This window comes from Phocoena phocoena, chromosome 15, assembly GCF_963924675.1.
Source record: "Phocoena phocoena chromosome 15, mPhoPho1.1, whole genome shotgun sequence".
Taxonomy (NCBI): Eukaryota; Metazoa; Chordata; class Mammalia; order Artiodactyla; family Phocoenidae; genus Phocoena; species Phocoena phocoena.
In genome coordinates, this window is record NC_089233.1 from 15253427 (window position 1) to 15361155 (window position 107729).

Consider the following 107729-nt stretch of genomic DNA (forward strand, 5'->3'; position numbering starts at 1 on the left):
GAGCCCCCACGGCTGAAAAAAATAATTAAACAACACATTTAATATTCTCTTCAAATCAGTGTGAGGGAGGATATTTTTACAGCCTTTCACCAGAATGATCTGTGCTTGCCTCAGTAACAGAGGCATGGACACAGGTCCCCACAGCTTAATTTCCACATCCGGTGGGCTTTTTTCTTCTTCTCCTGCTATTTATTTTGATTGAACAAGAAAATCCTAATTCGAAACTATAGGTCGATAGAATGGCTGCATGTGTTGACAGCTGTGCATGATAATTCTAGATTTCCAGATAAAACATGAACACCTAAAGTCATAAAAGTCTCTCAGGTGACTTTTATTTTTATTTTATTTTTTATTTATTTATTTTGGCTGTGCCGGGTCTTAGTTGTGGCACGTGGGAGCTAGTTCCCCAACCAGGGATTGAACCTGGGCCCCTGCATCGGGAGTGTGGAGTCTTACCCACTGGACCACCAGGGAAGTCTCTCTCATGTGACTTTTAGAGTTTCATCAGGTGCTAAGTTGATGAACATTCCAAAGAGGAGAGCTTGAGTGTTGGGATTTAGGAAGAGTAGCACTGGATTCCTAGCTCTCTCTTTGATTGTATTTCCTCAGACTCTGTGCTCTGCTACAGCGTTAAGATGTAGTTTTGAATCATGCCCACCACGGTATTATTTGTTATTTGTTTTTCTCCGATGAGTAAAGAACATCTTGAAGTCGGGGCAAACACAAAAGTGCGTAACACAATTTGGTCTTAAGAAATCCCAGTGGCTTTTCCTTCACCTTGAAAATTGTGATATTTTGGCCTTAGGTTTAAGCTATTTAAGATACTAAATAATATATTGCTGAAATGAGAAACTTGAACAAACCACTTGAAATTTTAAAACTGGGTTTATGGTCGTCATCAGAGTCTGATAAAAATTCTTTGTCTCATTAGCCGTTTAAAAATCGCATGGGAGCTTCCCTGGTGGCGCAGTGGTTGAGAGTCCGCCTGCCGGTGCAGGGGACGCGGGTTCGTGCCCCGGTCTGGGAAGATCCCACATGCACAGAGCGGCTGGGCCCGTGAGCCGTGGCCGCTGGGCCTGGGCGTCCGGAGCCTGTGCTCCGCAACGGGAGAGGCCACAACAGTGAGAGGCCTGCATACCGCAAAAACAAAAAAACAAAAAAACAAACAAACAAACAAAAAAATCGCATGGAATTGCAATGGAATGCTACTGTACAATAAAAAGGAGTGAAATATTGGTACCCACAGCAATATGGATGAACCTCAAAATCATCCTGAGAGAAAGAAGCCTAACAAAAAGTAGCAAATCCTGTATGATTCCATTTACAGAAAATCTTTTAAAAATGCAAAACTAACATATAAGGACAAAAAGAAAATCAGTGGTTGCCTGAGATTAAAAAGAGGCATAAAGTTGGGAAAACTGGATCTCTACATGCAAAAGAGTAGCAAGGGCAATCCAGCATCCTTGGCAATGTACCATCCCACTCGGGCACTATAACTGAAGGGTTCGTTGTTAGGGCTCATATCCGGGCTACAGCATCAGCTTCCTCATTGCCAAGGGTGTTGGCGCCCTCTGAGCCGGGACATGGAGGACAGTGAGGGCTGACTCAGGCTCTTGCAGGCACACCCAAATGTTTTTCCACATATCCTGACCCCACAAGTGCTTATTTATGATCATCCGCCCCTCAGCTTCCCATTTTCTAAGCTATAAGGTTAATCCCTTTAGAACAGCCCAAATGTAAGTGCAAAGTGTTAACGGCCAGAGCTCATGACTGATCACCAGGCAAACCTCTCTGAGTTCAGCCCACTGGTGCACCCCAGCCAGACCCATCTGTATACCAGGCATCAGCAGGCGTCTCCCCCACTCCCTCCTTACAGGCCACAGAGGCAGGATTAGGGGCAGGAGAATTTGGAGGACAGGGTGTCCCTCTGCTGCGGACGGGTGAGCCCTTTTGTCAACGTGAGAGTTAGCGCCAGGCAGAGGTGGGTCGGTGACACATGTTGTCAACCTTCCCCGTCAATAGGAAGGGAGATTCTTACCATGATTGCTGTTCCTTCATGAGAGACTCCACTTGGACGAGTGCTGTGTGCACTGCTAGGAGCTCGTGCTATATGCAGGTTTATTGGGTTTCTACACCCTTCTAGAACTGGGACCAAAATCCTAGGGGTACTCCCTCCTGTTGTCTCTGAGGCTGTGCCAAACTCATACCTCCCAGAGTCACAGACGCATCTAACTCCATTGGTAGTCCTGCTTGGGGGACGCCTAAAGCTTTAATCTGCTTCACTAGTGTCTTGCCTTCTCAAAGGCGGCTTGTTGCTCTGATCCCCTGTACCACACGTGCCCTTCCTTTATCAGGCAGTATAAGGGACGGAGACACTGTGCAGGGTGAGGAATACAAGTCCTCCAAACCCCAAATCCTACAGACACTTGTGCTTCCTTCCCATTCTTAGAGGTTGGATAGACTTGCACCTCATCCATCACAGCTTCTGGGACAGTGTGCCCCTTCCCCCAACAAAGGAGTCCCCAAAACTTTACGGCAGTGCCTGGGCCTTGAATTCTCTGTGGGATCACCACCCATCCTCTCCCTCACACATGTTCCAGCAAAGTCTGCAGAGTGTCCTGAGCAGAGGCAAGTCTTCCTATGTTAATATTCTATCATCAGTGTAGTGGGCCCGTTTTACTAACGTGGGGAAGGAGAACAGGAACAGGTCTCGGGCTACCATCCCATGACATACGGTGGGGCTGTGCAGGTAGCCTTGGGGAGCACTAGAAAGGTTCACTGTTGCCCCTCCCACGTGAAGGCAAATTGATCTTGAGACTCAGTGGCCAAGGGTCTACTGGACCTCTTGTGTGAAGGCCTTTTATATGCCTTTATGTACTCTGTGGGTTCCTGTTACTTGCAGCCAAAAGCAATCTTCTGTGGAGACATTAACCTCACTGCTGGTTCTGTAAGTGTCTTCGAAATTATGTGACTCGCACATGCTTTTGCTATCAAAGCAACTTTGATTTATGCCACTGGAGTTTTTCTGTCTTCTCTGTCTTCCGTGATGAAATTAATTGATTTTAGATGGGAAAGTGATATGTTGCAGTTATTCTAAGAAACCTCTGTTGCTTTATGTGAGAGGTCATTATACTTTGTTTGAAAATGACACAAAAGCTTTGATAGTTTCATGGTACGATTTGACAAAGTTTCATAATGGACAACAGCCTAGGAACAAACAGATACCTGACCCAATAAAATCCAGTTTTCAGCTGGTATATTTTCTAGATAGATTTTAATTTTTTAGCTCATAATCACTCATCCCAGCATTCATGCATCCTTATACTCAATGTGCACTAGAAACTTGTTCAGTACTGATTTTGATGACATTATTCTAAGTTGCAGCAATTATGTTTTATTGATTTAATCACAACTTTTATGCTTCAATGAATAATTTTTGAGACATTGATCCTTTTTTTTGATTTGGAGATATAATACAATTAGATAGCAATCCTGAAAAAATGCAAATATAATGCAGGGGAGCAATAAATCATGAAGGAAAATTATGTAAAAATAGCACCCATTGCCTGCATGTTAGACAAGAGCCCCCTGCAGTCCTTGGAGTCCAGGGACAAGCTTTAGGAACACAATTGTTAAGGGTATAACAGGATTTCTGTGAAAGTCACCAGGTTCAGATGTGTGAGATACGTGGGTTTAAAACTGCTTCTTGCTTTTTTTTCCCTCTAAAACATAGCACTTAGGAGACCATTGGAGACTGCCACAGGTTCGTGGAGCACCTTTTGAGAAATAATACTCTAAAGCCCAATCCTCATAAAGTCTAAATGGAGCCCGGCTTGAGACAATTTCATCATAATTGGTCCTTCTGAGTTCCCAAAGCTTCCAAATCCTAAAGGGTTTTGGACCCTGTGATGGATGGGGGAGATAGTTTTGGGACAGAAGGGGATACAGTTGACCATGTCACCTCAAGTCACATGGTTAACTGCCTCCCCTTCTGCTTTTCTAACTAAAACGTCCACGTGGCCCAGGCACCTCGGTCGTGGCAGCAGTGGGATCTCTCCAGGGCAGGGAATGGCCTGCTGTGTGTTGACTCCCGGGTCAGCACCAGGCACCACTTTGAGCGTTATGCTGAGATGGGCGGCATAATAATAAGAATGACCTTATTGGGGGCAGCACATCTCTGATAGAGGACTTCAAAGTGCTCTCCAATCACTAACCATATGCAGACAATGTTCCATTCAATACATCCCAGGGTTTTTAAGAAACATCTGTGTATTGGTTCACAAGCTCAAGAGTTCAGAAGTTACACTGCGAGTAATGGGAAGCCACTGAAGATGGATGAGGATGAGAGCCTGGTTCAGAACTGTATTTTAGGAAGACCATCGATGGTTAATGGATGAAGGGAGGCTGGAGCCTGAGGCTATTGTCCATCTATTTCTAGGTAGAAATTCCAAGTCAAGTCCTCAGGAGAGGCACGTCAGGGATCCTGTCCTGGGATTTCCAGCTGGAGCCTTGACAAGACCAATGGCCCCTCCCAGGCTAGGTGCTTTGTTCAAACACACCGCATCCTCCCGAAGAGAGAAAGCAGCCTGATGCCAGCTTCCCTCAGTTGGAATGTTCTTCCCCTCAGGCCTGACTTGGGTGAAAGTAAGAAGGCCAGGGAACCTCTCAGGGAAGAGAGCAGATCCAAAGGAGAGCAGGAGGTAGTTTCTTACTGGGCAACTTGGGGGTCTCCTGTCCCATTTTCTGGAGCAGTCTGTCCATTTGCTCCCTCCATCATTTCCTTGTACTGACGTTTGAAGAAGCCAACCTGTTGGGGAGGAAGGAGAAGAAAATCAGGAAGTCCAGTGGAAGAGAGGAAAAGAGGTGATGGGGAGGGGGAGCAAGCACCATTTCTGGAACCCTCCTATGTTCCAGCACTGCACTAGGAGCTTTATATAAATTGTGTCATTTAGACTTTGCCACAGTTCTGTGAGCTGGGTAGAACCACCTTCAGAATGAGAAACCGAGACCGAGCATGGACCAAGCACATGCCAATGGTTAAGGAAGGAATCAGTGGTGGTGTCAACATCAAATCCAAGGCTGTGCTCTCATGTTCTAATTTGTGTTTAAGGGAAACATGTAAAGAGGTGGAGAAGAGTGAAAAAGAAATGGAGACAGATTAGAGGAGGCTTGAGAATCAGATAGAAAGACATGGGGTCAACTGGGGACTGGTTATGTCACAGGTGGGAAGGGATCTCTTACATGCAGTGACTTAGGAAGAATGTGTGCCTGACTCCATGGTGAGTCTTTCTTACACTGTAGAAAGTGTGGTACCAAATGCTGGTGGTGTCAGGAGTGGGATGAAAACACTCACCTTGTACAGTATGGCTGTGATGAGAGCCAGCAGCAGCAGTCCTCCCACAGAGCTGCCCACAATAATGGGGATGGGGTTATAGACCTCAGACTTCTCCAGCACCAGCTCCATCTGGAGTGGAGATGACTCCATCAGAAAGTATCAGGACTCTTGCTATCCCAGACTCTTCCCAGGTCCCCTTTAACTCCCTCCCCTTCTTCATCAGGCTCTGCTCCAAGAAGTGAGATACAGAAGGATTCATGGGCTAAGGGACAATTGTCCTGCCCAGGGACCTCCATCCTTCCTCTCTCCAGGCTTGCAAGCCCCCCACTCAGCATCACAGATTTAGCATCAGGAGCTCTCTGACCAGCCTGGTCACTGCCTACCACACGGTCACTACCTGGGTTCTCAAAAATGCCTCCTGTCCTGGAAGCTGGGAATACACGGATCTGTTGAACGTGATCTCAGCTACACTCACAACCAACACCTTCTTCTGCAGTGTCTGCAAAAGAGAAGGGGAGGCTGGGAAATAGCTCTGGGGAGGGCTTGGGGTTAGAGAAATGCCCTGGCTTGAGGTGGGCACAGACACATCAGGCCCCACCTGAGTCTGGGAGGGGACACACCTGGCTGACCCAGCCGAAGCTGAGATTTCCTTTCAGGATGAAGTCAAGTTCCTCCTGGACACCGAAGGAGCGGATGTCACAGCGGAACCTCAGGCAGGCAGCAATAGAGCAGTCCTGGGGAAGAGAACTGGCATCAGGCCCGAGAAAGGTGGGTTTGAAGGTAGAAGACCACATTCAGCTGTCTGATTTGAGGGGAGCAGTCACATCTGAGCTCAAGCAGGCTGTTCAACAGACATCCATCTAAGGTAACATGCATTCCTGAATTAAATTCCTCTGAAGTGTGGCTTCCAGTGGGGGACAGCCCAGAGCCCTCTCACCAGGACAGGCTTCTTCTGAAAGTGGGTCAGGAAGTCGGATTCTGTGGGCACTGTTCTCTCTGAAGAGCACTGAATGGATGGGTTCTAGGAAAAGGCACAGGGAGAAAGCGTGTGATGGGGTCATCAGGGATTCATGAGGACCAAGGAATCCGGGGAGAGGGCATTAGTGGAGGAGCCATACAGTCTTTGAGTACCTGAGGGTGGAGGACCTCCATATCCTCCCACACGGTCAACCGGTTCAGCTCCACGGGCACTGAGAAGTCAATGCTGACAGGCAGGTCCCTGTGTCCCAGGTTGTTCACCTGCACGGAGGACAGTGAGGGCAAAGGTCATGTCGAGCCCCACATCCCTCCCGAATCTCTGGCTCCAGGGCCCCTGCCCCAGCCCACGCTCCTGAGTCACCGTTACGTGCCTGGTATCTGTGCTGAGCCCCGCTGCTTTCCTCCTCCTCAGAGGCTGAGAAGTTGAGGTACTTGGTGGATTGTTCATGGCTGAGGGGAGAAGAGGCGTGGGCGGATGGGAAGTTCTGTTAGGGCCTCCTAAGGAGGCTTTGGCTGGGAGCATGACAGGACAGGTCGTCAGAGGCCCCTGGGGTGGTCTGGAATGAGGTCTGTGGCTGATCTGGGGTAATGGGAGGGTTTAGGGAACAGGGCTGGGCTTCAAGCTGCGTGCAAGGTTCTTGCAGAGGTTGCCCACATAGGAGACTGCCAAGGCGGCTGGGCTGGGGGTGCGGTGACAGGGACTGAGAGCTCTGACCCGGGGAGAGCGGGGGCCAGGGTCTGTCCTCTCTGCACCTGGGTCTTCCTTCCAGGCCTTCATGGACACGGAGGATGCCGGATGGGCAGGTAGGACACAAGAAAGGTTTAGGGAGACTCAGGCGGATGCTGTTGACAAGTGTCTACTGGACCTGCCCCTTCTGGTCTCCCAGAGGCCTTCCCTGGGGCCCTTCTCTCCTGTTTCCTCAGCTTTTCAAGCCCGCACCCTCGACCATGAAAGTGCAGTGTCCTAACCACTGGACCATCGGGGAATTCCCTCCTCAGCTTTTCTAGACCTGAGGTTTGGAGGTGAGGGTGGCCCCAACACAGACTCTTCCCTGGGTCTTAGTGTAACAACACCTTGAGGCTGCCTAGGCCCCTCTGGAGACCCAGTGGCCAGCCTGGCCCCTCGCTGGGTGGCTGCTCTCACTTCTGCCCCACCCCCCTGCCCCACTCTACTCTTTGCATACCTGCCCTTTACCTGTACCATTCAAATTCTAAGCCCCACTCCGACTCCAAAGTCTCATCCCTCCTCTGTGAGGGGCTCAAACACCCCAGCCTTGTCCTGGGGGCCGCTCGGAGTGCCCCGACCCACAGAATCACAACTGTAGAATACAAGTGTAGAGTCACGCACACCTAGGCATGGCATGTCCTGCTTGTGGGTCCCCTGCAAGCAGGTGTGATAACCCCGGTGCTCACACCAGCAAGCAAGCTCCTAGCTGACAGCTGCCCGGGCTGCTGAGAGCCCCCAGTGTGCAGGTGTGAAGGAGAGTGTGAAACCCTGGGCAGAAGGAGGTAATCCAAGGAGGCCCGTGGGCAGAACTAGCAGGGGAAGGTACCCAGGCTAAGCCATGTGGGCCTGTTTCACACCACGACTGTGTGGATCTCACAAAGGCAGGGGCTTATGTCTGGTGTTGATTACACATAATAGGGGCTCAATAAATCTTTGTTGAATGACAAATGAATTTATGGAAAGTAACCACAGCACTGTGCCCGGAACATAGCAGATGCTAGGAAGGTATTTGTGGAAGGAAGGGATCTGCTCAAGCTCTTGGCTTGACTCCTTAGTGTCAAACACCGTGTGTACCCCTCTTTGGGCAGCATTTAAGCCCTTTTCCTTTCATCCAGCTTTTCCCTGATCCCCAGTCTCTGCAGCCAGCAGGTCACTTCCCCCTGTCCTTCCCAAAGGAGACTGGGAAAAAGGGGAGGGGTGGTTCTAAAAGCCCTGCAGAGTGTAAATCTGTTCCTTGTGGTGAGGAATTGTCCTGCCCAGATGCCAAGGCTAAAGCGCAGTGCCATGGACACTTCAATGTTTAGCTGAAGCCCCCCCTGCCAGAAGACCCTAGTGTCCCCTCGCCCCCTTGAAAACTCAGGTAGCCTCAGGAGACAGAACTACAGGGAGGCCCCTGATGAGATTCTTCCTTGAATCAGGATAACCTTGCTCCCCAAAAAGGCTGTAAGAACCTTGAAAACAGGGTCACATCTCGTATGTCTTAGGGATCCCGGGACAATCTTGAGGCTTTTAAGAAAGGCTCCTGAGAACTGAAGCCTCTGTTAAACGTAGGATGTAGTGATAATAATATCACAATTACTATGATCGTCAATAACCCACAATAAGCACTCGACGATTGATTAGTAAGTGCTGCTAGCAGTGTCATCTACCGATTGAGGGGGTGGTGATAAAACTTAAATATCACAGATGTTCAGCTGCTGCAGAGTGAGAGTTCCCCGAGCCCCACGGAGTGATGGAGGAGGAGCCCTTGGAGGTCGTGGCGTGGTACCTGCTGATCACGGTGTACACGGCGTACTTCACCGGGAGCTCCAGCCGGAAGGTGGTCTTGCTCATCTTGGGGGCGTTATTCTCACTGGAAAGGGAGGAGGATCCCGGCTGGCAAGTTCCCCAGAGGAGGAGGCTGAGCGGGACGGAGCACTGCCCTGGGCCTGGCCCAACTCACCTGCTTACATTGGCTGCAAGAAGCAGCCGGCCTCCCAGCATGGCCGTGGGGGAGACGTCAAAGATGGCCCTGAAGGTGATCTGAGGAAGAGGTAGGAATGGGGTGTGGGGGAGGTCACCGAGGAGTAGGACGGGGCGGGGGTAGGGGAGTAGCGGGGGCAGAAGCAAGGTTCACCTGGGCGCCCTCACGGAAGATTAAGTTGGTGATGCTACAGCTGGTGCTGAGGGTGCCCTGGCTCCCGGTGGGGGCACTGTCACAGGTCAGGCGCAGGGCACGTGACTGCAGCTGGTTCTAAGGAAGCACAGATGAACCAAGGCCGGTGAGCATTTGCTAGTGTTCCAACGAGACTCCATAAACTACTGACAGTTTCCTGAATCTACCTTAAGGTTATATTTCTTAAAAAAAATCTTTAAACACTATCTGGTCAAACTTCTTCCTAATGTAGAAATCCCAGATTTATTAGCATTTCTTCCTTTTTTTAAAATATCTTTATTGGAGTATAATTGCTTTTCTTCCTTTTATTTATGGTTCTTTTTAAAAGGTTGTACTATGAAAATTTCAAATATACTCAAAAGTGGAGAGACTAGGTAAATCTACCCAAAGTCCCCATCACGCAGCTTAAATTTTCAACATTTTTCTACTCTTGTTTTATTCAGCTATTCTCCACTCATTTTTTTTCTTTTCCTGACTAATTTAAAGCACATTCTAACATCACATACTTTCATCTTGAAAGACTTCAGTGTGTATCACCAACAGACAAGGGTATTTTTTAACATAAGACAAAACTCAACAAATCGTACTCAACAAAAGCTGATCCCTAAGATCAGCTAATATCCAGGTCATGTTCTGTCTTCCTAGATGGTCTCCAAAAATGTTACATTACAGTTCATTTTTAAACGCAATATCCAACAAAGGTCCACGCATGGCATCTGGTTGATGTGTCTAGAAGTACCTCCAGTGATAGGGTGTTCACCCCTCCCACAGCTGGAGTTTGCCGCTCCTAGTGTATTTCTTCACACATTGATCAAAATATGCTCCCATTGGGAAGACTAGCTTAAGAGAGACATGGGAGACCAACCAAACATTATGTGCAGACCTAGTTAAGTTGTTGGTTCAAATAAACCAGTTAAAAAATATTTTTGAGACAATTAAGGAAATTTGATTATGGTCTAAATACCAAGGAATCATTCATTTCATTGGGTGTGATAATGGCTATGGGGTCACGTAAGATGTCCCTACTGTCCATAACAGTGAAATAGGAAGGTGTGTGATGACAGGATGTCTGGGATTGGTTTTAAAATATTTGAGTAAAGGGAAAAAAAAACAGGTGACATAAATGTGGTGAAATGTTGATCATTGTTGAATCTGGGCGATAATTTTGGGGGAGGTTTGTTGAACTACTCTCTTCTTTTGTAAATGTTTAACATAATTTTTCATAATAAAATTTTTGTTAAAAATCTGTTTCTCTTTGACTCCCTGTGGTCCTAGTTCTGTCCTCTAGAACAGTGATTGCCATATGACAGTCCAGCACCAACTTTTATAAATAAAGTTATATTGGCACACAGCCATGCTCATTCATACACATATTGTCAATGGCTGCTTTCACCTTACATCAGCAGAATTGAGAAGACGTGAAGACACTCTGTGGCCCACAAAGCTGAAATATTTACTATCTAGCCCTTTATAGATAAAGTATACCAAGCTCTGATCTAGAGTAACCAATAAATCCAACTCCTTCTTCTACAGAGCAGTATTTTATTTTATTTTACTTACTTTTTTATTTAATTTTATTTTATATTTTCCACGCTGCACAGCTTGAGGGATCTTAGTTTCCCAACCAGGGATTGAACCCGGGCCACGGCAGTGAGAGCACCGAGTCCTAACCACTGGACCACCAGGGAATTCCCCAGAACAGTGTTTTAAAGTATTTGAAGGCTGAATCATCAAAAAATCTACAAACAATAAATGCTGGAGAGGGTGTGGAGAAAAGGGAACCCTCTTGCACTGTTGGTGGGAATGTAAATTGATACAGCCACTATGGAGAACAGTATGGAGGTTCCTTAAAAACTAAAAATAGAACTACCATATGACCCAGCAATCCCACTACCGGGCATATACCCTGAGAAAACCATAATTAAAAAAGAGTCGTGTACCACAATGTTCATTGCAGCTCTATTTATGATAGCCAGGACATGGATGCAACCTAAGTGTCCATCGACAGATGAATGGATAAAGAAGATGTGGCACGTATATACAATGGAATATTACTCAGCCATAAAAAGAAACAAAACTGAGTTATTTGCAGTGAGGTGGATGGACGTACAGTCTGTCATACAGACTGAAGTAAGTCAGAAAGAGAAAAACAAATACTGTGTGCTAACACATATATATGGAATCTAAAAAAACAAAAAATGGTTATGAAGAACCTAGAGGCAGGACAGGAATAAAGACACAGATGTCGAAAATGGACTTGAGGACACAGAGAGGGGGAAGGGTAAGCTGGGACAAAGTGAGAGAGTGGCATGGACTTATATATATGTTACAAATTTTAAAATAGATAGCTAGTGGGAAGCAGCCACATAGCACAGGGAGATCAGCTCGGTGCTTTGTGACCACCTAGAGGGGTGGGATAGCGAGGATGGGAGGGAGACGCAAGAGGGAGGAGACACAGGGATATATGTATGTGTATAGCTGATTCACTTTGTTATAAAGCAGAAACTAACACACTATTTTAAAGCAATTATACTCCAATAAAGATGTTAACAAAATAAAATAAAGTATTTGAAGGCCAAGGTATGTTTTCCTTTAAAAGAGGAATATTGATAGGATGTGGACTACAAAGAAATGTAAAGCAGGGTCCTTGCTCTCTTCACATTAGCGGCCTCCTGGGAACTCATTCCTGATGGTCATTCTTAAAATGTAAGCCCAGAGTTGAACACAGAATGAGCCAATGCATGCCCCAGCCAACACAACCACATCCACCCAACCACGATCAGCCCAGCCCTCTTGGTTTACAAGAGGCTGTTAAACAATGGAAGCCCTGCCTGAGCCTTGAACCCAGCACAGGAGTCTCTGCTGATCCCCCGCCATCAGCCTTTCCTTCCCCAGAGAGGACAATACCTGCCCCCCTGCCACACGTCGGTAAGATAGCCCCAGTGGGTAGAAGAAGGTGATTGTGGTTCCATAGGAGTCCTCTCCATCATTCCACACTCTCACTTCCAAGTTCAGCTCCAGGTTACTCCCCACAATCAGGGTCTTCAAGCTGGGTGTTGGGGTAGAGGGGAGGAGATGATTCTGTGACTGAGGCTGGAAATGGTGTGGGGATGAAACACAGAGTAGGAAAGCGGGGGAGAGATGGGGACAGGATGTCTGGGTCCAGAGCACTGGGTAGAGATGTTAGGGAAAGCCAGTGGCAGGAGTTCCGGGTTCCAGGAAGGGGGATGGGGGACCAGGGGAGGTCTGAGGGGCTGGACGCTCACCCTGAGACCCCAAAGGAGATGCCGAGGTTGTCCTGGCAGACGTGATCGGCACCACAGTTCTTCTCGAAGGGGAGCTGAGAGTGAAGGGAAAGCAGGGTTTTCCCCAAGATCTGGAGTCCACACCTTCCACCCGCTCTGGAAGAGCCCAGCACCAGGACTCACAGAGGTCATGAAGTATCTCTGGGCATCCACTGCCAGCATAGGCTGGAGGTTTCCAAAGCCAGAGACAGGCTTGCCCACTAGGGAGAAGTTGAGACGCAAGATGATGGGGGTCACCGGGTCCTCCACACAGGCCTGGCGAACGGACATTGGAGGGAGCAGTTGGCTAAGAAATGCACCATCGCAGCCACTAGCTGGGTCCCATCTCCTCATCCGTAAAATGAAGTAACAGTGGTACCTACCCACCCCCCATAAATGCTCATCCAGGATTCTGCGTGCAGAACCTCTGCTGTGGTTGTCCTTGGTGTTGAACATCCTTCCCGCAGCCTCCCACAGGCTCACTTACTCTACTCAGGGTCTCCCCAAACAGCTCCCGGTGACCTCCCGACACCCTCTCTGTCCTCTCCCCAGCTTTCTCTCTCTTCATAGCCTTCATCACTACCTGACATCTATTATTTAGGAATCTGATCACTTTTGATCTTCTCCCAGAGCTCCCCCTGGGCATGATTGTTTTGTCCACTGCGGGGTCCCTGGCGACAAGGACAGGGCCTGTCTCAGAGGAGGAGTTGGATAAAAGAATCCCATCCCCATCGCCCCATGGCTCTCTGAAGCAGCCGTACTCTTTTTCCTGAAATCCAGCCGTGTAGCCTCTGGCAGATGAAGCCAACCTCATCCATCCATTCGCTCACTCACTCCACCAACATGTGTCAAGTACCTCAAGTACCTCCTGCATTCCATGTGCCATGCTGGGGCAGAGCGAGGACCAGAACACACCCGTCCTTTCCCTTCCCAGTCCCCTGACAGCCTCAGAATGGCCTCTATTCCCAGGACTCTGAGGCCCCCTCACCGGCAGAAGCAACCTCACGGGCTCACAGTGCTGTGTCAGCCCCAGATCTCGAACACGAGTCAGATTCCGAGTCCTTGTCTCCTCGAAGACAGCACGAGGACTCAGGCGGCCAGGGTCAAGGGTTAGGTCAAAGGTCACAATGCTTTGGAGGTTAGCTGTAGGGGAAAGCGGGGAATAGAAAAGGCTGAGAGAGTGAGGAACTTCCCAGCTGGGCAAGGGGCAAGGTAGGAGACAGGAGTCCTGGGCTTGGAGACTCCCAGGGTCAGGGCATCCTGGGTCAGAGGGGAAATAACTCACCCAGACGGTTCTTGGGACTTTGAGAAACATGAAGGCAGACAATGGCCTCACCCAGAGACTGGGCGAAGGCCGGCTGCTGGTGGCATTCATACACAGACCTGGTGATCTCTGGAGGTGTGATGTGGATGTTTGCCCACACCCTAAGCACAGGTCTGGTCCTGCGGGCAGAACACTGAGCTGAGGACAGGCTCTTGGTCCTGGGAGGACAACCTGGGAGGGCAGGTAGGGAGGCTGGTGTCCTAGGCAGACCCAGGACCACCAGGGGAGTGTCTGGGGAAGGCTTTTCTCACCTGAGCAGCAGCGCGTGCCCCCGGGCCCCCACAGCCAAGTCCACCAGTCCATCCATGGTGAGGTCCTGACCCCCGCTCAGCGACTGCCCAAAATACTGGAGGCTGGGGGAGAACTGGGTGCCTGTGACCCGCTGGCCAGAGAGGGAGAGGCAAGTTAGGTTGGGGGTGATGGAAACAAGTTGGACAGAAGAACGAGAGGAGCAGGGAGCTGGGGGTATGGGAGACAGAATGAAGGGGTGAGCAGTAAAAAGACATCTCCAAGAAGTGCCTAAAGAGAGAGGCGGGGATGGGAAAATGGTGACTAGAGACAAGGGAAGATTTCTAGGACAGAAATGAAGAAGTGGAGATGGAAAGACTGGCCTGGTGACCTGAGTTTTGTTCACTCACTCAGCTAGTTAGTCTTGGGTTCTGATTTTGGCTCCTTCACTTATGAGCCATGGGACCTTAGGCCAGGAGTCAGTCTTTCTGTGCCTGTTTCCTCATCCCTCAGCTGGGATAGTAACACCTCAGAGAATTAAATGAATTAATTCATGGAGTTCTTAGAACCACACCTGACGTATGGTCACTAGTCAGTAACTTACTATTATGAGTATCAGGGCTCCAGCCCTAGCCCCCACATTGCAGATGGTGCCAAGGCCATAGGGCCTTTAAGAGGCCAATTCCAGACTTGAAATCAGACTCTCTGACCTCATGCCCAAGACCCCTTTTTGCTCTCCGTAGCCACCCTGTCTCTTCAGAAGACAAGGTGGGACCAGGTCGGGATGGGGAGGGACTGTGCCCATACGCAGATTCTACGCTCTTGGACCACCTGCCCTGTGGGTCCCTCCCCTTTTATTTCCATGGCTCCTGTAACGACCAGTCCCTTTAAGAATATGGCCTTTAAATCTCTGGGCACTGATGGGACTGGCAGACATTGAGAGTAGTAATAATAAAATGAAAGAGAAATTTACCAATTACCAAGGAAGAGGGGGTAGAAATAGTGCAAACACAGCCAGACAGCCTTGTGCGCAGGAAAACTGATCTCACCACCATGTCATCCCCACGTCCCTCATTTTCCTCTACACCCCAGCCCCTGGCAACCACTAATCTCCTTTCTGCCTTTATGGATTTACCTAATCTGGACATTTCATGTAAATAGAACCATACAATATGTGGTCCTTTGGGGCTGGCTTCTTTCATTTAGCATAATGTTTTCAAGGTTCATCTATGCTGTAGCATGTGTCAGTGTTTCGTTCCTTTCATGGCTGAATAATATTCCATTGTATGGGTATACCACATTTTATTTGTCTGTTCCATCAGTTGATGGGCATTTGGGTTATTTCCACCTTTTGGTTATTATAAATAATGCTAATATAAACAATCACGTATAACTTTTCTGGTGTGGTCATGTTTTTAATTCTCTTGGGTGGAACTGCCAGGTCATACAGTAACTCTGTGTTTAACCTTTTGAGGAGCTGTTTTCCAAAGTAGCTGCAACATTTTACGTTCCTGCCAGCAGTGGATGAAAGTGCCGGATATTCCACACCCTCACCAACACTTGTCATCTGTCTGTCTGATTCTAGCCATCCTAGTGGATGTGAAGTGGTTTTGACTTCCTGACAACTGGTAACTAATGATGTTGAACATCTTTTCATGTGCGTATTCGGCCTTTGTATATCATCTTTGAAGAAAAGTCTTTTCAGATCCTTTCCTTAATTTTTAATTGGGGCTTCCTTAACTTTTGCCAGGGGAAGTAGCCCTCCCTTCTCAGAGAACCCTGCCCCCTTGGGTGAAAGGCTCCTGCCTATGGGATTTGGCAGGATTACTGATGGCAGGAGAGAATAAAGTCATGGCATCCAGGGAGATGAAGGGGTGAGTGGACAGGCAGACTGAGGCCACCAGAACTAAACTGACTGGCAAAGGGGGGCTCCAAGAGATGGAGCATTGGGCTAGAGTCAGGAGGTTGGAACCTCCCTCATCATCATTCTTGATCCACTATAAACCTTGGACAAGTCCAGGCACTTATCTTCTCCATGCCCCAGAGTTCATCTCTAAAATGTGTTTGCTAATGCCTGGCCTATGTACAGCGTAAAACTGCTGGGGGACTAAAAGGCTTGGGTGGAGAACCCACTCAAGTATCAAGTCACCATGCAAAGCAGGGAATGGATCAATGTTTCCATTTCTCAAATTCCACAGATTTTTCTTACTGTCCACTAGGTGCTCAGTGCTGGATAAAAGAGATAAGATAAGGGAAAAAAGAATTTTCCAGGCAGCAGTGTCAAAGACAGGGAAAAGCCTGGAGGAGGTTGCTGTGGCAACAGCAACAATGACTGGGCCTCACCTGGCTGTGGGCAGGGCTGATGCCCAGTCCCGAGGTTCCGTGAAACAGGTAGACAGCACCCCGGTTCTCCTGCTCTCCGGGGGCCCCGATGGCCACGTCCGTCAGCCTGTCCCCGTTCACATCCCCCAGCACCGTCAGAGCTGCCCCAAAGCGGCCCCAGGGGTGGCCTTTCTCCCCTCGCAGGACAGCACCACACTGCCACTTAGCCCTCTGCAGAACAAAAACAGTGTCAGGTCCCACCCCAGGAGACCCCTCCACACCCAGACCCCGCCCAGCCCGGGTCTCACCAGCCACTCACCCCCCGAGGAAAGGGGCACACGGACACCTGCCCGCCCCGGCTCTGCTCATAGTAATGGGGGGCCCCGATGAGGACCAGGTCAGAGCTGCCATCTCTGTCCACGTCCACGGAGCTGAGGGAGGCCCCGAAGTAGGAGCCGATCTGGAGGGCAGAGCGTGGAGTCATCCTGCCTACCCCTGCACCCGCTCTGGGCCAGGTCCCGCCTCTCCCCAGATACCAGCCCCTCCCTGCTGGACCCCACACCCCCTTCATCTCCCTCTCTGCCCCTGGAGACCCTCCTCCACACCCAACCTGGGTCCCTGTGACTTCAGCCTTCGGCCTCCATTGCCCGGACACCTGCGTGAAGATGACAACCTTCCCGGTGTGCTGATGGCGGGGGGCCCCCAGGACAAGGCTGTGTACCCCCTTCCAAACGGCCAGCTCTGTGGAGTAACCTGAGGGGACCAGGCCTCAGCACAGAGGCTTCCACTCCCCACCCCCGGGCCCCTGCCCTTCCCAGGCAGCCCGTCTCCCGCCCGGCCCTCTGACCACAGCCTTGCCTCACCCAGGTAAGAGTCACTCATGTCTGCGTGCTCCTGAGACATGTTGATGAAGGTGGGGCTCCTATTTGGGGGGTACAGGAAGGCACCTCCAGACCAGCTGAAGCTCCCCACTGCCCCCAGAACTGGTCCATCCTGGGAGAAAAGGATTCCAGAGCAGGTGGGAAGAAGAAGAAGACAGCCTATTCTGAAACAATGCCTGCCGACAGTTCCACCCACTCGCCTGATGCTCACTCTTGCCTTCCCTCCTCCCATCTCTGCCTCACCCTACATCAGTGGCCTGAAAGGGGCCCCACTCACAGGCATGAACACAGCACTGAAGCCCTCCTGGGACATCTCCAGTTCGAAGGAACTACTGCTTGTAGTCTTCGTACCTGGGGAAAAGCATGACACCTAGGATTCATGGGGAAAGACAGGCTTTGCCAGGTTCAAGAAGGATCTCAGCTTTAAGAGGATCTCATGTGGAGACTAATACCCAAAGGGAAAGACTGGCCCATGACATAGGAGTCCAGGTTCTAGAAGGAAAAACATTTATGGGTGAGGGCTTCTGAAGTGGGTAGTTCCATCTCTGACTTACCCTCAATGGCAAAGATTTTCTCTTTCAGTTGGTTTTGAATGTCTCTCAAAGCATCAAAGTTCTCCACTTTAAATATATGTTCATGGGAGGGCTTCGATGCGATGTCCTTTAATTCTTGCCAGGAATGTATATTTTGAAAAGCCAATCCCACCTGTCCCCAGCAAAGACCAATTCAGTGAAAATAATCATAACTATAATATGCCTGCTGGGTGCTGGGATCCTCCAATATAACCCTGCAAGGTTAATATTATTACACCCAGTGTACAGGCAAGAAAAATGAGGCCCAGACAGCCTCATCAAGGAGCTTAGGGAAAGGATGAGGATACCTCCGGCTGAAACAGAGTTTTCATCCTGAAGTAGAAGCTGAGAGAGCTGGGGTTTCTGTCCTTGAAAGGGAAGGTGGCTTAAGAGGAAGCGAGGGGAGGAAGCAGTGGGAGGGCATCCCCACACCCTACCCCGATTGCATAGCGGATGACGCCAGCAGCCTCGGCACTGGGAATGACGTCCTTGTAATCCAGAGGGTCATGTTTTTTCTGCCCATCGGTGATGACGATGAGGATTTTGGAGGCATCTTTTCGGGCCCCATACAAGGCACTGAACAGCTGTTCTCTGTCGGAGAAGATGAGGGTCCAGAAGCCAGTGAACAGAGCTACTGCTTAGCCTCTGATGCCTTTGTGAGAACAAGGAGATTCTGCTTCCTCTGTGATGCCCCCATCCCACCCAGAGGCCCCCGGCTTGGTGAGGAGACCACAGGCTGAACTCCAGTACCCATCTCTCCCTTCCTCTTGGAGACAGATGCGGCCCAAAGGAAGACCCAGATGCTTTGGGGGAAGACCTGGGAGGAGCCAGGACTCACGTGACCATCTTGATGGCTGTGGCCGTGTACGTGTACCCACTCAGCTTCTGTACGGAGTTCAGCAGGCTTAGTGGGTTTGAGCTGGCTGCGAAAGCTTTGAAAGTGAAGTGCACCTGGAACTTGTTGGAGAACTGCACCAGGGAGAACTGGGGGAACCACACAGGGCTGGGGGCTGGGCCAAGGCACCAGAACCCTGGGGTTCCTCCCACAAGCTTCCCCTGGGGAGGGGAGGGCGAGGGGGCGGCTGCACCCTTTCCTTCCCTCCCCTGAGAGCACACCTGGGAGCTGGGACTCTGGAACTGGCTCATCATAGCCTTCACGAAGTTCAGCATTTTGGCAAAATTGGTGGAGGAGATGCTGCCTGAACCATCAATCAGGAAGGCAATGTCCTGCTCCTGCCTCGGGCACTCTGGAGAAGGAGGTGGCACCAGTCCCCCGAGGGACACTCCCAAAGCCCAGGCCTCCTGGCCATGAGAACCCACCCTCCCAGGGGCTGCCATAATTCCTGCCTAGAGCAGGGCCCTTTGGTCTCCTGAAGTCTCTAAAGAGGACATATCTGTGATTCAGTTGCTCACACCTGGTTGATAAAAACGTAACAATTCCTCCAATCCAGATGGTGAGAGGCTGGGGGTCCCTCCTTCTTCCTCGGCTGTCTGTGCCCCGCGCCCTGACCCTACCCCACCTTCTCCCCCAACATGCCCCCCATCCAGCACTAAAAGGACCTTGCTCCAGCCCCTGGCCCGGTACATCCCCAGTTGGTCAGCACCAAACTGTACTTTTGCTAAATATTTTTAACGTCATCCCTGGCAACAGCGGCACACTGGTCCTATGCTGTCCTCAGCTTCCATCTGGACCCCACTGTCCTCAGAGTGAGCGAAGAATCTGTCCTCAGAAGCGGAAGCTCTCCTGGCTTGGCTTGCTCAGGGAGATTCCTATCTAGCTCCCAGCTGCCCCCTTCTGCCTCCAAGGCTTCCCATCAGAGAGAGGGGTGTCCTGATAGTAGCCCAGGCACCTGTGGATGAATCTAGAACCTAGGAGGTGCTGGGAGGGGCACCCCATTCAGGCCCCCAGACGTCAGTCTCCCCAGCGGCCTGAGTGTGAATGTGAAACCAGGGAGGGGCCTCGGCCTGCCCCGGTGCGGGGGGGGGGGTCTGAAAAGCTCACTGTTCCACCTCTTCATCCCCCTTCCCTGTCAGCACCAGGGAAGCTGGGCCCTGTGCCTCGACATGCACACACACACACACACACACACACACACACACACATACATAACACAACACACACATATATCACACACACACACATATACTCATACACACACACACACACATACATAACACAACACACACATATATCACACACACACACATATACTCATACACACACACACACACACACACTACACACACACATACATAACACAACACACACATATATCACACACACATACACACACACACACATATACTCATACACACACATACATACACACACTACACACACACATACATAACACACACACATATACAGTATACATACATCACACACTCACACACACACTCACACACACACATATACTCATACACACACATACATACACACTGCTCAGACTGCCGGCGCCCGCGTCACCCCTTCCCAGCTGCTGCATGAGCCAATGGGCTGTGCTGCGGGCGCATTGTATGAACATAGATGCCCTTCACTCTAAACATTCTTGCAGCTGGCATTAACTGAGCCCTCACCACACGCCAGGCACTGTGCCAAACCCTGGCCGAGGACCACTGTGTGTTACTCTCAGTGTTGGGTGTGATATTATCCCACAGGCAGATGAAGAAACTGAAGCTCAGAGAGGGAAAGGTCCTAGGAGAGGTCCTGCGGTGGGACAGTGACGGGGCAGGTGTAAAAGCAGGCGGTGACCCCTCCAGCCCATGTTTGGAATCACAATACCATCCAGTAAATTTTTTTTCTGGATCCCTCTTTTTTATCCACTTTGGGGTGTCTCTGACTCCACTGCAAACCAGAGTCAGAGGTGTATAGGTACCTTGAAGGACTCAGTGGCCCCAAACACTCACCCTGCAGGGCAGCCGGGATCCTCTGGGCCTGCCGTGATGGGGAGACCAGCAGGAAGCAAAACCCAGTCAAGTGCATGTTCTCCCTGCATGCATGGTGCACGGTGGGGCCACAGGCCTGTGGACAGAGGGGCCTGGTGGGAGGGGTTGCCCCTGCTTCTGTCCCACCCTCCCATCCCAGCACCTTCCCCCTTCATGAGACCCCCAGCACCAGCAGCCCCAGGTCCCCACTCTTTCCCTCAGATGCTCCCGTGACCCAGGGCAACTCACCAGCAGCCGAAAGGGGCTGGTGGTGGCCACCATGGACAGGCCCAGGGACATGTTCACAGCCTCTGGAGGCACTGAAGGTACAGATGTGTGCATGGTCACCCTCAGGACAGAGGAGGCAGGGAGCATCTCCTCTCTGGGAGATTAGGGGTTCTGACAGGTGAAGGGGGCTCTCAGGTCTTGATGGAGGTATGGGGGTACGGGGGTGCATTGGGAAGGGAGACTGGCTGGGTCAGGAAGCCTGTCTGAGGGTAAGGGTCTGCAGACAGAGCTGAAGCCAGGAAGTGGGTCTCCTGTGCTCTCCACAGGCCCCCAGAGCACGGGAGCCTGGACCTGGGTCTCAGCCGGGAGCAGTGACTCACCCGGAAGGAGGATGGGTTCACACTTGCCCATGCTGTAGTCACACTGGTAGAGGCCGCCCGTTTGATTGGAAGCCTTTATCTCCTGGGGGGCTCCAACCACCAGCCTGGGGGGAGAAAAGAACACGGCAGCTAAGAGTGTGGATGCCAGAGCCAGACTGCCACTTGACCAGTTTGTTTCCCCTCTCTGAGCCTCAGTTTCCTCATCTGTAAAGTGGAGATTAACAACAATTTAAATTCCACATGAGAGAGATTTTTGTCTCTTTTATGCTCTGGTGTCTGCCTGGCTCCTGAGACATTTAGTAATAGATGCTCAATAAACATTTGTTGAGTGATGGATTCCTACATCATAAGGTTGCTGTGAGGACGAAATCAGTGCCCACGAAAGGGTGCCTGGCACTTCGTAATTGCTTAAGAGATAAATAAAGTTAGCTGGGGATCTCGAGATGGCAAGCTGGCCCTTCTTTCAGTCCAACTCTTCAAAGCCTTGGCGGGAATTGCCATGGCAGACAGGGGAGAGTTTGTGAATAAAGAGAGGGATGTGGGGAGGGACAGGGAAAGAGTAGATGCGAGCCAAAGGCCAGATACCACACAGTCCTCACCAGTTGGCATACTGGACCACGCTGTATCCAAACCCAGCGCTGTCCACATGGAAGGTTGTTGGCTGGTCTATGTCCAAGTTGAAGCAGAAAGAGGAAGCCAGGGCTGGGGAGGAGGGTGAGGAGACACACTTTGGTGAAGGGTCTCCCTTCTGCTCCATCTCCCTGGCCCCCAGCCCCCTGCCCCACTGTCCCCTCCAGGCGCAATGCCCCAGCATCTCCTGGTCTCCTGGACTCCCAGGCTCAGCTCTGCTTCTCTCCTTCAGATGGTCCAGAGATAGCTGTTCACCCACTGGTCTGCTAGCAAGTTTCAGTTCTTCATTTCCACAGAGCAACGCCCAAGCTCTAAAAATGCTCCTTTCCCACTCCTCCCCCTGGGCTCCTATGAGGAAAAATCCAGAAAAACTTGGGGCCAAATGGATGCAGTGGTCAGAGTATAAGATTGACTCGTTCTGCCTACTTGAAAAATGTTTGGATTGCCCAGGCAACTGGCCTCTCTTCCAGAATCTCTTGAACTTCCCTAAAATTGGTTCAGTATCCTCTCGATCTCCACAAACTCCAGATCCCAAACCCGCTATAACTCCAGATCCCTCCCCTAATGTCTGAGTCCAAAGCATGCGTTCTCAGCTCTCCCCCTACCTGGACCCCCATCCCCTCCTCCCACTTCGTCGTGACTCTCAGCTTACCCATCGACAGGAGGAGGAAAATCCTGGTCCTGGTCATGACTGGAAGGTCAGACATGGGCATCGGAGCGTCTGAGCCACCAGGGAAACAGCTGGACCAAGGTGCCAAGAAAGCAAGTAAACAGAGAGGGACACAGGAGGCTGGAGATAGGGAGGGAAGTTGTCAGCATGACTCAGAGGTGGAGGGCGGAGAATGCAACTAAAATAAGAAAAGAAAGGGGCCAGGCAACCCACACACTCTGCGTCCAGAGATGACATGACTTGCTTCTCTTAGTCTCCCCACCCTAGGCTCGGGTGGATGCAAATCTCCTGCCCTGCTCTACCTCTCCAGGTTCCCTCGTTGTACTGGCAAAAGTTTCCCCTTGACCTTGAAACTTCAGTTAACCTGGGGAGGGGAAACGGGTAGATGCCAAGGTGGGGTCAGGGCCCTAAGAGAAACTCTGGTAGGAACTCTCCTTTTTGGACCTGGAAACCTCTGGGCCCAGGAGTCAAGTAGGTGGACCCTAGGATGGGGTACAGCGTGGGTATTTGCTCATTTGTTCATCGTTTATTCAACAAGTCTAATTTGAGGCTGATTATGTAAGCCCTCTGTTAGCAGAGGGAGAAAACACAAGCCACAAGGCCCAAGCGCTGGGGTCAGTGAAGAAGAAAAATATGTAAACAGCAAGACATTGCTGTGAGAGGAGATGGTACCCATCGGTCACAAGGTATCTTACCCAGTTTGAAAGCATTTGGATTTCCAGGAAGGCTTCACCGAAGAGGTGACACTTGATCTGAGTCTTGAAGGCAACTGACTAGAGGGGAGCGTATTTCAGAAGGGTTGGCCAACTGTGGAAGAGGCATGAGACAGGAAGGCCTCTTAGGAAATCAGTGATAGAAACCAGAGAGTGGGAGGTAGAAAGTGATAAGAGATGAGGTCAGTGGGGGAGGAGGGAAGGGGAAGAAGGCCCCAGGCCCAGAAAGTCCCCTTAAGGCCTGTTGATTTTATCTCAAGGACAGAGGGAAGCGTAGAAGCAAATTATGAAGACTGAGATCTTCAATTTTATGTTTCAGAAAGCTAGAAAGAGGGGCTGTGTAGGGCACAGTTTCCTTGGGAGCTAGCTGGAGACAGATCATTCAGGAGAGAGGTGATGAGGGCCTTTGGGTGAGCTGGTGGCCATGGGGATGAACTGAAGGCTAACTTGTCCCTAAGGCATGGACAGTGGTGATGGTCCCTGGGTACTGGAGGAGGGACAGGTGCTGGGCTAGGGCAACTTTGGTGTTGAGGAAACCAAAACATGGTGTTTAAGAGTTTGGGTTCATAAAAAAGAATGAAATAATGTCATCTTCAGCAACATGGATGGACCTGAAGTAAGTCAGACAGAGAAAAACAAATATTATATGATATCACTTATATGTGGAATCTAAAAAAATGGTACAAATGAACTTATTCACAAAACAGAAATAGAGTCACAGATATGGAAAACAAACTAATGGTTACCATGGGGGAAAGGAGGGTGGGGAGGGATAAATTCGGAGATTGGGATTGACATATACACACTATATATATATAATAGATAACTAATAAGGGCCTATTGTATGGCACAGGGAACTCTTCTCAATACTCTGTAATGACCTATATGGGAACAGAATTTTAAAGACTGGATATATGTATATGTATAACTGATTCACTTTTCTGTACAGAAATTAACACAACATTGTAAATCAACTATACTCCGCTAAAAATTTTTAAAAATAATAAAAATAGATTTAATTTAATTTAAAAAAAATTGTTTGGGCTCTTTCATTGAAAACCACTGCTCCCCGGGAGGGAGATGTGGAGGGAAAGGATAAGGGCCTGTTATTTTTCATAGCAAAGCTTGTAAAATAATTTGTGCCTATGTATAACTTTGATAAAAATACAAACTTTAAAAAATAAAAATTTTAAAAGTTAAAAAAAAAAAAGTGGGCTGTTCCGACCTCTCTATGCCTGTTTCCTCCTCTGCAAAATGGGGTGATAATAAAAATACACACCTCCTATTTTTGCTGGGACAGTTGGGTTTGTAAGTGTGAAAATGCTCGAACAAATATTTAAGAGCTTTTATTATTGGCTATTATCCTTACTATGCTATGATGATTATTGTGTTAGGTAAGTGCGCTTCCCAAGGGGGGAAACCTCCACATCCTGAAGGGTGTGCAGGGCTGGATCTCAGGAGAAAAGTCTGGGCTGGAGATGAGTTCTGAAACCATCGGCAGAAGTGCTGGATGAGATACTGATGGAAGTGTGAAGAGGAAGGAGAAAAATGGGCCTGGGCTGGGTCCCAAGGAAACGCCAATGATGGCCACAGAATAGGGTATCAAGAAGGTGGGGAAAGAAAGTGTCCGCAAAGAAGGAGAGAGAAGGGCACAGTGCAAAGGCAGCATGGAGAGAAGGAGTATAAACAACATCACAGGCTGCCGTCAAGTGACACTGAGTGAAGTAAGAAATGAGGAAGTCTCTGGATCTGGCTACAGAGGCCATTGGTGACCCTGGAGCGGGCTGTGCCAGGGCAGTGGGGGAGGGGGAGGGGACAGGGATGGGAGTTGCAATGTCACCGGAGGGGAGCAGCCCTGAGGAGACCTCAGACACAACATGGCTGGATAAAGGCCCTGGAATTCTTGGCAATGAAGAAAATTTGAGAGAGGGAGAGAGCGAGGGTGCAGGGGTTCAATTCCAAGAAGGAAATGGTGACAGAAAAACCCAATAAAGAGAAAGGAGAAGTGGTCCAGATCCTGGAAGGGATAAAAGACAACCAGAAATGATTTAAACCAGAAGAAGTCTGGGAGACTCAGGGCTGGTGTTGTGGACAGGTCGAGAGACCACCAGCCTTCGAAGGACCTTGAACCTGGCCTTTCCTTCGCTCTCTTTTCTTAGACTTGGGTTCCACCCTGGATGAGTGAGGATGGACAAGATAAGAATCCTGGATGAGTAAGACTCCATCTCTTCTCTCAAGCTGCCCAACACACTTCCATGATGTTTCAGAGAAAAGCCACGGTAAGGCACGTTGCCTTTGGCAAGGATAACTTGGATCGTAAAAGTGTAGAACAGAATGGGTTCTTAATTCAGCACACTCATTTTACAGATGAGGACACTGAGGCTCCAGCCAAGACCTTAGGGTGTCTAAAACTCACAGCCCTATTTCAGTGAATCATGACTTTGACATTTCCAGAAAAAGATGGCAATTGAAGGGGATGATATAAGCAAGGAAGGGGTGGACACCCCAGTTACTCATCTTCTCAGCCCAGTGGGATCATGAATCAGTCACATCCAGCTTTTTTTTTTGAATTTTTGAACTTTATTTTTTTTATACAGCAGGTCCTTATTTGTCATCAATTTTATATACATCAGTGTATACATGTCAATCCCAATTGCCCAATTCATCACACCACCACCACCACCACAACCACCACCACCACCCACCACTTTCCCCCCTTGGTGTCCATATGTTTTTTCTCTACATCTGTGTCTCAATATCTGTCCTGCAAACTGGTTCATCTGTACCATTTTTCTGGGTTCCACATACATGCATTAATATATGATATTTGTTTTTCTCTTTCTGACTTACTTCACTCTGTATGACAGTCTCTAGATCCATCCACATCTCTACAAATGACCCAATTTCATTCCTTTTTATGGCTGAGTAATATTCTGTTGTATATATGTACCACATCTTCTTTATCCATTTGTCTGTCGATGGGCATTTAGGTTGCTTTCATGACCTGGCTATTGTAAATAGTGCTGCAATGAACATTGGGGTGCATGTGTCTTTTTGAATTATGGTTTTCTCTGGGTATATGCCCAGGAGTGGGATTGCTGGATCATATGGTAATTCTATTTTTAGTATTTTAAGGAACCTCCATACTGTTCTCCATAGTGGCTGTATCAATTTACGTTCCCACCAACAGTGCAAGAGGGTTCCCTTTTCTCCACACCCTCTCCAGCATTTGTTGTTTGTAGATTTTCTGATGATGCCCATTCTAACTGGTGTGAGGTGATACCTCATTGTAGGTTTGATTTGCATTTCTCTAATAATTAGTGATGTTGAGCAGCTTTTCATGTGCTTCTTGGCCATCTGTATGTCTTCTTTGGAGAAATGTCTATTTAGGTCTTCTGCCCATTTTTGGATTGGGTTGTTTGTTTTTTTAATATTGAGCTGCATGAGCTGTTTATATATTTTGGAGATTAATCCTTTGTCTGTTGATTCATTTGCAAATATTTTCTCCCATTCTGAGGGTTGTCTTTTCGTCTTGTTTATGGTTCCTTTGCTGTGCAAAAGCTTTGAAGTTTCATTAGGTCACACTTGTTTACTTTTGTTTTTATTTCCATTAAACTAAGAGGTGGATCACACAAGATCTTGCTGTGATTCATGTCAAAGAGTGTCTTTCCTATGTTTTCCTCTAAGAGTTTTATAGTGTCCGGTCTCACATTTAGGTCTCTAATCCATTTTGAGTTTATTTTTGTGTATGGTGTTAGGGAGTGTTCTAATTTCATTCTTTTACATGTAGCTGTCCAGTTTTCCCAGCACCACTTATTGAAGAGACTGCCTTTTCTCCATTGTATATCCTTGCCTCTTTTGTCATAGATTAGTTGACCATAGGTGTGTGGGTTTATCTCTGGGCTTTCTATCTTGTTCCATTGATCTATGTTTCTGTTTTTGTGCCAGTACCATATTGTCTTGATTACTGTAGCTTTGTAGTATAGTCTGAAGTCAGGGAGTCTGATTCCTCCAGCTCCGTTTTTTCCCTCAAGACTGCTTTGGCTATTCAGGGTCTTTTGTGTCTCCATACAAATTTTAAGATTTTTTGTTCTAGTTCCATAAAAAATGCCATTGGTAATTTGATAGGGATTGCATTGAATCTGTAGATTGCTTTGGGTAGTATAGTCATTTTCACAATATTGATTCTTCCAATCCAAGAACATGGTATATATCTGTTTGTATCATCTTTAATTTCTTTCATCAGTGTCTTATAGTTTTCTGCATACAGGTCTTTTGTCTCCCTAGGTAGGTTTATTCCTAGGTATTTTATTCTTTTTGTTGCAATGGTAAATGGGAGTGTTTCCTTAATTTCTCTTTCAGATTTTTCATCATTAGTGTATAGGAATGCAAGAGATTTCTGTGCATTAATTTTGTATCCTGCAACTCTACCAAATTCATTGATTAGCTCTAGTAGTTTTCTGGTGGCATTTTTAGGATTCTCTATGTATAGTATCATGTCATCTGCAAACAGTGACAGTTTTACTGCTTCTTTTCCAATTTGTATTCCTTTTATTTCTTTTTCTTCTCTGATTGCCGCAGCTAGGACTTCCAAAACTATGTTGAATAATAGTGGTGAGAATGGATATCCTTGTCTTTTTCCTGATCTTAGAGGAAATGCTTTCAGTTTTTCACCATTGAGAATGATGTTTGCTGTGGGTTTGTCATATATGGCCTGTATTATGTTGAGGTAGATTCCCTTTATGCCCACTTTCTGGAGAGTTTTTATAATAAATGGGTGTTGAATTTTGTCAAAACCTCTTTCTGCATCTATTGAGATGATCATATGGTTTTTATTCTTCTATTTGTTAATATGGTTTATCACATTGATTGATTTACATATATTAAAGAATCCTTGCATCCCTGGGATAAATCCCACTTGATCATGGTGTATGCTCTTTTAATGTGTTGTTGGATTCTGTTTGCTAGTATTTTGTTGAGGATTTTTGCATCTATATTCATCAGTGATATTGGTCTGTAATTTTCTTTTTTTGTAGTATCTTTGTCTCGTTTTGGTATCAGGGTGATGGTGGCCTCATAGACTGAGTTTGGAAGTGTTTCTTCCTCTGCAATTTTTTGGAAGAGTTTTAGAAGGATGGGTGTTAGCTCTTCCCTAAATGTTTGATAAAATTCACCTGTGAAGCCATGTGGTCCTGGACTTTTGTTTGTTGGAAGATTTTTAATCACAGCTTCAATTTCATTACTTGTGATTGGTCTGTTCATATTTTCTATTTCTTCCTGGTTCAGTCTTGGAAGGTTATACCTTTCTAAGAATTTGTCCATTTCTTCCAGGTTGTCCATTTTATTGGCATAGAGTTGCTCGTACTAGTCTCTTAGGATGCTTAGTATTTCTGCAGTATCTGTTGTAACTTCTCCTTTTTCATTTCTAATTTTATTGATTTGAGTCCTCTCCCTCTTTTTCTTGATGAGTATGGCCAATGGTTTATCAATTTTATTTATTTTCTCAAAGAACCAGCTTTTAGTTTTATTGATCTTTGCTATTGTTTTGTTTCTATTTCATTTATTTCTGCTCTGATCTTTATGATATCTTTCCTTCTGCTCACTTTGGGTTTTGTTTGCTGTTCTTTCTCTAGTTCCTTTAGGTGTAAGGTTAGTTTGTTTATTTGAGATTTTTCTTGTTTCTTATGGTAGGCTTGTATAGCTATAAACTTCCCTCTTAGAACTGATTTTGCTGCATCCCATAGGTTTTGGATCGTCGTGTTTTCATTGTCATTTGTCTCTAGGTATTTTTTAATTTCCTCTTTGATTTCTTCAGTGATCTCTTGGTTATTAAGTAGTGTATTGTTTAGCCTCCATGTGTTTGTGTTTTTTCCTTGTAATTCATTTCTAATCTCATAGCGTTGTGGTCAGAAAAATGCTTGATATGATTTCAATTTTCTTAAATTTCCTAAGGCTTGATTTGTGACCCAAGATGTTGTCTATCCTGGAGAATGTTCCGTGCACACTTGAGAAGAAAGTGTAATCTTCTGCTTTGGGATGGAATGTCCTATAAATATCAATTAAATCTATCTGGTCTATTGTGTCATTTAAAGCTTGTATTTCCTTATTAATTTTCTGTCTGGATGATCTGTCCCTTGGTGTAAGTGAGGTGTTAAAGTTCCCCACTATTATTGTGTTACTGTCGATTTCCTCTTTTATAGCTGTTAGCAGTTGCCTTATGGATTGAGGTGCTCCTATGTTGGGTGCATATATATTTATAATTGTTATATCTTCTTGGATTGATCCCTTGATCATTATGTAGTGTCCTTCCTTGTCTCTTTTAACTTTCTTTATTTTAAAGTCTATTTTATCTGATATGAGTATTGCTACTCCAGCTTTCTTTTGATTTCCATTTGCATGGAATATCTTTTTCCATCCCCTCACTTTCAGTCTGTATGTGTCCCTGGGTCTGAAGTGGGTTTCTTGTAGACAGCATATAGATGGGTCTTGTTTTTGTATCCATTCAACAAGCCTGTATCTTTTGGTTGGAGCATTTAATCCATTCACATTTAAGGTAATTATCGATATGTATGTTCCTATGACCATTTTCTTAATTGTTTTGGGTTTGTTTTTGTAGGTCCTTTTCTTCTCTTGTGTTTCCCACTTAGAGAAGTTCCTTTAGCATTTGTTGTAGAGCTGGTTTGGTGGTGCTGAATTCTCTTAGCTTTTGCTTGTCTGTAGAGCTTTTGATTTCTCCATCGAATCTGAGTGAGATCCTTACCAGGTAGAATGATCTTGGTTGTAGGTTCTTCCCTTTCATCACTTTAAGTGTATCATGCCACTCCCTTCTGGCTTGTAGAGTTTCTGCTGAGAAATCAGCTGTCAACCTTATGGGAGTTCCCTTGTATGTTATTTGTTGTTTTTCCCTTGCTGCTTTCAATAATTTTTCTTTGTCTTTAATTTTTGCCAGTTTGATTACTATGAGTCTCAGCGTGTTTCTCCTTGGGACTCACTGCGCTTCCTGGACTTGGGTGGCTATTTCCTTTCCCATGTTATGGAAGTTTCCAAGTATAATCTCTTCAAATATTTTCTGTTGTCCTTTCTCTCACTCTTCTCCTTCTGGGACCCCTATAATGTGAATGTTGTTGCGTTTAATGCTGTCCCAGAGGTCTCTTAGGCTGTCTTCATTTATTTTCATTCTTTTTTCTTTATTCTGTTCCACAGCAGTGAATTCCACCATTCTGTCTTCCAGGTCACTTATCTGTTCTTCTGCCTCAGTTATTCTGCTATTGATTCCTTCTAGTGTAGTTTTCATTTCAGTTATTGTATTGTTCATCTCTGTTTATTCTTTAATTCTTCTAGGTCTTTGGTAAACATTTCTTGCATCTTCTCGATCTTTGCCTCCATTCTTTTTCCAAGGTCCTGGATCATCTTCACTATCATTATTCTGAACTCCTTTTCTGAAAGGTTGCCTATCTCCACTTGAATTAGTTGTTTTTCTGGGGTCTTATCTTGTTCCTTCACCTTGTACATAGTCCTCTGCCTTTTCATCTTGTCCATCTTTCTGTGAATGTGGTTTTTGTTCCACAGGCTGCAGGATTGTAGTTCTTCTTGGTTCTGTCTGCCCTCTGGTGGATGAGGCTATGTAAGAGCCTTGTGCAAGTTTCCTGATGGGAGGGACTGGTGGTGGGTAGAGCTGACTGTTGCTCTGGTAGGCAGAGCTCAGTAAAACTTTAATCCGATTGACTGCTGATGGGTGGGGCTGGCTTCCCTCCCTGTTGGTTGTTTGGCCTGAGGCAGCCCAACACTGGAGCCTACCTGGGCTCTTTGGTAGGGCTAATGGTGGACTCTGGGAGGGCTCACGCCAAGTAGTACTTCCCAGAACTTCTGCTGCCAGTGTCCTTGTCCTCACGGTGAGCCACAGCCACCGCTCACCACTGCAGGAGACTCTCCAACACTAGCAGGTAGGTCTGTTTCAGTCTCCCCTGGGGTCACTGCTCCTTCTCCTGGGTCCCGATGCGCACACTACTTTGTGTGTGCCCTCCAAGAGTGGAGTCTCTGTTTCCCCGAGTCCTGTAGAAGTCCTGCAGTCAAATCCCACTAGCCTTCAAAGTCTGATTCTCTAGGAATTCCTCCTCCTGTTGCCTGACCCCCAGGTTGGGAACCTGATGTGGGGCTCTGAACCTTCACTCCAGAGGGTGGACTTCTGTGGTATAAGTGTTCTCCAGTCTGTGAGTCACCCACGCAGCAGTTATGGGATTTTATTTTACTGTGATTGTGCCCCTCCTACCATCTCATTGTGGCTTCTCCTTTGTCTTTGGATGTGGAGTATCTTTTTTGGTGAGTTCCAGTGACTTCCTGTTGATGATTGTCCAGCAGCTAGTTGTGATTCTGGTGTTCTAGCAAGAGGGAGTCCACATCCAGCTTTGTCCACCTGGCACCCCTAGCCTGGAGCAAGAGGTCAAGGGCAGAGGGAGGGTCTGGGGAGACTTGGAGAACAGTCATCCTTTCCAACTGCTGGCATTCCTGGCTCAGTAAGTCTCTACTCTGTCCTTGAGCTCAGAGATGCTGAAGACGATTCCAGAAGGATGGTGGGGCAGGAGGGGCTGCATCTGACCTGCCACATACTGGGGCAGGGTTGGGGTGGTGGAGAAACCAGGACAAAAGCTGTTTTAATTCAGGTCTGGTTTGCCTGAGCTAAGTGGAACTGAATTATTTGGGATCTGTCTCCTAGGTTGTTTCTTTTCCATGGAAAAAAGAGAACAGAAATCTAATGGGCAGAAACCCTCGGGTTTCTCATGTATTTCCACCCCATGCTCACCCACAGGGCCTGAATGGATTTTCCCTAAAGTTTCTGCCCTTCCTCCTGCTACAAGCAACCCGTCTCACTTCTCTGTCTTCGAAGGACAGTTTCCTACCTCGCCCCCACATTTTCTCAAAACAGAATTTATTTGAATTGTATCGTGTAGAAACACACACAGGCATAGGTACTCAGGAAGATGCTTCTCTCCAAAAGCATCTGGTTCTCCCTACACTCCTGGATCCCTGGGCATGGAGTTCTGGTGTGATGGATGATTTGAGGGTGCTGGAGATTTTTAGCCAATGCTTGGGAAGGTCGGGACATGGAAGGGAGAAGCAGGCATAGCATAATAACATCTTACTGGCAGAACAAAGGAGCTGTGATAATCCTAACATTTATGTCACTGTGCACTTTATCTTTTTCCAGTTTTATTGAGATATGATTGACCTACAGCACTGTGTAAGTTTGACATACAACGTAATGATTTGACTTACATACATCATGAAATAAGGACTATAATAGTGTTAGTGAACATCTATCATCTCACATAGGTACAACATTAAAGAAATAGAAAAAAAATATTTTTCCTTGTGATGAGAACTCTTAGGATTTATTCTCTTAACAACTTTCATTTATAATATACAGTGGTGTTAATTATATTTATCATGTTGTACATTACCTCCCTATAACTGGAAGTTTGTACCTTTTGACCACCTTCATCTAGGTACCCCTGCCCCCAAACCCTACCTCTAGTAGCCACAAATCTGATCTCTTTTTCCATGAGTTTATCTAATTGTTTTTGAAGTCTAATTGACCTACAATGCTATGTTAGGTCCTGGTACACAACATAGTGATTTGATATTTCTATACATTTCACCATGATGAGTCTAGTTGTCATCTGTCACTGTACAAAGATATTACAAGGTTATTGATTATATTGCCCATGCTGTACATTTCATACCCATGACTCATTTACTTTGCAAGTGGAAATTTGCACCTCTTAATCTCTCTCACCTAATTCTCTCTTTCCTCCATCCCCCTCCCCTCTGGCAACCACATGTTTATCCTCTGTATCTATGACTTTGTTTCTGTTGAGTTATGTTGGTTCATTTGCTTTGTTTTTTAGATTCCACATATAAGAGAAATCACAAAGTATTTGTCTTTGTCTGACTTATTTCACTTAACATAATACCCTCTAGGTCCACCCATGTTGTCACAAATGGCAAGATTTCATTATTTTTTTATGGCTGAGTAGTATTCCGTTGTGTGTGTGTGTGTGTGTGTGTGTGTGTATATATATATATATATATATATATATATATATATATATATACACATATATATCTCATCTTTATCCATTTATCTGTTGATGGACACTGAGGTTGCTTCCATATCTTGGCTATTGTAAATAATGCTGCAATGAACATAGGGATGCATGTATTTTTTTGAATTAGTGTTTTTTGTTTTCTTCGGATAAATACCCAGAAGTGAAATTGATGGATCATCTAGTAGTTTTGTTTTAATTTTTTGAGGGACCTCCATACCATTGTCCATAACAGCTACACCAATTACATTCCCACCAACAGGGTATGAGGGTTCCCTTTACTCCACATCCTCACCAACACTTGTTATTTGTTGTCTTTTTGGTAATAGCCATTCTAACAGGTGTGAGGTGATATCTCATTGTGATTTTGATATGCATTTTCTGATTATTAATGATGTTGAATATCTTTTCATACGCCAGTAGTCCATCTCTATGTCTTCTTTGGAAAAATGTGTATTTAGGTCCTCTGTGCGATTTTCAACTGGGATTATTTATGTCACTGTGCACTTTACGTCTATTAGCTCATTGAATCCTCACAACAGCCCTAGGGGAAGGGGGCAGCTATTATCCCATTTTACAGATGCATAATTGAGGCACAGAGAAGTTGAGTCATTTGCCTCTTTGCCCAGCTAGTACTATGTGAGGATAGGTTTCAAGGTGCTGGAGTCTTAACCACGATGCTGACGATCTTACTTCCCCCCTCTCTAACCCCCTGCTGCTTGGGTAGCATTATTTCACTCAACCATTCATCCCATACATAGGAGCTGCTCACCTGACCCAGGGCTGTAGGCCAGCTGCTGGGGAAGCAAGACATGCAGCAAAGGGGGCCAGCCTTCAAGGAGATCATACCCTACAGGGAGAAAATATTCTCATGCGTTCAAATAGAAGTTTTACTGTACAGCACAGTGACCTGCAGGAAGTGATTAGTTCTGCTTTGGTGAGTCTCAGAAGGAGACACTTGGAGAAGAAAAAAAAAAAAAAGGAATGACTTGATGTGACAAGGATTGGGGGGAGGGCCATAGACCTCTTCAATGTAGGGACTGTGTCCTTCTAGCTCCTCTATCCCCAGCACCCAGCACAACACCTGACACATAGGAAGCACCCCATCAATACCCAGTGCATGAACGAAGTTAAAGAAAGGCAGCGATGATCTCGGGCAAGGGAACGGGTCTCTCTGTACAGAAGATGCAGGTTAGTTCCCATCCCAGTCACAGTTGGTCCTAAGTTGGAAGCAGGGCCAAAAATTAGGGGAGCTGTCAGCAATGCACAGGATTCTAATTTCTCCCTATCTTTGTCAACACTTACTTTCTGTTTGTTTTTATTTTTATTATTTTTTTTTGGCTATGCCACGTGGCATGAGGGATCTTGGTTCCCTGACCAGGGATCGAACTGTGCCCCAGTCTTAACCACTGGACCGCCAGGGAAGTCCCTGTTTGTTTTTAAATAATAGCCATCCTAAGGGGTGTGAAGTGATATCTCATTGTGGTTTTGATCTGCATTTCCCAAATGACTAATGATGTTGAACATCTTGCCATGTGCTACTGGCCATTTGTATATCTTTTTTGGAGAAATGTCAAGTCTGCCACTTACATTCTTTAAAGTACATATTTAGGGCTTCCCTGGTGGTGCAGTGGTTAAGCATCCGCCTGCCAGTGCAGGGGACACAGGCTCGAGCCCTGTTCTGGGAAGATCCCACATCCGCGGAGCAACTAAGTCCATGCGCCACAGCTACTGAGCCTGCATTCTAGAGCCTGCAAGCCACAACTACTGAGCCTGCGTGCTGCAACTACTGAAGCCCACGTGCCTAGAGCCTGTGCTCTGCAACAAGAGAAGCCACTGCAATGAGAAGCCCACGCATCGCAACAAAGAGTAGCCCCCCCTTGCCGCAACTAGAGAAAGCCCACACTCAGCAACGAAGACCCAATGCAGTCAAAAATTAATTAATTAAAAAAAAATCTTCCAAAAAACAAAAGCCTAGGACCAGATGGCTTCACAGGTGAATTCTATCAAAACTTTAGAGAAGAGCTAACACCTATCCTTCTCAAATTCTTCCAAAATATAGCAGAGGGAGGAACACTTCCAAACTCATTCTACAAGGCCACCATCACCCTTATACCAAAACCAAACAAAGATGTCACAAAGAAAGAAAACTACAGGCCAATATCACTGATGAACATAGAAGCAAAAACCCTCAACAAAATACTAGCAAACAGAATCCAACAGCACATTCAAAGGATCATACACCATGATCAAGTGGGGCTTATCCCAGGAATGCAAGGATTCTTCGATATACACAAATCAAGCAATGTTATACACCATATTACCAAATTGAAGAATAAAAACCATATGATCATCTCAATAGATGCAGAAAAAGCTTTCAACAAAATTCAACACCCATTCATGATAAAAACCCTCCAGAAAGTAGGCATAGAAGGAACTTACCTCAACATAATAAACGCCATATATGACAAACCCACAGCCAACAATGTCCTCAATGGTGAAAAACTGAAACCAGTTCCACTAAGATAAGGAACAAGAAAAGGTTGCCCACTCTCACCACTATTATTCAACATAGTTTGGAAGTTTTAGCTTCAGCAATCAGGGAAGAAAAAGAAATAAAAGGAATCCAAATCAGAAAGGAAGAAGTAAAACTGTCACTGTTTGCTGATGACATGATACTATACATAGAGAACCCCAAAGATGTTACTAGAGAAACTACTAGAGCTAATCAATGAACTTGGTAGAGTAGCAGGACACAAAATTAATGCACAGAAATCCCCTTCATTCCTATACACTAACGATGAAAAATCTGAAAGAGAAATTAAGAAAACACTCCCACTTACCATTGCAACAAAAAGAATAAAATACCTAGGAATAAACCTACCTAAGGAGACAAAAGACCTGTATGCAGAAAACTATCAGACACTGATAAATGAAAAATGAAACCATTTCCACTAACTTGCAGGAACAAGACAAGGTTGCCCACTCTCACCACTATTATTCAACATAGTTTTGGAAGTTTTAGCCACAGCAATCAGAGAAGAAAAAGAAATAAAAGGAATACAAATTGGAAAAGAAGAAGTAAAGCTGTCACTGTTTGCAGATGACATGATACTATACATAGAGAATCCTAAAGATGATACCAGAAAACTACTAGAGCTACTTAATGAATTTGGTAAAGTAGCAGGATACAAAATTAATGCACAGAAATCTCTTGCATTCCTATACACTAATGATGAAAAATCTGAAAGAGAAATTAAGGAAACACTCCCATTTACCATTGCAACAAAAAGAATAAAATACCTAGGAATAAACCTACTTAGGGAGACAAAAGACCTGCATGCAGAAAACTATAAGACACTGATGACAGAAATTAAAGATGATACAAACAGTTGGAGAGATATACCATGTTCTTGGATTAGAATAATCAATATTGTGAAAATGACTATACTATCTAAAGCAATCTACAGATTCAATGCAATCCCTATCAAACTACCACTGGCATTTTTCACAGAACTAGAACAAAAAATTTCACAAGTTGTATGGAAACAAAAAAGACCCCGAGTAACCAAAGCAATCTTGAGAAAGAAAAACGGAGCTGGAGGAATCAGGCTCCCGGACTTCAGACTATACTACAAAGCTACAGTAATCAAGACAGTATGGCACTGGCACAAAAACAGAAATATAGCTCAATGGAACAGGATAGAAAGCCCAGAGATAAACCCACGCACGTATGGTCACCTTATTTTTGATAAAGGAGGCAAGAAATTACAATGGAGAAAAGACAGCCCCTTCAATAAGTGGTGCTGGGAAAACTGGACAGCTACATGTAAAAGAATGAAATTAGAGCGCTCCCTAACACCATACACAAAAATAAACTCAAAATGGATTAAAGACCTAAATGTAAGGCCAGGCATTATCAAACTCTTAGAGGAAAACATAGGCAGAACACTATACCACATAAATCACAGCAAGATCCTTTTTGACCCACCTCCTACAGAAATGGAAATAAAAACAAAAATAAACAAATGGGACCTAATGAAACTTAAAAGCTTTTGCACAGCAAAGGAAACCTTAAACAAGACGAAAAGACAACCCTTAGAATGGGAGAAATATTTGCAAATGAAGCAACAGACAAAGGATTAATCTCCAAACTTTACAAGCAGCTCAATATCAAAAAAACAAACAACCCAATCCAAAAATGGGCAGAAGACCTAAATAGACATTTCTCCAAGGAAGATATACAGATTGCAAACAAACACATGAAAGAATGCTCAATATCACTAACCATTAGAGAGATGCAAATCAAAGCTACCATGAGATATCACCTCACACCAGTCAGAATGGCCATCATCAAAAAGTCTACAAACAATAAATGCTGGAGAGGGTGTGGAGAAAAGGGAACCCTCTTGCACTGTTGGTGGGAATGTAAATTGATACAGCCACTATGGAGAACAATGTGGAGGGTCCTTAAAAATCTAAAAATAGAACTACCATATGACCCAGCAATCCCACTACTGGGCATATAACCTGAGAAGACCATAATTCAAAAAGATTCGTGTACCACAATATTCATTGCAGCTCTATTTACAATAGCCAGGACATGGAAGCAACCTAAGTGTCCATCGACAGATGAATGGATAAAGAAGATGTGGCACATATATACAGTGGAATATTAGCCATAAAAAGAAACAAAATTGAGTTATTTGCAGTGAGGTGGATGGATCTAGAGTCTGTCATACAGACTGAAGTAAGTAAGAAAGAGAAAAACAAATACCGTATGCTAACACATATATATGGAATTTTTTTAAAAAATGGTCATGAAGAACATAGGGGCAGGATGGGAATAAAGATGCAGACCTACTAGAGAAGGGACTTGAGGACATGGGGAGGGGGAAGGGTAAACTGGGACAAAGTGAGAGAGTGGCATTTACATAGATACACTACCAAATGTAAAACTGATAGCTAGTGGGAAGAAGCCACATAGCACAGGGAGATCAGCTTGGTGCTTTGTGACCACCTAGAGGGGTGGGAAGGAGGGAGACACAAGAGGGAAGAGATATGGGGATATATGTATATGTATAGCTGATTCACTTTGTTATAAAGCAGAAACTAACACACCATTGTAAAGCAATTATACTCCAATAAAGATGTTAAAAAATAAAATAAAATAAAATTGAAAAAAGAATAAATGGTGCACCAGAACATTCACACTCCAGCTGGTGAAAAGATGGCAAGGAGGAAAGGAGCATACTCCTTCTCTCAAAGGACCTGACTCCAAAGTTGTTCACTCACTCTACTCACATGCCCTTCATCAGAATCTAGCTACATGGCCACACCTAGCCACAAAGGAAAATGGGAAATGTTCTTTCATTGTTTGGCTGTATTAGTTATCCATTGCTTCATAACCAGCCACTCCAAAATACAGTGGATTGAAACATCCACAATTTATGATTTCTCACAGTTCTGGGAAGTGACAATCTGGGCAGTTCTTTTGTTGGACTTTCCTGTAGCCACAGCTGTTGGACGGTTGGACTGGGCTGGAAGGTCAAATGTGGACTCATGCATGTGGTTGTGCTGGCTTGTCAGCTGAGGGCCTCAGCTGTCTCATTCTCCAATAGGCTAGCTGGGTCTCAGCACAGTGGTCTCAGGAGTCTGAGAGGGTGAGCACAGAAGCTGCAGTGCTTCTGATGGCCCAGGAACTTGCACAATAACCCTTCTACCACATTCCATTGGTCAAAGCAAAGCACAAGAGCAGCCCAGACTCCAGAGGCTAGAGAGGAAGACCCCACCACTTGATGGGAGCAGCAGCAATGTCACATTGCAAGGGAGTGGGATGCAGAGAAACACAATTCACTGAGGGTCATAACTATTAATATAACAATATAACAATCTTCCACGGTGTCCCCAAAAAGAACCTATTACTAAGTAAGAAAAGAAGGGTGGAGACTGCAGAGATTTGTTTATTCTGAACCCCAAAAAATAAAAACAAGGACAGACTTTCCTGGGTTTATCTGCTTCTCACCAGAGATTTATGGCCCTGTTTATTAGTAACTTTGTGATCATGCTAGGGTAATTTGTCACTACAAATAATTTACTTTTTAACCTATCATAAAGCTCCTATCTGACTGAATTCAACACAAGTTTCCAGTGCAAAGAGGCCGATGTGGACTCTGAGCCTTGACTGCCCATCCAAGGACAGGTGCCTGCAAGTACAGAGGCCCTCTCCTTTCTGGGTCAGTTAAGGACATCTGGAGATCTTGAGGTCTTTTGTCTTTCAATGTAAGGAAGAAGAAAATGGATTTTTAATGGATTTTGAAGTCAGAAGAAGAAATTGTGTAGAACAATTTCAAGTGACATGTGTTGCAACACCCCCAAAGATACAAAGGGCCATTATCTTATCAGTCATCCTTTGATGACATCCAATTGCGCTTTGAATAAAACTCAAACTCCTCACTCTAGTTTACAGAGCACATATGCCCAAGCTCCTGCCCACTCTTTTAGCCCCACCTGTGCTGCCCTCTGGCTGGAAGACTCTTGCCCCTACTTGAGTCAGGGGTCGCCTCCCCTAGGACACTTCCCTCACCTGCCTTCCTTCCTATCACATCTGGAGCAGATGTCCATCTAAGCCATGATTTTCTTGTATCTCGATGAACTGCATGCAATTGCCACTTTTGTCAACAAACGTGTCAGCGATTTCATAAGGTTCACCTGATATTATAACAGATAAACAACAGCCACTCTCTCCCCCCTACCTCCCTCGTGCCTGCTGCAGGCCATTGCTCTGAGGCCATTGGGACAGTTAAAGAGAAAAGCTTTGGAGCCAGACAGAAACAGGTTTGAATCCCAGCTCCATCTCCTCTTTATCTGTACGACCTCAGGCAATTGAGATGATCTCTCTAAGTCTCAGCTTCCTCATAAGTGAGATTCAGACATCAGTAAATAGCGAGAGATGGCCACTTAACAGGACTGATGTGAGCATTAGGATGGGTGCTAAGGGCAGAGTCGTGGGTACTGCACTGGCAAAGGTTGGGTGATGGGCAGTGGGAGAACGCCCCAGAGGAGGGAGGGCTACCTAGAAACAGCTATCAAAACTTCATCTGTACACACTCTTCATAGCAAATGCTGTTGGTACCCTGCCTGGATCCCTGTGGGCCTTGCCAGGGGCTGTGCTCACCTGGAAGACTTCCAACTGGCAGCATCTGTAGCCCTTTCTCTCGCCACCAGAGCTGCTCTGCCTACATTCAGGGCCGGCCCAGAGGTGCCAGGGAATTAGCACTTCCTTCCCCACGAAGAGCAACCCTCAGCCAATAACTATGTGGAATTGGTGTATCCACGCGCCAGCTCCTTCTCTGCTCGGGTGGGAAGTGTCAAGGTGCTTGTTCTACTTTGCGTCCCAGACCTCCCTGGTGGGGTTACACTCCAGGAGCTCATAACTGTCCCTCTGTTGATAATATACCCTTTACTGGTTGCCTTTCCCTCCCCAGCTCACGTCCCTCCCCCACTGGTATTTTCTGGAGTCTCTCTTAAATAAGCTTCTTTCACTCAAATTCTTCTCTTGGGGTTGCTTCTGGCAGAATTCAGACTTCCGGGAATGTATCCTATAAATTGTCTTACACATATGCAAAACCGACATATATTCAATTTATTAATTCACCATTGTTTGCCATTGCGAGAAGTTGGAAATAATGTATCAGAGGTAGACTGTTAAGGACGTTAGGATCCACCCACACAGTGGAACGTGGTCCACTATATAAAAGAATGAAAAAGTACTTTATGTCTTCATATAAAACAATGTCTGAGCCATATTAATGAAAAAAGCAAGATGCAGACAGTATAAACAATGCATGCTGCCATTTGTGTAAAAAAGCTTGTGCGTGTGTATGTGTGTGTGTGTTCGCATATGCCTAGAATCTTTGTGAAGGAGACCCCCAAATGCATAACCTGGACTACCCTTTACAAGAGACCTAAATGGCTGGCAGACCAGGATGGAAGGGAAACTTCATCACACACCCTTGCGTGTCTTTTGATTTTGATACTACAGACCTGTTCATCCATTCAAAAAATAAAAGTAGCATTAAAATAATAAAGTGAATACATAAAGGGAGGTGCACCATTGTGCACCGGACACGTCAGCTCTAGTGCGGAATGGGTTGGACAGGTTCCTGCTGGCTTGTCCCGGTAGGCTCAGGCCCAGCTGCATGGGTTCCTGCTGGCCTGCGGGCTCACCCACGAAAGGAGGCCTCACTTCCTATAGCTGGGGGAGGATTTCTTGCACTTCCCTTTGTGTTCGCCCGCAAGAGCTGCCATCACCTCTGTCCCCGAGGAAGAACCAACAGCACCTTCACCCACACACAAGGAAGCCCAAGCAGCTCCCTTCTGCCTGAGATTTGTGCCGAAGGCACTTGTCCTCATGCAAGAGAGATCTGAGCCACACACACAATTCACACTCGTGCATGCACGCGCGCACACACACACACACACACACACACACACAGGAATGGAAACCCAAGCAGGTTGCTCCTGAGTGAGACATCACCGCCCTGGTCTCCCAACAGATGTGTCCATCCAGCAGCCTGGGGACCCGCTCGCTCTTCGGTCTGACCACATCCTGTTTGCTGCAGGGGAGGCCACTCAGCAAGGAGTGGGGAAGGAGCTGCTGTTACTACATGGGAGCAGTTTCAGGGCCAGCTTCAGTTATCATGTCCTTGTACTGTCGTTTGAAGAAGCCAAGCTGTGGAGGCAGAGACAGGGGAGTAAGGGCACCAAGGCCAGGAGGGCGAGTGAAGGCTATGCAGGCCAGGCTGGGAGATGGTGGGACCAAGAGATGCAAAGAATAACGTGGCGGAGTGCAGAATAGATCTGGGGAAAGTGGGACAGGGAGGGGGATGGCATCACTATTGAGAAAGAAAAGAGGGAAAGAAATCTAACATATAATAATAAGTACTCTTTATATAGTGTTTATTCTGTACCACAGACTATTCTAAGTGCTCTAGAGATACGAACCCAAAGAGCTCCACAGGATGGGTATTTATAGTCTCATTTTACAGCTGAAGAAACTGAGGCTCTGTGAGCTGCCCGAGGCACAGCTGGGAGCTGAACCCAGGAAGGCGCTGCTGAGTGAGAAGCCGTGGGGGTGGGGGGAGGGGAGGGGCAGGAATAGGGCCCCGGGGGACTTACCTTGTACAGGCCACCCGTGATGAGGGCCAGGAGTAACAGCCCCCCAGCCGAGCTGCCCACGATCAACGGGACAGGGTTATGTACTTCGTAAGGCTCCACCTTGGTCTCTGTCTGGAGCAGGGAGAGGGGGAGGGGGGGCATCAGGGGAGAAAGACTCTGAATTTCTGGGGGTTCCCCAGTCAGACCTTGTGTGCTCCCTGAACCCCATGATTAAACCCCCTGTGCCCCCCAACCCCAGCCCTCACTCCTCCTTCCCGGCCCCCCCAACCTCTCTCTCTCCCACAAGCCCAGCCCCCTCTCCTGCCTCCAGCGGTTCTTCTGTGTCCGAGACAGATACCTGGGCCCTCACAAACGCGCCCTGTCCTGGGAGCAGGGCAAACTCCGAATCATCAAACAAGATCTCCGCCGTGCTCACAACCTGAAGATGGTTATGCAAAGTCTGTGGGAGAGAGAGGATGGGAGCTGGACCCATTGGCCCTGGAGGATCTCATCTGTGCCCAGCCAAGCCTCAGGCGCCCACATACCTTGATGTACCAGTCAAATGAGAGGTTGCCCTTGAGGGTGACCTTGAATTCTTCCTGGACACCAAAGGACGGGATGTCACACTGGATTCTCTGGCAGACAGCGATGGAGCAGTTCTGGGGAAGGGAGGAGGGGAGAGAGGTGACCAGGAAAGCTGGATGCAGGCCACATCCCATGCACTCAGCCAGCAGTTGAGAGCCAGTACTGGGCCCAGGTGAGGGGCAGTGCAGAGTCTGCGTGCGGCCCCGAGGCTGAGGCTGGGCTTAGTCTCACCAGCAGTGGGGCCTTCTTAAGCTCCCCCACGAAGTCAGAGCGACGAGGGTCAATCTTGTTGGTGTGGCACCTACTGGAGAGGTTCTGAGGAAAGAGGGACACTGTGAGGACGGATTGAAGCGAGGGCTCCTGGGTCCACCCTCCGGGAGGTGAAAAAACCGAGGTCCAGGAGAGGGTCAGAAATGGCTCCAAAACCCAACAGAGGAAACAGAAGTGATTTTAGGAAAGACCAGGGCTGTGGAGAAAGGAGTTGGGCCCAATCCTCAGGCCCAGCTGCGCTTACCTGGGAGAAGGTGACTTGGAGCTGGTCCCACACGGTCACCTGGTTCAGCTGGATGGGGACCAAGAAGACCACGCTGATGGGGAGCTTCCTCCCGCCCAGGTTGTTGAACTGCGTTGGGTGGGGAGGGGCAGATATCAGGGTTCTGGCCTTTCTGCCCCCACCAGCAACTAGAGTCAGGCTCCCCACTCCCGACAGCCCAGTACTGAATCAGGCCTCACAGACCCAAGCATCCTGCCTCTTGATGCTTTCTGAGAGACAGGAGAGCACAGGGGTTAAACACCCATTCCAGAGCCAGACAGGCTGGCGGAAGCAGTGGCTCTTCCACTCTCTAGGGGTGAGACTGTGGGCAATTTCTGTTAGCCTCTCTGAGCCAGTTTCTTCATCTATAAACTGGGGGAGACAACAGTACCTCCGTCACAGGGTCATTACGAGGGTAAAATGAGTTAATTACATACATGTATGTATACACATACGGATGCACGTGGTGGTGTGTGTGGATTCACAGCAAGCTTAGAACAGAGCCTGGCCCAAAGCAGGCACCTCATGCATGTTTCCCATCTTTTTTTTTTTTTTTTTTTTTTGCGGTACGCGGGCCTCTCACTGTTGTGGCCTCTCCCGTTGCGGAGCACAGGCTCCGGACGCGCAGGCCCAGCGGCCATGGCTCACGGGCCCAGCTGCTCCGCGGCATGTGGGATCCTCCCGGACCGGGACACGAACCCGTGTCCCCTGCATCGGCAGGCGGACTCTCAACTACTGAGCCACCAGGGAAGCCCTCCCATCATATTTTTTTTGGCCACGTGGCATGCGGGATCCTAGTTCCCCGACCAAGGGTCAAACCCATGCCCACTGCATTGGAAGGAGAAGTCTTAACCACTGGACTGCCCGGGAAGTCCCTCCTACCATTCTTCCTGTGTTCCCATCATCTCGATTTCCCTCCCCAGGCTCCTTCTCAGCTCCCTACCTGATACTGATGCTCTATAATGTGGCGGGTCTTCTCTGAGGCTGTGAAGTTGAGATATTTGGTCGAGACCTCAAGGCTGATGGGAGAAAGAAGAAGGGGCAGGAGGTGACAGAACATCAGGGGAGTCCTGGGAGGGGGTCTTGGGCTAAGTGTGTAAAGGTGTGAACAGGCATGCGGGTAACGCAGCCCTGAAGGGGTGCGAGCGGGATGGTGTACAGGGGCAGTGCGGGTGGGACCTCCAGCATGTGCCAGTTTGGGCCCCTCACACACACACGTACACATGCACGTACAGACACACACGTGCGCACACATATCCTCAGACTCACTCACAGGCACACGTGCACAGACTCGTGCACACAGGTACTCAATGCGCCATGTCCAGCCCAGTGGTGAAGGCAGAACTGAAAGCCCCAGCAGCCAGTACCTGGTGACCACCACATAGACAGCGTATTTCACAGGCAGCTGCAGCTGGAATTCGGTTTTGTTGTTCCCAGGTATGTTGTTCTCACTGAAGGGAAACAGAGAGCTCTGGTCAGCTCTTGAGAATTGAGAATCAGCATTTCCTTCTCCTTCTTCCTCTCCCTCACCCTCCGTCGCCAACCAACCACCAAGTCCTGTCCTCTCAGCATCCTAAACGCTGTCCTCTAAATCCAACAGAGGAAACAGAGATTATAGGAAAGACCAGGGCCGCCCCTGTGTAGCCCAGGCCCATCCCCACTCACCAGGACAGATGCCTGCAGAAGGGTGCCTTCTTCTCACTGGTCCCCTGAATTCAAAATGACTACCACTCCAATCCCCCCGCTCCTGGAGAGTGATCTTTCTAGCATGCAAAGGTGATCACATCACTCCCAAGTTAAGTTGCAAATTCCCTAAGAGCACTCGTCGATCATTTCATGACACGGCCCATGTCTAGCCAACTCCTTCAATCCTGCCTCCTGTGCTCAGACTCAGCCTGACCTTTGCTGTCTCCGGGCTTTGCTTGGTCCACACTTCCTTCTCTCTGTCTTCATGCCCAGCCTCAATTCATGCCTTTGCTTGGCTAACTCACAGCCTGGATGTATAGTCTTCTCTGAACACCAATCTCCCAAGAAGACTGGACATCACTCATTTCATACTGTATCATAATCATCTGCTTTCCTGTCTATCTTTGCCCCTAAACTATAACCTCTGTGAGGGCAAGAATCACAGCTGTCTTGTCCATCACTGTCTCACCAGCACAGGGGGCCATGCCTGGCACGTGGTGGGTGCTCAGTTGGTGTTTCTTGAGTAAACAAATGAGCTGAAGGGAGAACCAGTGGGGAGAGGGCAATGGTCCACCCTGAGCAGGGGGGCCGGGGGCTGGGACCTCAAAATGGAGGAGGCCAGGCATAGCGCACCTGGTCACGTTGGCCTTGAGAAGTAGTTTGTTTCCAAAGAAAGCATCAGGGTTCATGTCAAATGTGATATTGAAGGTGATCTGGAGTTGGAGAAAGAAGAGACGGTGACAAGAGTAAGAGAGAAGGAACAACCCATTCAGCTAAAGAATGGGTAAATAAAATGTGGCACGTCCGTACAACAGAATATTATTCAGCCATCAAAGGAATCTGAATATTAATACATCCTGCAACACAGGTGATCCTTGAAAGCACGATGCTCAGTCAAAGAAGCAAACCTATTATATGATTCCATTCATATGAAACATCCGGAATAGGTGACTCTCAAGACAGCAAGTAGATTAGTGGTTGCCTAGGGCTGGGAGAGATGGGACGACACGGGCCCATGGCTGAGGGGAGCAGGGTCTTTTCTTGGGGTAATTAAATACTCTAACATTGATCATGGTGATGGATGCACAGCACTGCGAACATTGCAAAAGCCACTGGATTGTATACTTGAAGTGGGTGAATTGTGTGGTAGATGAATTTTATCTCAATAAAGCTGTTTTTCAAAAAAAAGAAACATCTACTTTAAAAAAAAAAAAAAAGGGGGCTTCCCTGGTGGCGCAGTGGTTGGGAGTCCGCCTGCCGATGCAGGGGACACGGGTTCGTGCCCCGGTCCGGGAAGATCCCACATGCCGCGGAGCGGCTGGGCCCGTGAGCCATGGCTGCTGAACCTGTGCGTCCGGAGCCTGTGCTCCGCAACGAGAGAGGCCACAACAGTGAGAGGCCCGCGTACCGCAAAAAAAAAAAAAAAAAAAAAAAAAAAGAAGGGAATTCCTAACCAATGGCGGTCCATTGGTTAGGACTCCATGCATTTTCACTGCCGAGGGTGCAGGTTCAATATCTGGCCAGGAAACTAAGATCCCACAAGCCATGGAGGAGGAGGAGGGGGGGGGAGGGGGGGAGGGGGGGAGGGGGGGGAGGGGGGGAGGGGGGGAGGGGGGGGAGGGGGGAGGGGGGAGGGGGGGGAGGGGGGAGGGGGGGAGGGGGGAGGGGGGAGGGGGAGGGGGAGGGGAGGGGGGAGGGGGGGGAGGGGGGAGGGGGGAGGGGGGAGGGGGAGGGGGAGGGGAGGGGGGAGGGGGAGGGAGGGGGGAGGGGGAGGGGAGGGGGGAGGGGGGAGGGGGGAGGGGAGGGGAGGGGGGAGGGGAGGGGAGGGGGGGAGGGGGGAGGGGGGAGGGGGAGGGGGAGGGGAGGGGAGGGGGGAGGGGGAGGGGGAGGGGGGAGGGGGGAGGGGAGGGGAGGGGAGGGGGGAGGGAGGGGGGAGGGGGGAGGGAGGGGGGAGGGGGGAGGGGGAGGGGGAGGGGAGGGGGGAGGGGGAGGAAAGAAGAAGAAGAACTAGGGAAGAATTCAGAGGAAGGCAAAGGAGAAAAAGGGAGAAGGAGCCAGCAGCCTGACCTCCGAGTTGTCTGGGAAGATGGGGTGGTTTATGCTGCAGCTGGTGCTCTTCAAGGTCCCAGACCCTTCAGTGGAGACGTCAGACTCACAGATCAGGCGCCAGGACCGCTGTGAGCGCTGGTTCTGGAAGGCAAAGGAGGCAGAGGTGATGATGTCAAACACCAGCCATGGGAGCAGGGAATGCAAAGTCAGATGGAGCCTGAGAAGGGTTTGGCTACCTGGGCTCCTGACACCCTCCGATAGGACAAGCCAGATGGGTAGAAGAAGGTGACCTGTGTTCTGTAGGAGTCCTCGCCCTGGTTTCTCACAGTCAGCGTCACGTTTAAGTCCCGAGAACCACCTACCACCAGGGTGTCCAGGCTGTGGTGGGAACAAGTCAGGCCATGAGATGCTGAGGGCTTTCCTGCAGCGAGTCTGCTCCGGCAGGAAGGAGGCGCGGACACTCGGAGACAGAAGACAGTGCACGAGGCAGCCACAGAAACACACCTCTGAGGCAGCTGCTCTGTGCTGGGCTCCCTTGGGGGCCAGGAGAAGAACAGAGCAGCAGGTCATGGTGCAGGTCTGGGGGTAAAAATGAGGACAGGAAACTCACCTCATAAAACTGAAGGTGATGCTGAGGTCATCCTGGCAAATGCTGTCATTGCCACAATTCTTCTCAAAGGGAAACTGCCAGAAAAAGAGTATGAGGAAAATGAAAGGAAATTGTGAAAAGACGTGAAATGAAAGAGTAAAATAAAATCTTGAAATTATGTGAAATGAAATCAAATGAGCTTCAACAACCTTGGCCTCTGGTCCCTTCCACACCCCTGCTGGACCCCAACTCCCAGACTCACCGAGGCTGTGAAGAGTGTTGGAGCTTCTACATCCAGCACTGGCCGGAGGTTCCCAAAATAGGACGAGGGCTTCCCCACCAGAGAGAAGTTGAGGCGCAAGGCAATGGGGGTCACTGAGTCCTCTACACAATCCTGAGAGACAGTGGGTGTTTGGTGGTCTGCCCTCCTCAGCATCCCAAGCCCACCCCATGCTTGGAGGACCCAGGAGTATGGTCACCCTCTGCTCACCAGTAACCGGAGCTTCAGGGTCTCACATTTCCGACTCAGCCCCAACGTCACTATATGTCTGAGAGTGTTGTTCTTAGTCTCATCAAAGATGGCCTGGGAATGTGGGCGACCTGGGTCCAGAGCCAGGTCATATGTGATGGTGCTCTGGGTATCTCCTGAAGGGCCAGGGAAGAATGGTGGTGAGGAGCCTGGGTTTGGAGTCAGACTGGCAGGAGGTGGAGGCCCAGCTATCTGAATTTGGACATGTTAGCTGACCTCTCTCAGGGCCTCAATTCCTTATTTTTAAATTGAAGATAATAATTGGACCTTCCCAATAGTAAAAACGAAATAGTGCCTACAGAGCATTTAGCATAGTGCCTGCCACACATTAACTGCTCAATAAATAGTAGCTATTCTGTCACATACTGGAAAATTAAGTATATTTTTTCTGGCTGCTTTTAACTTTTTTTCTGTCTTTGGTCTTCAGCAGTTTGTGCCTTAGGATGGTACAACGTCTAATGTTATCTTGCTTTGATTTGGTAGAGAATCTTATTATTATTATTATTATTTTGGCCGCATGGCATATGGGATTTTAGTTCCCCAGCCAGGGATCAAACCCACGCCCCCTGCATTGGAAGCAGGGAGTTTTAACCACCAGACGGCCAGGGAAGTTCCTAATTTGGTAGAGAATCTTGATGTTTTTCATCAATTTTAGAAAATTCTTTACCACCATTTCTTTTTTTTTTTAATTTTTATTTTATATTGGAGTATAGTCGATTAACAGTGTTGCATTGGTTTCAGGTGCACAGCAAAGTGATTCAATTATACATATACTTGTTTCTATTCTTTTTCACATTCTTTTCCCATTTAGGTTTAACTGTTGCTTCTTTCTTATTCTCTCTCTCTCTCTCTCCCTTCCTTTTGGAATTCCAATTACATGTTTATTAGATCTTTCACCATGTCCCATATGTCTCCTATGGTTTATTTTTCATCCTTTTTTCTCTCTGTGTGTTCATCTGGATACTTGCAATTTACTTACCTTCCAGTTCACTAATTCTCTGTTCTACTTGTTTAAAATATAAGTATAGTTGATTTACAATATTGTGTTAGTTGCAGGTGTACAGCAAAGTGATTCAGTTATACATATATTTTTTCAGATTCTCTTCCATTATAGGTTATACGAGATATTGAATATAGCTCCCTGTGCTATACAGTAAATCCTTGCTGTTTATCTATTTTATATATAGTAGTATACATCTGTTTGTTCTGTTTCTAATCCACTATTAAATCTATCTATTGAATTCTCAATTTCATTCAGTGTATTTTTCAGTGCTAGTGTTTCCATTTAACTCTATTTCATGAATTCCAGGTTTTATTTGAAGTTCTCCATCATTTCCTGTTTTTTCTTGAAGATATTAATTTTAGTTATCTTTTAAATTCCTATCTGATAATTCTAATTGCTGAATCACCTATGGGTCTATTTCTATTGTCTATTGTTTCTCTTGGCTTGCTGGTTTCAATGGACATTGTCCCAGTAGAAGGACCAAGGTGTATTTTAAGGTCCTGCTCAAATCTCAGCTTCCTAGATTTCTGTTCAACTCTTGAGCTCTCCAGTTGTTGTCTTCCACTGAGTTTCTAAGAGTATTGATCTGGATATGCATGGCTTAGAAGTCAGCCAATGACTTACAGGAAATTTCTATGTAGATTTTGGGACACCTTCTCTGTAATTCTCTAGTCTCCAAGACTTTGCTCTCAATTTCTAGCCATGCTGGCTGCCCAAAATTCTGACTGCTATCTCCTCAGTCTGGTAAGATGACTGCTAGAAACAAATTTTATCCCCTCCCCCTGTTTCCCTCTAGAACCACCATTACTCTTCCTCACCCCAAGCACAATGCCACTCTTTGAGAATAGAGACAAGGAAGCAAGTCAAGTTCGTTGTGATAAAATGCATATCTGAATGCTTTGTGAGTTTGTGTTTAGCTTCATCAGCTCCACCTCCCCTTTAAACGAGTCATCTCTCAGTTTAAAAAAAAGACCTGGTTAGTTCACATGAATGGGGCCATTCATTCTCTGGAGAACTGAGAGTGTAAAGGAGTGCCACATGCTTATTTCTTTAGGGGTGTTTGCTGGGCCTCCCCACCCACCCCCCCCAGCAGGGGAACCACCTGCTCACTCCACCCAAGCTTGAAGAAGGCTATCGGAGCCTGTGAGAACTTTACTCTGGGCCACCCGTCCATGTCCCCAGTCATTTAACCTCTTGAGACCTACCCACCCAGCCTCACCTTCTCTCAGCCTGTCCCGTGTGTTCTTGCGGACATGGAGGCAGACTCTGACCTCCCCAGCGATCTTTCCTTTCACCACCCGCTCACGACACTCATACACATCCCTTGCCACTTCCCTGGGTGTGAAATCCATGGTCACCTCAACTTTCAGCACTGGCTGGGACCTGTGGGGGGACACCAGATGGCCCTCAGGGGTCTTCATACAGCAAAGCCACTCCTTAAAAAGAAGATACCTGGGGGACTTCCCTGGTGGTGCAGTGGTTGAGAATCCACCTGCCGAGGCAGGGGACAGGGGTTCGAGCCCTGGTCCAGGAAGATCCCACACGCCACGGAGCAACTAAGCCCGTGTGCCACAACTACTGAACCTGCGCTCTAGAGCTTGTGAGCCACAACTACTGAGCTCACGTGCTACAACTACTGAAGCCTGCGCGCCTAGAGCCCACAAGCCACTGAGCCCGCGTGCCGCAACTACTGAAACCCGCACACCTAGAGCCCGTGCTCCGCAACAAGAGAAGCCACCGCGATGAGAAGCCCACGCACCGCAACGAAGAGTAACCCCCGCTTGCCGCAACTAGAGGAAGCCCGAGCAGCAACGAAGGCCTAATGCAGCCAAAATAAATAAATAAATATATTTTTTAATTTTTAAAAATAAAAAGAAGTACATATGTTAAAAAGAAAAAGAAGATACCTGGTGTGCTCTCACCTGAGCAGCAGCACGTACCCCTGAGCCCCCACAGCCAGGTCCACCAGTCCATCCACTGTGAGGTCCCGGCCCCCGCTCAGTGACTGCCCAAAATACTGGAGCCTCGGAGAGAACTGGGAGCCTGTGATCCGCTGAGGGTAGAAAAGAGGAGGAGAGAAAGGGGTAGGAAAGAACAGGAAAGAGTGTAACTCAGTCTCCTGGGATGACCCAAGGAGAGATTGTCTGGGCTCTACTCAGTCATATCTCGTACACCTTCTCAAGGAATTAGGGTAACTATTAGGCTTTAGACCACAACCTTGAGATGATACCCAAAGTGTCAATCAATTACTGGGTTTTCCAGGGAAAACAAAAAATATCACAGGAAAGAAGTGATATAATACACTATTTGACTCAGTTGAATCTCTTTTACATGGCCAGGAAAATGCAAACACTGAACATAGATCTAACCCAAATTATCATATAAATTTAAGGGATGGGAGACGTATGAATATGTGGCAAGAGGGGCCTGAAAGAGAGCTCAATCCTCACCTCCCATAGTGGGAAGTCAATGCGAAAACAAAAATCAAGAAGCAGCAAAATAATTGTGCCCTTGGGAAGTATGGAGAAACATTGAAAGAGCTGGAAGTGGTTTCCTCAGAGGAGGGAAAATGAAGAGGAAATCACAGTTTGGGTGTGGAGATTGTTGCTTTTCATAATAAGCTGTTAGGAACAATTCTGACTCTTTAATCTATGTGCAAAAGTAACACTGAAAGGATAACAGCCAAATATATTAAGAAAATTTTAAAGTGATTTTGTCACGTACTTAATGCTGCTGAAGTGTACACATAAAAATGGTTAAGATGGTGAGTTTTAGGGCTTCCCTGGTGGCGCAGTGGTTGAGAGTCCGCCTGCCGATGCGGGGGATACAGGTTTGTGCCCCGGTCCGGGAGGATCCCACATGCCGCGAAGCGGCTGGACCCGTGAGCCATGGCCGCTGAGCCTGCGCGTCCGGAGCCTGTGCTCCGCAACGGGAGAGGCCACAGCAGTGAGAGGCCCGCGTACCAAAAAAAAAAAAAGATGGTGAGTTTTAGGTCATGGATATTTTACTGCCATTTTTTAAAAGTGAATTTATCAACTAGAAAGAATGAGGAAGTGCGGGATGTTGGAAATGTGCTATACCTTAACCTGGGTGGTGCTCACTCGAGTTCACAGATAGGAAAATTCATCACTTGAGATTTGTGTGTTTACTGCATGTACATTACACTGCAAATTTTTTGGAGAAAAAGTTAGCGCATTCTGTTGGAAGGATGCTTTGTTTTGAAATTATATAATAATGGTAGTTGGGAGAGCCACAGCAGTTTCGCTCGTCTGCATACTGATCACCCTAGCCCCAGTCACAGGAAAAGAGCAAGTAAAAAATGCAAACAGTAGAGCAATAGTATTGCATGACCCTTTTTGCATTTGTTTTTAATTCCAAAGTCTGTGGTGTGGGAGTGGGTATATGGGAGGTTTGGTTGGTGAGAGCAGGTATGTAGGTGTGGGTGAGGGTGGGTGAGTGTGTGGACCCTCCCCTTACCTTGTTTTCCTTTCCAGGTGCAGATAAGGGGAGGGTGTTAAGACTTTCACTGTCGTTGTTTTTTCTTCTTCTTCTTTTCTATTATTTTACAAACCCTTGTGTCGAGGGCTGACTTTCAATAGATCGCAGCGAGGGAGCTGCTCTGCTACGTACGAAACCCCGACCCAGAGGCAGGTCGTCTACGAATGGTTCAGCACCACGTTCCCCACGAACCTGCGGTGCGTGACGGGCGAGGGGGCGGCCGCCTTTCCGGCCTCACCCCGTGTCCCAGGACGAAGGGCTCTCCGCGCCGGACCCCCGTCCCGTCGCGCGGCGGAGCGCGCCGGCGGGGACCGCGGGGGACCGGCTATCCGAGGCCAACCGAGGCTTCCGCGGCGCTGCCGCATCGTTCCTCCTGGGCGGGATTCTGACTTAGAGGCGTTCAGTCATAATCCCACAGATGGTAGCTTCGCCCCACTGGCTCCTCAGCCAAGCACATACACCAAATGTCTGAACCTGCGGTACTGTTTACTTTAGATTTTTTAATTTGTACAAGCATGTAAAGCTTTTGTAATAAAAATGAAGTAAAACCAGAGCCTTCAAATCCCACTTACACAGAGAAACAACAGGTGCCAATGAAAAGAGGCATATTATAGTCTTCACACAATTGTGGAAAGAGGCTCCGTGACATAGAGGGAAGAACGTGAGGCAGTAGTGCTTAGCCCGGGCTGCAACTAAAGAGCGTGTGAAAAATACTAGGGCCTATGTAGTGTACTATTCCATACACTAGAATAGGCAAAACTAATCTGTGGTGGAAAATAATTGGAACAGTAGCTTCCTCTGGGAGGGAGTGGGGTCAGAAATTGACTGGATGGGGGCGGGAGGGAACTTTCTAAAGTGATAATTATGTTCATCTTGATAGGATTGTGGATTATGTTTTTCAAAATTCTTTGACTGGCTAAAGATTTGTGCTTTTCCTGTCTGTACATTTTATCTTAAAAATAACAGTAAGCATATCTGAATATTTTAGATTTTAGTTAATGATATACACGCTGAGGTATTTAGGGGTGAAGTTGGACTGGTGTTGCAGATTACTTTGAATTGCATTAGAAAAAATAACGATGAACTTGATGGACAGGTAGAAAAAGTCTGAATACAAAGGATGGAGATGTGATAAAGTAAACCTAGTAAAATCTTCCTCATAGATTTTAGCTTATAAATATATGGATGTCCACTGGACAATTCTTTCAACTTTGCAGTAACTTTGAAAGTTTTCTAGATAAAATGTTGAAAAAACTCTACTGATGCCTGGGGCCCTGACCCCAGACCAATTAAATCAGAACCCCTAGTGGCAGGGCCCAGGCACCTGTTTTTTAAGACCTTCAGGTGATTTTGATGTGTGGGTAGGGTTGAACCTCTAGGGTGAGGGATTTGGCAGGAGTGATGAGGAGACAGAGAGAAAGGACAGAAGAAAAACGTGAGGCTGGAAGAAAACCAGAGACCAGAAGCCAGCAGACTGGATGCCCTCGGCGGGCTGTGATGGGAGACTGCCAGACCGTGGGGGTCCCTCCACACGGTGGGCTTCATCTAGCAGGAAACAGGGAGCCAGTTTAGAGAGGAAACCATCTGTGGTGACCCGCATTTCAAGTGACCAACCATCAGGATCAGCTACATAATTTGCAGGACCCCGTGGGGAGAAAAAAATGCAGGACTCCTTGTTCAAAAGTTATCAAGAGTTTCAAGATGGCCAGAGCAGAACCTTAATCTGAGCACAGCGCCGTTCTGAGAGGAGCCCCGCGTAACTGCACAAGTCACAAGCCTGTGAAGCACGCAGTCCTGGAAGGGTGACCAACCATAGGGCTTCCTGAGCTGTGAGACTTTCAGTGCTAAAACCGGGACAGACCTGGGCAAACCGGGTCTGCTGGTCATCCTACCAAGACTGAGATTCAGGGCTTCCCTGGTGGCGCAGTGGTTGGGAGTCCGCCTGCCGATGCAGGGGACACGGGTTCGTGCCCCGGTCCGGGAAGATCCCACATGCCGCGGAGCGGCTGGGCCTGTGAGCCATGGCCGCTGGGCCTGCGCGTCCGGAGCCTGTGCTCCGCAACGGGAGACGCCACAATAGTGAGAGGCCCCCGTACCGAAAAAAAAAATAAGTAACAGACTGAGATTCGGAGGAAAGGAATGTCTACATCCTAACACTTCCAGCTCACCATTCATCACCTGAGCCTTCATCTTCTCATCTGTAAAGTGGGAGTGATGATGGCCCTGTGCACCTCCTCTAGTTGTGGTAAGAATGAATCTTTTCTGTGAAGTATGTGTTATTTTTGAAGCTTCCAAAAAGGACTACTGGGAGAACTGATCTGGCAGCTGTCGGAACATTGAATTAGAAAGGGACAGATTGGCAAAGAGGCTACAGTTGTAACAAAAACAGTGACCGGGCCTCACCTGGCTGTGGGCGGGGCTGATCCCCAGTCCCGAGGTTCCGTGAAACAGGTAGACAGCACCCTGGTTCTCCTGCTCTCCTGGGGCCCCGATGGCCACGTCCGACAGCCTGTCCCCGTTTACATCCCCCAGCACCGTCAGAGCTGCCCCAAAGCGGGCCCAGAGGTGGCCTTTCTCCCCTCGCAGGACAGCACCACACTGCCACTTAGCCCTCTGCAGAACAAAAACAGTGTCAGGTCCCAGCCCAGGCGACCCCTCCACACCCAGACCCCACCCAGCCCGGGTCTCATCAGCCACTCACCCCCCGGGGAAAGGGGCACACGGACACCTGCCCGCCCCGGCTCTGCTCATAGTAATGGGGGGCCCCGATGAGGACCAGGTCGGAGCTGCCATCTCTGTCCACGTCCACGGAGCTGAGGGAGGCCCCGAAGTAGGAGCCGATCTGAAAGAGATAAGGCCAAGATCACATACTTCTTTCCACCTAAAGCAGAGCACGGGGATTTTTCTCCCTGTGAAGAAAAATCATGCCTGCTGAGGAAAGCCCTTTGGAGTGGATGTGATCCTCTCTCTGTTTCATGATCAATCCTTGTTTGAATGTACTGCCAGTTAGAGGAGTATATGATAGAGTTGACAGGTAGTGGGTGAGGATCTACCCCAAATGGTGTTCCAGGGAGATGATTAAGGTAGCGAAGAAATTGGATTTGAAAATGCAGACAGAAAAGCCTGGAAAACCAGACAGGATATCCTTTCAATATATTGCAAGTCTTTAGGGAGGTAAGTCAAATTTCGCAGTCTGGCTAACAAGGAATCAACTGGCTTAGACGAAAAACAACTATTGCCACAGGAATTTTTTTGCATGATATTGAGAAATAATGTCTACCTTTAAAAAGAATTTTAAAAGTATGTTCCAAAAAATGTTCAATGTAAATAGGTAGAATTCATCCATAGGAGTCATCAATTTAGTCATTCTTTCATTCAATAAAGAAGGGTTTGCTATTTGCTAAGCATGAGGCTGGGTAGTGGAGACAGTGCCTTCCAAGGCTCTAGGTGCAGCAGGGTGGAATGGAGGGGAATAGTAACAGATAAAAGGGAGATGTATGTGGAAATTTCAAACTTCTGGGGCAAGTTCTAGGAAGGAAAGTGCAGAGGACGTCAAGACATGACTCACTACAGTCTGATTTCTGCCCCACATACCACTGAGGGAGGCCTCCCAATGGTCCAGTAAAGGCATTTAAGCTTCATCCTAAAGTCAACAGGATTTTTTTTTGTTTTTAGGTCAAGTTTATTGGGGTATAATTTCCATACAAAAATATTCAGACTTTTTAGTGTAGTTTTATGAGTTTTGACAAACACAAAAATTCATGTAACTGCCACGATGGTCAAGATTCAGAACAGTTTCATCATCCCCAAAATATTCCCTTATGCTGTAATCAACCTCTTCCCTCAGTCACCAGCCCCTGACAACCACTGATTTGTGTTTTGTCCCTATAGTTCTGCCTTTTCCAGAATGTTATATAAATGGAACTATACAGTATGTAGCCTTTTGGGTCTGGCTTCTTTCAACTAGAGTAAGCATTTAGGATTCATCCAAGTTTTTGCGTGTATCAGTAATCTGTTCCCTTTTATTTCTGACTAGTATTCCATTGTATGGATGTACCACAGTTTGTTTATCCGTTCTCCACTTGAGGGATATTCAGGTTGTTTCTAGCTTTTGGCAGTTACAAATAGAGCTACTAGAGACATTCATATACAGGTTTTCCAGTGAACGTCTATTTTTATTTCTACTGGGTAAATATCTGAGTGTTATGGCAATGGCATGTTGAACTTTGTAAGATACTGAAAACTGTTTTCCAAAGCAGCCATGCCATTTTCCATTCCAACAGCAATGTCTGAGAGTTTTAGTTGCTACACATCCTTGCCAGAACTTGATATTGCCAATTTATTTCCTTTTTTATGTTAACCATACTAATCGGTGTGCAGTTGTATCTCATTGTGGTTTTAATTTGAATTTCCATAATGATTTAATGACATGGGACATGTTTTCACGTGCTTATTTGCCATTTACATATCTTCTATGGTGACGTGTCTGTTCAAATACTCCACTTATTTTTGAATTGGATTGTTTGACTTCTTATTCTTGAGTTTTGAAATCCTTTATATATTCTGGATTAAGTTCTTTGTCAGATATGTAATTTTTTAAAAAAAGAAGTAAAATTTACAAATATTTTCTCCCAGTCCGTAGCTTATCTGTTCATTCTCTTAATGAACAGAGCAAAACTTTCCATTTTGTTGAAATCTTAGTTATCAATTTTTTTCTTTATGGACCATATGCTTTTAGTGTTATATCTAAGAATTCTTTGCCTAACACAAGGTCACAAAAATTTTATCCTATGTTTTCTCCCACAAGTATAGTAGTTTTAGATTTTACATTTAGCTCTATGATCGATTTAAATTAATCTTAACATGGTTGAATTGACAAGATATGGGTAAGGATTTTGTTTTGTTTTGTTACCATGGATGTTCAATTGTTCCAGCACCATTGAACTCTCCATTGAATTGTCTTTGTGCCTTTATTGAAAATCAATATGTGTCAGACTTATACTTCAGGCCTATTCTGTTCCACTGATCTTCATGTCTATCCTTTTGTCAATGCCATGCTGTCCTGCTTACTGTAACTTTATAGAAAGCCTTAAAATCACATAGTGTATGAATCTTCCACTAAATACCTAATGGTATTTACATAAGATCCTTTTCAAAACTGTTTTGGATACTCTACTTTCTTTGATTTTCCACATAAATCTCAGAATTAGCTTGTCAATTCTACAAAACAAAATAGGATTTTGATTGGCGTTGTGTTGAGTCTATAGATCAACTTGAGGAAAAGTGACACCTTAACAATATTGAGTCTTCCAGTCCATGAACACAGTATATTTCTCCATTTATTTAGGGCTTTGATTTCTCTCATTAGTGTTTTGTAGTTTTCAGTATAAAGATGTTGTACACATTTTGTTAGATTTATACCTAAGTATTTCATGGTCTTTGGTGCTATTGTATTAATAAATGGTCTTTTTTCTTTAAATTTAAATTTCCAAATGTTCATTGTTAGTATAGAAATACAACTGATTTTTACATATTTATCTTGTATCCTGAGAACTCACTGAAATAAGTTATATAGCTTTTTTGTAGATTCTTTGGGATTTTCCATGCAAACAATCATGTCATCCCCAAATAGAGACACCTTTATTTTTTCCTTTCCACTCCGCATCCTCTTTTTTCTTTTCTCTTCTCGTCTTATCGCACCAGCTACGTCTTCCAGTATGATGTTGTATAGGAGTGGTAAGAGTGGATTTTCCTGCCTTGTTTCCAATTTTAGGAGAAAAAAATTCTCTTTTACTTTTAAATATGATGCTAGCTGTAGAATTTTTGTAAATGTTCTCTTAGGTTGAGGAAGTTCCCTTTAATTCCTAGTTTGCTGAGAAGAAAACATCATGAAAGAATGGATTTTGTCAAATTCTTTCTGTGTATCTGTTAAGATTATTACATTTTTCTTCTCTAGTCTATTGTTATGGTTAATTACATTGATTTTTTTTTCAGAATGGCTCTTTTAAATTGAGATAAAATTTACATTACATAAAATTCATCATTTTAAAATATAAAATTTAGTGGGTTCTAGTATATTCACAATGTTATGTAGCCATCACCACTAATTCCAAAACATTTCTATCACCCCAGAAAGAAGCGCTGTAACTGTTAGAAGTCACTCTCAATACCCCCCCCACAATACCCTGGCAACCACTAATCTACTTTCTGACTGTGGGTTTGTCTACTCTAGACATTTCAGATGAATTAAATCATATAACATGTGTCCTTTTGTGACTGGTTATTTTCATGTAGCATAAATTTTTCAAGGTTTATCCATGTTGTAGCATGTATCAACACTTCACTCTTTTTATGGCTAAATAGTATTCCACTGTATAGATATACCCCATTTTGTTTATCTATTCATAGGTTAATGAACATTTAGGTTCTTTCTACCTTTTGACTATTATGCATAATGCTGCTATGAACATTCACGTATAAGTTTTTGTTTGAACAACTATTTTCATTCTGGAAAAGGATATATACCTAGGAGTGAAATTTCTGAGTCATATGATAAATCTATATTTAACTTTTTGAGGAACTGTCAAATTGTGTGCCATAAGGGCTGTATTATTTTACATTGCCACCAGCAATGTATGAGGGTTCTAATTTCTCCACATCCTCACGAACATGTGTTATTTTTCATTTTTTTCTTTAAATAGCCATTCTAGTGGTATCTCTATTGTGGTTTTGACTTGTATTTCCCTAATGATGAATAAAGTTGAATATCTTTTCATGTGCTTATTGGTCATTTTTATATCTTATCTGGAGAAATATCTATTCAAATCCTTTGTCCATTTTTACATGAGGTTGGCTTTTTATTGTTGAATTGTAAAAGTTCTTTATATATTCTAAATACTAGACCTTTATCAGATATATGATTTGTAAATAGTTCCTCCCATTCTTTTCGTTTTCTTGATAGTGTCCTTTGCTGCTCAAAAGTTTTTAATTTAATGAAGTCCAACTAATCTATTTTATCTTTGGTTGCTTGTGCTTGTAGTGTCATATCTAAACAATCGTTGCCAAATCTAAAGTTACAAAAATTCACCTATGAATCCCTCTGAGAGGTTTATAGCTTTAGTTCTTACATTTAGGTCTTTGATCTATTTTGAATTAATTTTTGCACATTGTGAGGTGAGGGTCCAAATTTATTCTTTTGCCTGTGGACATCCAATTGTCCCAGCATCTTTTTTGAAAATCAATTGACCATAGATGTATGGGTTTATTTCTAGACTCTCAGTTCTATTTCACTGGTCTATCCTTATGCTAGTACCACCCTGTCTTGATTACTGTCACTTTGTAGTAAGTTTCAAAATTGGGGTGTGAATCCTCCAACTTAGTTCTTCTTTTTCAAGATTATTTTGGCTATTCTGGGTCTCTTGCATTGTCATATGAACTTTAGAATCAGCTTGTCCATTTCTGCAACATTGTTGAACAAGCCCTGCATCATTATAAAACACAACTGGTCACGATGTATTATCCTTTTTATAGACTGCTGGATTCTGTTTGCTGATACTTTTTTGAGGGTGTTAAAAAACAGCTTTTGCAGGGGTGATATTCAAAATATTGAACTCCTGGGACTTCTCAGGCACCAACCATGGGCTTAGCTGGAGTGGGTCCTAGAGGTCCCCCCTAGAGGTCCCCACCCCCTGGAGTGGGTCCTAGAAGTCCTAGAGGTGTCTTCTCAGGCACCAACCATGGGCTAAGCTGGAGTGGTCACTGACTTCATAGTTGCTGGATCATGGGGAAGTTCAAAGAGTATTGGGGGGAGGGGTCAGAGTGTATGGAAGGGGCAGGGGGGAAGGATGTCTCAAGGAAACAGCTATTTATTGACAGATATAGAATTATTTTAATATTTTAATAACAAATATGGCTATACTGGTTATGGACTGGTCAAATGCCAGCTCTGTGTACAGGTAGACTTGTAGAGAGCTCTGTACAGGTCAAGTGTTGTTATTTACCGTTATTAGAAAAGTGAGGACACAACATTCTCAAATGCAAAGTTGGTCCCATGACTCTCCAGCTTAAAGCCCTCTGCTTTACAAGACTCTGCCACACTTGGAATCTGATGATGCCCATCCCAGAAGCCCTCAGCCCCCAGGGTGCCTCTGTTGGCACATCCATGCCCCACACACTCTGCACTCACCTGGCTACCCTTGATTTCAGCGTTTTTCTCCCAAGCACCTGCGTCCTTTTTGAATATCACCACCAGGCCGATGTGCTGATATCGAGGCGCCCCCAGAAGCAGGCTTTGCACCCGGTTCCGCAAGATGACTTCAGCAGCATAACCTGAAGATGATGAACTAAGAGGAAAAGCACTGCCCCCTCCAACAGGACTATCCCTTGAGCAGGGACAGTGGGGCAGCCCCATGCTTGGGAACTTGGGGTAATTGGACCTTGCACTATATTCCTCTTCGTTAACACAATTAAAATGAAGCTTTGAAATTTCTGCCTTTAAACCTATCCCAAGAGCTTATGAAAGATCCAAGGACATCTAAACTAGTTGAATTATGCCATATCCTGACCCCTTCTTGAAGTAACCCTGCCCTCTCTACTTACCCAGGTAAGCATCATTCATGTCTGAATCTACCCTGGTTGTGTTGATGAAGGTGACTTTATCCTGTGGCGTATGCAGAAAGGCTCCACCAGCCCAGTCAAAGCTCCCCACAGCACCCAACAAGGGACCATCCTGGGCAAGAATGTAGAACAGGATTGAGAAATCTAGAGCTTCAGTGTTATCCCTATCAAAAATCCCAATGGCATTTTTTCACTGAAATAGAACAAACAATCTTAAAATTTGTATGGAACCACAAAAGACCCCAAATAATCAAAGCAATTTTGAGAAAGAACAAAGCTGGAGGCATCACACGTACTGTTTTCAAACTATATTGCAAAACTATAGTTATCAAAACAGTATGGTATTGGCATAAAAACAGACACGTAGGTCGATGGAACAGAACAGAGACCCCTGCAATAAACCCATGCATATATGGTAAATCAATATACAACAAAGGAGAGAATAATATACAATGACGAAAGGACAGTCTCTTCAATAAATGGTGTTGGGAAAATTAGACAGCCACATGCAAAAGAATGAAACTGGACCACTATCTTACACTAGTCACAAAAATCAATTCAAAATGGATTAAAGACTTGGACATAAGACATGAAACCATAAAATTCCAAGAAAACATAGGTAGTAATCTCCTTGACATTTGTCTTGGCGATGATTTTTTAGATTTAACACCAAAAACAAAATAAGCAGTGGGACTACATCAACTAAAAAGCTTCTACATAGCAAAGGAAATCATCAACAAAATGAAAAGGTAACCTACAGAGCAGGAGAAAATATTTGCAAATCATATATCCAATAAGGGGTTAATATCCAAAATATATAAAGAACTCATACAACTCAAAAGTTTGTTTTAAAACCTGATTTTTAAATGGGTAGAGGATCCAAAAAGACATTTTTCCAAAGAAGACATGCAGATAACCAAGAGGTGCATGAAAAAAGTGCTCAACATCACTAATCATCAAGGAAATGCAAATCAAAACCACGATGAGGTATCACCTCACACCTGTCAGATGCCTGTCATCATAAGAGAAGAAATAAGTGTTGTTAAGGACGTGTAGAAAAGGGAACCCTTGTACACTGTTGGTGGAAATGTAATTGGTGAAGCCACTATGGAAAAGAGTATGGGGGTTCCACAAAACTTTAAAAATAAAATTACAGTATGATCCACCAATTACACTTCTGGGTAAATATCCAAAAGAAATGAAAACACTAACTTGAAAAGGTATATGCAACCCCATGATCATTGCAGCATTTTTTACAATAGCCAAGACATGGAGGCAATGTAAGTGTTCATCAACGGATGAACAAATAAAGAAAATGTGGTATATATGTACACAATGGAATATTATTCAGCAAGTAAAAAGAAGGAAATCCTGCCATTTGTGACAACATGGATGGACCTGGAGGATTATGCTGAGTGAAATAAATCGGAGAAAGTCAAACACTGCATGATCTTACTTATATGTGAAGTTATACATACAGAGAACAGACTGGTGATTGCCAAAGGCAGCGGTGGGTGGTGTGCAAAATGGGTGAAAGTGGTCAAAAAGTACAAACTTCAAACAAAATTGAGTTATTTGTAGTGAGGTGGATGGACCTAGAGTCTGTCGTACAGAGTGAAGTAAGAAAGAGAAAAACAAATACCGTATGCTAACACATATATATGGAATCTAAAAAAAATTTTTTTGTTAATAGTTATGAAGAACCTAGGGGTAGGACAGGAATAAAGATGCAGAAGTAGAGAATGGACCTGAGGACACAGGGAGAGGGAAGGGTAAGCTGGGACGAAGTAAGAGAGTGGCATGGTCATATGTACACTACCAAATGTAAAGTAGATAGCTAGTGGGAAGCAGCCACACAGCACAGGGAGGTCAGCTCGGTGCTTTGTGACCACCTAGAGGGGTGGGATAGGGAGGGTGGGAGGGAGGGAGCTGCAAGAGGGAAGAGATATGGGGATATATGTATACGTATAACTGATTCACTTTGTTATAATGCAGAAACTACCACACGATTGTAGAGCAATTATACTCCAATAAAGATGTTAAAAAAAAAAAAAGTACAAACTTCCAGTCATAAAATAAATAAATCCTGGTGGTGTAATGTACAGCATGGTGACTACAGTTAATAATAGTGTATTGGGGCTTCTCTGGTGGCGCAGTGGTTGAGAGTCCGCCTGCCGATGCAGGGGATACAGGTTCGTGCCCCGGTCCAGGAAGATCCCACATGCCATGGAGCGGCTGGGCCCGTGAGCCATGGCCGCTGCGCCTGTGCGTCTGGAGCCTGTGCTCCGCAATGGGAGAGGCCACAACAGTGAGAGGCCCGTGTACCACAAAAAAAAAAATAATAATAATAATAATAGTGTATTGTATATTTGAAAGTTGCTAAGAGAATAAATCTTAAAGTTCTCATCACAAGAAAAAAAAATTGTGTAACTGTGTAAGGTGATGGATGTTAACTAGACTTATTGTGGTGATCATTTTGCAATGCTGTATACATATATTAAATCACTGTGTTGTGTACCTGAGGCTATTATCATGTTTATGTCCATTATATCTCAATTTTTAAAAAAAAGAACAGGATTGACAAGGAAGAGAGAAGGGACCACTGCTGCCCATCAAAGAGGTGCCTCCCAACAAACACCTGTCACAGAGATGAGCCCCCAAACCTTTGAACCTCTTCTCCCTCTTCGTCTTGCCCCCAACCCCAATTAAACAAAAGACCACTTACGGAGGTGAAGACAGCACTGATGCCTTCCTGAGACATCTCATGCTCAAAGGAGCTGGTACTTCCTGTGTGCGTACCTGTGAGAAGAACATTTACATTAAAGAAAGTAGAGGAGCCTAGAACAGGGGTTGGAAACTCAGGGCTGTGGTGGCCAGACAAAAGGAGGCTCAGATGGAAGCCATGTGCACCCCCCTTTTTCTTACATGTCCTCTGTTATGCTTTCCTTTTTTTATTGAAGCATAGTTAATTTACAATATCAATGTTAGTTTCAGGTGTACAGCAGCGTGATTCAGTATTTTTGCAGATTATACTCCATTATAGGTTGTTACAAGATAGTGCAGGGACTTCCCTGGTGGTCCAGTGGTTAAGACTCCACACTTCCACTGCAGGAGGTACGGGTTCGGTCCCTGGTCGGGGAACTAAGATCCGCATGCCTCATGGCGTGGCCAAAAAATAAATGAATAAATTGGAAAAAAGAAAAGATAATGGCTACAATTTATATGTTTGTTGCTTATCTAGCCATATGCTCCTTTTAAAGGGATGGTGGCTATTTTGCTCCAGCTACTTTTTGCCAAGTGGGAATATGGTCCTAAAGGGTCTAATCTTCCAAATTTTCAAGAGAAACCATAAATCCAGACTGTATATGAACCTTCCCCCAACTTTTAAATTCTTTTATTCAACAAACACTTATTGAGCACCCTTTATGTACCAGGCATTATTCTAGGCACTGGGGATACAGCAGTGAACCAAAGAGACAAATGTTGGCAACACATCCAAATTTTGGGGAAAATACTGTGAGGGATTTGACTCCCCTACCGTCTAATTTTTCAGCCTATGGCCAAGATTGCAAAATTAGAGAGAAAAGTCTAAATCTTTCCATTTCAAAGTAATTGAGCAAGAGAGGCCAGAGTTGATGGGAAATGGAAGAAGAAAGGAGTTGATGCTGAGGCTCAGGGTTCCAAGGGCTAGGAGGTTCTTGTTTCTACAGGGAAGTACGTGTTTTGGGATAAGGAGCTGCCTTTGGAGCTGCTCCAGGACTACAGAACCTTAGCTCACCCTCAATCGCAAAGATCTTTTCCTGAAGCTGGTTCTGAATGGTCTTCAGAGCTTCAAAGTTATTCACTTGGAACACGTGATCACCACGCGGCTTGGATGCGATGGTATCGAGCTCTTTTAGAGATTTGTCACTGAAGAAGGCATCTCCCACCTGTTACAAAAAAGCAGAAGCTGAATCAGACACTTTCTGGGGGTAGTACTCTCCTCCAGCAAAGAAAATTCTGCAGGAAAAGAATCTGAAACAATCTCTGTCCAAGGAAGGAATGCACCAGAAGGTCCCTGGGACAGAGCTGCCAGGTACGGTAGAGCAGGTTGTACACTCTACATTCTGTCAAGGGAGAAATTGGGGCTGAAATCCAGCCTTTAGTCCATTTGCAGCCCCTCCTGGTGTGGGGCTGACCTCTCGTCAGAACAAGGGGACGCTTTCTCCTTCATATGAAGGTGTTTCCTACTTGCCAAGCCAGAGACCCGTGATGATACCTCTTCCTATGTCATGCAAGATATTGTAGTAGTTTGAGGACACTGATGTTCCCAGCCCTTTGTCCCTTCCTGTAGCCAAGGCCTTTCCCCAAAGCTGTGCTCTACCCTCCTCCTCTTGGCAGAGTATTCTGTTCCGCTCATTGTCTCTGGGCTCAGCCATGTGTACTGCTTTAGCCCACGCACATTATCATATGTGATAAAAACAGAGGCTGGGGCTTCCCTGGTGGTGCAGTGGTTGAGGGTCCGCCTGCCAATGCAGGGGACACGGGTTCGTGCCCCGGTCCGGGAAGATCCCACATGCCGTGGAGTGGCTGGGCCCGTGAGCCATGGCCGCTGAGCCCGCGCGTCCGGAGCCTGTGCTCCGCAGCGGGAGAGGCCACAACAGTGAGAGGCCCGCGTACCGCAAAAAAAAAAAAAACCAGAGGCTGGAAAAAGTGCTTGCAACATTTCCACTTGCTCTTTTGCTCCTCTGCCTTCACCATGAGGACACACCCAGGCTAGCCCACTGGAGGATGAGACACAGGGAACAGAAGAGCCAAGTTACCCAGGTCGTTCCAGCCCAGCAAACAGATATCGATGGCAACCCTCAGAGATGGAGAGAGCCCAGCCAAGATCATCAGAGCTGCCAACCAACCTGCAGCTGATTACAGACGCATGAGGGAGTCCAGCTAGGACCCGAAAAGTTGCCCAGCTGACGCACAGACGCACTTACTGTTTCAAGCCACTGAATGTTGGGCTAGTTTGTTACATAGCATTATTACGACAATAGTTCACTATTGTGAACATATGGGCTAGCAGAGATGAGCCTTGCCCCACTTTGATTTTATTGATGTTTGCAAATTCAAAGGAGGGCGTATCCAAGTAGAACCCTCTACAGAAGCATCAGGCCAGAGAGCCACATTTCCTACCCCAATGACGTAGCGAATGACCCCCTTTCTATCCGCTTCAGGGATGACATCCTTGTAGTCCAAAGGATCGCCAAACTTTTCTCCATCTGTGATGACAACCAGCATCTTAAGGGCATTCTCCCGGGCTCCGTTTCTGCTGTGAAACAGTTCTCTTCTGTCCAGGGTAGAGGAGGGAAAAGTCAAATTCGGGCCGACAGAGATACGCTTGATGCTAGGGAAGGAACGTCAGCAGTGACAGATGCAACTGGGCTCTGTCTAGGAGGCACTTGGGTTCTCCTGGGACAAGCACTGAGATGTAGCTGCCCCAATATCTGGAAGGGCAGCAGGAGAACAGGAAAGAGTGGAGGGAAAGGAAGCCTTCATTGCCGTTATATACTTTGGCATAGATCGATTTTTTTTTTAACTGAGTATTATTCCTTCTAAATTAAAAAGAAATTAATAAGCTTAATTGTGCCTTCATCAAACCTCTCATGATGTGAGGCAATGGTTCTCCAGCATATCATCCTTCACTTTTGTCCCAATCCCCAGCCTTGACTCTACACAGACACACACACACACACAGAGATCAGAGTGAACTTTCTAAAACAAGATATGGGTACGTGTCCCCACTGCTAAAACCTTCAATGGATCCACTGGCTTTTCAGTTGCCTTGATGATCTGGCCTCAACTGATCTTTCTAGCCTCTTTCTAGCCTTCCCTTCCCTCCCCGCCCCCTTAATCCCACCTTTACTCACGACTTGTATGTCATGACCATACCAGGCACAGTCCCTCCTCCACACATTTACTCACCCCTCCACCGGAAATACCCTCTACCCCAGCCCTGTCTGAACAACTCCCCTCTTCCTGCAAAGCTCAACGAAAAATAAAACCTCCTCCTTCCATCCTAAGCCAAGAGGGAAGAGCTTACACAACTTTGCGGATCGCTGTGGCCGTGTGTGTCCTCCCCAACAGCTGTGTTATTGGCCTCACCAGCGATTCCGGGGAAGGGTTTCTCTTGAAATCGTTGAAGGTGAAATGAGTCTGAAATTCTTCAGAGTACTGCATCAAAGAGAACTGGGAACGGGCACCTGGTATTACACTGAAGAAGGTGTCCCTCCCCCCCCTTAACCATCTCAGCAAGCTCTCCATAAATGTTGAAACACTCTAGTCTCCAAATTCCTCCCAATTCTGCCCTGTCCCCAGTCCTTCCGCCTCACCAGGACAGAGATCGGCCATCAGCTCCCACTTCCCAGCACTAGAACTCAGTCAGAGATGACATGTGGGTTTCATGGCCCACGCCAACACCTATCAATGAGTCTGCCTGCTTTAAAGGGGGCTGGAGGAAAGCTGAGGCCGCATCCAGACAGAGCAAGGAAGCAAATCATGAAAGAAAACAATGATCAACTGGCAAGTTGGCAACATCTCTAATAGAAGCAGGACAGGAACGTGGCAGCCTGGTTGCCACGTATTTTCCAGCCTTATGCAAGCTGTTCCCTAAACTACCCACTGACCCTTACCAAGGTTTTGGACTTTTGGAATTGACTCATCACAGTTGAGACAAAGTTCTTCATCCGCTGAAAGTCTGTCGGGTTGATGCTACCAGAGCCATCAATCAAAAAAGCAATGTCACTCTCTTTCTGAGGGCACCCTGGGGAAAAAGGAAAAGGAATCGATTACAAGAGACTCAGCGTTCATTTTTTGCATGTCAGCACTCTACTGACAGGAGAATGAAAGGTAAACAAGATGCAACCCATGTGCCTAGCTAAATAAAAACATGGGACAGAGTGGTATGGAAAAATATGGTTCATTCTGCTCAAGGCAGTCAGGGAAAGCAGTGTTATCACAGCTACCTCATGAAGAATAAGAAATAATTTGCCAAAAATACAAAGGGAGAAATAAGTTACAGGGGAAAAAAGGAATAGTGCATATAAACGTATGCTGGATGTCCTCCCTCCAGCCCCCCATTCTGCCTCAGCCCCAAATCCACTTTCTACCATTCCCCACTTTGCCCGGAGCTCAGCCCACATGGGACGTGTCAACAGCGCTCTTTCAACCTCTGGCTTGTTTGCCCAATTGGGAGCCTCAACAGGAGACTGGAGGGAGGGAAGAGGGTGAGATCAGAGTATTTCCCTCAGCTCCCTTCCTGCAAGCCTGCTTTGGGCCAACTGTGTCCCTCAACAGATCAGTGCTCCTCTCAAGGAGGCCCACTCCCCATGACTCCCTGTCCTTCCAGGTTCTGGGGACTTCTGCCTCTCTTTGTCCCATCAGCCTAGGGTGGCAACAGCTCCACTGTTGTTCACCCTGGGTTCCTGGACCATCCCTTGTATCTTCTTTAGACCCTGCCACACCTTTATAATTAGTCCCTTTCTAAATACAGTTGACCCTGGAGCAACGCAAGGATGAGGGGCCCCCACCCTCCATGCAGTTAAAAATGCATGTATAACTTCACAGTCTGCCCTTCGCATCCGCAATTCCATATCCGCAATTCTGCATCTGCGGATTCAACCAAACTCAGATCCGGTAGTACTGTAGCACGAGTTTAGTGGGGGGAAAAAATCCACATATAGGTGGACCCACGCAGTCTAAACTGGCCATTTTTCAAGGATCCAGTGTAGAAAAGGGTAGCACAAAGGATTTTTCTTTTTTTTTCCTGTACGTGGGCCTCTCACTGTTGTGGCCTCTCGCGTTGCGGAGCACAGGCTCCGGACGCGCGGGCTCCGCAGCCATGGCTCACGGGCCCAGCCACTCCGCGGCATGTGGGATCTTCCCGGACCGGGGCACGAACCCACGTCCCCTGCATCGACAGGCGGACTCTCAACCACTGCGCCACCAGGGAAGCCCAGCACAAAGGATTTTTTAGGAGGTAAAAGAATTCTTTTGTATCCTGTTCATGTTGCTGTTTACACAAATCTAAGCATGTCTTAAAATTAATTGAATTGTACACCACAAGGGAAAAAAAGGTCAATTTTACTGTATCATCAGTGAAAAAATAAGATAAAATTATCCAGAAAAAGTATTGGGTTTTTAAAAAATAGACAAGCAGATTCTAACATTTATATAGAAAATAAACAGGAAAGATAAGCCAGAAATTTTCTTGAAAATCTCAAAGGTACACTAAGTGAAAAGAATCAAGGACAATCCAGTGTGTAGAGCACACTACCTTTTGTGGCACAAAGTGAAGTACACAGACGCCTATGTCAGTAAATATTGATACGTGGAGTACCTCCAGAAGAAGCCATGAGACACTGGTAACAGTAGCTACCTCTCAGGAAGGAAAGAGGAGCTCCGAGACCCAAGAAGGAGAGGTTTTTATACTATAACCCTTAGTGCCTTTTGAACTATGAACCGAGTGCATGTTTCATCTATTTTTAAGGAAATGAAAATGTTTTCAAAAAGAAGAGTCTGGAATGCTTAAGAGTGAGGACTGAAGAGAGAAACGTGGGGGTGGGAGCTGAAGCAACAGAATTGGATGCAGTCAGACACGAAGAGCACATGGGCAAGAACAGAAGCTGTAATCAGGTGGGCAGGGGAGGCAGAGGAAGACAGCTTGGAGCTAGAGCTTCGTAGGAGCCCTCAGTAGGGGCACAAGTAGGAGGAAGAGAAGAGAGGAGAGGAGAGATGTCTGAAGCCAAGGTGCTGGGGGAAGGAAGAGGTGATCTGCAGGTCACATTGGAAACGTCAGAGAACATGAGGACAGAATAGAGATTTGGCCTTTAGAGGGTCACAGATGCCACTGGCAACAGCAAGGTCTATATCATGGGTGGGCAGGAGCCAGATGTCAAAGGGTGAAGGATCACAGCATGGGGGCAATGGAGGCAAGGAGAGAGATCCCTTCCAAGAAGGTTGGTGATGAAGGGAAAGAGAGAGGGCAGAAGATGGAGAGGAGACCGGGGGAGGGAAGGTTATTTTCATTGCTATCAGTTTGAGTGGTTGATTCTTTTTAAGTTATGGGTAACATGAGCAGGTTTACATTCAAAGGAGGGGTTGGGATTTAGGTTCCTGGAGAGAGCGAGCGATTAAAGATGTGAACCCCAGAGTTGGTGATGCGAGAGAGCCTCAAAAGCCCAGATGGAAAAATTACTCATGGAAAGGACAGGTCTTCCTTTACAACAAGTGAGATGCTGCCAAGAGTGGTGCCATCGAGGAAATCTGGACAAGGAGAAGGAGGACGTGGAAGGAGTTTACACCTGGCAGCCTTGGTTTATTCTGTGAAGAAGGAGGGAAGGTTATTGGTTGAGAGTGAAGTTCAAAGGAGCTTGAGAAAAAAAAAAAACTGTAAAAGGAAGACATATCTGCCCTTGGTTCCAGAACCAACTTGGAAACAAGCAAAAAGATGGCCAAGGAGTTGAAGAAATCGGTGTCAGAAATCAGCTGGACATGGGACTTCCCTGGTGGCGCAGTGGTTAAAAATCCTCCTGCCAATGCAGGGGACACGGGTTCAAGCCCTGGTCCAGGAAGATCCCACATGTCACAGAGCAACTAAGCTCATGTGCCACAACTACTGAGCCCGCGTGCAACAACTACTGAAGCCCGTGCGCCCTGGAACCCACGTGCCACAGGTACTGAGCCTGCGTGCTTCAGCAACCACAGCCCATGCTCCGCAACAAAAGAAGCCACGGCACTGAGAAGCCCGCGCACTGCAACGAAGAGTAGCCCCCACTCGCCGCAACTAGAGAAAGCCCACGTGCAGCAACGAAGACCCAACACAGCCACACAAAAAAAAGAAAGAAATCAGCTGGATAAAAACATTCATTCACTTACTCTCTTTCAATCAACAAATGCTTGGGGAACAAGGGTAAGGAGCCACCAAGATGGTCCCCAAGATTCTCACCTCCTGATAGAGTTAACACCCTTGCATAATCTCCTCATCTTGATTGTGAGCTGGAGTTTTTATTTATTTATTTTTACTGAAGTATAGTTGATTGACAATATTGTGTTAGTTTCAGATGTACAGTAAAGTGATTCAAGTATATTTTTCAGATTTTTCCATTTAAGGTTATTACAAGATATTGAATGTTGTCTGCTGTGTTATACAGTGAATCCTTGTTGCTTATCTACTTTATATGTAGTAGTGTGTATCTGTTAATCCCAGACTCCTAATTTATCCCTCCCACTTCCCTTTCCTCTTTGGTAACCATAAATTTGTTTTCTACGTCTGTGAGTCTGTTTTTGTTTTGCATGTAGGTTCATTTATATTATTTTTTAGATTCCACATATAAGTGATACCATGTGATATTTGTCTTTCTCTGACTTACTTCACTTAGTGTGATATTCTCTAGGTCCATCCAGGTTGCAGCAAATAACATTATTTCATTCTTTTCTGTGGTTGAGTAGTATTCCGTTGTTTCTGTTTATGTGTGTGTGTGTGTATATATATATATATATGTATGTGTATCACATCTTCTTTATCCATTCTTCTGTTGGTGGACACTTAGGTTGCTTCCATGTCTTGGCTATTATAAATAGTGCTGCTATGAATACTGGGGTCCATGTGTCTTTTTGAATTAGGGTTTTTGTCTTTTCCAGATATATGCCCAGGAGTGGGATTGCTGAATCATATGGTAGCTATATTTTTAGTTTTTTAAGGAACCTCCATACTGTTCTCCATAGTAGCTGTACCAATTTACATTCCCACCAACAGTGTAGGAGGGTTCCCTTTTCTCTACATCCTCCCTGTGAGCTGGATTTTTTGACTCACTCCCAAAGAATACAATATGGCAGAAGTCTTCTGAGATTAGATTATAAAAGACTGTGACATCCATCTTGGGTTCTTACTCGCTCTTGCTCTCTCACTGCCTTGTTCACTCACCCTGAGGGCAGCCAGCTGCCATGTTGTGAGCTGTTCTGTGGGGAAGCCCATGGGACAAGCAAGTGAGGGAAGCAGGAGCAAGCAGCCAGTGTGGACTGAGGCCCTCAGTCCAACCATCTTATAAGTGAGCTTGGATGTGGATCTTCCCCTAGTCAAGCCTTCAGATGAGACCACACCCCTGGTTTGACAACTTCAAGCTCTTGAGAAACCATGAGACAGAGAACCCCAACTAGTCTGTGTCCAGATTCCTGATTCACAGAAACTGTAAGATAATTAATGTTTCTTGTTTTTGGCTGCTAAGTTCAGGAGCAATTTGTCAAGCAACAAGTGAACAAGCTCGACAAAATCTCTGGCTATCACAGAGCCTACATCCCAGAAGAAAGGACATCTAAGAAATAAGTAAAGGGCTTCCCTGGTGGCGCAGTGGTTGAGAGTCCGCCTGCCGATGCAGGGGACACGGGTTCGTGCCCCGGTCCGGGAGGATCCCACATGCTGCGGAGTGGCTGGGCCCGTGAGCCATGGCCTCTGAGCCTGTGCGTCCAGAGCCTGTGCTCCGCAATGGGAGAGGCCACAGCAGTGAGAGGCCCGCGTACCGAAAAAAAAAAAAAAAAAAAGAAAGAAGTAAAATATGGATATATAGGTATGAAGAGGGCAAAGCAGGGCAATGTGGTAGGAAGTGATGGTGGAAATGATTAGAAGAGCCACTCAGGGAAGGTCTCTCTGAAGAGTTAACATTTGAGCTGAGATGACAGTAATAGGTTGTCAGCTGAGATCTGGGGAAAGAGCATGCCAGGCTGAAGGAATAGTAAGTGCAAAGCCCCTGAGGCAGGGACAGCTTGGTGTGGTTCTTGGAGAAGAAAGGCAGCTGGAGCACAGTGACTAAGGTAGAAGGGTTGGGAAAGAAGTTGGAGAGGTGGACGAGGGCCACACCAGCTAGAGCCTCAAAGGCTATGGTCAGGCACTGTGGCCAGGCTGAGTCCAGGCACTGACTCTAAGGACAATGGTTGAGACATTGTCTCACAAAGATGGGTAGCTATATCAGGACTTTCCTCAAAGTGCAAGATCCTAGAGCCTCTCCAGAGCCCCTCTCTGCATTGGAACCCAGTTCCCTCATGCTTCTGCACCAAGACTTTTAAATAAACCCCCAGACTATGAGCCCCTCAGCCCAGTCCTGCCAACTCCCTCCAGTCTCATGCTACTTGTCTGTACCCACCTCTGAGGGCCTCTGGGAGCCTGCTGGGTTGCTGCAGTAGGCTGGATTGAAACAGGAAGCAGAAGCCGATCGCATAGGTGTTGTCCTTGCAGATTCGGTGCCCAGTGGGGCCACAGGCCTAGGGTGCAGGGGACAGGTGGGAGGGGCTGTCACTGTCCTTTCACCCCAGCACCTCCACCCAACAAGACCCCAGCCCCAGCAGTCTTAGGCCCCCAACTCCTTCCCTTGGGACACTCCCATGACCCAATGCAACTCACCAGCAGCTGGAAAGGTTTGGTGGCGAACGCCAGAGACAGGCCCAGGGACATGTTCACAGCCTCCGGGGGTACTGAGGGGACAGATATATATATGGTCACCCTCGGGGATGGACGGGACTGTGTAAGAACTGGACAGGGGATGGACAGGAACCTCAAGCAGGGAGACATGGAGGTGTGAGGGGTTCAAAGAGGCACGTAGGTCATGGAAAGGGACACAGAGGGGTGTCCAAGGGTGCCTGCATACAGCTCAGAGGCCAGGGAGCTGGCTCCCTGGGCCCCCATCACAGATCCCAAGACAAAGTCAACGTCTGGCAAGTCCAGGTGTGTACAGAGGTGGAACCCTAGCCCTGGGTCCCAGCGAGGGGCACTGACTCACCCTGCAGGGGGATGGGTTCACACTTGCCCATGCTGTAGTCACACTGGTAGAGGCCGCCTGTTTGATTGGAAGCCTTTATCTCCTGGGGGGCTCCAACCACCAGCCTGGGGGGAGAGGTGGGAAAAGCTCACCACAGGGACAAGAGAACGCTATGATATCTGGGAAGAGAAGGAGACCATGGACGTTCCGCCACCCAAAATAAAAGCGGGGGAGTCAACCTCACAGGGATTCCCCAACTCCCAGAAATAGGAGGAAGATTCAACAAAGAAAAACATGGGAATTTTTTTTAACCGCTGATTGTTTATTGTGAATATTCTTGTAATCCAGTCATTTGAATTCCCAGAGGTCACTTCAGTAAATTCAAGAATTTCCAAATCCTGAAGGCCAAACAATGAAGGTAGACAGTCTACCTTCCCAACTTGGAATCACTTCCCCATTCAGGCAGGGATGCAATATTGCATAGAGGACAGGAATAGAGGCCTTGGAGTTTTACTGCCCGAAATTAAAATTTAGTCCCACCCTTACTTCCTGTGTGACCTTGGGCAAGTCAACTAATGACCTTATTGTGCTTCAATTTTCTCATCTCTAAAATATGGATAATAGCAGTACCTACCTCAAGGTTATTATCAGGATTAAATGAGTTAATCCATGTACAATCCAAAAATGGGAAAATGTTTAATCTTGGAGTGAGAAGGAACTCTCTAAGAATGACATAATACCCAGAGGTCATTTTAAAGTGAATACATTCAACTCCACAGTCATTTTAAATAAATTTCTGTACCTGATCAACTACCAAAAGCGAAGTCAGAAAACAAACGATAAACCGGGGGAGGGAGATGAGCAACTCATACCCCAGACTACTTTCCTCAGTACAGTCAGAGCTCCCACAAACCAGTAAGGAAAAAAAAACAAACCAAGAGAAAAATGGGCAACAGATAAGAAAAAAAATGTTCACAGAAAAGGAAATAAATTTCTCCTTAAAAAAGAAATGCAGGGCTTCCCTGGTGGCGCAGTGGTTAAGAATCCGCCTGCCAATGCAGGAGACGTGGGTTCGAGCCCTGGTCTGGGAAGATCCCACATGCCGTGGAGCAACTAAGCCCGTGCGCCAAAACTACTGAGCCTACGCTCTAGAGGCTTCGAGCCACAGCTACGGAAGCCCACGTGCCTAGAGCCCGTGCTCCACAGCAAGAGAGGCCACCACAATGAGAAGACCCCATACGGTCATAAATTAATTAATTTTTTTAAAAAAAGAAATGCAGTTTAAAAGTAAATTGAGATACCGTTTCTCACCTGTTCAATTTACAAAGATCATAAGTTTGCTAACACTTTGGGTTGGCAAGTGGGTGGGGAAGTAGGTGTTTGCATAAACTTCTGGTGTGAGTGCAAATTGTTGTCACCCTCATAGAGGGTAATTTGGAAAAATCTATTAAAATTACATATGCACATGTACCCTTGGATCCAGCAATCCTAGTCCTAGGAATTTACTTCCAAAATATACTTGCACATGTACAAAATGCCAACATTGTTCATATAGCAAAAGTTTGGAAACAATCTAATGTCCATTAAGAAGAGATTTGGGGACTTCCCTGGTGGTCCAGTGGGTAAGACTCTGTGCTCCCAATTCAGGGGGCCCGGGTTCAATCCCTGGTAGGGGAACTAGATCCCACCTGCTGCAACCAAGAGCCCACATGTTGCAATTAAAGATCCTGCATGAAGCAACTAAACAAGCTGCAACAAAAATCCTGTGTGCCGCAACTAAGACCCAGGCAGCCTAAATAAATAAATAAATTTTAAAAAGAGATTTAAATGTAATATAAATGTAAATTACAGTACTTCCAAATAACGGGATGTGATGTAAACATTAAAAAGAACAGGTAAGCTCTTTCTTCATTTATTTGGTAAAATCAGCAAGCTCTATTAATTTAAAAAAAATGCAAAGGACAGTATGGAGCAGAGGCCAGCAAACTTTCTTCTAGAAAAGTAACATTATTTCCATAAATATTATTTCTGTAAAGGTAAATATTTTAGGCTTTGCAGGCCATAGAGTCTCTGTCCCAGACTCTCTGTTCTGCTACTATAGCTCCAAAACTGCCCTAAAAAATAAATAACTAGAGATTATCATACTAAGTGAAGTAAGTCACACAGAGAAAAATGATGTAAATGAACTTATTTACAAAACAGAAACAGACTCACAGATTTCAAAAACAAACTTATGGTTACCAAAGGGGAAACGTGAGGGGGAGAGATAAATTAGGAGCTTGGGATTAACACACACACACTGCTATATATAAAACAGATAACCAACAAGGACCTACTGTATAGCACAGGGAACTCTACTCGATTTTCTGTAATAACCTATATGGGAAAAGAATCTGAAAAAGAATGAATATATGTATATGTACAACTGAATCACTTTGCTGTACATCTGAAACTAATGCAACATTGTGAATCAACTATACTCCAGTAAAATTTTTATAAGTATTGGAAAATAATAAAAAATAATAATAATAAATGACAAGTGGGGAGTAGGGGTAGCCAAGTGTCAATAAAATGTATTTACAAAAATAGGCAGGAGGTTGTAGTTTGAGTATAATGTGTGCAATTGTGTGTAGGATGATGTGGAGGTCTATGCACTGTAGACTCTCTCTGAAAGGACACACGAGAAACCATTCAACAGGGACCCTGTTAGGGAGGGAATTGGGGGAAGGGAGTGAGGAAGAGACTTTCTTACTGTCACACTCTTTTGTATCTTTTGAATTTAGAGCTCTGATAAATTAAGAAAAAAACAAATCAAGGAAATTGTGATTTTTTTTTCAGGTATGTTAAGCCTTGGAGGGAAAGTGCGTGAGCAGGGAGTCCCCCTGTGGCCCTTACCGGGATCCCTCAAGCTGGACCACGCTCTGCCCGAAGCCCCTTGCATTGTTTTGGAAGATGACTGCTTTTTCCGTGTCCAGGTTGAACCCGTGACATAAGGCCAAGGCTGGAGGGAGAACAAGGGGGGTGGGAGTCAGGAGGACAGAAGGAGACAGTTAAGAAAGCAGCCTGGGGACTTCCCTGGTGGCACAGTGATTAAGAATCCAGGAGACACGGGTTTGAGCCCTGGTCCAGGAAGATCCCACATGCCGCAGAGCAGCTAAGCCCGTGCGCCACAACTATGATCTGTTGTTTGTTTTGTTTTGTATTTAACCTTGAAGGAACATGTCCCTGACTTGTTTGATGTTCTTTGTTCTGACAAGATATAGAACTGTGCTGAAAACCATGCTTCTCCGGAGCAGTTCCTCAGAGTTCTCTGAGAGGCTGTCTCCTGGGCTATAGTCCTCAGTTTGGCTCAAAGAAAACTCTTTTCTCGTTTATTGATTATTTCCATCAACAGGTGCATTCAGCCCCTCTCTGAGCCCCACCCTGGGTTCCCACCCCACTGATTTGCCCAACAATCAAGTTCCTAAAGACTCCGGTAATTTCCTTCCTATGCAACTTTCAAGCATTTCTTTCCCTTCTCTGGCTCTTAGTCCACAAAACACAGATACAAAGGGAAAAAACTTGAATCATTTTGATCAGTCAGTCATTCAACAAACATTTACACCTGAGTCCTTGGAAAAGAGGAGACAAATAGGAGGAGGTGAGGTGGAATCCAAGAAGAAACACTCCAAGAAGAGAAGCCAAGACCTGCTGTGCACACTTAGATGTGTCATTTCACCTCTCGGGGCCTCAGTTTCCTCCTCTGTGAAGAAGGGACCAGCCAAACCCCCTTGCGTAGTCCGTGAATTGAGTCATTTATCCAAAGCTTCTCTGCTCATCGCATCTCGGTCTAGTTCTACTCTGCTGCTTGAATCCCTTAACCTTCCCCCAATCCCCTTTGTCTCTCCCAGCCTAACTCCTAAGTATTCTGTACCCTTTATCTCCACAAACTCACAAACCCAAAAACTCCCCCCCCTCCTCACTCTGAGGGCCCCCCAACTCCTGGCGCACCTGTTAGTAGAAGGACTCTGTGAGTCATCTCTGGAGACAGCAGGAGCCGTGAGGCTGCAGGCACCACTGAGCCACTTCAAGGAAGCCACCAAAGCTAGGAAGGACTGAAAAAGGGAAGTAAGAGGCAGAAGTCTGTCAGAGACTCAAAGGAAGAGGACGGAGGCTCAGTGAGCACACAGACCTGCCAGACCTGCCCCCTCTACCCAGCCTCCCGGCCCAAACCATCAGGGTCGCCAACCCATAGGTGGCTTTGTTTGCCCACCTGCTTCTAGAAACATTATGAACAGCAAAGCACAGACTTATGACCTGCCCCCCAGAACATGTCTCCCTGAAAGCACGCTTTGCAAAATGTCCCTCCCTCCTGCCCAGGGAAGTGGGAATACCTGTCAGCCAGAGCTATCCTCCTGTGTGGCCATCAGTAAGGTCAACTCAGGTACAGAGAAACCTGGTGCGCTTTTTTTTAACATAAATTTAGTTATTTATGTATTTATTTTTGGCTGCGTTGGGTCTTCGTTGCGGCACAAAGACTTCTCAGTGAGGTGGTTTCTCTTGTTGCGGAGCACAGGCTCTAGGCGCACAGACTTCAGTAGTTGTGGCGCCGGGCTTAGTGGCTCCGCAGTATGTGGAATCTTCCTGGGCCAGGACTCGAACCCGTGTCGCCTGCATTGTCAGGCGGATTCTTAACCACTGCACCACAAGCAAAGTCCTCTACGCGGTGCTTTTTTAATATTATTTTGCTTTAAAAAAAAAAAAAAACGGCCTCAGGACTTCCCTGCTGGCGTAGTGGTTAAGAAGCCACCTGACAATGCAGGCAACACGGGTTCGAGCCCTGGTCCAGGAAGATCCCTCATGCCGCGGAGCAACAAAGCCCAGCGCCACAACTACTGAGCCTGCGCTCTAGAGCCCGTGAGCCACAACTACTGAAGCCCATGGCCTAGAGCCCGTGCTCCGCAGCAAAAGAAGCCACCGCAATGAGAAGACCACACACCGCAACAAAGAGTAGCCCCCACTTGCTGCAACCAGAGAAAGCCCGCACACAACAACAAAGACCCAACGCAGCCAAAAAAAAAAAAGCCTCAAACTCTTTTGCCCTGGAATGTTCACTTCCAAGAATTTATCCTAAGAAATATCTGAGAAGTACAGTCAAAGATGTCTGCACAAGCTGTTTTCAAAGACACAGGAGCATATCTTCATGAAATTACATAGAACACCAAACCATACTTGTGTGTGTCTGCTAATGTGATTCCACAAGCCAATCATTTTTCATTCTCTCTCCATCATATTTTCTCTTGCCCTTAGTCCGGCTTTCTTAATAACCAGAGCAAAGAAATGTGTGCGCTCTGAAAAAAATTCCATTAAAATTCTGAACATTTTGTTTTAAAATTACCTGTTTAAAAATACGTATGTGTTGGGCTTCCCTGGTGGCGCAGTGGTTGAGGGTCCCCCTGCCGGTGCGGGGGACGCGGGTTCATGCCCCAGTCCGGGAGGATCCCGCGTGCCGCAGAGCGGCTGGGCCCGTGAGCCATGGACGCTGAGCCTGCGCGTCCGGAGCCTGTGCTCTGTGGCGGGAGAGGCCACGGCAGTGGGAGGCGCGCGTACTGCAAAAAAAAAAAAAAAAAAAAATACGTATGTGTAGGAAAACCAAAATGTTAATAGTGGTTGTCACTGGATCATAGGACAATGGGTCTGTTCTACTCTATTGCTGCAGAGCAAACTACTCCAAATAAAACGGCAACTTCTTTTTTTTTAATTTATTTTATTGAAGTGTAATTGATTTACAATGTTGTGTTAGTTTCTGGTGTACAACAAAGTAATTCAGTTATACATATACAGAATAGTTTGCATCTGCTAATCTCAAGTTCCCAGTTCATCCCTGCCCCATATCCCCTCTCCCTTGGCAACCACAAGTCTAAAACAGCAACTTCTCATTGTGTCATGGTGCTGTGGATTGTCTAGCCTCAGCAGTTCTCACTAGGGAATCTCAGATGGCTGCAGTCAGATGGTGACTGGGGCTGGAGTCCTTGAAGGCTCAGCTCGGCTGGACTTTCAAAACAGATCACTCCCATGGCTGGAAGTTGGTGCCATCAGCAGGCCAGGAGCTCGGTTGGAGCTGTCAGCTGGAGGACCTCCATGTGTCCTCTCTATGTGGCTTAGGCTGCTCACAGCATAGTGGTTAGACTTCAAGAGCAAGTATTCCAAGAGATATTCCCAGTCTCTTAAGGTGTTGATCTGGAAACTGTCACAGAGTCACTTCCACTATATTCTAGTGGTCAAGCAGTCACAGAGCTCGACCACATTCTAAGATGTCACGTCTCAGTGGGAGGTGTGTCAAAGAATTTGTGATCAGCTTCAATCTGCCACAGGGTGATTTTAATTTTCTTCTATATATATTTGTGTACTTAAAACTTTTATACAAAAAAAAAGTGACGCTTATAATCAGAAAAAAAAGAAAAACACCAATAAGTAATTTAAACAACAAAGGACCCATTCTTGTTAGCAGGAAAGGAGGCTGAGGAAAAAGAAATAAGACCATTGGATCAGGATGAGAAGCTACCAACAAGGGTGTGGGGATATATTTTAATAAATAAGCTGGTGGAACTTCCCTGGTGGCACAGTGCTTAAGACTCCACACTCCCAATGGAGGGGGCCTGGGTTCGATCCCTGGTCAGGGAGCTAGATCCCACATGCATTCTGCAACTAAGAGTTTGCATGCCACAACTAAGGAACCCATGTGCTGCAACTAAGACCCGGCGCAACCAAATAAATAAATAATTTTTTTAAAAAAAGAATGAATGCAAAAATAAATAAATAAGCTGGGTTTATTTTTGATAAAAAAACTTTCACACTCTGATCACCACAGGAAGTTGCTCGGATATCACGGCCCCTCTGTGCCCTTAGCAGTGGCCAAGGGCCCACTTTAAAGGCATAGGCAATATCTCAGAAAGATTGTCCAACCCCCAGAGCCTTTCTTAATGACCCACTCTATGGTGTGCACCTGACCAGGTAACCACAAGGTGGGCACCTAGCTATAAGCTCCCATCCATCCCCTACCCCTACTCTTGACAAAAGCTTAGCTTGGGTTCCCCTGTACATGAACACTGAGACAAGAGGAAGTAATTTATTTGAGAGGTAATCCAGGAAACACTGGTGAGGAAGTGAGCCCATAGAAGCTGTGAGATGGAACAAGTTACTGCTGTGGATGACTGGAGCTCAATACACTGAGGAACTCTGAAATCCAGGGTAGAACATGCCTCAGAGTTATCCACCTGAGAGGAGAGGGGGCTAGATTTTTATCCACAACTCACATCAGCTATCAGTGGAGGGCTGCTCTCCGGGAAAGCCTTACTTCTCTGGTGCATCCAATTTGCCCTGCACCCAGGCAGAGAAAGCTCCAGGAGCCAGAGAGAGCCCTCAGGCAGGCAGGTACTGGCAGCTGGAAACCTGGCCAGCTTGCATGAGAATGATAAACACTGACGGACGTGAATGGAGCAATTGCAGTGTCTGCTACAGATACTCAGATATTTTTTCATAGCACTCATTATTACATGAAACGATATTGCATATTTATTTAGTTTATCTATTGTCTGACTCCCCAGCTAGAGTCTCTAAGCTCCAGAGAGCAGAGATTCTTGTCTGTCTTGCTCATCACTCTATTTCCAGTGCACAGAAGAGTGCCTGGTTCATAAGAGAGATCCCCCCCGCCCCTCCCTCAGAGAGAGAATTCTGGAAAGAGGGCAGGGTAGCAAGCACCAAGAATCCTTCCTCCCCAACTAGATAGCGATTGTACCAGAAGAATCTCTCTGATGTAACTATTTAGGAGCTCTGAGTCTATAATGCACCAAAAAAAAAAAAGACTTGTGGTTAATTTCAGTGTATTTCAGCTCTTAGCACCGTGGCAGCTACCAACCCCTCACTAACTGCAATCCCATGGCAAGCTTTGCAGGAGTAGGTTGCATGAAGCTTGTAGGAACCAAGGTGTCAAGAACCCATCCTTTTATGATGCCTATCATGGAACCTTAAATACAAAATCTTCAAAACTTGAAATAATTTGAGTGAACCAGTGTTCCTAACATCAAATCAATCTAAATAGAGCATAAGGCGCTTTGCTGGGTCAGGTTAAAAACAACCACCATGCTCTCTCGCCTCCTCGCTTCCAAGACGACCAGGGAAAGAAGGAATAATGGTCGTGCCAAAAAGGGGCGCGGCCACGTGCAGCCTATTCGCTGCACCAGCTGTGCCCGATGCGTGCCCGAGGATAAGGCCATTAAGAAGTTCGTCATTTGGAACACCGTAGAGGCCGCAGCCGTCAGGGACATTTCCGAAGCGAGTGTTTTCAACGGTGAGTGAGCTCCTGGCGCGAACTGTCCTATGTGCTTCCCAAGCTGTATGTGAAACTACATTACTGCGTGAGTTATGCCGTTCACAGCAAGGTAGTCAGGAGTCGTCCTCCGGAAGCCCGGAAGGACCGAACACCTCCACCCCGATTTAGGCCCGCGGGTGCTGCGCCAGGACCTCCGCCAAAGCCCACGGAAGGAGCTAAGTCCTTAAAGGCTAAAGAAATACGGTCCCCTGGAAAGACAATAAAACGGAAATTACACTTTTAAAAAAACCCACCATTTGCTTAGTGATTTACGGGTCCCTTTCACAGGCATAATCTCTTCTGATATTCATGCTCAAGCTATGAGTTAGATGCTATTATTAATTCTAATTATCATCTTTCTTGTGCAGAAGTTCTTTTGTTTCATGTGGCCAAATTTATTATAAGGCTTTTCTGTAACTTGTTTAATAAATCTCCAGAGTTAGAAAATATTTTTCATCTATATATTCTTCTCAAATACTTCTTTTCCTTCCATTATTTAACTTCTTACTTTGTGTACTGTTGGATTTTTGGTGTGCAGTGTGAAACAGGGAATCCAGTTTCATTTTTGTCCATATGAACAAATAATTTTCCAGTTCCATTTACTGAAAAGAGCTTAAAATAAGCTTTTAGAAGGAAATTTTACTTTCCTCTATTTGTCAATTTTTTTTTTACTACCCATCTGTTTTCTACCCAAGTCAGTGTAATGCAAGGTTCCAGTGTTACGTATCACCCCGGTGCAATTATCTTCTTTCTGAGTCTGAGTAAATTAGGGTATCCAGAACCCACAGCCCAGCTCTGTGGAAAACCACTTCAAAGAGAAGAAACTTTTGTTTCTTCCCCAAGGGCAAAAATGATGGGCAGCACGAACCTCGAACCATAACCCTATTTCCTACTTGAGGCAGATTCAATGGGCAAAAAAGTCATCATTTGCATAAAGTATGAAAACCCAAGACCATTAAGTGATAACTTGTTAGAACTAATCTTATTCAGCAAGATCAACATATAAAAATCTAATCCATTTCTTGTTCAGCTAAGACTAATTTTCTCATTAGAAAATATAATAGGAAAAACACCATTCGTAGCACCAAAAGGTATAAAACATGTAAGCATAAATCTGACATGAAATATGTGTGAACTATTTATTTTTTAAGCTATTAGTCTTTCCTGAAGGACATAAAAGAATAGAGAGGGCTTCCCTGGTGGCGCAGTGGCTGAGAGTTCGCCTGCCGATGCAGGGGACACGGGTTCGTGCCCCGGTCCGGGAAGATCCCACATGCTTCAGAGTGGCTGGGCCCGTGAGTCATGGCCGCTGAGCCTGCGCGTCTGGAGCCTGTGCTCCGCAACGGGAGAGGCCACGACAGTGAGAGGCCCGCGTACCGCAAAAAAAAAAAAAAAAAAAAAGAATAGAGAGAGATGCCATATTCATGGGTGACAAGGCTCAACATTATAAAGATATCAGTTCTCCGTCAGATTACTCAGTAATTCAGTGTAACCTCACCCAACAGGATTATTATCGAATTTGACAAGCTGATTCTAAAAATCACCTGGAGCAGAAAACACACAAGAATAGCCTAGAAAACTATGAAGCATACCTTATTACATAACTCCATTCCATAGCCAGACATGCCATATCACAGCACTACCTTAAAGTCAGATAAGCAAAGGTAAAGTGTTGGTTCTGGAATAAATACATAAAACCAAATACATAAAACCAATACTGGTGTATATACAAAAATCTGATATTCCCACCAGAATTAATATATTTCTTTTAATGAAAAAGCAAACAAACTTTATCTGATCCCACTTCCCCCACCAACCACTGCCCCATTTTCTTGTGTCCCTTTTGCAAAGCAAATTCCGGACCAGTTGTCTGTATTTGCTGTGCCCAGGTCTGCCCTTCCCACTCTCCCTTGAACCCATTCCATTCCAGCCTTTGCCCCACCCCAGCCTCCACTTTGCCAAAACGTTTTCCATCACTGTCACCAAGGATAAGTGGTTAACTCCAAGAACTGGTTTGCAATCTTCATCTTAAGGGCTTCCGCAGCAGCTTTTCACATTTGCCCACTCCTTCCAGGGATTAATTTGTATATTGGCTTCCAAGGACCCTCAGTCACCTGTTTCTCCTTCACCTCCATCTCTCCTTCCAGGTTCTTTGGCCAATCACTCCTTTTTTCCCCAACCTGGTAAGGAGGATTCCAGAGCTCAGTCCTTGGGCCTCTTTTTTTATCTACTCCTGTCCTTAGGTGGGCTCAGGGCTATAAACATCACCCATATGTTGATAATCCTTGGTTTCTGTCTCCAACCCAGACCTCTCCTGAGCTCCAGACTCAGATAGCCAAAGGCTCACCCCATGTCTGACAAGCTCCGCAAACCAAGTATGTCTAGACCTGAACTCCTGATCACTCCCAATCACGCTCCCTGCATCTGGGCCCATCTCAGCCTCAAGCGCATGAGATAAGGCTAGGCCAAGGCACGACTGATTCCACCGGTAAAGTTACAATGAGCCACTGTTAGGTCCATACAGTTTATTACTTACATAGACAGCAAAACCAATCCTTCCATAGTCGTCCTACACATCAAAAAGGATGATACCAAAAAAGGGAGGCTATATCCTAGACTAAGAGACAAAGCAGTTTTAATCTGGAGCTCTGTTGGGGGGCAGGGAGCAGTGGGTGAGGCAGAAAGCCTCATACATAGTCAGAACCTGGGACATGAGTCATGACTCCTGAGACCCTCCTAAGGGACGTAGGAGGTGAGCAGGGGGTGGCCCCCGAGCAGCTCCTCATCCTCTGTTCCAGGAAGATCACAGATGTTCTGCTGAAACTCAGACAAGCTGTGGTTCAAGTCTTTGCCTGTGTGGCCCGTGTGGTAGTGCCAGGTGGCTGGGGGCACCATGGCAGCGCTATTCCCCCACTTTCAATCAGTGGCAGTAGTGTCCTTGTGAGACAGGCTGGTGCCTGGGACTCTTTGCTGCAGTGCTGTAATGCTTGCACCCGGACAAATGTCTCCTTTAGCAACAAAATACAAAGAAACTGTAAGGGGCTATAACTGCATGCATGCGCAGTTGGGGCAAATTCTGGACAAAAGATACAAAAAGACCAAAAAAAAAAAAACAAACGCAACTGCCACTTCTGAAGAAAAGGGAGCTAAAACAGGGTACTGCACATTACCCCTGCAGTCAACACCACCTAAGGGGTGGGCAAACCACCTAAGCCACGCCTCCAACCCCACCCCCTGGACACACCCCTACCCTCCCCCCATATAAGGAGCTGGCTCATCCCCACCCGCTTCGGGGAGTGAGCAAGGAAACCTGTTACTTGTTTTTACCCCCTCCTACAGCTGCAGGAACCCCAATACGACTTGCCTGAAGTTCCTCACTGGCCTCTTCTCAATTTCAGTTGATTGGGGAAGGCCAAAAACCCTGGTCAGTAACACTTACAGTCACTCAGACTGAAAGTCATATAAGGAAATCCTACGGCTCTACCTTCAAATATGTCCAAAAATATAACCCCTCCTTACCAACTCCACTGTTACCAAAATTGTGGAAGCCACCATTGTCCCACCTGGAATGGAGCCTTAGACCTTGCCTGTGCCCCATTGCTTCTCTATTTCCCCCCAACAACACAAAGTCAGTTTTCAACATCGTAGCTAGAGGGAGCCTTTCAAAACACAAGGCATATATTATTCCTCTGCTCCAAAGCTTACAAAGTCTCCTCACCTCGCTGAGAGTCCAAGCCAGTCTTTCCATAACCTACCAGGCCCTGCGTGATCTGTCGTCCCAGCCTCCACCCTTGCCTCTCCTTCTCTTTGAGCCCTTGCTCCCCCCACTCCAGCCACATTGGCCTCCTTGCAGTTCTTCAAGGCCAGCACATCGGCTCTTCCCTCTGATTGGAGTATTTTCCCCCCAGATCTTTGCATGGGTCACTCCCTCACCTCCTTCAAACAAGTGGGTTTGCTATCAAATGATTCTCCACGCTCAGCCTTACAAATCCTCTCTGCTGTGTTTCTTCTCCCAAACTTTTCTGGCTTTGCTCTCAAGAGAAAGAAGGTAGCAGGGTCTCCATCTCCTGTTGCCCCGTGCAGCACCCAGGATCAAGGCTCCTCTCTCCCCACCACAATCTCTCAGACCCATCTCTCCAAATCTCTTTTCCCTCACCTAGCCAGGCAACTTACCTCTGTCTAAACCCTCCAATTTGCCTGGCATACCACATTCAAAGGCAATTGCCTCACAGGATCAACCCTCCTAAGAAGGTTCTGGGAAGTACCAACAACGAAATATTGTTTTTCCATTACACTGAATTGCCAAGGAAAGTTCCACTTGAATGTTATCCTCGACAATCTGGTTAAGCCTTTGATGCCTGGGGCCAGACTTGGGGGGTTAAAATCCTAGCTCTATAAGCCTGGGACCTTGAGCAAGTTACTCTCTGGACCCCGTTGTCCTCAACTGGGAAATGATGGTAATAATAGTACTCACCCCTTGGGGTTGTTGTGATGATTAAATGAGATAATAGATGTCAGAGTGCACGTAGTGAATATTCAGTCAACATTAGCTATAATTATTTGACCCACTGTGTCTTAGGCTGACCATGATATGGCTGGCATGGCCCCAATGGCACATAAATGGTATATTGGCATCAGAGTTGCCTGTCACTCAGTTGGAAGCATTCTAGACTTTTCCACCTGCTCCCTCAGTTGTCCAAGCAGGGAGCCAAACGTCAGGCAGATCAGAGAAAAATTCCTACCACAGGCTTGATGGGCGTCTTGGGCGTTTCCACCAAAATCACACTAAGAACATGGGTGGTCAGAGGTCAGTCACAGGGCAGGGTCAGACATGCACTGCCACCACCCCTGAAATACTTCCTCCTGCTTCCCATCCTTGAAAGCAGAAGTAGCTCAGGATCTGACCTGAGCAGAACAGAGGAGAAAACTACTAATTCCTGGAATAGGCCGGGGAGGAAGTTGTGCTTCTGTCAGGGGAGGAGAAGAGCCAGATTATTTTGCTTCTGGGGTGAGGGGGGTAGACGCAAATGTAAAAGGGCAACCGCCTCTCCCCAACCCCACAAGGCAGGTTCTTCTGGAGCGTGAGTCTGATGTGTCCTAAGATATCTGACTGTTCAACCCCTAAGAAGTTGGGGCAGGCCTAGGAAGCCACTGTAATTGTATTTCTTTCTCCCAATTGTATAAGCTATGCAAACAGTATTATGACAATACTAAAGAAAACAAGAAAAAACAACACAGAGTCCCACGACCATAATATATCAGCTTTTCTGCAGATACTATTTACAAACTTGTCATGATAGGATAGGTTTGATTCTGTACTATGGTTTTTGGGGGTTTTTTTTGCGATACGCGGGCCTCTCACTGTTGTGGCCTCTCCCGTTGCAGAGCACAGGCTCCGGACGCGCAGGCTCAGCGGCCATGGCTCACGGGCCCAGCCGCTCTGCGGCATGTGGGATCTTCCCGGACCGGGGGACGAACCCGTGTCCCCTGCATCGGCAGGCGGACTCTCAACCACTGCGCCACCAGGGAAGCCCTGTACTATGGTTTTGTCATATAGTTTTAGCACAAATATTCCAAGACTTTATTCTTAAAATTTTATTAGGGTATAGTTGATTTACAATGTTGTGTTAGTTTCAGGTGTACAGCAAAGTGATTCAGTTATACATATATTCATTCTTTTTTAGATTCTTTTCTCATATAGGTAGGTTATCAGAATATTGATAGAGTTCCCTGTGCTATACAGTAGGTCCTTGTTGGTTATCTATCTTATATACAGTAGTGTGTGTGTATTCATCACAAGCTCTACAGGGCTTATTCTAATGGTATAAAACATTCCATTAAGTTGAGAAATTTTAGTGTTTGACTATTTTAGGCAATACTGCATTAAACAACTTTCTACACACAGCTCTTTGCAATTCTTTTCTTCAGATATAATTTTTTAAAACATTTTATATTTATTTTGGCTGTGCTGGGTCTTAGTTGCGGCACACAGGATCTTCATTGCAGCATATGGGATCTTTGTCGCAGCATGCGGGCTCTTAGTTGCGGCATGCGGACTCCTAGTTGCAGCATGCATGTGGGATCTAGTTCCCCCACCAGGGATCGAACCTGGGCCCCCTGCATCGGGAGCACAGAGTCTCACCCACTGGGCCACCAGGGAAGTCCCCAGATAGAATTTTTAAGATGAAATGACTGGGGCTAAAATGATGCACACTTTGGGACCCTTCCTACTCACTGCCAAATGACTCTCCAAATGGGTGGTACTACATGCATTCTATTTTGAAGCCAATGCTTGCAGAAAGCTTTATAGTTTCAAGCCATTTTATAAATTTTTGTCTCAACACCCCCGGGCAGGTTGGTCTGACTTCCACCTCCACTCACTATTCTGTCTGTCTCTCCAATAGGAACTGGAAAAGCTGTTTACAGGTTTTCCCAACCTGTCTCAGAGCAAGGAGTGGTCATGTGACCCCATTCTGACCAATGAGATGTAAAGGAAAGCCCTGATGGACAGAGGGCTGACACCGCCCCTCCTTGACCATCGATGTTCCCTTCTCCCCCCTCCCCCCTTCCAGAATGTGGAAGTGATGCTTTGGGCAAACTAAATTTCGAAGGAGTAGAGGTAACAAAAAGGGAATTGGAGTCTGTTCACAGAGAGGAGCAGAGATGTGAGGGAGCGGCACAGCCTCTGAGAGAGGGGTGAAGAGCCACCTGGTTCTGGGGGTGCTTAGTCCCCCAGAACACACATCCTCACACCTGAGCCCCATGTATCCTCACACCAAGCCCCCATTTTCTTGCAGAAATTTAGGCGGGTCTCTATCCCTTGCAGATAATCAACCCTGCAGGCATTACAGCAGTTCTTCTCACGATTAATATGTGAGAAGTGGGTGGACTTAAAGGATCCAGGCAATTAGGGGTTTGTTCTTCCCGAAGCACAAGAAGAGAGGAAGGTGTTCATACACCAGAGGCCCACTGATAGCTGTCTGAACCATTTGCAACCTGTGGGCGGTGTGGAGGGTGAAGCAGGTTGTAGGAGTGACAACCAGGTGTCCGTGATTTTCCAACAATCCCAACTTCAAGTTTTCTAAACTTGAAGTTAAAGCGTGCCCCCAATTTGTGGCCAAATAAGTCCAAGAATCAACAGGGAAAAGGGATCCCATTAGATCCATCTTTATACCCTCTTCAAAGCAGCATCAGTCAGCAGAAAGCCAACTGGGCACAGAAGTTCTCTGTGGAAAGTGAAACATAAAGATTGGTCATAAACATAAACATTGGTCAGAGTCCATCACTGGAAGCTACGTGGCGTCATGGTTAAGAGTATGGCAGTTGACCTCGGTTCAGTTACTAGCTCTGCTTTCTTCTAGCTGTATGACTTAGGGCAAGTTAACTCACTTCTCTGAGCCTCATTTTCCTTATAATATAATTAGAGATCACGTTACTTAACAATAGTGGACGCTGGTTGTTTTTAGGCCACTCAGCATTCATTCCCCCCTTCTTTTACTAATAACAGTCAATTTCTTGTTGGCCAACTACCTCCCCACCATTGTATACAGTCCTGGTGAGACAATAAATCAAGGTAAGTTAAGGTGCCTTACCTTTTCTTAAATAAATGAGTAGCCTCTTGCCCAGAGCTAGGCAAAGTGGACTCTACATCTAATTTGAATTTTGAGCACAGTGTTGCGAGAGTAGAAAACTAACATTTGGTTTATTTCTCTCTTGGCAGGACCTCCAAAGCCATGGTTTCTGTCCTGTGTCTTTCAACCCTCTCTTCCATTCTTTAAGCCACCCTATTTCCTTCCAGTAAATTCCATTTTTTACTTGTTAGCTAGAGTCTGTTCCTGTTATTTTTGCCCAGAATGCCCTACCTGATGCACTACTTAACAACAATCAAAAACTTGTAAGGATTAAGTTAAATAATGTATGTGGAAAAGCTTAGCACAGTGGCTGGCATATAGGATGTGCCCAACAAATGGTAATTTGTATTAGTCGAGGGTGAGGTTCAACTGCTGTCATAGGACCCAAAATCTTAGAGGCTTAAGCTAGACTGTCCTGCTGACAGTCCAGGGAGGTAGAGAGGCTCCACAGTGTTGGAAAGCCCGACTCCTAGCAAGTTGCTCTGTCATCCCAAGGTACTGTTCTCATCCAGCCCATCAAAGATGGCCCACCGCCATGTCCACCCTCCAGCTGGCAGGAAAAATAAAGAATGCGGATGTGACTCTTTCCTTTAAGAGTGTGACCCAAAAGTTACACATATCATTTCCACTCCCATCTCATTGGCCAGAACTTAGTCACATGACCACACACAGCGGCAAAGAAGCCTGGGAAACATAGTCTTTATTCTAAGTAGCCATGTGCATGGCTAAAATTTGGAGTTGAATTAGTAAAGAAAAAAGAGGAAGACAGATACTAGGAGACAACTAGCTCTCTCTGCCACGTTATCATCGCCACGACACTGAACATCCTCTGGATGAAACGCCTCCAGTTTGACAAAGTAACCTTGATCCTTGATCTGATGCTGTATCATTATTGTCACATCCAGCTTCAGGGCCTCCATATTCCGGGCTTTACAGGCCTTGGGGTTCAAAGAAAGGCTGCATGTATAAGAGCTTTCCTCCAGAAAAGTTTTGTGTGGCTTAAATAAGATCAAGAAACAGGGAGAAACAGGGACTTAGTGGTTCTAAAGGAAGGAACGAGGGTTAGAGAATGGGTACGCCTGGAGAGGCCGAGGAAGGCAGGCGTTACCCACTCCAAGGGGCTCCTCAGCAGAGAAGGGGACCATGGTAAAGCTAAATATCACCCCCAGGAACACCCTGAACCTCAGATCCTGAGGACCACGAGCAGGAGATGGACCCAGCCGCACACGAGTCAGATTAGGGGCACCTCCAACAGCCAATAGGCAGCCAGGCACATGAGGAGCCCTCTGTTCTCTCTCCAGTTCTTTCCTCCCAGTCTCTCACCCTGGAGGAGCTACAATCAGAAGAGCGAAGAGGAAAGCAGGAAGAGTAAGACAGTAGATCACAGCCCCATCCTCTCAAAGTCCCTAGAGCCAGAAGTGGACCTTATATTGTATGGTGAATTACATATACATCTATCTTTCCCCCAAACTATTCATTCAACAGATATTTACTGAATGCCTATTATGTGCCAGGAGCTGTTCTGGGCTCTAAAGATATACATGTGAACAAGAAAGGAAAAAAATTCCCACCCTCAGAGAGTTTATGTTCTCAGGGAATAATAATAGACTCTGCTTCACTAGAGAGCTGGGATTGTATCAAATTCATGGCTCTATCCCAGGGCCCAATATTATCTTTGACTGAGGCTCAGTGACTGTTGTTTAGATGAACCACATCACAATTTTGATTTTGTGTTAAACACTTGCGGTTTCCTCCCTGCGTCCAATTTCCCTCTTCTCAGCAACTTTCAATTCCCATTTGAAGGACTATGTCTGAGGGTGGAGCATGTGGACTAAACTAAGACAACTTGTATATTCCAGACCCTTGACTTCAGTGATGGGTTTAAGTATGGGCATGTGATCTAAACCAGACCAATCACAGTGGATCTGAGGAAAAAGACGCTTTTGCTCTTTCCAGTGTAATATAAAACTTGGACTCAACTGGAGCCATTTTTGCTATTGTGGAGAAAGTCCACCTGAGGATGAACCAACACATCACAGAAATAGAGCCAGATCCCACTTGAAAATGTGAAACTCTGGATCAAACCACAGCTGAAATCCTCTCTACCTCTGGACTTTCCAGCTGTATGAGTCAATGAATTCTTTTCATTGCTTAAGTCATTTTGAGTTGAATTTTTTATTTGCAGCCAAAAGCATCCCAACTGATTCAGAGATTTTGTTTTACAAAGTGGAAGAATATCCAAGTAGATATATGACGCAGACAGTTTCTAAAAGGGAGTCCAAGACAAAACTGAAAGACAGAGTGTGTGTAAATCTACATGAGGTATCAAACAGCCCAAAGAAAAAGCAGAGAACATCAAGGGGTTTATTTGGACATATTGGAAAGCTCTTGCCGTATAATATGGATAAGAAGAGAGAGTTCAAACTTCTAGGTGCCTTCTTCAAAACCTTTCAATAATTTCTTATCACCAACAGTTAAAAGCCAAACTCATTAGGCCCTGACAATTTAGTCCATAAATACCTTTGATTCATTTCAAATCATTTATAGCCCAAGCACACTATATCAGTTACACTTAGCGTGCTCTGTATGGAAGCCAACATCCAAGATGGCCCCTAACAATCTTCCTATCCTAATATTCATACCCTTGTGTAGCCCCCCTTCCACACTGAATCATGGCTGACCTGTGTGACCAAGAGAATAGAGCAGAAGTGAAGGTGTGTGGCTCCCAAGGCATTTCAGCTTCTGTCTTGCTTCCTTGGATGGTTCTGTCTCTGGAGGCTGGAGGAAGCCACCCACCATGCTGTGAGGACACTCAAGCTACTCTGTAGAGAGACCCTGGTGGAAAAGAACTACTGAGGGGAAGGTATGAAGATTTCCCATATACCTCCTACCCCCATGTATGCATAGCCTCCCCAATCATCAACATCCTCCACCAGTGACATTTTTACTGTCTCCATAGTTTTACCTTTTCCAGAATGTCATGTAGTTGGAATGATACAGTATGCAGCCTTTTCAGACTGGCTTCTCTCACTGAATAATATGAATTTAAGGTTTCTTCTTGTCTTTTCATGGTTTGGTAGCTCATTTCTTGCTCGTGATGAATAACGTTCGGTTGTCTGGATGTACCACAGTTTATTTACCCATTCATCTCCTGAAAAATATCTTGGTTGCTTCCAAGTTTGGGCAATTATGAATAAAACTGCTGTAAATGTCCATGTGCAGGGTTTTGTGCGGACGTAAGTTTTCAGCTCCTTTGGGTGAACACCAAAGTGCAGGGTTGCTGGATTCATGCAGTAAGAGTATGTTTGGTTTTGTAAGAAATTACCAAACTGTCTTACAAAGTGACTGCACCATTTTGCATTTCCACCAACAATGATCATTGTTATTTTAAGCCACTAAGTCTGGGGTCATTTGTTATGAAGCTTTAGATAACTAGTTCAACCTACCATGGAACATGTCTAGAATGCCTTTCTTCTGCTTCTCTTTGTCATTCTTAGAAACTCCTGCCTGCTTTGATTTTCCTACTAAGACCCAGGCTGTCTTCCATACAGCTCTATTAAGAGTCCTCACATTGGGATCTCATTAAGTGTTTAAGAGGTTATTTTTTCCACTATTGTTTATTGAAGGCAATTTTTTAATTTTTATTTTTTATACAATCTTTAAAGGTTACACTCCATTTACAGTCACTACAAAATGCTGGCTATATTCCCTGTGTTGTACAATTCATCCTTAGAGCCTATCTCACACCCAGTAGTTTGTACCTCCCACTCCCCTACCCTTATATCGCCCCTCCCCCTTCTCCCCACTGGTAACCACTAGTTTGTTCTCTATATCTGTGAGTCTGTGAAGGCAACAATTTTGAATTACCCAATTTATATTCTCAGGACTGAGCATGGTACATGCCATGTTAAAGGAGCTTAGCAAATACCAATTGAATAAATAAGTAACGAAAAGTTCAGCTCTGGGCAAGACAAAAAATGACTTCCACTGGTCTGGGGAGCAAAGAAGGAAAGAGTGGAGAGACGAACCAAAGATATTATTGCAGGACGGGTCTCGCTCCCAGCTCCTTAGTTCACATTGAAAAACTCCTTTTCCTGGTCATAAATATGCCAACGAAGCCTAGGTAAGCTATAGTAGGTGGTTCCATAGTGGTTTTCACTCTCAAAAAATTACCCTGCTGATAGAAAAGTGTAAGAACCATTGCAACAGAAAACTGGAGCAATCAAGTGGCCAAATCTGAGTGTCATGGCCATGGTCAGGGGAGGGAAAGAGGCTGGATTTCACAGTGTCCAGAAAAAAGGAACATCTGGTTTCAGACACTTCCTCCTCACAGACAGAGCAAGAGGAAGTGAGGTTTAAAAGGGGGCCCATCAGTGGGGTTAGAAAAGCCACGGACTGGGTTTATTTTTGCAGAATCTTTATAATAAAGGTCATTTTGAGGGTAGAGAGTAGAAAGGTCTCAGAGTTAAAGCACTGAGTCTAGAAACAAACTGGAATTTGAGAAAAGGCTGGAATCATGTCCAGTTAGAACACAGGAGGGAGAGGTGCATCTTGGAAACATTAGAAAGTAGAAATGGAGAACAAATTCAGATTCAGTTCTAGATATAGGATTTAAGTGATGGATCGGAACAAAACAACTAATAAGGTAGCATTAATAGATATATGTGGAAGATTAACTTTCAGAAATAGGATATAGGGCTTCCCTGGTGGCGCAGTGGTTGAGAGTCCGCCTGCCGATGCAGGGCATGAGGGTTCGTGCCCCAGTCCAGGAAGATCCCACGTGCCGCGGAGTGGCTGGGCCCATGAGCCATGGCCGCTGAGCCTGCACTCCGCAACGGGAGAGGCCACAACAGTGAGAGGCCCAGGTACCGCAAAAAAAAAAAAAAGAAAGAAAGAAATAGGATATAGTTTTTTAAGCACTAAAGCACATTTTGCGAAAACCATTCCAATTTTATGCCACATGAGGGCAGAAATGGGGAATTTCCTGGTGGTCCAGTCAGCGGTTAGGACTTGGTGCTTTCATTGCCATGGCCCGGGTTCAATCCCTGATTGGGGAACTAAAATCCCACAAGCCTTGAGGCATGGCAAAAAAAAAAAGAAAGGCAGAAATGATACATGCCATATTCTCTGATCACGTTACATTAAGGTGAAAAATAGAAAATATCAAAAATACAACTAAAAATGCCTAATTTTGAAAATTGAATATTGTAAGAACTTAGAACAAATAGTTAATGCACAGTAATAATAACATATTATATTTTAAAGTAATAATAATAAAACACTAACAACAATTGACATTGTATGAGCATTTGCCCTGTGCCAGGCACAGCTCTAAGTGCTTTGCATGTGTTAATTCATCTAATCTTCATAGAAATACTACGAAGATATTATTATCCCCGTCTTGCAGATGAAGAAACTGAGGCACATAAAAGTCATGTAATTATATACCAAGTTTTTACAACAGAGTTTATGTCTGTTGGGATGCTTTGGGTTACAAATTAATAGAGATCCCAACTCAAGCAATAGTCAATGTATCATACCACAGAACAAAACCAGAGGGTGTCTCCAACGCTGAGTATCCAGCTGCTCGGTGGCATTATTAAGGACCCAGTGATTTCGTGTCACTTCATTTGAATTCCATGATTTTGCTAAACTGAATTGTTCTCAAGTTTGTCTTAACTACTATCAGGGTACTTCTCGCTTTCCCTTTTCCATACAAAATGAGGCTCGTTTACCTGAAGCATTTAGCTTCCACAGTACCTACTACTGTAGTTTGCTTAGTCTCTTGCTAGACCCTTGCAATTGAATCCATGAATTCTTCACTCATTCATTTAATCATCAAAATACTATGTATTAAGCAACTATTATGTGCCAGGCCTTGAAGATCTAGAACTAAGCAAAACACATGAAGCTCTTGCCCTCATGGACCTTACATTCTATTTGGGGAGTGTAGCAGACACTGTCAGCATCCTGCCCTCAAATCCCTCAGATCCTAACACCCTCAGACCCTGCTGGTCAACTTCCAGATGGCTAGTAGGCCCACACCCATAAGCTAGAAGTGCAGAAAGATCAATACCCACCCCATCTCCAAAGCAGCTTTCAACCAATTACTTTCAGAAGTTGGTATATCAGTATCCCATCTCCCTCACACCTTAGGTGGGATAATTGTGGGGTATGTGTTTTTCATCATTTCCCAGAGTTTTCCCTCTGGATTAAGGTCCAGTCACTCACTAAGGTGACTGGCTTAATAACGTACTGCCCTTTGTAGAAAGTTTCAATTATGCAAAAGATAACTAAGTGCTGGAGATTTTGTGTACAGTGTGGTAATTGCAGCTAATAAAACGATCTTGTATACTTGAAATTTGCTGAGAGTAGATCTTAAACGTTCTCACCACAAAAAAAAAAAAAAGATGACTATATGAGATGATGGATGTGTTAGTTACCTTGAATCTGGTTAATCATTTCACAATGTATACATATATCAAAGCACCACATTGTACCCTGTAAACATATATAATTTTTATTTATCAATTATACCTCAATAAAACTGGGGGAAAAATGAAAAAAAATGCACCTGGAACTTCTCTGGTGGCAGAGTGGTTAAGAATCTGCCTGCCAATTCAGGAGACACAGGTTCGAGCCCTGGTCTGGGAAGATCCCACATGCCATGGAGCAACTAAGCCCGTGCACCACAAAGACTGAGCCTGCTCTCTAGAGCCCGTGAGCCACAACTACTGAGCCCACGAGCCACAACTACTGAGCCCACGTGCCATAACTACTGAAGCCTGCGCGCCGAGAGCCCGTGCTCTGCAACAAAGAGAAGCCACCACAATGAGAAGCCCGCGCACCTCAGCAAAGAGCAGCCCCCGCTCGCCGCAACTAGAGAAAGTCCGCGCAGCAACTTTGTACACAGCAGCAAAGACCCATCGCAGCCAAAAAATTTTCTTCTTAATTTTTAAAAAAATGTACCTTTTCTGGAATCTAAAAAATAAAACAAAGTAGTGGATATAACAGAAAAGAAATAGACTCGGGAATATGGAGAACAAACTAGTGGCTACCATTGTGGAGAGGGAAGGAGTAGGGGCAAAATACAGGGTAGGGGATTAAGAGGTATAAATTATATAAATTACTATGTATAAAATAAACAAGCTACAAGGATATATTGTACAGCACAGGGGAAATAACCGATTATAATGACTATAAATGGAGTATAACCTGTAAAAATTTTGAAGCACTATGTTGTACACCTGTAACGAATATAATATTGTAAATCAACTGTACCTCAATAAAAAAATAAGGTAAAATTAATTAAAATAAAATAGGGAATTCCCTGGTGGTCCAGTGGTTAGGATTCCGTGTTTTCATTGCCAGGGCCTGGGTTTGATCCCTGGTCGGGGAACTAAGATCTGGCAAGCCAGCATGGCGCAGCCAAAAAATAAAATAAAATAAAATAAAATAAAAATTCTAAATGCACTCTTTATTGGCTTCCTTCCCTCCCCACCCCTCTGCCAGTGATCCCTGCACCTCCCTCATACTCGGAGTCTTTGTCTCAGGATCTGCTTCTGGGAGAACTAAAACCAAGGCAGAGACAGATGATAAGAGTGAGGACATTGCTTCAAGGAAGTCAGACGTCTGCCACGTGAAAGGCTGCTGAGGCGTAAAGATGAAAACAGAAGATTGTCCTTGGGTTTAGCAGCACAAACACAAAAAGGCCGTTGCAGGAGCATGGGGCATGTGGAAACCAAGCTGCTGCAACTTGAAGAGTGAGTTCAAAACAAAAAAACAGAAAAAATATAGGTGTGGTCTCCATACCAGGAAGAGGGAGGGGTGATGGCCTTGGGGACTGTGGCCACAGAAGACAGGGTGATAGGAGGTGAGATGGACAGGTAAGGAACTGGATGGAACCCGTGGTGTGTCTGGACGTACCTAGAGCAGACTTAGACACCTGGCAGAGAGGCTGGTGACTGAATTAGGGATAACCACGAAGAGAACCAAGAAAAAGACAAGTATTCATTATAGAGAAAACAAAAAGCTATGCAAGAGAGAAAAATAGGGACTTCCCTGGTCGTCCAGTGGCTGACTCCGTGCTCCCAGCGCAGGGGGCCCCGGTTCCATCCCTGGTCAGAGAACTAGATCCCACATGCACTGTAAGAGTTTGAAGGCTGCAATGAAGATCCTGTGTGCGAGCAGACAAATAAATAAATATATTTTTTAAAAAGAGAGAGAGGGCTTCCCTGGTGGCGCAGTGGTTGAGAGTCCGCCTGCCGATGCAGGGGACACAGGTTCGTACCCCTGTCCGGGAAGATCCCACATGCTGTGGAGCGGCTGGGCCCGTGAGCCATGGCCGCTGAGCCTGTGCGTCCGGAGCCTGTGCTCCGCAACGGGAGAGGCCACAATAGTGAGAGGCCCACGTACCGCAAAGAAAAAAAAAAGAGAGAGAGAGAGAAAAAGAAATCAAAGTACATTACATGGTTCTGCCATGAATAGCATATACATAGTCATCATAATATAAAGCCAGAATATTGATTTAATCAAAAATAAAGATTTAACTCTATTGGGAGGATGGAGGAAAAAGAGAAGGAGATTAAAAAAAGAATCTTCCGTAGTAGGAAGGCCTAATAAATAATGCCTGAAAATTAAGAAGTAGCATTAGAAGCAAGTTACTTCGAGTTATGGAGATGAATAACAAAATTAAGGAAAGTGAATGCCAGCAGGGGGGAAGGGGGCAGGGGCAAGGGGAGAAAGACAAAGGAACGGCAGGCTTTTTGTAACAAACATTATATAACTATTTGACTCTTTAAACCAAGGTTGTTCAAACTTTTCTGAATGTCACCACAGTAAAAAACTGAATTTTACTTTACAACCCAGTACAGACATCCAAGTATTAGAGAGGTCCACGGAATCTCCAATCACCGCCAGTTACTGTGAAAATTGGAGAACCCATGTTTCCACTTACCCAGAAATTCCACTTTTAGGTATTTTTCAAAACAAATTTAACAGATATATGCCAGGAGACGCATGCAAGAATATTCACACCCATACTAGTCACAATGACTAAAAACTGGAAATGAGCCAACGCCCAACAGTAACAGAATGGACAGATACAATGGATAACTAGAATATTTTACAGCCAGTGGAACACCCTGGATGAATCCTAGCAAAGTAATGTAAAGTCAAATTAGCAGGTCCCTGGTATTACATGGCAATAAGGAATCGTTGTTGATTTTTGTTAGGTGTGATAATAGTAATATAGTTATGTAAGAAAATGTCAACAGTTTTTAGAAACGAGTATTGACATATGTACAAGTGATTAAATGCACAAGTACAATTTTTTGACACCCAAATTGTAGTTTTTATTCAAGTTATTTTTACAAATTTATGTCTCCTAATGTGAAAAGGTGGCTTTTTACTTCGTGCTCTGCAAATTTATATCAGCAGTAAGAAGGGCTTCAGTGAAATGATAAGATGTCTAAGATTTGCAGGAAAAGAGAAAGAAAAACATGATAGATGAAGCAAGTGTGGCAAAACCTTGATAATGGTTGAAGGTGGCTGCTGGGTATATAGAGGTCCATGATATTCTGCTTCTCTCTGTTTTGTGGGTTTGAAATCTCCATAACAAGAAAATTTTTAATGAACAAGCCAGTCCCAGAAAACAAAATATTTTCATGCTTCTTTTATACAGTTCAAAAGCAAGTAGAATGAAGCTAAAGACATCTGTGATAATTAAAAGAAGGAAAAGCAGAAAAATGAAAACACAAATCCAGGCTAGTGGTCCCTTCTGAGAAGCAGGCTGGGGCTGGGACAGGGCAGAAGCCTGTCTGTGAGGAAGTTCTTAGAAATAATCTATGCGTTGGGTCAGGCACTGGATTCACAGGTGCTCAGATTTTTTAATAAATAGATAACAGAAGACAAAAGGGGTATGCATAGACCATTTGATGATAGTGGACCCATGAAGTGTTATGCATAATCCAATTTTGTGCACCTGAGGTTAAAAAAAGTATATGGGACTCTCAGACACAGAGAACAAACTAGTGGTTACCAATAGAGAGAGGGAAGTGGGGAGGGGCAAGATAGGGGTACAGGATTAAGAAATACAAACTACTATGTATAAAATAGATAAGCAACAAGGGTATATTGTACAGCACAAGGAAATATAGCCATTATTTTGTAATAACTTTAAATGGAGCATAATCTATAAAAATATGGACTCACTATGTTGTACACCTAAAGCTAATATAATATTGTAAATCAATATACTTCAATTTTTACAAGTAAAATATATATTTTTTTAAATATATGACTTCAGGGAATTCCTTGGCGGTCCAGTGGTTAGGACTCTGCACTTCCATTGCAGGGGGCATGGGTTTGATGCCTGGTCAGAGAACTGAGATCCTGCAACCCACATGGCATGGCCAAAAATAGATTAATTAATTAATTAAATAGATGTTTTCTCTACTGGGGATCTTACACTTCCAAAGTGAGAGTGCTGTCTCAAAAAGGTTTCTGAAGTAGGAGTGGGGAAAGAGATCTCCTGTCTTCATTCTGCTAGTTCCTGTGACTAATTCCTGTGGCTGGCTCAGTTTCCTCACCCGTAAAATTAGCAATATGGCCAAATCATTGCTGAAGCTCCTATTAAGAAAGGAAGGCTGACTGAGTACTGGACGGAGAGGCAAAACACGACAGGTGTCTCTGGCAACAGGCTTCCAGCACCCCCAGAACAGCAGAGAAACCTCACCCCATCACAACCTCCCCCAGGGTCCCGACTCCCTGTTCCCACCCTTCCCTCTTCCAGGACCCCGGATCTGGCCTCCGTTCTTCCCACTTCCTCAGTCTTGGATAACCAGTGCTGAGCCCATTCCCCACGTCCCCACACCCAGCATCTGCCCCTCAGTCTCCCTTCCCCTCCCAGAAACCCAGTCATCCGGGCCTAGCCCCTAGTCATTCTTGGGAAACCCATTCTGCCTTCAGTACATGAAGATCCAGTGCCAGATCTAGTGGTGCATGAAGCCACCTCCACACTCCCTTCTCCAGGCCTGGATGTTGCTCCCGGGCCCCGAGGAGCAGGCAGGGCCAGAGAGGATGACTAGGTCCTCACAGCAGGGGTGACTCAGCCCCAAGGAACAGCCAGGGGGCCTGCTTTGCTGCTGTGTCCCTCCCAGGTCAGTTCCACTTGTCCCCCTGCCACTCCCCTTCTCTCTTGCCCACATCCAGGAACTGAGAATCCTCTAGAAGCCCTCCCACTGCCTCCACATTTACCTCAGGAAGCCATCTGAGATCAGAGACTCTAAGCCAGTCAGAGGGTGTGACTGACACCGGCTGGTGGCTGGTCCCTCAGGCCTCACACCTCTCTGTGCTTCAGGCCTTCCCCCCACTGCAGCTGCTTCTCCCCGCCTGAGGACTTTCTCTGAAGCCTCAGAAAGTGACCTTGCCCTTGTGAAAGCAGGCTAGAAGTGCAGGGGAACGAAACCCCCCACACACCTTGGAGCCACCCTCTACCTGTGACTGACAAAAGCCAGTCGTGTCTAGTGTCCAGATCTTCCCCCACAGGTGGGGTGAGGTGACTGCTTCTCAGGGGAAGAAGCTCCACTTGCCACAGTGCAGACCTGCTTCAGAACCCACCTTCCCTACCTCATTTCCCCACACCCTGGAGGGGGCCGGTTCCTGTACCTCGTAAATAACCCCGCTTCCCCTGGGATCTTTGTCTTAAGGTCTGCTTCTGGGGGAACCCAAACTAAGACCGTGGGATCTCAGAGAATTCTTCAGAACAGTCCCTTCCCACTACAGATGAGGAAACTGAGACCCAGAGAGGAGACACCCTGCCCACCCCACCCCCAGCCTCCTGACGCCTGGTCATCACCACGGACATGGCCTCCTCCACTTGAAAGAGAACTTGCCAAAATACCTCAAATCCTTTAAGGACTGTTTCCCAGACTTCATTCATTCACGTGTCGCCTCTACAATTTTTGCCAAAAGCCACATGACCTTTTCATATTCGTCACATTGCCACCTGTAGTATTTACTTCACATATTTTAATAGACTCTCTTTTTCACTTAAATTTTCTTTTTCCATTGTTAGTTTCTATTTTAAAAATAAAAATTATATTTTAGTAGATAATACATTCATATTGTTCAAAATTCAAAAGGTTCAATAACGTACACAGTGAAGTTTCCCTCCCAGCCCTGCCCCCAACCTCCCAGAGCCACAGGACCAGTTTCTTGTATGTCTTTCCCGAGATAATCTAGGACTATACAAGCGTGTGTGTGCACGTGTGTGTGTTTTCTCTAATACATGTATTTTTTCCATTTTTTATTGAGGCATAGTTGATGTACAATCTCATGTAAGTTTCAAGCGTACAACAATTTTTAAAGATTATACTCCATTTATAGTTATTATACAATATTGGCTATATTTCCTATGCTGTACTAATACATGTATTTCTTTTTTCATTTATTTATTTATTTTTATTTTTGCCTGCGTTGGGTCTTCGTTGCTATGCACGGGCTTTCTCTAGTTGTGGCAAGCAGTGGCTACTCTTCGTTGTGGTGCGTGGGCTTCTCATTGCGGTGGCTTCTCTTGTTGTGGAGCACAGGCTCTAGGCACGCAGGCTTCAGTAGTTGTGGCACGTGGGCTCAGTAGTTGTGGCTCACGGGCTCTAGAGTGCAGGCTCAGTAGTTGTGGCGCCCGGACTTAGTTACTCCGTGGCATGTGGGATCTTCCCAGACCAGGGCTCGAACCCATGTCCCCTCCATTGGCAGGCCGATTCTCAACCACTGCGCCACCAGGGAAGTCCCAATACATGTATTTTTAAAGTTAACGTTATATATCAAAACCATAGATAGAAGCCAGTATTACTTGCTTATAAATAGAAGGCAATGGTAAAAATAAATATAATGAATACAAAAGAAAATTAAATTCCTGCAAGATTTTGCTTATTATAGGATCTGAACCTGAGACAAACATCTTTCTCTGTTACAAAGATGAGGAAGTGTCCAAAAGGTGCTAAGAGTCCCAAATGCAGACCTTCTCCTGGACTGAATCAGCAGGATTATAGGTGTATCAAAAAGAGGATAACGTTCTCGTGTGTGAGTCACTGATGAATGACTGTTCCAGTAAAACCATCAAGTTATTGTTGGAGAACATCCCTTCCAGAGACAAAATTTACTTCATGGCCTTGACGTGTAAACTAGTTGTGAGTTAGACCGAACCAGCTTTGCCATTCCTACTTTTGTTACCTCCTCTAAGCATCAGTATCCTCACTGGTTTGAAAAAGAAAACAACACTGATGGTCCCCACCTAACTGCACACTTGAGTGTGGTCCCATGAGACATCTCTCTCTGAGTCCTCATCCCTCCATCTTGTGGACATCTATGATGGCACCCACTCACTGCCCAAAATGGGGAGACAGCAGAGAAATAGAAGAAAAGTTAAATCACCGAGAATCCCATGGGTGACATGTTTCAGCATTGCTTTTGTCTTTGTTTCAGAGAAATTTTTTCTCATAATTACAACCATGGTGGATATATAGTTTGATATGACACTTGTTTGTTGTCTCTCACTTAAATCATGAGTAAGTCCCATTTCATTAAAAACTCTTTGACATTATATAGTACACTATTTGGTTCACAAAGTTTCACAATGGTTTGAAGGAAAAGAACATGCGTTTACACAGAGGAAGCTGTTTCTATCCATTCAGCCAGGTCTTGGGCAACTGAACAGGGGGTTTCCTAGCTCTAGAGTCCTTTCCTGAAACCCCCAGCTCCACCCAGCCTTTTGAAATTCTTTGCTCAGGCTCTATTCTCAGGAAAAAGCCTGAAAATCAGTAACAACTTAGGTTGGCTATGATTACCTTCAATTTCACTAACACAGCATTCCTTCTGAGGATCTCAAGGTACCTGTCATACCCCCCCAGCAACTTCTTCAGATCTCTTTTAAGCTGAGGATTAAATAATGACTGTGTGGAATACGAAGTCAAGAAAGGTCAAGATTTGGAGAGAAACAGACTTGGGCTCCAAGCCTGGCACCATCAGTCAGTTGTCATGAGAAACACAGTTTTCTCCAATAAGATGGAAACATAACTTCCATTCTCCCCCAACCCTCCAAGAGGATCAGATAAGATTATAGATTCGAAAGCGCTTACAATCCTAAAGCACTACCTATGTAAGGTGTGGTTTCTTTGAAATTGGGAGGTTCTGAAGACATTAGGGTTTAAGGTTCAAACTCCACTTAGGGACAAGGGATTTTCCTACCAGGCAGAGCAGTGGGGGTGTTGATACAAAGAGCACATGCTCAAGAGTTAGAAGCCCTCTCCTGCTGGAAGGAACTCACAGTTTAAAGAGAAGTGCCTATCCTTGTTCAGGTACCCTGAGGGCACAAAAATACCCATGCAAAAGACACTTGGGCCTGAGCTTTTCAAAAACTTTTTCTCTAAAACCCACAAGGCATAGAATTCCAAAAACAAAAGACAAACTGTCTGATTAGGAGAAAAAACTTGCAACATATGTATGTGGTAGGCAAAAGATATGTACGCAGAATTTATAAAGAACCACTATAACTCATTAGGAAAAAGGAGCAAGTGATATGCACAGGCAATTTTTAGAAGAGGAAAAATAACTGGTCTATAAATACATGTAATGAAAAGCATATAAATTAAAATAACAGTGGGACACCTGAAGCTAACAACTTTGTAAATCAAGTCTACTCCAATAAAAATTTTTAAAATAAGAACAGTAGGATACTATTATTTCTTACCACATTGGCAAAAAGAAAAAAGAATTTGAGTTTGATAATATTGAGTGCTGGAGAAGCTCTAGGGAAACTATATTCTCGTATTGGCGCTGTTTGGAGTATAAACTGATAGAGATAATTTTTGTTTAAAGTCCCAAAGCTGAGGACAGTACATGATCACGATCAATACACTGCCCCATATTCTAAAGAGAGCTGCGGACATACCCTTTGGGACTTCCTAGTGAGAGATCAGGTCCAGCCCCGCAAATTCCACCCACGTCACCCACCTGGATGGATTAGAGAGCTGTGAGGTTTCCCCTCCTGTTCCCCAAAGAGGGTTCCTCACACCCAGAAGCAAGTGACAGGGTTTCCCAAAAGAAGCCTTCATGGAGATTGGAGGTAGCTCTCCCGCCCTGGGCTGCAGGAACTGGAAAGATGAAGGCTGGCCAGAAGTTCTTTTTTTTTACTTTATAACAAAGTGAATCAGTTATACATATACATATGTTCCCATATCTCTTCCCTCTTGCTTCTCTCTCCCTCCCACCCTCCCTATCCCACCCCTCCAGGCGGTCACAAAGCATCGAGCTGATCTCCCTGTGCTAGCGGCTGCTTCCCACTAGCTATCTACCTTACGTTTGGTAGCGTATATATCTCCATGCCTCTCTCTCAGCTCACCCTTGTCACACCCTTTGTCACAGCTCACCCTTCCCCCTCCCCATGTCCTCAAGTCCATTCTCTAGTAGGTCTGTGTCTTTATTCCTGTCTTACCCCTAGGTTCTTCATGACATTTTTTTTTCTTAAATTCCATATATATGTGTTAGCATACGGTATTTGTCTTTCTCTTTCTGACTTACTTTAGAAGAACCTGACACATGTCGCCTGGGCTTGGAGACTGATGCTGGCTTCCCATCTGGAGGACTGTAAAGGAGGGACAGAGTATACAGGAGCAGCCCAAGATGGTGAGGCAAGGAGAGAGATAGGATCACGCCCTTATCTTTAGGTGAGAAGCCCTAGGCCAAGTGAATGCAGACAAAAGTAACTGGGCTCAAGGTGTGATAGGTCCCTGCCTGGGGCAGCCGCCCACCTGCCTTGGCAAAGGGACCCAGGAGTAGTGTAACCACTGCAGGTGTGTGGCGCGGGGGACGCAGGGCAGGAGCTGAGGGGTTGTCACAGGAGGGCCCGAGATTGTCTGCCTACATCACCTCTGAAGAACCCAACAATGCCTCCCATGAAAGCAGCAGTATTTGGGTGCCCGTCATGACAGGGGTCCCAGATTAGAGCCACTACCAATCATATGTCACTCTGCCTCTTTTTCCTCTAAGTAACCTGAACCTTGAAGGAGCCAGCAGAGCAGGGGTGGGGAGGGTTTGGGGGAAGGAAGGGGATTGAGAGGAGAGTGAAAAACTCGATCCCCACCCCCTTTTCCACTGAAGTGGAAAGTGGAGGCTTTAAATTGACAGCGATGTTGAAATTTTGAATTATGCTGGACTGGACATTCTCATACCCGAAAATGACATCAGAATGACTGTTCTGATAGCTGAGAATGACCCAAAAGCTATACAGTCCTCCAGAGCATGGCTGAACCCAATGATAAAAGATAGTTTCCTGATGTAATCCTTCAAGTCCAACAGCTTTGAAGTTTTAACCACTTCATGTCCGTGTAATCCTTCCACTCCACCACTTTTCCTTCAAGTCCACAATTTTATGGTGACACCATTAAAATTTTTAAGATGCTTATGCTGGGACTCAGAAACTCTACCACTCAGTACCTACCCTAGAGAAGAAACCCTTGCACATGTGCACACAGAGGCACATCCACAGATGTTAACTGCAGCATTGTTTGTAATAACAAAGGTGAGAAACAAATACCAATCAATCAGGGAATGATAAAGTAAGCTATGACACATTCACACAGTGGAGTACTACACCACAATCAAAAAGGAGAAGGTACGTTCTATATAGTAACATGGACAGATCTCCTGTCTGTATGACTGAATTGAAAAAAGGGTGTTGCAGAATATGTAGAATAGTATGTCATACTCATATAGAGTATGACATCACTTATACAGAAAGAAAAACACTATATTATATATCAATATTATCTGTGGGACATATATATGTACAGAAAATCCTGGAAAACTACTCACCAAACTGACAACGGGGATCATTTCTGATGAGGAAGGAAGAGAAGAAATTAGGATTTGAAAGCATGGGCAGAGAACTTTCCCCTTGTAAAATATTATTAAGTATATTCGTGCATTATTTATATATTTTTTAATTTTTAAAATAATTTTAAGAACTCATATCCTTGAGGGTCTGAAAGTCTAGATCCAAACAACCAGCACCAGGGCAAAACTTTGTGGACATCTCTTGCTTAATCTCAAAAATCTGTGCGAATTCTGTACTCCATAATGTTTCTTTTGATACGAACATGATGTTTTCAGTGTTTACGTATTGGTTGAATAACACAACTTTCCCACCACCGCCGCCGTTATCAAGAAAAAGAAGAAGGATCTTGGCGTAAAGGTGAGGCTCCAGGACAT

General features: G+C 45.7%; 2 protein-coding genes and 1 pseudogene across 3 annotated transcripts; 1 reads left to right on the forward strand and 2 right to left on the reverse strand.

Moving 5' to 3' along the window:
* Positions 1-4708: 4708 nt before the first annotated feature.
* ITGAX (integrin subunit alpha X) lies at positions 4709-22682 on the reverse strand. Of its 2 annotated transcripts, none has more exons than XM_065892907.1 (30): positions 22622-22682; positions 21939-22041; positions 21340-21443; positions 20981-21051; positions 20714-20828; positions 18923-19053; positions 18645-18790; positions 18244-18397; positions 17789-17939; positions 17512-17585; positions 17217-17346; positions 16964-17106; positions 16673-16813; positions 16375-16584; positions 14055-14185; positions 13765-13922; positions 13468-13622; positions 12624-12755; positions 12462-12535; positions 12103-12244; positions 9157-9273; positions 8983-9062; positions 8809-8892; positions 6685-6763; positions 6467-6574; positions 6273-6356; positions 5956-6069; positions 5733-5834; positions 5354-5464; positions 4709-4807 (listed from the first exon to the last, which is right to left on the reverse strand). In XM_065892907.1, exons 1-30 carry the CDS (start codon positions 22680-22682, stop codon positions 4709-4711), a joined length of 3504 nt encoding a protein of 1167 aa, XP_065748979.1. The 2 variants fall into 2 exon arrangements, with proteins under 2 accessions (XP_065748979.1, XP_065748980.1); XM_065892908.1 differs by having other exon boundaries at positions 16375-16582; positions 16662-16813; positions 22622-22658.
* A 19438-nt stretch (positions 22683-42120) lies between these two features.
* Positions 42121-78498, reverse strand: ITGAM (integrin subunit alpha M). Its single transcript, XM_065893175.1, has 30 exons — positions 78471-78498; positions 77376-77481; positions 74502-74605; positions 74126-74196; positions 73869-73986; positions 68364-68494; positions 67775-67920; positions 66868-67021; positions 65480-65630; positions 64427-64500; positions 61684-61813; positions 61271-61413; positions 55787-55927; positions 55489-55698; positions 51510-51640; positions 50807-50970; positions 48546-48700; positions 48318-48449; positions 48077-48150; positions 47703-47844; positions 47485-47607; positions 46051-46130; positions 45099-45182; positions 44675-44750; positions 43714-43821; positions 43431-43514; positions 43160-43273; positions 42973-43074; positions 42636-42746; positions 42121-42189 (listed from the first exon to the last, which is right to left on the reverse strand). The coding sequence occupies exons 1-30, from the start codon at positions 78496-78498 to the stop codon at positions 42121-42123; spliced, it is 3456 nt and encodes a 1151-aa protein (XP_065749247.1).
* A 4103-nt stretch (positions 78499-82601) lies between these two features.
* On the forward strand, positions 82602-83074 carry LOC136135274 (small ribosomal subunit protein eS26 pseudogene; annotated as a pseudogene).
* Positions 83075-107729: the final 24655 nt, after the last annotated feature.

Bases quoted from the DNA above. Each gene is read 5' to 3' on its own strand.
- ITGAM (XM_065893175.1), bottom strand. From the start codon at position 78,498: ATGACTCACAGAGTCCTTCTACTAACAG. The intron at 44,751-45,098 runs GTACTGGCTGCT...TTCTCCCATCAG, and splicing joins GTCTATGTGGTGGTCACCAG to CCTTGAGGTCTCGACCAAAT. The intron at 43,515-43,713 runs GTAAGCGCAGCT...CTCTTTCCTCAG, and splicing joins TCCAAGTCACCTTCTCCCAG to AACCTCTCCAGTAGGTGCCA.
- ITGAX (XM_065892907.1), bottom strand. From the start codon at position 22,682: ATGCCCATGTCTGACCTTCCAGTCATGACCAGGACCAGGATTTTCCTC. The intron at 20,829-20,980 runs GTGAGTTGCCCT...CTCTGTCCACAG, and splicing joins CCAGCCCCTTTCGGCTGCTG to GCCTGTGGCCCCACCGTGCA. The intron at 4,808-5,353 runs GTGAGTGTTTTC...CCTCCCCAACAG, and splicing joins TCACAGCCATACTGTACAAG to GTTGGCTTCTTCAAACGTCA.